Genomic DNA, 144,179 nt, shown 5'->3' on the forward strand with positions numbered 1-144,179 from the left:
TTTTTACGTCCCATCCGGGGCGTCTGGGGGTTTTTATTAATTGATGATAGTGTCCGGTTTTCCTTCTGTGTGTATATGTGTGGTTGTCATTGTTTAGGCTAATGCGTGTGACATAATCCCCGAGAGGCTGCCCAGTGGGCGGATCTCCAAAACTCCCAACAAGAAAGCAGCAGACACCGGCAGTGCACCTGAAACGATCAAGGTGCCAAAACGCAAATGCACATTCACAGATGAACTGCGAAAAAAATTTCCCAGTTTACAAAGCTGGTACATATGTGTCCATGTCCAATAAAGGTGCCGGGGACCTCACAGCTCATATGGACACAGAGAAACATAAAAAGGCAGTGCAAGATGAAAGTAGCTCAGCAAAATTCAGTGAAACGTTGGTTTTTCTAACTCAGAACAGAAATTATTCTATCACTATTACAAATCATTTTACGACATTTATATATATATATATTTAGTTTTTTACAATTGAGGCATAATAATAATAAAGAATGTTCAGTAACCTCTGAGAAGCCTATCTGAATTTCTTTGAGAGATAATATAATATATATGTAATATAATTAAATATTCTAGCCATACATATAAACTTTAAATATATTAAAATTATAAGGGATCTGTGAGTTAACTGCGAGTATCATTTAATTATCGTGGCTGGGCCAAGTGTCCTCTTTTTTGGGAATCAAGAAATGGTCATCCAACATTAACATTGCTGATAACGTGACTTTCCAGCCACTCTCTACATTGTAAACGTCATGCTAAGTATGCATTTTCATTTATATCATAGAATACGTCATGAAACTTACAGCTATTGCTTTCGTGAGCGTGAGAAAGCTGACGATGTTCACTGTATGGCCGACCATATCTTTCTGCTGCAGTTGCTATGGTTACCAGAGGTATAAACAAGTCTGCCATCAAACTTCAAAATAATGGTCTAGTTCTCTGTAGGACTCCTGTGTGTGCGATTCCTTAATGCAAATATTCTAACCATGGAATTCGTCCAATACAACATAAATTATTAATAATTTAAAGCATCTTAAATCATGAAAACAATTCTGAGGGCAGAACACCCCTTAATCCTAAACAGAATATTAATAAATTTATTTTTTACTGAATAGCAGCAGTGTGGGCATTTTACAAACCACTGCAGAGTGGTTTGTAGCTCTACTACAGACAAAAAGAGTAGTGTGTAATCTGAGAGGATGTAGGGGGGTTAGGGTTAGGGTTAGGGCAGGGGGGTGGAACCATCCATTTTAGGAGTCAGTGGGGAGTCTTTAGTCTATGTCTCTCTGAACCCTGTGCAACTAAGTAAAGCAGTACAAATGGACAGAGAAAATACTGTAATATTGGAAGAAGAGAGGGGGCTTATACTCCAGCAGAGAACCTGCTTTGATGGATCAGATTTTGAGGGTTAAAGCATGCTCTATCACTTCACAGATTTACAGGCTAAAAAGGACAAATCAAACATGAAAATCTGCAAAGAGCTGCGCTAAGATAGATTGAAAAAAGATTCACTAATAACTAATAATTCTCATGGAATATATCATCAGGCTCAAAGAGTAGATGGATCCACATAGCAGACATCTAGCGATGAGGAATTAAAAGGTTCAATCTGAGACAGTTTTGTACATGGGGGATCAGTCCCCACCTGGGGGGGCCAACCTGCCTAGGTGGGTGTCAAAGAGCCACAACCCCTAGGAATTTTGATGTGTTGTGTCAAAATTGTATTCACTTATATGTCAAAAACAAGTTGTTAAATTGAAGGGTTATATTCAAAACCTATTCATTTATTAAAAAATAAATGAGTACCGAAGACAACAATGGTAAAATTGTGAGTCCTTCAGGAAAAAAGTTGGGAACTGCTGATACAAACTTTCATCTTGTCTCTGAGATCCATACAACAACAACAGACACCAACAAGGCTGTTCAATAATCATTATTATAAGTTGTCTTTAGTACATTAATGTGTCAATATGTGGACAATATGTGGATAATATGGGTGAAAAAGGTGTCAGCTTGTTTCAATCTCTGAATCTCACATTAACCCATTAACACCTGATTAAATAAGCAGAAATTAAAATAGCAATAGGTATATGAAATATCAATAGGTAAAACACTCAAACAAGTCTCAGTTTAATTTTCCGATGAAATCATGTTACTCTATGAAAGCTGTCCACCCCCATGTTTATGTAGCAGCAGAAAGGGACTGAATGAAAAGTTAATTTCCCAGCTTTCATCCATACATCTTGATCCAGTCAGAACAGTCTGATTTTCACTGTGTCTTATCAAGGCAAAGTAAACATCAGCCAATACGGCACAACTGATTTAAGGTGGATTAGAGATCCCTGTGCTAAGCCTGAAAGAATCCTCTATATTCCCAAACGAACTGAATTAGTGAAAGAAACATTAGCCATTTTCAGTGCATCTCATGTAAAATGTTTGCATCCTGTGACACATCCAGCCGTTCTATGTGGCTGGTTTTAAGTTTCAAGAACATGTGGCATGATTTCATTTTGAAGACACCCAAAGTCTGACATTTCTCATTGTTGAAAAGGAAATAGAAAGTCAACATATACATCACTCATCTTTATCACCCAGCCTCCTCTTAACCAGCTCCTCCACACTCCTGCCAGATTGTCATTGCCACATGGATTACTCTCCAGCACTCTTTTCCCAAGGGATCTCCTGGTACTTGACCTGCCTTCTGCCCCAGTAACCTGACGCGTTCTGCATTTGGACTTTGCATCTGTCCCCTCCCTGTTCGCCTTCAACCTACCTGGACTCCCTCTCCAGAGGGTCCTGCTATGTTCAGAACTTGGACTGTGCTCCCCAACCAGGCTTCCCAATTGCCATCTGTTTGGACTCTTGAACATTGCCAATAAAGTTCTGAACTGTTCCAGTCTAAGTTTGTGCTGTTCTTGGGTCTGTTCTCACACCAGTTACAAGTCATCTTTGAAGGCAATAGATGCTTATACTGTAGAGATATGAGCAAAGAAGTGATATGTTAGTGACTCTGCTGTTTAAGTTCTTGTTTTTCAGTCACATGTTCTTTTTATTTATGTAATGGTGGTGGTTGTCATGTGCTTTTGTTTTGGTTTGACATGTTCCCGACTCCACTCAACTTCCTATCTTTGTTTGATTTTCCCTCCATTTTTGTGAGCACACTAATACTGAAATGTTAATGAGCAGTGAATTCATGAACATGACTTATCACACAGACTCAAAGATATAGCATTAGTACCCTTTTTGGCTGAGCAGAGCATAGAAATACACTACGTAACAACTAGTGTCAATGGCGACCACCTATGGTCTTCCCCAAAAATTGTATAATTCGATTTGTCTATGCTATCAGGACAAGAAGTATACACATTTATTTTTTTCAAAAACCCATTTGGCAAAATGGTTACCCTATACTCTGCTCTCTAAACGCAGTAGTACAACTTAGCCAGCTTAAGATTGGTCGTGCAGGTACTGTGGTTGTCTCTATCAACTATGCCTCTGGACACACATGCAGCAGACAGACACAGATACAGGGAGTAAGATAGAAAGAAATTAAGAGCAGTGAGCTATCAGGTAGTGATATAGTCCATCTTGCAATAGACTACATTAGGTTCTCTCAGAGATGAACTGAATTACACGCTCCCTCTCAGTAATGTAGCTAATATAAATATATGTTTGTGAGAGATCTGGTGAGAAAGGTGAGGAAGGCTACACTAAAGAGTAACCTAAAGTCAACATGCTGCGTACTGGAGCATGCTGACCGACTTTACACACCCTGATAGTGATTTTTGCTTCTATGATTCTCTTATTACAACAGTCACTATTTGGCTGTAACAAGGTTGCCATCAAGAACTTTGCAGCCATTTTACAACACTGCAGTAATTAAATGCATATAAATAAATAAAAATAACTTGTTGAACTTGGAGCTGGGGAGACAGTGGAGAGCAGGGGGCAAAGGCAGGCTGGAACAGAGGAGTATAGTTGTGAAGCAGGTAATCCAAAATGTTCCAAAAGGTTTCTCAGAACAGTTTTTAGAAGCCAGAGTCCCCACTGGAGTTTCAACAACAAACCAGCAAAGGGTGAATGAATGAGCTGGGGTTTAAGCTGTAGGTTGGCTTGAATGAGATGCAGGTGTGTGAAGAGCTGATGGTAGGTCAGCCCTGACCATCTTGAGACTAACGGAGGAGAACACAGAAACAAACAGAACAAGTAGGTAGGGAAAACAGAAGTAAACACCAGCCTAACACTGATCAGTCCTAACATTAGCCTTCTAAAGCATCCTTTACCATCCATCATTATTACTCTTCTGTTCATTAAACTGATAATTTACCTTCTGACAACTTGTCTAAATCAAAACTACATTTATTTATAAAGCACCTTTCATGGGCAAGGTAGACTCAATGTACTTTACATCATAAGAATATTATAATAGTGCAACAAGAAGTGCAATATATACAAATGCACACTATATGAATCCCGCATTCCTCAGTCATTCATACTGGCACAAAGATAAACACACATAACTTAACGAACGGCTGTAAAAAGAAAAGCTTTTCATCTGTCACTGAAAAATGTTCAGTGATTAAGCATCTCTCACTTTTTCAGACAGGGTGTTCCATCTATGTGGAGAATAGACACAAAAGGTTGCCATCCTGGCTTTGGACTCAGTGTGAGGAATGGCTAAGTTACTGCATGTGAAGTTAAGAGTTCTTGCTGGTTTGTTTATGGCAAGCATGTCTCTTCAAGGGATATGGCCATGTAAAGCTAACCAGATATTTAAGAATCTGAGTTTTCAATTAATTCTAATTGTTGAGTAAGGTAAATTGAAAATGGACCTGTAATAGTTATTTGGTTTTTTTTTAAGGACTGGTTTGATGACAGCTGTCTTAATTGATATGGTCAAAATACATGACAGGAGAAAGAAGTTAATGATATCTTTAACATTAGGCACTAAGCAGTTAATTATTATTTTACAAATATGGTTGTAAGAGGATCCAGACAGCAGGTAGAGGGCCTAAACTGACCAATAGTATTTTCAATTAATGTCAAAGTGACTCATGGTACATTCAGTGTTTCTGGATTAACTTTTGGATCTTAAAGCACAATTTTTTTTTTCTAATGGAAATGATTTTGTTATTAAGGGATGATGCAAATAATGAAATGATGGTAAATAGTGAATTAATAAGTCTGTCAACAGTGGTGAAGAAAACTGTTATATTATTAATATTTATATTTTTATGATTTCAGAGAAGAAAGACTGTCTAGCCTGTTTGATTGCTTTTCTATTGAATCCATTCATTCTTATAGATGTCATTCATCATATCTGTTCTACTGTTATGGATGGAATTGAAGTTATTAAGTGCAGTCTCAATAACTGTAGTTGCACCATTTTTATCCAGCCACTTTTCAGTTCATACAGTAAAGTCTAAGATGAAAAAACTAATGTGATTATTATAAATAATTTTTTGTAAGAGGCCTGATGTTTACTGGAGTCATTTTTATTATTTGTGGTGTACTCCAGTGGTTTGGGCTGATATCTGGATTGATTTGGACACTTGTTAAAAGTGAGTCAGTCGAGTTTATGAGAGCAGAAGTTAATTTATTCGACTGAAGTTCACAAGGTCAGGGACAATGAGACAGATACTATAATTTAAAAAGTGTGGATTCACTGACCATCAACCAGAGAACACATTGCAGTAGGGCAGAATGAGTTCAATATTCAGTGATAAAAGGTGAGATCCAATTTAATAAGTCTATTCAGAAGTGAATAGCGAAATAGAATAGAGGAAAGAGGTACAGTTGTCCAAGTGAAGTTGAGCATGCTATCATTCCCTTCAGCTGTATGATTAGAAACTTGTAAATCAAATTAAGTACATTTTGGTATCATTCTAAGTCTCAACACATCCTTTTGGGACTACCTTGTCACTTAACACCTCAACACTTCCATCAGTAAATGGTTTTCAAAACAAAAAAAGAAATGTGTATCCCCTACCCTTCTAATGCACCACATGGTTCAAAAATGACCTGTTTCCATTTACTGTTATTCCAAGTATAGCTAAATGTTATGCTACATCTTTGAAATAAATGTATGTATGTTTATTTTTTATTGGCTGGTTTCTTTATTGGTATTCCCTTCCTTGCAGGGGGGGACAAGAATTAAGATGTTGCCTTGCAGGAGCTGCTACTAGATTCACAGCAAAATCCATTTCACAGGGCCAACATGAGTCTCAGGAGATACAAGGATATCCGTCTCTTCATATGGTTTGACAAGACGACCAGGGCTTTGTGCCAGGAAACAGACCGTGTGGCAGCTTTCAGGTACATGTGGGACTGTCCCTTTGGTAGAGAAGCTCCTTGAAAAGAACCTGACCATTGTGGGGACTCTTTACTAGAACAAGGCAGACATACCACATATGACGAAGCCATCCAAATTACGGGAGATTCACAGCTCCGAATTTGGATTCAATGACAACATGACCATGGTGAGTTATGTGCAGAAGAAAGGAAAGAACCATGAATAATGACAAAGAAGTGGATGACAGTGATCCATCACACCCCAATCTGTGGTATGCGTGTTACGCCATTTCTTGTCACTGCTGGTTGTGCTCTGTTACCTTGTGTGCTGTCTCTGCTATTCTTTTGCTATTCACCTGATTGATCAACAGTAAGCTGTTATCAAACTTATACTAGCCAAAAAGTCCATGTCTTCCCCCTTCCTAAGCTTTTCAGACAATTCTGTAGCTCCGCTAATTTAACCAAAGCGATTAGCAATGTCCTCTAGCTCTCTGTCGCCACTCTCCTCTCCTTTTCTGTGTGCCTCATGTGTAGTTATTCTTCTACTCCTTTTATGATAGCACCTCTTGTCATAGATGCAAGAAGATGGTCGAAATGGAGGTGAAAATTAGCGAGTTAGAGTCGCGGTTCCACAACTTAGCTAGCCAGCCTATGCTCGTGTAGCTAGCCACCCCCCTGTAGCCGGTGCGGGCTGGCCTTGACGAGCTGCTACAGCAGCCGAGAGAGTCCCCCCCACCCCCCCCCCCTCCCAGTGGCTCCCGAGCAGCCGGGATCTAGTCAGGGCAGCTGGGTGACTGTCCGAGACAAGAGGCATAGTCATAGGCAGCAGCCCCAGGTTCACCACCGACCAGTTCATGTTTCCAACAGGTTCTCCCTTCTCAGCGACACACCTGCGACTCTAGTGATTGCCGATCCAATTCTGAGGAACTTGAAGTTAGCGACACCAGCGACCATAGTGAAGTGTATCCCGGGGGCCAGAACAGGCGACTTCCAGTCTTATCTGAAACTGCTGGCTAAGGGTAAACGTAAATATGCTAATATTGTTATTCATGACTATATGTTCATGTTATATGACTTCGCCAGTCGGAAGTCACAAAAATTAATGTGGAATCAATGTGCAAGTTTGTTAAACAATGTCGGACACTGTAGTTTTCTCCGGCCCCCTCCCCAATCGGACCAGTGATGACATGTACAGCCGCATGTCGTCATTTAACCGCTGGCTGTCGAGGTGGTGTCCCGAAAACAACGTGGGCTACATAGATAAGTGGAGGACTTTCTGGGGGAGACCTGGTCTGATTAGAAGAGATGGTGTCCATCCCACTGTGGACGGGGCCGCTCTCATTTCTAGGAATATGGCCGATTTTATTAGAAATCCAAATCTCTGACAATCCCGGGTCGAGACCAGGAGGCAGAGCCGCAGTTTAACACGCTCCTCTGCGCCTCAGTCAGAGCGGTGACCTGCCGAGAATAGAGTAGATTGAGAGATGGAGGGGGGGCAACGCATCTAACAGCGCCGCTGGAATACAGTCTCTGTCTATAAGAAGAGCTAAAAACAAAAACAACTTAACTGAAATCAAAACAGCCACAAATCCGGTCTCAAATAACACTGCAGTTAAATGTAGACTGTTGAATATTCGATCATCAAAATTCCTACTAGTCAATGATCTCATAACTGATCATTGTGTTGATTTATTTTGTATAAGCTACACCCCACACTCATGTTAATTTTCATATCCCACAGGTTGAGGAGGGGGTCAGCTGCGATATTTCAATCAAGCCTATTAATCAACCCCAGACCAAAATCTGGCTGCAGGTCTTTTGAAAGTCACACTCTTAGTCTTTTCCACTCAAACTGGAAAAGTGAAAAATCAGTTCTATTAGTTACAGTATACCGTCCACCTGGTCCGTACTCAGAATTCCTATCAGAGTTTCCTGAGTTTATATCAGAGTTAGTACAGATAAAATCATTATACTGGGAGATTTCAATATACATGTTGATGTAGAAAGCGACAGCTTTAGTTGTGGGTTTCTTTCCCAACTAGACTCAATTGGCTTTTCCCAGCATGTGAATGAACCCACTCACTTCTACAATCATATCCTGACCTTGTTCTAACATATGGCATTGAAATTGACAAGCTAACAATTTTTCCTCAAAACTCTCTTCTGACCGACCATTACCTCATTACATTTGAGTTTACTTTAATGGGCTGCACAGCATCGAGGAATAAACTCAAGTATAAAAGATGTTTATCTGAAGATGCTGTGGCTAACTTAAAGAGAACATTTGGTCATTAATCCCAACAATGCCATAACTAAATTCAAATGAGGATTTCTCCCATACACAGGTTGATGACCTTGTGATTAGCACTATGGCCACACTGTGTTCAAATCTTGATGATGCCGCCCCTCTCAAAAAGAAAGTAATCATGATAAGTAATCATGATTTTATGGACTTTTTTACAGATAAAATTCTCTCTTCTAAGTATATGTTTATTGATAGTGCTGGTAAAGCTGTGTGTCCTTTTTGTGAATATGTAATGAGGGTTAGGGTTGGGCCATTTTGTCCATCTTCTCCCGCTTTTCCGTTTCTGGGTGTCAGGGGGTGCTGGAGCCAATCCCAGCTCACACTGGGTGAGGGCGGGGTACACCCTGGACAGGTTGCTAATCCTTCACAGGGCCAACACACAGATACAGACAGAGACAAGCACTCACTCTCAGACCTACAGACAATTTAGAGACACCAATTAACCTAGACACGCATGTCTTTGGATGGCAGGAGGAAACTGGAGTATCCGGAGGAAACCCACGTAGGTACGGGAGAGCATGCAAATTCTACACAGAAAGGCTCCAAGTCCGGAAACTGAACCTGCAACCTTCTTATTGTGGGGCAACACTGCTAACCACTATGCTGCCTAATGAAAGAATATAACAATTAAAATCTTTATTTATATTTTCAAGAGTGCACCAGCTTGTTCATATTTTGAAATTTTAGAACTTTAACAAGTGGCCTTTTTATGGAGAACAAAATATTTATATATTAATTTATTTTTCTGGAGTAGTATTTCTGTCTGTTTCAATTTATATTTATATTCATCATGGAGGTGAATGACAATGACACACTTCTGAAAGTTTAATTTTACTTTAAAAAACTCCAGAACACTTTTGCATATTTCTGTGTGGCAAGTTCAAAGTTTTCAATTGTACCCAAAAATAATGGAGGCAAGGATATTTTTTCAAGCACTTCCTAATGTGCTGTGCATATTTTGTATGGATTTATGCATAGCTGTAAATGTGGAACAATGTACCGTAATTTCCGGACTATAGAGCGCACCTGAATATAAGCCGCACCCTCTAAATTTAAAGAGAAAAACAGTTTTGTACATATATAGGCGGCACTTGTTTATAAGCTGCAGGTGTTGGAAATGTGGGAGGAAGTGGCATATGGCAGGAATTATGTTACACAGAAAGATTTTCCCTTTTCGCCAGATAGATCAACTTTAACTTGAAAGCTGCATCATATGCATTGCTTCGTGTGTTTTCCATGATAAGGGTATGTTCATGAAGCGCAAAATAAATGACTGACTGACTTGGTCAGTGTGTAAATGTATGTATGTATGCAGCATGAAGCTCGTTACCTGTTAAAAATCCATAAATTAGCCGCAGGGTTATATATTTATCATATATATATATATTTTATTTCACAGAATATACTGAAGTTGTCTCCTACCTTAAGACCACACTGACATAAATTTGGAAGTTTTTTAGCATACAATCAACTGAGTATTGAATTGATGCCTTTTAAAAATTTATTTTTCAACAAAATGGTGAGGCATTTTCCTCCTCTGTCTTCTTTCTTTGCCACTTTTCTGTGTCATCATTCACAAACCAACTGCCTTTTAATTTAGTAAATCTTAACCTGAACAATTAATCTAATTCACAAATGTTTCGTTTGAAAGAGGAATAAAGGCTGTGACCCCAAGTCTCCGGTTGGGCCACATTTGGTGTTAAGTGTCTTATCTATCAGAAAATGTTGTTGTGACTCTGTAGACCATTTACATGCACAAAGAGCTACAGCACACCATGACAAAGGGAAGGTTTTCTTGGTGTAATAATAAGCCACGTTTCCATGAAGGTTAAGGTTTATATCAGTACAGTACAGTATGATTTGGAATGGTAAACCATGAACTGGCTTTTGTTTCAACTGCCAACAGTGCCATTACTTGCAAGTCAGGATGTACACTGGATGGCAACAGCTGTGTCACAGAGATGAGCAGCATGGCATCAGACTGGTGCAACAACTACAAACAACAATGGAAGACATTGTGCAGCTTCTTTGTTTTCTGCTCTGCATGTATCTCTTCATTTCAGCAAGACATAAAACTTTGTTTTCTGGTAGCTATGTATTCGGGCACCTAGCATAATGGTATGGTCAGCAGAATCAACAGAAACAATAATCGTGTACAATACTGAACTAAACCATACCACCCAGTGGAAAGACGACTACAGAAACTGTCCCCTACTTTTTATAAGTTTCCAGGAATCCTTTTTGCAATGCAGTTAATGTCCAGTGAAGATCAGACTAAAAAGAACAGGAGGCTGTGGGATGATGATGTTATTAGGGTTAACAGGAGGACAGACAACTGCTAGAACACTTAAATGGAACTGCCAGTCCTTACCTGGTGAGTTTGTTCTGTTAATTGTGCAGTCTCACATGGAATTACTGAACAGGATAAATCATCAAAAAACTCCCCTCACTGTTGCTTAGGTCAGGACTGTCACAGGGATCAAGCTTAAAATCTTTTCTGTGAAGCATGTTAATCTGCTTTGTCAAATATGGCCTATATTTTACAATACAGTTACACTGTTAAGACCTTTGAAAGCTATAAAAGCTTTATCAGAAACTGACATTTTTTCAGATCAATAAGATCAATGAAGTCATTCATTCATTCATTCATCTTCAGCCGCTTATCCAGGGCCGGGTCGCGGAGGTAGCAGTTCCAGCAGACGAGCCCACACTTCCTTTTCCCCGGCCACATTGGCCAGCTCTGACTGGGGGATCCCAAGGCGCTCCCAGGCCAGAGTGGAGATATAATCTCCCCACCTGGTCCTCGGCCTTCCCCGTGGCCTCCTCCCAGCTGGACATGCCAGGAACACCTCCCTAGGGAGGCGTCCCGGTGGCATCCTTATCAGATGCCCGAACCACCTGAACCGGCTCCTTTCCACGTGAAGGAGCAGCAGCTCTACTCCAAGTCCCTCCCGGATGGACAAACTTCTCACCCTATCTCTAAGGGAGAATTCAGCCACCCACCCTTGTACCCACGATCTTGTTCTTTTAGTCATGACCCATCGCTCATGACCATAGGTGCGGGTAGGAACAAAGACCGACCAGCAGATAGAGAGTTTTGCCGTCTGGCAAGTGCGGTAGAGCGAACGCAACACCACCCCTGCTGCTCCGATTCTCTGGCCAATCTCATCCTCCATCTTACTCTCATTCGTGAACAAGACCCAGAGATACTTGAACTCTTTCACTTGGGGTAAGGACTCATTTCCTACCCGGAGTATGCATGCCACAGGTTTCCTGCTGAGAACCGTGGCCTCAGATTTAGAGGTCCTCAAAGATCCTCAAAGATCAATGTCCAACAGTGTCCAATGTAAACAATTCACAGTATTGTAAGATAATGGAAGAACACATTGGAACCATCGCACATCAGATGCTATAGTGTAACTCAGTGGCATCATTTGCTTGGTCCTCAGCAGCTGGTCAAAGTCAACTTTGTACCAGTTGTTACCGGTTTTCCGGTAACAAAAAAATGGCATCCAATAGGAAAATGTCCGGCTTTTTGAATAATAAAGAAACACACACACAAACGCATCTTCCACAACCGATAGCTGTGCTGGACAATCCAGTCCACATGATCCATGGTGTAAACTGGGATGGCATAAGGGAGAGAATCAGCTGTTTGCACTTACAATAAATATTGCCAGACTACAGGCTATCTAATGCTAAATAAATAAATAAAGCTGAAATGAAAAGCATAATAAACTGTTTAGTGGTTTGTTTGTTTGTTAGTTTTTTTGTCCCAAACTGCAAAATTTTCATTTTTAAAAGGTGTATTTGGAGAGTTTTACGTTTCTGGATTCCAAAACTGATTTTATGGCCTAGGAGATTTAAAGGTCCCTTAGCCATGTCAACATGAGATGCATCTCAAATTTTACTTTCAGCTGCACCCTGCAGAGAAGAGGGGCTCCTGTTGAAGGTTCTCCTCCTTCAAGGGCAGCAGTTAGTTGCTCTTTCAAACAAACAGGCTATTTAACATTCGACTTGGAGGTGGACATGAGATGCGGATTGCAAGGACCAAGCCTACCCGTGAATGGCCGACCGTAAGCCATCTCAACTCCTCCAGTTACTTTGGTGATCGGGTGAGGGGGGTGGAGTTTTAGGAAGGCGGCTGGACGAGCGAGCTGCTATCGGGCGCTGTACTCTCCGTGGGCAGCCGTGATGTGAGCACCGTTCCCGGAGAGCAGCGGTAAGTAACAATAACTCACTGCTGATTTGCTGCGCCCTCGTTCGGCTGGGCACAACGGCGCGCCTCTTCCTCCACTTTTTCTCCGCGACTTCAACGAGTAATCGAAAGTTACAAGCGTCTCGTGTCGCCGGTGCTGGCACGGAATTGACGGGACCGCGAGGACAAAAAAACGTTTGCACTGATCTATGTGGAGGAAAACTGTGTGTGAAGTTTTTTGTGCCAATTATTCCACCTCTGTCTCTGACAGCATCTGCAAGTGAAACGGATTCTCCGTGTTTTATAGTATCATGATACCTTCCATAATTTGTGTGATATATCATGAAGAAGTGTGACAGTGTGCAGTCCTCTCAGGAAAGGGAAAGGTAGATTTGATTGATGGATATGTGACGGCTTGGTGATTTATTCAGACTTTGAACATGGATTAGATCCCAATTTTATGCCGTAGTCCCTGAACTTTCCTCACAGGCGACACACAGAGAGACAGAAGCTCTGTAGGAAACTGAAACTATGCTGCTACGCTTTGACTAATTTTCTTCTTATGCTCTTTGTGTGACTTCATCTCAGTCCTATCGTACATCTGTGTCATCGTTTAGATAAAATATAAATTTCAACTCATGTTAAAACGTCCTTATATTGAAATGACAAAGCTCTTCTGCTTAGTCCTATGTCTTTTGTCTGGCTGTGTTCACATGCTGGAGAGAAGAGTCTTTAAAACTGAGGTAGACGCAGCTGTTAAATGTGTGTGATCCCTCAGACTGGACACTGACTTTATGTCAACAAAAACCAAATTAACCAAGATCTTTACAAAATTATATGGGAAGATTTTTGAAACTAATCATTTATGCTTCTTTATTGTATAAAATAATTTGGGAAATTAACCCTCAACTAAAGAGTGGAGACCCTTAACAGACCACATTGCCGAGACCCCTTGTTAAAATCCATTTGCTTTGTCTGTATGTTGATCTTTCTCAACACGGCCGTAAGCGGGAAAGTGTCTCAGAAACGCACTGGCATCCTTTATTCTGAATGGGGCCTAAGTCAGCTCTCACATTAGACACTCCTAGGTGACTGACTTGACCTCCGTGCAATGAGTCCGTGTAACGAGTTCACTGTTGCTGCTCGGCTGCACCAGTTTTTGGAACTGCTCCTCCTTCATTTGTAGTAATTTCCAGAAAGAAGTGTGAATATATTATATAAATTGTAACTGAATAAAATCAGTTTTTGAAGGCTATCCTTGAATATAATATTGTAGAAATCAAAAGATCTTTTTTCATCAAGTTTAATGTGTTAAATTGGAAGATAATACAACTAGTTTACAGCTCATACTTAAAGAAGCTCTCTTAAAAAGATTCTGATAGTTAATTCAAAGAATATTGTTCATCAGACTTCCCAGGATGCATTGCTGCATTTTCTGTGGTTTAAATCTTGTCACACTGACATTGTTTTAAAAATAAATGGTTTCTCTTTATGTCATTGAATTTGAATAGTCTTTGAATGTCATTGAATAGTGTAGCGAAGCTTTATATTTTCTAGAATTCAGGCTTGTAAAGCAGCAGAGGAACTTTCTGAATTCAAATTTAAAATGATTTAGAGTATTTACAGTCAAACAACTAAAGGGAAGGTTCCTCAGAATGTGCTGGTGCATTTTTAATATGATGAGCAACTCTGAACTATCACATAACTCAAGCCACGCAGTCATGATGGTTAAAGCTCAGTCACCTTCAGTCTATAGACTATATAGAGTCACAGTCAGGTCAGTCATGCAACTTGTTCAGCAGTCAAATGTTAAATGAGATAACCTTGAGACAGGCAAGGAAAACATTTGCACATAATCACTACAAAAGTAGTGAAGCCATTGGAGAGCAGAGGGACATATTCGGCCCCCTCTTTGGTGAAGAAGAAGAAAAGCGCTCTTACCACAATGGAGGCATTCTCAGAAAAAAAAAAAAAAAAAAAAAAAAAAAGTTTGGGCAAGAAGAAATGAAAGCACATAACCCTCTGTGCTGCTGAGCTTCATAGCAATGCTCCTAAAATGACCAGAAAAGCCTGAATGAACAACTATTGTGTGTTTTATTTCTCAATCCATTAAGTTTTCATCCAGTTAACCAGACACAACCAGCTGTGACACCGAAGTTACCTAATTTCTTAACATTCATGTAAATGCTTGTATGCATGTCTTCTTTTCTAACACCGAAGAGGAAATTAAAGGGTCAATTTGAATTTTTGTTTTTATTATTCAGTTTGCTTTGAATCAGAGGTTCTTCCAATGAAGATATTACAACATTTGTCTTGAGACACCATCGTAAAATTAAAAAGTTGTGGTTAAACTTTCCCTGTATACCTGATAAGCCCTGAACACAGGGATTATTTTGGTGTGATCAGAAGAGTTGGGAGACATAATCAAAGCTGTCTATACAACTCCCAAATGACGCATTGTGGTATCTGGTCCTTGTCTATTTAGCTGTATTAATATTCTCTGGCTCTTCAATTCATTCATCCTTAAATGGGATGTTCTGAAGGTTGGCACAAGCCTGAAGGCAAACTATTTACACGGGCTCCTGAGCAGCTTTATCTAGCAATATTAACACATAATGCATGGTGATTTAGAGGGAAGGGAAGAAAGTCAGCGCTTCTGATTGATTACACTGTCAGCCTTGTTTACAAAATTAAAGGTATAGATCATTATATTGAACCTTTGGCTGTGAGCTTCTGACGAGGGAGAGCTGCTGTGAGAGCCAGCAGCATGGAAATGCCATTATCACATATCAGATGTAATGCAGCAGGAGTGCATGATGTATTCTTGCAGAGGGGCAATTCATAGTCATTTTATTTTAGAAGTTCTGCAGTGAAGCTCTGTGTGCTAATTTACACTGATTACCAATCATTGACCTGACAATGGGCTTTGCATTCTGTAAGTGTGGGTTCGGGTGGGGGTTGTGGGGCAGGGGATAACACTGATTTGATGCTGTTGTATTGTCAGGTACAGTAAGTGGATTGTCAGTTTGTAAAGTGGATTAAGCAGCAGTAAAGGGATATGTGTGTGTGTTCATTTGTCTGTTTTTATTTTTTATTTTTCCATCCATCTGATTTAAAGTGTAGCTGTGATATCAGATATCCAGATCAGTTAACTCTTGCCCTCCTGTCCACAGTTGCAGTGCTGTGCATATGAATAGCAGCAGCTTTTAACGTGCTGGAGAAAGCTTTCATATGAATTTAAATGACCACTTTTCCTGGCCTCAATTACAACTGTCCAAGCCCAGTGTGTAGTGTAGAAAATATGTTCATTAACACTGTGTCAGACAGATTTAACTAATGTTAAGTTCTTAGGACTGCTTTGCTGTTTTCCCTGAAACCAAATGACAGCCTTGTTTTATCCAGCAATTTTTAAGCTGTGTCAAATGTCTTACAAGATGTAAGATAGAGGAGAACATAAAGACGGACCAGCAAAACCAGTTACAGGGAGCGTACTAATACATGACAAGAATGTAATATATGATCTCTTTCTGGTTCAAAAAAGCTGTTTTCAGGTAAAGCACCATATATCACACAACTGAAGAGAAGACACTATAAACAGCAGTCTTAACCACATGCTATGGACAAACCCAGAGAGAAACTGGAAAACTGTGATTTTTTTACATACAGGAAGGGTTGCAGGGTCCCTCTAACGATGAAAGCTGTGGCTGTGTGTGTAATAATAAAATATGTGATGGTGGAGACACCTACTGTACAGGGAATCACTTCAATTATAAGGCCTGGATGCAATGAATAAATACTATCAAAATTTAAATGCAGCCAAGGAAAATATCTAAATTGAGGGAGATGCTGTTTCTTTGACAAAGGTAAAATGTGTCACTGTTCTACATTGTTCATTATTTCAGGCAAGATGAAATATCGTAATCCGTCACATCTATTTTTATCTGAATTACTGTGTGAAGTTTGGGGCCACACACAAAAGCTACTTACAATCAGTATGTAAACTTCAAAAGAGCAGTCAGGATATTGCACAATATGGAACTAACTGCTTTTAAAGTTACATGTACTGAAATATGTGGACCCTAATTATATATAAAGAAATAATTGATTTCTGTATATTAAAAAAATATATTTTCCAGAGGAGAATGACCCTAAACATTTCTCTAACTGTTGACGGAACTACCTGCAACTGAGGGAATATGTTAGAATATTGAAAATGATGTACTGGCCCCCTAAAAAGTCCAGACCTTAATGCCATCAAGCAAAGTCAGGGCAAGTGGAAAAATAAAATGGACAGATTGAATGTACAGTCAAAGGAAAGTCTTTGGGTTGAGGTGAAGAAGGGATATTATTGTTGAAGTTCTCAGGAAATATACTGGCACTATGCCAGAGAGAGGTGATGCTCAAATTGCTATCAAAGTTGGACATAACAAATATTAAAGCTAAAAGTGAATAAAAACAGTATGATTCACTCCATTTGATATTTGTGGTGCTTAGAGAAGCCATCTTCTTCATGAACACAAGGGCATAATTTGCACAGGGGATACAGGGGTCATGACCCCCGCAAAAATTAGATCCAGCCAATATAATCACATCATTCTGATTCATAAAAATATGCATTATCTTGCATGACTATCTAGTTGATTTTCTTTATTAATGTAATTTGCCAGCAAAACAGTAGCATGTTTCATCCCCCGCTGAATACTTGGTATTACCCAATCTGCCTTTTCTGCCAAATGATCAGTGTTCGCTCTATGTTTGGCATGGATGGAGACAACAGAAGCATGAAAAGAGCACAAAAAGACACCAACCCCAAAGAAAAAAAGAAAAAATCCTGACCAATAAGAGATAATACCTGTATCGTTATGTAAGGTGATGATTTGTGACTGGATTGCAGGGATGGACGGTATAGGACCAAATGTCAGTTTTGCTGACTTGCTCCAATACAGGGTGTTGTGTAGTGGCGTTACTGGTTTAACTACATTTCTCAGTAGCGTGGTTGTAACGTCGCTGCTTTCCAAATCAAATATCTTTTCAGTAGTGAAGCTATTTTACTGATCAAATAACGTGGTAGCCTACGCAGAAGCTACTTTTCTCCAGGCATTTCAAAATTTTAGATGCAGCGGAGTTTCTGCTGTGGTCTGAAGCGGTAACCATGACAACGCTGCTCCATGTGACGTTACGTACCAGTCCTGCTGCAGCAGGGCGGCTTTCAGTGATGGAGGAGGGGGAGAGAAGTGTAGTGCGACTTCATCTGAATCCTGACAAGCTTTAGGAAATATCTGAATGTTTTCTCTTAAATTCTGCTTTTTGACGTCACTTGCTATTGAAACCGGGTCGTTACCATTTGAACTTTAACTAAGCTTTTTTTTTTTATATCATGTTCAAGACTGTGATTGCCGAACAGGTGAGCAAAGCGAAGGAAATGGCCAAGGAGGCACAGATCATGAGAGAGAGACAGGTGACCAGAGAGGGAGACGAGGAAACACAGATGACGAGAGAGAGAGTGAAGGTGGTGACAGAGAAGGAGCAGCAGTTGAAGAGATACTGAATGAAGGTGGCGACAGAGGAGGTGCAGCAGTTGAGCAAGAGAGAGGAGGAGGTGACAGAGGATCAGGTGACCAAAGAGAGGAAGAGAGAGCACAGTGTAAAGGGGCAGCGTATCTGACAGGGCTTCAGTATCCACAGGTGGAAATCTCAACCCCCTCAATGTCCAACTCAAAGTTACGCCCTTGCATGAACAATGAAAGTAAATAGTGTTCCAATAACAGTAACATCCAATTTGTTACTGTATGACTGCTTAAGGCTGACATAATAGTAAAGAAACCAATAATTGTAAAGTTAATTTATCCGCTACAATAATATCATGTTTTATTTTTTGTTGACTTTTTTATGAGTTTTGGCTGACTACTGAAGAAGGATGTTGGCGGCATTTCTCTTAGCTAGAGTTGTATTGACCAGCTAGTGAACAGATTAATCTCTTGATATTCATCAATGGGCTCTCAGCCTGACTGATGAATAGCTCCAAATTGGTAATTTTTTGATGTAGTGAGGAAATAAGTGACCTGAAAGCTGGTGTTGGCTGAATATAAAGATTTGATTGTGCTTTCTGGAACAAGTTATTTCTCTTTGTCATGCTCTACACTGCTTTAAAATTGGAATCAAAGTGAAAAGACTTTAACTCACCTTGGTCTTGTAAATATCGTTACACTTTCTTAAACATATGTTTGCTCCTTGCAAATTTAGGTAAACGCACACAATAGTTAACAAAGGGTAGACATTAGCTCATTTGCACAATAAAGGCCTACTGCATTCCGATGATTTAAGCCTGATCTTGAAAGCTGCAAGAGAGTCCGTCCCTGGGATCAATACTGGGAATTGGTTCCATAGAAGAAAGGCCTGATAGGTGAAAGATCTGCCTCCCAATTTACTCCTGGAACCACAAGTAAACCTACAAGTGACCTCCTGGGACAATAAGAAACTATGAGCTGAGATGTGATGGAGTTTGGTCATTAAGAGCTTTATATGTTCAGAGACGCACAGGAGAGATGTGATCTCTTTTTCTAGTTCTAGTTAATATTTGTAAAGTAGGATTCAGGATGAATTGAAGGCATTTCAGAGAGTTTTTTGGGACATCCTGAATCACAATAGTCTAGTCTACAGGTAACAAATGCATGGGCTACTTTTTCTGAATCCTTTTGTGGCAGGATGTGTCTGATTTTTGCAGTTTTGGATAGGTGAAAGAAAGCTGTCCAAGAGATTTGTTTTATATGAGGGAAAAAAGACAAATATGTCAAATATGAATCCAAGATTCCTGACAGGGGAGCTGGAAGCCAATGTAATGCTGTCCAAAGTGTTCAAATTATTGAAAAACGCTTGTCCAATATGTTTAGGGGCCAAGTACGATTACTTCAGTTTTGTCTGATTTTAGAAGTAAAAAGTTCTGGAACATCCACAACTTTACCTGTATGTCTATGAGACATGCACGAAGTCAGTGATTAGTTTCTTTCTTTTTTTTTTTTTTTTTGCTTCAGTGACAAGTATAACTGAGTATTATCTGCATAGCAGTGGAAAGTGTTGCTGTGCTTCCTGACTATACTGTCTAAATTATATGGTGAAAAAGATTGGTCCAAGTACAGGTGCATGTGAAAAAGCCATTGTTAACAGTTAACAGTTAACAGCTACTGATCTCGAATGCAAAAGGGGCAAAATTAAATTAACCCTTTAAACCGACTGACGCCGACGGTCACTGCACTTCAAATTACCGTATATATTATCCGAGAGATGCCAGCAGTTTCTCAAAGCTGCAGATATTTGAAGAAGTAATTTCATTGCAGGACTTTTCAAATGAAAGGATTTTGATCCTTTGCTTTTTCCAAGTCAAACCCTTTCTCAAAAGTTCAATAATATTTAGTGCACAACATCAGAGGTACACACTGTGATGTCAAAAAGATTTTAGTTGAGTTCATGTGTCTTATTTGTCAGTTCTGACCCTGCTCCTCAGCCCCGGGTTAGATAACACAGCAAATCCTAAAGTACCATATGGTATCAGCAGCACTGCGCTTCACTAATTGTGGTTGATGCAAATGGTAGCAGCCATCACTAACACACACACAAAGAAATGTCTTTCTGGGGACTTTACTTGTTCCAAGTCAAACCCATCCCTTTATACTTAAAACACTGGAAGTGTAATATGTGGACTGGATGTTGGATTGGCAAACCCCCCCCCACCCCCCCCTCCACACACACACACACACACACACACTTCAACATGTATTATCTCCACTTTGTTAAGATTAAAGCAGCTCAGATTGCATGGGGGATTAGGCTGGTCTGAACTTTGTAATTGCCAGGAATGGGTCACTGGGTGAGTTTATTTGCATGTGTGTGTTGAGGTCAACCTCAAGGGGCAGGGATTACAAAACCCACAATATACATGCCTTGTTGTGTGTGTTTTGTCAGTTTCTGTAAACCATTACACTTGACTAAAACATGACTTGACATACAATGGTGTGGAAATGCAAGAAATGCTCTAAGCACGAAACTGGGCCGTAAAAACCAGCCGTCAGGACTGGAACTTTGTGATGTCACAAGAATGTTCTTTACCTGAAGTACTGACCTGAAATCAGGTACGTTTTTTTGTTCTGTCATGAAGAAAACAATCAGCAGAAAAGATGATCAGATTCTTTGATTGGCTGAATGCCCTTTTGTTACTAGAGTCTGTGAGAGGAAGTGTAGGGACTCTGAGATGGTTTAAAGCGCAAATTAACACAAAAAATTTACTTAAATTTGATTTCAATGAGAATTTGCATCCAGTCTAACCCCATTCAAAATATATTTTAAAGTTTTTTTAGAAATGAATTGGTGAGGTGAAGTTACAGCTCACATATATGTATGTCACCCAACACAGAGATAGGGTAATCTGGCAATTAAGGATTCACAGTCCTGGTGAAACAGATTGCCTAACTCTTCAAAAAAATTTTATAATTGGAGATATGCTGCAATCTTGTCAACTTCATTAGTCAGTGATGTGATGTTTGACAGTGTAATAACGGGAGCCACATCACGTGTGCCAGTAAACACAAACAAATGCCCAAAAGCTGCTATGTGGTGGGGTGCACTACTAACAGGGTAAAGAACCGGTGTTGAAAAACAAGCAACCATCTCTAATGAAACAAGCCCAAAAAAGGCGACTTGACTTCTCAAAAAAAAAAAAAAGGCCAACCAGTGACCTAAACCTAAGACATTGTGTAAGAGAGAGGGAATTGGATAACAGTATATATATATATATATATATATATATATATATATATATATATATATATATTGCTATAAAGCAGTAAATATCTTCATATATTTATCTATTACAAGGGATACTGGGCACCTCCACAATAACCCATCAGGTCTTTAAACACTGTAAAACACTGGCAACACTGTAAAAAACCCTGATTTAAGTTTTCATAAGCTGCCGAACAGAAAAAAATTGCCTTTAGGCCGAGAGAAGTGGATGCAGACAGTAAGACAAGAGGCACCGTTGTCGGCTACACATCAGCCTTAAAGACCGGGCAGTCAGAGTTAGCTGGTTTATGGTGGAAGACAACTTGGATCCATTCAATTACAAAAAGAGTTATCAGCATCCAAAGATCTGTAATTTCTCACTGTTGTGTGAGTGTATGTTCCTGACAAAAAGGAAGATAAATAACAAGCAATTAGCCCTCACCAGATACTCTTCTCATACCAAGCTTGTATTAGAATATTTTGTAACATGAGTGTAATGTAATTTGTTTTTATGCTAATAAAAAGATAATAAAGCTATGCACATTAATTACTTTAACTCTAAGTCAAGGTTGCTGAATTGGCAAGGTTAACTGTAGGAACTGAAACTAGCCAAGGCTGACTGTAGGAGTTGAAGCTAACTGAGGCTAACTGTAGGAGCTGAAGCTTACCAAGGCTAACGTCCATCCACCAACTCCATTTTAACCCCATAAAGTGGGACAGATTTGAAATGTTTGGATTATAAAAAGCAATTTTAAAATAATTTAATAGTGTGGATGTAGCCTAACCTATGCAGGACTTGGTTTTTATCACTATTAGGTGAAATGATTAAACCATAAACCAGCTGACTGTGACTGCCCAATCTTCAAGGGTGATGTGTAGCCTACATCTTACTACCTGTATCCACTTCTCTTCTCTTTAAGGCTCATTTTTTCTGTTCAGCAGCTTCTAAAAACTTAGATCAGGGTTCTTTACTCTGTTAGTAGATCACCCTACCACACAGCAGCTTTTGGCCATTTGTTTGTGTTTGCTGGCACACAGAGAGTGATAAGAGACACCTTCCCATCCAATGGGCGTGGCTTTTGGAGTGTGACATGTTGCTCTCTGTCTCCATCATGCTGACGTCACCCACGCAAAAGGAGGGGGCAGACGTATTTGGTTTTAGCACCGGGAAGATGGAGGAAAGACGTGACCACGACGAAAGTGAAGATAAAGATAAATGTTGCTTGTCTAACAAAGGAATGTAATTGTTCATTTTTAAGTGAAATGGCTTATTATCTCATATGTATCTATAATTGCTCTTTAACTAAACAAAAATGTGTTTTTTCCGGTTACTCGAGTAATCAATGGAATTTTAGTAGAAAGAGAGTCCACAAAAGATCGTCACTACGGCTGATAATCACAATATCACTACTCAATAGTGGAGCTGGCAAACCGGAGCAGATTGTGTCGGGTATTGGTCCGTTAACTGGTGATGATTGGCTTATCAGCTGACATTCAATTGTTTTAAAAATAAATGTATGTTCTATGGCCAAATGCCTTATAGAAGTCTAGGAAGAAGATACGACTGTCATAACACAGGGATGAGTAATCAATCAAATCTAAAACAAGTTGAATATTATTGGAGATATGTATTTTTCTCATAAATCCAGAGTGGGTCTAGAAAATTCTCAAGCTGTTAAGCAAGAAATACCTTGTAGTCAGTGTTCAGTAGTGAAATAGATCGCCAACTATCAATAAGTAGGTGGGCTTTTTTTGGTTTTGGGATTAATGTAATCAGGCCTTGTGTCAGGAGATAAAGTTCCTCGTTTCACACTTTCTAAAATGACCTTAAGTAAAAAAGGGTGCTAAATTTTCAATAAATAATAATAAAAATAATACAATTCAGCGGAGAGATCATCAACTCCAGGAGATTTGTTAGTTTTGAGGTGTTCTATCGCATGAGTGACGCAAGTATCGCAAGTTCTCTTAGTCATTTTCAGTAATTTTAGTAACGTTACCCAGAGAATTGAAAAATGAAGTTGCTGACTGATGACAGTATGTGATTTTGACTTAAAACTGGAGCAAAACTCTACTAGGATCATCAGTTAGATCACCATTAATGTTTAGCTGTTGGATTTAATTGCGCTTTCTAGGTTAAAAAAAAAAAAGCAACAAAAAAACTATTTCTGTTCTCCTGCTTCGATCCACCTTGATCTTACAAAGGCACCTTTAGCTTTCTAGATTTCATTTAGCTTAATTTGTTCCGAGATGAAGTCCGAGATGTTCCTTTTCTGACGTATCAGCAGGGTTCCTCTGGGATAATGAAATTATTTCAGAGACTACTTTCTCTTCTTCCACTCTTTGATTTTTGGAGAATTCTATAGTTTCTTAAATATTGGGCTCAAAAGATATGAAATGGTATACTTCCTGTCCCAGTGAGCGTCACCCATCCCCCCACATTGTGTTGGGAATGTGTGAATTTATAAAAGTTGTAGGTAGACGAAAGTGAGATATTTATATGTTATTATCCATCCATCCATCCATCTTCTACCGCGTTTCCATTTCTGGGTTGCGGGGCAGGGCTGCTGGAACATATTTTATTATAACGTGAAATATTTACACAGTTAACAGTCATATTTAACATGACGGAAATTCTTTAAATAAATTACGGGTGCGCTTCGGAACATTTGTTTGTTGCCTAGGAGATCTGTGCCAAATCTTGCAAGAGTGTGTTGTTGAGACAGAGACAGGTCTTAATCAAAATTAATTTTCTCCTGACCTTACATGTAGAAAAGGTTTCTTTCCCCTTGACCAAAACTACGAGTTGGTTCTACAGAAGAGAAGTCCAATAACTGAAGCCTCACATATATGTATGTCCACACGTAGGAGCTATACACTGAAAAAATAAAGCCATCACCTTCAACATACAAGTGAAAAGCAGTTGTGTTGCGTGCATCTTGCACACATTTTTCTCATCATCCTCACACAGGCTATTCAGGGACAGCCTTTTCTCTGCTTCTGCTTGTGTGTCTTTTCTAGCAGAGCTGTGCTATCTCTGGTACATTTGGTACCAAGAAACTATGTGGGTGTCTGCAACGGCCAGAGGCTGTTAAGGTCTGCTCTGATGAGCAGCCTCTCCTCCACAGTCCATGTTGTCCAAAAGTTTGTGTGAATCCTAAAAATGTCACATAGATCTGTCATGTTTGTCAAGAAAAATGGGTTACCATTGTTGGCCAGTAGTTCAGTTAAAAAACTCAGCACTTTTCAGTTTTAAGAGCCACTTTCTTAGACTTCAACATGAATGCATATGGATTCACTAATCCAGTGCAGTTCTAAGTACACAAAGACAGTAGCTAGATTTTTGGAGAAGCTATAGGCTGTCGAAAATCTAATGTTACATTTTAAATTGATGGATAAACATTGAAACTGAACGGAATCCAAACAAAATAAGATTTTACCCAAAACTCAAAGACAGGAAAAGTAAAAGTTAAATGAAAATTGATAAATTTGATTGCATTATTGAGTCGCAACAGGGACTGAAAATTCTGATAATTCCTGAAACATACAGTCCCTGTGCAAAAACTTGAGATTTAAGAAGGCATTATTTAGCTCGAGGGAGCTCTAGGCTCTAGGCTCCCTCTAGCTAAATAACACACTTTGGCCTCAGGTGTGTGTTTTACCAGGCAGGGCGTCTATAAGTAGACACTAGCCATGTGATTTCACTCTCTCAGCATGTTGCCAGCTGAACGTAAGTGTCTCAGAAAAGTCACTATAGGACTCTTGCTCTGATGTTCTTCAACAAAGACATTATTCTCTGCAATTTTAATTGTTCATGCAGTCACTTGAATGATGCATTTGGATTCTTGTTTGTGATATGGATATAACACATTTTAGCTCTGCCATCTTTAAGTGTTGAAGGCAAGGAAGCACACACTTTTCCTGTGATTTAAATGGAGATTATTGTTACATATCATACTTGGAGAAATAAGTGTAGGATAAATAGCCTTGTGTTTCATGGTGATATACTGCATGACTTTCATGGCATTGCACAGCATTTCATGTCTTGTGTGTGTAAACTACGTTGATCTTCCACTAACACAGTTGACTCTAAATAGTAAATGATAATGACGTTGTTTACGACACAATGTATTTAAAACTATCCTACTAGAAAGAAGAACCCCATAGGTTGTTTGTGAAAGTAATCGTGACAACAAAAGTCTGCTAATCAGGAATTATTCATTTTTATCAAAAGCCACAATTTTAACTTGAACCTATAACAACCTTGTTTTTGTGTCTACTGTGGAAGAGTGGAAACATAAGGACATTGCACTGGCCTTGTCACCATGGGCACTGATAACAGTCTGATGCAACCCTGACAACATTTGAGTTATGACATTAAGTGTGAGCCAAAGAAAAAAGGAATACATGCAGCAGGGAAATATGACCACTGAACGTCATGGCTAATCTCCAGGATAAATTATATTGAGAAAGGTTCTTGGATGGCACGTTACATTCCTATGAGGTGGGGAGGAGTGAATCTGGTAAACAGAATGCACGAGCATGTGGACTTACACACGTACACACAAACTCCGTCATCCGTGTATAAAAGACACCTCCAGGTCCTGTAATAGTTCAGATGTCTCTGACTGTGAATAAAGGAGACTCCCCATTTGACACTTGTGTCTCGGCGTCTGTCTCGACATCTGGTCTTCATTGATCCCTGTCTTTCTGCCAACACTACACATGACCAAATCTTTACTAAACAATGCCATACATTGGCCTTACAATAGCCAGTTCAATGTTTATCATTCATGATGACTAAATTCGAACATCTTATCTGTGGCATCTGTTGCTGTAGTAGTTCCATACCAGGAAACACATCAAGCATACGGTTTAGGTTAGTGTTTGAACCACTTAAAAAATCTATAAAATGAAATTCACACTGCACTTCTACACAAAACTAAACAGATGTCAAGAAACCTAGAACCTGCCCTCAGAATGTCATTAAACCTGGACTTCATCTGTGCTTCTCCTACAGCCACATTCTCCAGTCAATCAAAGTCTGGATGACTATGACTGTGCTGATCCAGCTGGGAAGGTAAAGCGTTTCCGCCCTGTATATTTTACACTTTCGCTGGGAAAATGAAGACTACCTCATTGGCAGTAGCATTGCTTTTTTTTGGCCTGTCCTTGGATGCATTGTCTCTGAGTGAACAAAGAACAGAGACAGTGGATAGAGAGGGAAGCCAGACTGCAAAGCTGTTCAAACGAGTGAGAAGAGGCTGGGTGTGGAATCACTTTTTCCTGCAGGAGGAGTACACAGGCAGTGACTATCAATACATTGGCAAGGTAAGAGTTGTTCTGCCACCTCTTAATTTACGGTGTTGACTTTCGTGGCATTCTGACTGCAGGAACTTTCTCCAGGAATTTTTCAAAAAACCTTGTGTGTTCCAACTCAGTGATTCCATCCAGTCATTCATAGGTAAGGGCCTTTGAAGGTCTGAACATGAAAACTGCTGTATATGTATAACATATGTTTTTCCATTTTTAATGACGTGTATGATGTTCATGTAACTTGTGCAGATTATTTAATTGGGGGTGTTTCATCTAACTGGTTCTTGTGTTAAATATCTAGAAGAGACTTGTAGTCCCATTAGTGAAATTGGAAAACAGGGATGATAGTTGGTGCTGTACTGTTTTTTATTTTCCATCAAACAACACAAAACAATCATTAGACAATGACAGCAATGTAGTCTACAAGACATCCCAGACAACATATGTTACAGTGTCACACATACCTACAAACAAACAAAACCAAACAGAGACGGACAGGGGGAGGGTACAGGTTGTTGCAGATGAACACTTTGAGGGTGAAGATGCTGGAGCAATCAGATTATTATTCTCTTGCTCATGTATTGCCTAATGAGGGTCCATGGGGCGCTTAATCCAGTATCATAGTCTTTAAGGGTTGCGGCTGCATTCTCCATTGACAGTAAGTCCAAGAAGTCCTTTAGCCAGTTCTGAATATTATAGCAGTCAGGTTAACGAACTTTCCAAATCATAAATATTGTCCTCTTTACAGAGAGAAAGGCTAATACAACATTACGTTGTGTAATTTGTCTGTGTGTATTTTCTAGTCTATTCCCTAGTATACACAGAGCAGGGCATTGTGGAATATGGACATTAAATATAGATTTTAAAACATTTATTACCTCAGTTCAAAAATGTTTAACCACTGGGCAGGACCACTATAAGTGCAAAAGGTTACCAAGCCTACCACAGCCATGCCAGCACTATTCGGAGGCATTTGGATATTTTTTTTTATTTCTGTGGTGTAATATAAGCCCTGTGTATAATTTTCATTTGAATAATTTTGTATCTGACACAATTGGACAGAGATTTTGAGCATTTCAGTATTAAGTCCCATTGATCTGAAGTAAGGGATGAGCCAATGTCACCTTCCCATTGCAGTTTGGTGGACATAGTATTATCAGGAAGGGATAAACATAGTATCTTATATACATTTGAAACAGTTCCTCGCCCAGTAGCAGCCTTCCTCAGTTTAGCATTAAAGGTACTTGCAGATCCCAATACAATTCCCTTCGATGTTAGTTTTTTAGAAATGGATCTCAGCTGTAGGTATTGTAAAAATGCAGAGTCATTCAAACCAAAGTGCTCTTTAATTTCATGAAATGGTAAGATATTTCCGCCCTCTACAATCTGTCCCACCTAGGAAATATTGTGATGTTGCCAACTGCTCTCTACCAGTATTTTACCACCAGCCGCTAGCAGTGGATTATTCCATATTGGGCAGGATGGTAGAGACACTCCATTTATAAACAGCCTTTTATGTATTGCCTTTACAATTTCTCAAGAAAATTCAAAACACGTTATTTATTTTAATATCATACTTTTGGTGGTACCATAATGATTTTATAGAAATAGTTTTATTATATTCAGATTTTACCCTCTCCTCCAGCCACTCCCAGCTACCTATTGCATATTGATTTTTATCTTTGTATGCCCATGACAATGGTGTTGTATGCTAAATAATAAAGATGAACATCTGGAACACCCAGTTTCTGGGCATTGCAATTTCTTTCTTTTGGATTCTAGGCTTTTTATCACGCCATAAAAAGCTTGAACATAATTTATCAATTTCCTTAAACCATTGCTGGGGAAACTTTAAAGGTATTGCTGTAATGAGAAAGGAAAGCCTGGGCAGGAGGTTAATCTTTATTACCGCTGCTCTTCCCCATAGCGATAAAGGCAGGACTGTCCATCTCTTTATGTCATCCTTAATTGTTTTCATCATACTAGGGCTGTCTAAATCAAATATCTTATTAATTGGGCATCTGATGTTTAGTCCAAGATATTTCATACCTTGAGGTTTCCACACAAAAGGTATGGTGATTGAGATTGATTGCAAGAATCTTGGCAAATAATTTATAATCATTATTTAAAAGGCTTAATGATCAGAAATTACTAATTTGTGTGTGGTCTTTTCCTGGTTTGGGGATTAAAGAGATTATAGCAGATTGCATAGTCATTGTGCTGTACTTTTTGATTGCTGGTCAGATGCCAGGAGGTAGTGTGGTGCTTTTTGTATGAGGCATGTTGTCTGAAAGCTTTGAAACAAATTCAGAATTAAAAACAAAAAAACAAATATAAACAGTTTTGTCAGTTTTGTGAGTTTGGTGTAATCATAAGCAAGAGAATTTTTGGCAAGAGTAATTCAAAACATGCCCCAGTTTTATCTGCTTCCAGTCAAATATAGTGTTCTTACTCGGCCTCCATATTCTTTAGGCTGAGAGTTATATGCATGCATCAACCTCCTCCTCCTGCTCTCATTCTCTCCCTACTCTACCCAACTTTGCTGTATGTGGTACCCCAGAAATATGGAACCACTCTCAGCAAAAATATGAAATGTGCAAAACCAGGGGAGATGGTGGAGATAGCAGAAACGGGGAACTGGAACGCTTAAGGACTCCACAAAGCAAATGCACTGGAGTGAAATGTCTGCAGGCTTCATCAGCTCATGTTAGTAAAAGCATGGAGGTGTTGCAGTCGTGCAAACTGACAGCTCAAATCAGACTGAACACTGCTGTAGATAAAAGGCAGAAAGAATCAAAAGCATAGAAGCAGGCAGAGAAGGAAAAAATGTCAGAGTGGGGTATGTGCGTTTTGCAAAATGGGAGAAATTCACAGCAAAATGCCTAACCCAAAGGAACATAAGAGAGGATGATGGCAGGTGAAACAAAAGAACAATAGGAAAGATGTAAGCAGACATTCATCTTCAAGAATACCAAAAGGTGACAGGGAGCAGAAAGAGAAAATACAAGAATGTAAGGCGAAGTCATGAGTTTAGCCTCTGCTCAAAGCTAATACAAACAGCAATTTCAGTACCTACTGCTCTGCTGGCCCTGTGTCTGGAACAGAATAATTTACTCTGAAATGATGGGGGCCACAATGAATAGTCTGTGATTTCATGGATGAGATTGTGGCAAATTCAAATATTTTTCTTAATGCATCAAAAGCCGACCACATTAATCTGGATAGTTCATGCAGAAATGTAGGGTGTGAATGGGAAATAAGAGTGACAATCAGATAAGGTTTATTATAATTCATTCTTCTGCTTACAGTTTGCATTTTCATCTGTACTGTGTTCCCTTTTGCACTAATCACTTTTTACACCTCCAACACAACCTAGCCATACCTTGACCCATGTGATTAAACAAAAGGATGCAAGGCAGCTGGACAAACTAGTGGAAAGAGCTGGCTCTGAGATTGGAAACAGATTAGACTCACTGGGTGCTATAGGGGAGCATTGCACACAGAGGAAGGCAGAGAAACAAAATGTAAGAAAAAAACACCAGGATGCCCTATAAACACACAAACTGAAAATACAAAATTGATTAAGAAAATAGCCATTGCTCCACCCACACCAATGAAGTTTGTGGGCACACTTGGCCCCGACTGCACACACCTTTCCCTGTCCCACAACTTTACTTAGGTAAGTGACCATGGCCTTGGCGAACTTCCACTTCGCCATATTTACTGTTAGGCATGCATCACTCAAGCGGTTGAACAGTTCTTTTAATAAATCCAATCAATTCAAATCAGATTTATTTATATAGTGCCAAATCATAACAAAGTTACATAATGGGGACAGGGAGCGAGAGAGGGAGAGGTGCTCGGTCCTTTCCCCAGTGTTAAAAAAAAAAAAAAAGTGAAAAAAATGTAAAAAGTATAGCAGCAAAAGTTGCCAAACTGTTAAAAAAATTTACAAATCTGCCCAAAAAATGAAAAACATTGTGGAAATGAATTGAAATTACCTAATTAAAATGGCGACTGCTCTTTCCATTCAGCAATCTTTGGTAAATTCCTATGGTTATCCAATCCATCCACAAGAACTCCCCATCAAAGTACAGACATCTGGATTTAAAGCACAGAATAATTACATAAAATGACATTTAAACGACCCTACTTTAACACCCATTAATGGTATCTTGAGAGCTTTAGGGTTTTATTTTATGTGATTGTCCAATCTATTTACGGTAAATACTTGGTAAATGTTTTTTTTACTGTACAAAAAAATAATAATAATAATATCATGTAATTAAAAGCAGCTCTCTAATATATTTACAGGCTCTTTCCGTAAATGTATGGGGCTTACTTCATTTAAACATTATTTTTTAGTAATTAAAAGTGACTAACCAATATATCTAAATACCTTTCCAATTAATGTGCAGGATTTACTTTCTGTAAACATCACTTGACAGTAATTCCAAGCAACTCCCGTTACATCTACAAAGGTTTCACATAAATGTATGGGGTTGTGACTGTACAAAAGCCAGAAGGTCTTTGTAAATATTGTATCAACTTCTTTGATATTCATTACATCTATACATGCTTCTACTGATAGTTTGCAGTATTGTCCAATCCATTCAATGCAGATCTCCATTATGTGTATTATGTGTATGTGAGATGTGTAAGATTTCAAGATGTATAATAACCAGAGTGTATCAATAAATTCCCTTTTACTCCTTGCTTTACAGTAGTAAGAAATTCACTATTTGTACAGTGTTATCTTTAAAGTTTCAGAATTATAGACCAATAAACAGGCATATCAAATTATAATGTGGGTCTGAAGCTGACCAACCCAAAAAGAGCTCAAACAATTCTTTGCTAGAATGTTTTTATTTATTTCTTGTTCAGATTATGTCAACAGATATCAAATAGAAGCAAGAACAGTATTGTTCATTGTCATGAACGTTGCATTTTCGTAAAAGGGAAACTACAGCCAATTTAATTCATATGTTACTCAAATACATGAATTATTTTACTAAAATTCAAATTTGTGATGTCATCTGATAATGTTTACAGCTTTTCCAAAACAATGAATAAGAACACACAGCTCAGCACTTCTGTCTGCAGATAAATTACCAAGTAAAGACTTCAGGGGCCTGTACCATGGAGATGAATTAAAATGCCCAGGATCGCTTTTCATTATCTGGCTTGATAATCGGATAGGTTATTACTATCCAGATAATCGGCATTGCGAAGACTGTTAGGGTTTGGGTTCGAAACCACCGTGTTCCCATCTAGATCCGTGCACGTTCATGTAAAATGGCAGGGTTTGTTTTGAAATGTAAAATTCTTTTTATTAATTGTACACATTATTTGCATAATGAGTAGGCACAAAGTGTGACATGGTGGAATGTTGACTAGCACCGTAGATTCTGTCACAAATTCACAGACAGGTGGACACAGTAAGGCGGAGGCAGTACACGGGGATAGGCAATCTCTGGGTCTTTAATGTAGTTCAATTTCGATGCAGGGTAATTAAGGACTCGAGGCAAAAGTAAAGAGTCGGCAGGCAATGCTGAGGAACCAGGAAACTAGAAATGCAGGTCATACACAAGGAAGCTGGAATGCTGCTTACAAAGAAGACAAGACGAACTGGCAACAAAGGGAAGGGAAGCACAGTTCAAATACACATGAGGGCAGGGAGCCAACAAGACACAGGTGAAACACATTTGGGTAATCACTACAGGCAGGAAAAGAGCAAAGAGACAATACAAGGTGAGAGGAACCTATCAAAATAAACCAGGAAGTGAATGGGATAAACATAACCAACTCAATCCCTGACAGATTCCAGTTTTCATTTCCAAGTCTCTATTTATTTGAGACTGAAAACCATAAAAATTGCTACACCATTGTGTAATTTACCTTTAAGTTCAAATTTAACAGTTTACTCATTGTGAATTCCAGAAAATAGAAAGAGGTTTAGAGGTTCACTGATTGCAGGACTGAAATCTCGGCTGAAACATAATGTATTAAATGAATGTGATGTGTTACATAGGTCACACAGTCACATAGGAAATTATAATGATGCGTGTCTGTCCTTCCACAGCTCCAGTCCGACCAAGACCTTGGCAATGGCTTAGTCAAATATGTTCTGTCTGGTGAGGGGGCTGGCACCATCTTTGTCATCGATGAAAATAACGGCAACCTGCATGTTACCCGCCGCCTGGATCGTGAAGAAAAGGCTTTTTATATCCTCAAAGCCGCAGTGGTCAACAAGCAGACAGGTCAAAAGCTGGAACAAGAGACAATGTTCACCGTGAAACTTCATGACATCAACGACAATGAGCCTGTGTTCAGCAAAGAGATTTACATGGGGAGTGTGCCTGAGAGGTCTGCCATTGGTAAGAGTTGCGCTTTGTCATTGTTGGAAGAGGAATCGTGTCTTTTTACTTTGTAATCTGCTAACTGTGAAACAATATATCCTTTTACAAATCCATGAACCATCTGAGCCCAGATTATGTCAGAACTTTCCATAATAATAATTTAAATGTGTGTCTACACAGGTACATCTGTCATCCAGGTTACCGCGACAGATGCTGATGACAGTATGTATGGGAATAGTGCCAAATTAATGTACAGTATCACTCAGGGACACCCATACTTCTCTGTGGACCCGAACACAGGTATGACAGAATCATTCTTCAAATCCGGGGCAGCACCGCAGCATAGCTTTTAGCACTGCTGCCTCATGACAAGAATATTGTGGGCTCAATTACTGGGCCTGGGGCATTTCTTTGTGGGGTTTGCATGTTCTCCCCATGCTGGCTTGGGTTTTCCCTGGGTACACCGGTTAAGGTTTATGTTTATGCTCTGGTTTACATTTAGCTTAATCGGTAGCTCACCCAGTGTGAGCTGGGATTGGCTCAGCACCCCTTGCAACCCAGAAACAGATAAGTGGTAGAAGATGAATGAATGAATGAATGAATGAATGAATATATGTCAAATATTGACACACTTCCGTATCATCTCCAGATGCACGAAAAGTTCTCTTGGACCTCCCAAGAGTAAAAGGGCGTTGGCCCCTTAGATTTTTAAGTAGCGATTTTGATGCTATTTTTGCCATTTAGATACCATCATTAACAAAGCAATTCTAGAGTTACTACATAACTTATAACTGGTGTGCTTTCTCAAATGCCACATAGTGCACATTTGCAAAATGTTGCATGGACGCCACCCACAGTTGCGCAGGTGTGCAAGGGCTTATTTAAGTTAAACTTTGTTCGTTCGTCTTTATTTTTTTACATTTGTGCAACTATGTAACATGCCCTGTGATGGACAGCGACCTGTCCAGGATATACCCTTCTCTTGCCCAATGTGAGCTGGGATTGGCTCCAGCACCCCCTGTGACCCAGAAACATATAAGCTGTAGAAGATGAATGAATGTGGTAACATTTACATATGAATGAAATATTGCAACATCAATTGTAGTTTGTCTGTCCACACCGATGTTGCTGACTGCTGCAGCGATCTCTTTCCATACTCCTGCCTTCTGACATCTTTTGATGCAGCTTTTCAGAAGGCCAAATAAAACCACCTCGTTCTTTTGGACCTACAATGTCATTATTTCAAGAAATCTTTTTCTTCAAGGTTGTATTTTGAGACTCCATGTCATAAAACGTAAGGGTGAGGTCTCTGAACAGAGAAAATGTCAGCACAACAAATGGCAGACTCTTCTCTCAGTCACACATAGGAAAAAAAAGCAAAGATGTAGCTATTTTACTTGAAAAAGTAAGCAATCTCACCAAAAGAAAAAGTGCTAGATTTGTCATTCTTCTCACACCTGAGTTTAGCATAATGTAGGATTCTGATAAAATTGGTTGAAGTTTAAAACAAAGGTTTATTTTTGTTTAGGTGTGATTCGAACAGCCTTGGGCCCAGGTGACATGGACCGCGAGCAAAGGGAACACTATCGGGTTGTGATTGAAGCCAAAGATATGGCTGGAAAGAGAGGAGGGCTCACTGGGACCACAGTGGTGAACATTACTCTCACTGATGTCAATGACAACCCTCCATGCTTCACTCAGAGTAAGTTAACAGCACTGAAAATGAAAATCCATGCTCTTACTGTTATTTCAAAAACATCCCATCTTGTTAAATCTGAACAATTTGCAGTTTTTCATGCAGCCATGTCTGGTTAAAAAATTCCAATCTGAGTTTGTTGCAGTTAACAAAAACAACAGAGAATGTCTAAACATGGAAGTGGTAGTCAGGGAGTACAGTTTCCATGAAAGGGTGTACATGGTCTGCAACAATGCTTAGATAGGTGGCACGTGTCAAAGTTATATTCACATGGATAGCAGGACCCAAGGTTTCCAAGCATCACTCTCCCTCTGTCAGCTTGCCTTCTTCCCATAGTGTATCCTGGTGCCATGTGCACACACACACAGCCATCCATATGATGTAAAAGAAATGTGATTAATCAGAAGTGGCAGAGGCAGAAACCTGGCTCAGGGCAGGCGGCCATCTGCCTCGACTGGTTTGGTTGAGAGAGAGAGAGAGAGAGGGGGAGAGAGAGAGGGGGAGAGAGGGAGAGAGAGAGAGAGGGGGGGGGGGGGGGCACGGGGGGAGGCAAAGGTGGGTAGAGTAGGGAGAGAATGAGAGCAGGATGAGGGGGTATTCAAGACAGGTGTAGGCAGGAACATGATGCTGCATGAAGTTCATAGAAATTATGCTGTATGGAGTTCATGAAGATGTGGGAGCAGCAGGTGTTGCAGGAACATGGGGTGATGATTCATCACCTGAAGGATGAGGACAGGGAGAGAGAGGAACTGATCTTGAAAACTACTAAAGAGTCCGCCCCCCGGACTGATACTGGAAGTTGGTTCCATAGAAGAGGAGCCTGATAACTGAAAGATCTGCCTCCAGATTTACTCTTGGAGACTCTAGGAACCACAAGTCAACCTCCATCTAGAGAGCGGAACGGCCTGCTAGGACAGTAAGGAACTATGAGCTCTCTGAGATATGATGGAGCTTGGCCATTAAGAGCTTTATATTTTAACAGAAGGATTTTAAATTCTACTTTGTATTTTACTGGCAGCCAATGAAGAGCAGCTAACACAGGAGAGATGTGATCTCTTTTCCTAGTTCCTGTTAATATTCATGTAGCAGCGTTCTGAATCAACTGAAGGGCTTTTAGAGATTTGTTTGGACATCCAGATAGTAATGAGTTACAGTAGGCCAACCTAGATTTTACGAATTTATGAATTAGTTTTTCTGCATCATCTTGAGAGAGGATATTCCTGATTTTCTTAATATTTCTCAGGTGGAAGGTGTCCCCACTGACTACTTGTTTTATGTGAGGAACAAAAGACATGTCCTGGTCAAAAGTTACTCCAAGGTTTCTTACAGTGGAGTATAAAGCCAAAGTAATGCCGTCCAGACTGATTACATGATCAGACACTCTAAGGTGCTATGGGCCTGCAGTCTAGCTATCTGAGTAACTTTATTTGGCTTCATTGATAAATACAGCTGAGTGTCGTCTGCATAACAGTGGAAAGTGATGCTGTATTTCCTGATAATGTTGCCCAAAGGAAGCAGATGTAGGGTGAAGAGGATTGGCCCAAGTATTGAGCCATGTGGGACTCTGTAACTGGCTATAGTGTGTGAGGAGGAGCTATTGTTAACATGAATAAACTGATGTCTTTCTGATAAACGGGATTGGAGCGACCTTAGTGCAGTTCCTTTAATCCCAGTTAAATAAATGTCTAAATGTCCTGGCATATATTTAAGATAGCATCCTCGAACAAAGTTCAAAGATATTCACTTCATAATGACAGAACAGTGCAAAACAAAGTAGAAAACATCCTCACAGAAACCCTAGACCTAAGACAACTACCTTAGAGCAGAGACAGAGAGCCCAAAACAAGCTGATTTTTGGCTTTGTGAAGCCCTCAAACTAGGGCGTCTTATGACAAAAGGGTAACTTTTATCAGAGAATTGACCAGACGGTGACCGCTACAACAAGTTCCTGAAGCAGTGTGTGGTTTTAGGTGTTTCTAGAGGCTAAAATTTGGACAAGACAGCATTGTAAAATCAGAGACAGTTCTACTCCTGAAAAATAATACTGGAGCCAATCGGAGACATGAATGGCGGACATTTCAGTCAGAGGCTGACAGTGTGTCTTTCCAGCAGTAAGGTATGAACAAAATAAATGATAACCAGGTGACAACCCTGATGATCAGTATACTGTTGGGTGCACCACAAAACCCTGAGATATTATACAGCTGATATAAATGGCTGAGTGATACTCATCATCAGCACTGCACAGAACTTGATCTGTAAGCTTAACAATAAAATCACTGTGCCATCTCTGCCTGACCCAGTGCTTCTCAATTATTTTCTGTTATGCCCCCTCTAGGAAGAAGAAAATATTTTGTGCCCCCCACACTCTCCGCCGCGACTATAAATAGTATATAAACCCTTATAATACTCCCTGCGCACACTCTGACCAGCCACTGGGCCACTGCACAATTATAATAAAAATACCAAACCCAACTGCCCAAAGGTAGGAAACAATAAATAAATAAGAATATAAAAATGTGACTATGTCAGACACAGCGAGGACATGAAGTGTACCATGGACACAGAAACACCAAGATAGCTATGTCTTAGCAAGACAGATTTTTCAAATAAGCACAACAGTGATGACACCATGTTAACTAACACCCTTTTCAAAAACACAATTTAAACGGTATACTTTGAGGGCTTGAGGCTGTCTCATTGACTGTTCATATGGTTGTATGTGTGTGTCCGTTCACTGAATTCTATACAACTCAAGAAAAGACAGCTGACGTGTGCAGACTCTTTTTCCAAGGTCTGTACAGTTGATTATCCTTGGAAACGTACAGTCACTGAGGAATGAAATCAATGAGCTGCAAGCGTTTGTGAAGTACACACCAGAGTTTCATAATACCTGCATAATCACACTGACTGAAACTGGGTTGAAAAATCATGACTTGAGTCAGGACTACGAAATTGATGGCTTTGGTAGGACTACTTGGCCATGACCATGACCATGACACACGTTTGTAAGCACACAACATAGTGTGTGCTTACAGATATGGAAAACAGGAACTTAGAGCAGGGTCACGCAGAAAGCAACTCGAGGGAACAAAGGAGGCCAGCAAAAACATAAGTGAGAGGAAACAGCACTCTGGGACACGTTGAATGTGTGATACGAAAGTGTAACTTTTTATAAGCAAAAATACTTATTATCTTAAGGGTGTGTCTAAATTGGACAAGACTTTGCCCCCGCAGAGGAAATATGTTTTTTTGTTTTTTGTTTTTATTTTGCATTTTTTTCTATGTACACAATTTTAAAAATGAACTGTCTGAATTCAGCGTTGCTTCAGAGGGCTGAAAGATTTGTGTTAAGGAAATGGATGTCTAGAGGAAAATCCCACAGCCAAAACCAGGAAGTCATGGGCCTGACTGTGTAGGTGGCAGATTACTTAAAAACTGTGCCTTTTCTTTCTGTGACATTTTCATATTTATTTTCCAGCTTTCCTTATCTTAGTAAAAGGTCCCTGCATTACAGACAGAATCCACCAGTAGCCAAAGGAAAATCACAAAAGTACTGAATGATTATTATCACCGCAGTACTCACTTCTTTAGTACACATCTGTGGCAAAATGTTTGCCTTATATATTTATTTATATATTTTTGCTCAACTTCATCCTTTATTTATCTATCTCTTGCTGCTTTAACATGGAAATTATCCTGCTGAGGGACTAATAAAGGATTTTCCTATGTTAAAAAGCTCTTCAACTTACTGTAAAAAGGAGCATACTGACAATGTCCCAGAGTTTTCCAGTTTGTTTATCAGACAAAGAAAGGTGTGAATGATGCCACTGCAACACTGTTTAATCTTGCTGCGCATTCAAAATCCCAGAACACACATGCATGTTTTTACTTTATTTATTTTTCATCAGCCTTTAATTGAATGCCGCCTCATGTTGTAGCTTGAAGCCTGGCTTAAAAACAAGGTTTTGACTTTGGCACTATATGATTATGTTACTGAGCAGGGTATTGTTAAAATGCCAGTAGGCATTGTTATTGTTTTATTTATTTTTCTCTATCTTCCATGTTCAACATGCACAAGTTGTTCAGTGGACATGGTCTGAACCACACCCGTGGACCAAGTCTCTTGCTGCTGTTGATTGATTGATCTCTGGGCTGTATGTGACCCCCGGATTCTTCTACTGAACTGTGATTAACCCCACTGAAGATAGGACTATGGTTTAGCCCTGTTTGTTGTTCAATCAGGGCTAGGTCTAATCTTTTAACATAGAACTTTCATCCTGAATGAATTGGCCACAAAAGCAAATCAGCAGCTAAATGCGGTATAAAGAGGCAGGAAATGGGGAGGGGCACGTAGGACAGAGTCTGTCATGGTTTAAACAAAGGACATAACAAGCCTAACCATTCATTGCTCTCCCAGAAGCCTCAGTTTTTTTCACCACACATCTAACTTGTTGATCTGAGTTCACCTCACTGTCTCTCTGTTGTCTCATTGGTCAGTCAAAGGGGCAGTTTGCCTGTTTCAGGGATTCAGATTCATGTCCTGTGAAGAATATGAAATCAGCCTCTGGTTGATAGCTACAGCTGTGGCAGTGTGCCGTAATATATGTACGCTGAAGCTGCAACATAAGCACAAATATACCAAAACAGGCTGCCATTCCTTTGCAGCGCCTTTGTAGTCCACTTCCAGTGCCTGGCTGCCATCAGCATTTACCACGGTTTCTGGTCCATGAGTGTGTCTTCTGTTCTACCTGACTAACCTTTTTTTTTTCAATGAATATCTAAGACAACGAAAAAACGTTTCTCCATTCAGGAGAGACAAATTTCTATATGTCTTCTCAAATTCCATCTTCTACCACTGGTTTTATCTATCTTTGGTGTAGTGTGCTCTGTCTCTGACTGCCATAAAATGGTGGATAAAGATGTTTCTTGAGCAATGAAAGTCATTGTGATACTCAATGATATCCAAACACTCAGACTTTAGAAAAAACACAAGAAACTTGTGCGACAAAAAACGGACCAGACTCAGTGATCACCTTCCTTAGCAACAAACTTTCACCCTGCTCTATGTTCCCTACAGATAATATCCAACTAGGCCAGTGAGCGGTGATAGCTATCATGTCTTTGGGGTCATCAGGTGGGAACCTCCTTTCACCGGTGTTTCGTCTAGTTAGGCCCACAACACCTCCAGGAGGCTAGACCGTGAACACTGGCGTCCCAGAGTCACCCCCTCTCACCAAGTGCACCAGTGAAAGCGGTGGATACAGACCCTGGTTCCAGGATCTGTATCCCCACCCCGCTTGTATTAATTTTCTTCTAATACAAACAACTGTGTTAATGCCATTGTCTTTTGACAGTAAAAATTTAAACAGGTCTCATCAGTCTACTCTGTCTGTTTTCCATTTTTTCACATTGCCTATGGCAGTAAAGCTGCTTGAAAAATGTTGAGGGCTATGGTGTGAGAATAAGTCAAGAAACTGTTGAGGGCAGCTGGACAAGTGAGCCCACATTCATAGACATACAAGGAGACTGGTCCCGGAGGCCCAGGTCAAAGAAAGACAGAAGTCATGATTTAGATTTAAAAAAAAAAAAGACTAATCCTGCCGCCTCTCTCCACCTACAACCCACCTAGAAGCTCTAATAATTACCTCCATTGCCATTGTGAACATGAGACATAATGTCAAGGCCATTGTATTAAGTCAGGATTGTATGTGCAGCATGAAACAAAGACACCTGACAAAATGAACAATGGCAGAAAATCCCTTGAAGGCAAAACTCCTCTTGTGGCTAAAAAGGCAGCCAGAAACCAGAAAAAATTTAATAAAAAAATGTTCTTAAAATATGTAAAGAAATAAATCTTAAATTTATTTTTTTTATTGTATACACCAATTTAAAAAACTGTGTTTTTGTAGCATGAATAGGTCAACACAGGATTACTAGATATAAGTAGATATAAACATCTCACTCACTCTTCATGCAGCTGATTGTCAGTATTGTTTTCAGGTATTTACCAGTTCAGAGTTCCTGAGTCCAGCAAGTCCGGCACACCATTTGGGACAATCCAAGCCATTGACAGAGACATTGGAAAGAACGCTGAGATGTATTTCACTATTGTCAGTGGAGACGGCATGGACATGTTTGGGATTTCCACTGACAAAGACACGCAGGACGGAGTCATCACTGTGAGCAAGGTGGGAGGGAGCAGGACTAAATGGTGGTCTTGAACACTAATCAAATCTGTCGCAGTCATCTCAAAAGCAGATTCATAAATCCCTTTTAAAATGAAATAAATAAATAAATAAATAAGAAGAATTAACCAATTCCTGAGAAGAGTGAAACAGTGTAGATTGCAGTCGCTCTACACTAACTATTGCAGGATGAACTGAATAAGTATGCATCTGTCAGTGAAGGGAAAGCCGTTGCTTTCCCGCTCATTTCCAAATGAGGCTTGCTTTTCATGATCTTTTCTTTATATTTTTCTCCCAGCATCGGGTCGATCAAATTCATTTTAAAGCAGTCATTAGCACATCACACACTTTCTAATCATGAGTATTCTGCCCACGCAGTCTGTTTGACACATGCTTGACAATTAACAATGGATCTAATTTCAATGAATCATGTCAAAAACATCATGAGCCCTTACAGAATTATTGCATCTTCAGTATGTTCACCATAACAGCTTGGAAGATTTCTAAATTATACGTTCAACTTCAGTTTTTGCCAATCAGAGAAATTTTAATGACCATGACCTAATGTGAATTTGTAAGTAATTGTTCCAGCATTTCGAATTTCAGTATGTCTTTAATACATACATACGAATAATGTATATGCACATATACATATACATTAGGTTCCACTGTCATGCAGTGTTAACATTAGTTATCATTACTGTGCAAACTGGACCCGTCGTCTTAATCCTATTTCAAATGTGTTTTTCCTGCTCTTGCTGCAGCCTTTGGATTATGAGAAGAAGCCATTGTATTCAGTGGAGATCCAGGTCCAGAACACCCATGTGGATCCTCAGTTTATGGCCACAGGCGGGAAAGACGTGGCCACCATCCGCATTAGTGTGGAGGATGTGGATGAGCCCCCACTGTTTGACAGGGCCAGCTATCTGATGGAGGTGAAGGAAAATGCTGAGGTGGGCACGGCTGTGGGCTCTGTCAGCGCCATGGACCCTGATGGAGTTCGCAGCATGGTCAAGTAAGGCCACACTTAATCTGTCAATTGAGATGTGATATAGTCACTCTTCTTTACACAGCAAAAAAAGGAAAATTGATGGCTGTCAGCAGCCAAATTTAGCAACTTGTTCAAAAATAGAGACTGCTCTGCAAGCAAAAGATCTTCAAGTAGCTGCAAAGTGGATGGAGAGGAGGGAATGAAGCAGCTTGTAGGGCAACATAATTGTTTCAACTGAATCCTGTCTCACCCTCTTGTTGTGTTGCTTATTACAGGTATTCAATTGACCGTCGAACTGACATGGACCACCTATTCAACGTCCACCCAGGGAATGGGTCTGTGTTCCTGTTGAAAAACCTGGACAGAGAGGAGTTCGCCTGGCATAATATTTCAGTTATTGCCACTGAGTTCAGTAAGTGAAGCAAGGGCAGGACAAATTGTACATATGATGTGATAAATCAGTGAGGACCAGAAACCAAATTCCAATTGAAAGAAAAATAATTGTGTTGCTCAGTACTTAGTGCTTTGTTACAGATTGATCACAAACATTTAAGGCTCTAATAACGCAAATAAAAATTATCCCATGAATATAAACAGAGGCACCCAGATGTTTGCTGAGTTTTTGAGTTGGTGATTTGTTTTACAGCTTAAGCTTTCACAGAGTAGTTGACTCAGGATGGCGTGTATTGATTTCCCATCTTGAAGTGAGGCATGCTGTGTAAATGACAGGACTCTTTAACCCAATTCCCTTGATTTTTTTTGTTTTCGTGTATCATCTGCCAGAAACCTCTTATTTCCTTTCATTTTTTATTTTACATCTTTATGTGTGTGCTCAGTGTGAGAACAGGTGGGAAAAAAGGGAGCACACTCAAACTTAATCAAATGCATTGCTTGAGCAACGCAGTCAGTTGTTTGGTGGGAGCCATGAGGCAAACAGTTCAGGTCTGTGAGCTTGGATAGCTCACAGTGTGAAGTCGCAGAGATGCGTGGGATTTTCCCCAAGCTTTCAGCCTGTTTTGTGTTTGCCCTCAGATAATCCCCATCAGAGCAGCCATGTTCCTGTCTCTATCTACCTGCTGGACGTCAACGACAACGCTCCCTACTTCACCACCATCTATGAAACCTTTGTCTGTGAGAGAACCAAAGCTGGTCAGGTACTATAGCTTCTCGTGCCATATACACAGAGAGAAAGAACACTGTCGGTTAGATAGAAGGAGTGATTTTTTTTCTAAAGCTGTATATCTTAACTTCTCCATTGTTTTGTCTGAAGTATAAGATCTCCATGAGAAAATATAGTTGTGTTTTTTAAAGCCAAAAAACCATCTCAGTGTAATTTAATACCTGCTCTCTCATGCATGAAATAATAAAAAAAAAATAATTATTTGTTAAAATACCAGTTCATATAAAGTGAAAATAGGGTAGGTGGGGCAAACTCGAATTGAGTCTAATTGGTTGCTTTGGTCTAAAACCTGGAAGTCTTTGAAAACGCTGCAGCTATGCAGGATATGCTACAACTTTCTTGGGAGTTTTAGACCCAGAGCATTTAGTGTGTAAAGCAGAGGAATTTATTGAAGTTGTTGGGGTTATTTCCACACTTTCTGACCAAGATAATGACCACAAATTTAGAAGAAGTACTCCACCGCTCTTGCATTCAGATGAGCTCGCATTACGTTGTAGCCAGTGTTTGGATGCCATCTGTGGACATCACAACACGGTCCAACTCCTCTTCACCCACAGCTGAATATAGGTCTGTCTTTCTATACAAAAAACTACAAAAAACATCAGAGTTGTGATTTTTATTTCAAGCTTAAAACCAGATAGTGATATCAATACGAAATAAGTGAAGCAGGAAAAAGAAAATATGCATACCTAAATCCAGAATATACCTAACAAACAATTAGGACAGCTCGAAAGGGAGTAGGAAGAACTTAAAAAACTTTTTTAATCCTACCCCCTATCTCTTTTTATCTAATATCATACCACAGTAGCTATGCGTCAGATATAATTATATTATACACACCTTTACATTATTCCAATTATTTCAGTAGAATATAATACACTGAAATACAACTCCATACCTTGTTATTGTTGTTATTATAGTATATATATATATATATATATATCATTAATATCAACTTATATTGTATTGAAATATGTTCAATTATGCTCAATGCGATGCCTTATAAGATATATTAGATGTGCCATGAATCAACTGTATTCAGTACTATTATGTCGCACACATAGTTATATCTAATAAATCAAAATCAAATCAGATTTATTTGTATAGCGCCACACCATAACAAAGTTACATCAAGGCACTTTACATATAGAGCAGGTCTAGACCAAACTCTTTATAAAATGATTTAAAGAGACCCAACAGATTCCCCGATGAGCAAGCATTTGGTGACAGTGGCAAGGAAAAACTTCCTTTAAGAGGCAGAAACCTCGGGCAGAACCAGGCTCAGGGGGGGCGGCCATCTGCCTCGACTGGTTGGGTTGAGAGTGGGAGAGAGAGAGAGAGAGAGGCATGGGGGTTGTAGTGTAGGGTGAGAATGAGAGCAGGAGAAGGGGATATCGAAACAGGTGTAGGCAGGGACATAATGCTGCATGGAGTTCATGGAGATGAGCTGTAGTACAGAATTCATGAGGATAAGGGAGCAGCAGTCACCACCTGCAGGATGAGGACAGGGAGAGAGGAAGGGAGCTGGAAGAGACAGAGACTTCAGGAGAACATGTTTAGTAAATGCAGCACACATGCTTAGAACTGGGAGAAACCAGTTGCCACATGCGGGGGAGAGGGAGATGCTCAATACTATACCCATATACAATAATCGATATATTACCACATTTATATAATACCAGAATAATATGTAATGTCTGTTATCGTATATATACCCATATATACATATGTATATCTATGTAACATCATACATATTGCTACACTAATATACTGACATACAATAATCAATAGTATGCAATAATCAGTATAATACCATATTTGTACAATAACTCAGACTGGACTGTTTACAATACCTATGCTACCCCATTTTCCTAAATTTGGCCCAGATCAATAGCTTATATTTGTTTTTAAATTGGTTGATAGTTTGACATTGTTTCATCTCCGTGCTCAGACTGTTCCATAGCTTACATATGCCATTGATGTAGACGATAAACAGTTTTGGTGCCAACACTGACCCCTGTGGCACACCGCACACAATGTTCAACCAACTTGACTGAACTTCTTCCATTTTCACAAATTGCTACCTGATTTGCTCTGATTTGAAATTTGATCAGCTGATTTGCTGATCAAATTTTAATTAACGGCTTCCCCACCAGACTTTACAATCCAAAAGGAAACCTCTGTGACTATGAATGTTTCATAGTTTAGATATCAATGCAATTCAGTGGTACTGAGTGTAAATATGCACTACTTGATTTGATTCAAAGCATTGCTGGCATTCAACTAATATGATGTAAGTGCACAAGCTTACACGTGCCACATGACACATACAATGCACACACACAAACACACATATACACTTACAGACTCCGTGACTCCGCACTTTGGTTATTTTATTCTATTTTGTTTGGGATGAACTTTCACATATCAAATATTATAGATGAGGTTTTACACACATTCGCAAATGTGCATGCAAGAATTAATAGGATAATATAAACTTACTTGCATGGCCACATATACACACACACCGGATTATTTATATGACAATCATATGCAGCAACACTGCTGATGCCAGACACACTTGCTGGTTGATCTCTGCACATCCCTGTCATTCTGCCATCCTTTCATTCTCTAATTCCTGTGTCCTTTCATCAGTGTTAATTATGAGTGTTTATTCCCTGGCTGTCATCGCTTTCCTCCTGTTCAGTGTGTGAGTGTGGACATTAGCATGAGCAGAAGTCATTATGACTGCAGTTAAAACCCATTTACACACCCAGCAGACCTAAAGCGATGGATGTTTGAGTCCTTCTGAGCATATTCTCAATTTTGACTCATGCCAAAACAGAATGCTAATTTAATTGGCATCTTAATTGCTTTCAAACCATTATTTTCCCTGTGGATTATGATAAAACAGTGTTGTGAGGAACTTTTTCCAGCTACCTGTCACATCTGCAGAGAGTCCAACTTTTACCATTCCTGTCAGCATGTTCTGTCTTTCCTGGAACTTTCTCCTACAATCAATAATAGCACGCTCTATTGTTTCAGCTTGGTGACAGATATCACACACAGTTCGATGTTCTCCAATGATATGAAGTGTCCCGTTTAAATTATTTTAAGTTAGTTCAGACCAAGTAATTTATTTGGGCATCAGAAATTTCATGAGTGCTGATATAGACAGCACTGGGACTGTTTCCAGACATTATCACTCTGCTTCTAATAACTGTGTGTACAGATGCGATGCTTTATATAAGAAGACACAAACTACGATGTCAATTTTGATTCATAGACAGGCACGCAGATGACACTAGGGACAGGGGGGACATGACCCCCCCTCATAGTTACCCCAATCACTGTCTCTTCGTCTGCTTGTACCGGCAAGGAGGGGAGGTTGGTGCATCAAAAAACCAAATAAAACAAAAAAACACTTTGCGCTGCTTTGAACTGCACAACTGATTTACTCGACGCTGTGAATGAATACCAGTAGCTAGTTTAAGAGACAAATAAACAGCCTTTTTTTCATTAGGCCCACAAGTCAATGGCAATAAAAAGTTGTGTATAAGGTTATTGAAGCTAAAAAACGCAGTGGAGTAGAAAGTACAACATTTCCCCCTGAAATGTAGTGGAGTAGAATGGAGCAGAAGTATAAAGTTATGTTAAAGCACAAGTAAAATTGTACTTAAGTACAATACGTTAGCAAATGTATTCAGTTACTTTCCAGCACAGAATATAGAGTTAATTGTGTTTTCAGTGGTGGTTAGTTAAGCTTCTGCCTTTTTTATATTAGCAATAGCAATAATGGACACTGCCTTACAGTAGTTTTCACTCAGGTATGTGGGAGTTTAATCAGTTTGGGTAATTGAACAACTAAAATCCATGTGAACCATTAGTTCAAATGTATGACTGCTTTATTGAACTAAGATTAGATTTCATTTACAAACCATTGCCCCATAGGCTATTACAAAAGTAAGTACTTGAGCACTAGTTAAAGTCCAACTAATTGAGTTGAAATAATTTGCTGACATTTGCCCCCCCCCAGCTAAAAAGTTACTAGCCAGAAACAATGTCTGATCGAGCTGTTAACTCATTAGAAAGCACAGCGTTTATTTCAGTGGTTGCACAATGAATGGGTACATATAAATTACACAGAGTAGCAAGCTTGTGTGTAGGAAATGTTTATGTGTTGCCTGGCAACAGCCGTGTCTCCCTTGTAGTTGCAATATCACACTCGAGGTCGTGCTGTTGTGATTATCTGCGGCCTCGTGCGTCCTATTCTAATTCCACTCATTGTTACCACTAGTCTTCCATTTCTTCCTCTGTATCTCTCAATATCCACTCTATTTTGTATTGTAAAAAGTGCACCTGTTCCTATCGAAAGGAAAATGTAAATGAAGTAAAAAAACGTTCGATGGAGTGCATGGATAACAATGGCAGCGATCAAGTGATGTTTTGCTCATTTTGTGGCAAACACGAGCCGCTTAACGCAGTTTTGTTTTTAAATGGCGCAGACCAGATGGAATGTGTTTGCCACAAAACAGGCAAAACATCACTTGTTTGCTATCCATGAACTACATCGACCTCCAAATGGCCGTGTCACTCCAGTTATTACTTCTGGCTCAATCGTGGAGTCGGGACATTCCCTTTCCAGTGTTTCAGGACTTATAAAGTTGTCTTGGCATTTGTAAGATTGTTTCGTCTTTTGTTAGTTTGTTTTACAGAATGTAAATTTTTCTCGTCTTTGTATAAGTGATTTAGACTTTAGACTGTAATGTGGGTTTGCGTCTCCTGGCCACCGTATGAAGCTCTCACTCTCTGCAGATGTGACAGGTAGCTGGAAAAAGTTCCTCACAACACTGTTTTATCATAATCCACAGGGAAAATAATGGTTTGAAAGCAATTAAGATGCCAATTAAATTAGCAATGACATGGTTATGTAGCCAATTAATATAGCTATGATGGGAAAGAAAAAAGAAGTTAGAAAACTACTGAAACACTGAATCAACTTGTTCTCTGACAGCGGATCCAGACAGTCAGTGCTGTTGATGCCGACGAGCCATCAGGAGGACACAAGTTTTTTTTCAGCATGGCTCCTGAGGTGACAAACCACAGCAACTTCACTGTCCATGATAATGGAGGTAGGTAGCTCAGCAGACATAGGCAAAGGCATTAAGCTGATGATATACAGTACATTTTATGGAGTAGAAATGAACAGAGGCATTTACTTAATGGACATGAAAAAAAAAATCAACAGAATCTTTCTCATCCTTCTCTGACAATTGAAATTTCTGATGAGCTTCAGTGCTCACAATCATCTTTTTCTTCCTGTCTGCCTAATGGCATGTAATGCCTTTGCCTTTGTCTTCTTGTTTCCTGCTGTGCCTGTTGCCATTTACAGTCTGAGATAAAGGCATGAAAAAGAACAAATGAATAAATCAGGATGAACAAATTTCTACAGCAGAAGGGAGAAATTGCTGACAGAATTCCCCTGTAATTTCTTTACAGTTTGGTTATATTTCTTACACTGTCATCTGATTGATTTCAACAGCAGTTCTTACAGTGAAAACCTTGACCAATACAGTGTTATCTAAAATTTCTTGCAGTCATGGATCACCATAGCATGCTGTGAATTTTCATTTGGGATTTGAATATTTGAAAGTTGCTCTTTCTTTCTTCTTTTCTTCATGATTAAGAAATGCAGCCACTTCCATAAATATTTGGACATTCACACATTTTGGCTCTGTACACTACCAAATGGGATTTGAAATTATCCATTGCGGAACATTCCGCTTCATGCAATGAGTTTTGAAGAAGTTAGCTGAATATAAGCAGATGATATTGCCAACCCAATACCTAACCCAATAACACACAGATTTGTTTAGACGATTTTGGGCTAACTCTAAACAGGCCTTTCTGGTTTTGAGGCTCGCTAATGGTTTACACATTGTGGAGAGTCCTCTGTATTCATTCTGGTGAAGTCTTGTCTACACCTAATGATCCAGCCAACTGAAGATTCTTCTGACATCCAGCACACTTGTTTTCCATGGTCCTTTGGGAATGTTGAGCTCACGAGTGCCATTCTCTCAATGTACCAATTGATATGGCCACAGCAAATGTTTTTGCCCATTTTTATTGGGCTTATTTTGATTTTTTTTAACACAATGATACCTTGCTTGCTTGTGTCAGCTCTTTGGACTGCATATTGAGAATTTACCTCACCAGATTCCAAATGCAAATACCACATTTGAAATTAACTCCAAACCTTTTATCTACTCCTTGTAAAGGAAATAAAGAGGGAAAAAAATATGTCAGGCCATCGAGCAGCTCAGTAGCCAATTGTCCAATTACTTGTGGTCCCTTAAAAGGTGGAGGGCACATATAAAACACTTTCCACCTAGTCTACACTTGATTATATTGATTATTTCATTGCAAATCCATTGTGGTGATGTACAGAGTCCCCATATCACAGTTGATCAAATTATTTTGATTTCTTGTGAAGTGAATAATGATCTTGTTGCTCAGCCTCTCTTTTGTCTGTTCCTTTTACCCATGCTTTCTTTGGCAGAATAAAAGAGTGTTGCCCCCTCCTTCCCACCTGCTCATTAAATGAATTAAGAGCTCTGCAGGCTTGTCACAACTATCTTTTAACATGACTTTTTTGACTCAGATAATACTGCCAGCATCCTGACACGTCGAGCCAACTACAACCGCCTGCACCAGAGTATCTACCTGGTTTCTGTGGTGATCGCTGACAATGACTACCCCATTCAGAGTAGCACCGGCACCCTCACTGTGAGGGTTTGCACCTGTGACCCTGAAGGAAACATCGAGCTGTGTAACACTGAGGCTCTGAGTAGCACTCCTGGCCTCAGTACTGGAGCTCTCATCGCCATCCTCTTATGTGCAGTTATACTGCTGAGTGAGTATGGTTACAGTTATTGTTAACTTCTTTCACCTACTCCCTTTGTCCCTCTCGCGCTCTCTCCTCTCTCTCTTCTCTCCATCCCTTTCTCTCTCCCCCAACTCTTAATTCGTCTCTACTTGTGGCTCTATTGTCATTCTGCTGGTGCCTTTGTTGGCGTTAGGGTTACATAATGATACATAAATTAAATAAGTTTATTTTGTGGAGGTGTGGAAAAATCTGAAAATGTGATCAGTTGATCAGTCAGCCAGTCAGTCCCACTGTTGAGGTTCAGCTAAACCTAAATAATTCAAATGTACTGAACATGGATTGCACACACTGCATAAAATGAAGTTAAGTTCATTTGCACATTCTTCTTCTACTGCTTATCTGTATCTGAATCGCGGTTTTTCTGGAGTCAATCCCAGCTCACATTGGGCAAGGGTGGGGTACACCCTGGACAGGTCACCAGTCTATCACAGGGCCAACACACAGAGACAGACAGAGACCAACAACCACTCACACTCAGACCTACGGACAATTTAGAGTCACCAGTCAACCTAAACATGAAAGGCCTTGATAGGTGGGAGGAAACCTGAGTACCCAGAGGAAACTCATGCTGACACGGAGAGAACATGCAAACTCCACACAGAAAGGATTCAGGCTTGGGAATCAAACCATACATTTCTTGTTGTGAGGCAATAGCACTAACCACTGTGCTGCCATGCTGCCCTCATGTAAAGTTTATAAACAAAAAACAAATTGGCATCTCTTCCGTGAGGCAAACAGCTTAATGAAGACTCTTGTCGATAACATAAAAAATATTTTTTTAGAGCAATATCTGCAAGCAAATAAAAAGGGCCCCCTCCCCACCCAACTGCCATTGCATCATTGTACAGAACAGACTAAAAACTCTGTGGTACGGAGTAGCCGCAACATCCACCTTAGTTTTTGGTTGCATTTTTTGATAACAAGAATAAACGATAATTCCAAAGAAAAAGCAAAAAATTATGTTAAATAATAGTTGATAAAGAGAGAAAAGCAATTAAAAAAATTGAGATACTTTTTGCATAAATATAGCAAATTGTAAAAAAAAAAACTATAATGTAGTACTGTAGTACTTCCATTCAAACAATGCTGTGAACACAAGGAGCCATTGTACTTTCCCATTTGCTGTAAAGAAAAACAATGGCCCAGAGTTCACGTCTGCTGCTCATCAGAATCCAACCTTGCATGGAAATTAGTTCTTCTCCTCTGCCACCATATCCCTACTTGTCCTCTTATTCCTGCAGTAGTCACGGGAAAATGAATACATATTCATGCCCCTGAAGGTGCAGTTATTGCTTGATAGACACATGCACACTCACACATCAAGCCACAGAGTGTAGGTACACGTACACTGGAGGCAGGCAATGTTGTATGAAGTGAAGCACTGCAGAGAGATTAGAGCAGGCTCCACACACACAGTAGTAACTCACTTCTCAAACTGGTTAAAGCAGTCCTAAGTCACACACAGTACACATACACACAGTAGTAATTCCTCATACTGGTTAATGCAACTCTAAGTTATGCTAAGTTATCTCATGCAAATATCAGTGTTAACAAAAAGTTCTTCCTGTAAGATATCACACTGTAGAGTGCAGTATAACACACTTCAGTGAAATTAAGCACCCAACCAAAAGACATGGAACAGTACCACATAAAATAATCTTAAAGAAGGCCCAACAATGCCTCTATTTCTTCAGGAGGCTGAGGCAGGCTGGCTTCAAAACCTAAGCGCTTGGAGCTTTCTACAGCTGTGTGAGGTGCTGCAGAGAGTGGCGAAAACTGCCCAGAGGATCACAGGCAGCAGCCTTAGTGCTGGAGCAGTGCAATCCACCTGGCTCATGGACTGTTAAACCGCTGTCCTCAGACAAAAGGCTGCAGAGGTTTAAGATCAGAACAACTAGGCTCAAACGCAGTTTCAGCTCAGAGGCTGTAAAACTGGTGAACTCCATTGACACCTTGTATAGAAAAAAAAAGTTTTAGACTGCTTTATAGACTCTTTTTGACTTCTTATATCCTCCGACCTGTCTAGAAATTTAATTTCATGTGCAAACATGCAAATGAAATAAGTCAATTTTGAACCATGATAAATGTATGCTCTCAGTTTATTTAATCTCTGTGATATATTTCTTTCCTCTCCTCTGCTTTCTGATCCACGGTGTCTTTGCCCTTCCACAAACATACACACTGGACAAAGTTGAAAGTTCAAAGTAATTTTATTGTCAATCAGCTATATGTACAGACATACAGAGGATCGAAATTATGTTTCTAAAGCAGAGGGGATACAAATTAACAAGTCATAAAAAACACGATAAAAGATCCTAAACGCCTGAAAGCCGGGAGAAGTATCGGCATTTTAAATGCAACAGTGGTAGGGACCATCTTGATCGACAGAAATATTTCGTTCTCTCACCTCTCTCTCTATTAACTTTGATGTTTTTTAGTGCCTGATAAATGCTGTCAGATCAAACCACAACCTAACATCTTTTGTCATTGCTCCTGTTCCTGTTTCTAGTTACTATTGTTTAATTGATTTTATTTGATTTCAATTAAATGTTTTCCCCATGATTTATGGCCTCTCTGAAATAAAAGGCTTCCATCCCCTCTGCCAGCCCCCTAAAGCCCTCTGCTGCTGTTGTGTTGTACCATGTATGTATACATTCTTCCATACAGTCTGTTAATGTTTATCAAGCTGAGCTGGAATTAACATCTTCACACCATATCTCACTCACTGTTTTACTTTATCGTTGTTAAATAATAGGAAGTGAATATTAAAAGGTTCTTCATATTAATTGTAGACGTTTGTTCCTATTAATATCCAATGCACTGTGTTAAAGTACTTAATGTGTCAATTCTGTTGATGAAAAGCCTCTGTCACTGATCTGTACACTCTGAATCTTTGTTCCTCATCGGGGATAATATTACCATCACTCCCTGCTCCCTTATATGCTCAGCTCTGTTCTACCTTGTGTACGTACAATCACTTTTGTAATCAACTATTTTCAATCTGAGTTTAAATATGTAGTGCAGTGCACTGGCAGCATTGGGAAGCATGTCAAAACACATTCACAAGCTTCAGGTTTGTTTTACATTGAAATTATCAAAGTGTCCGCTTCACACTGTTTGTAGGAATATATCCATGTTCTGCAGACCTCAGCAATGAACCTGAACTCTCTTCTGTTGTCTGCAGTGATCGTGTTTCTATTCACTACACTGAGACGCCAAAGGAAGCAAGATCCTCTCATCATCTCCAAGGAGGATGTCCGAGATAATGTGGTGAGCTACAATGATGAAGGCGGTGGTGAGGAGGATACCCAAGCTTTTGACATTGGAGCGCTCCAGCACCCAGATGCTACTGCCATCTTGGAGTCAGCCAAGCAGAGACGTGACATCATCCCCACTGACACCCTGCTTTACTCATCACACCACTGGCTTACCGCCCCTGCTTCTGGCCTGATAATTCCACCAGTCAGTTTGGCATCACGGGATAATGGAGACATTCATGAATTTATCAACCGGAGAGTTCTGGAGAACAACAGTAACCCGACAGCACCACCATACGATTCGCTGGCCACTTATGCCTACGAGGGCACAGGCTCAGTGGCAGAGTCACTAAGCTCACTGGGCTCAGCTTCATCTGAAAATGAGCAAGACTACTACTACCTGAGTGACTGGGGGCCTAGGTTCAGGAAACTAGCTGACCTGTATGGGGCTGAAGACAGTGACTTCTCCTAACAAAGATACCACATACACACTTACACACACATACTCTCTCACACACTAACACACACATTTCCATGCTCACACTTTAACACTTTGGCCAGTGCAGGGCTGGCGTCAGGGCATCTGTGTTTTAGTACAAACTTGCAGTAAGAGATTGCAAATGCCGGTGATGAGCTTTAAAAACAAAATAACTATTAAAAACTGACAAACATCCTTCACAAGAAGCCCCAAAAATGTCCTTGCAAAATTTCCATTAAATGATATTCACTGATCTGCCCTCACTGCACATGGAGCTTCAGATGGTCTTTTTTTTCCTCCAAAAAGTGGACAAAAGTCAAAAAGTTGTTAAATGAAAATGAGAAAAAAATGTCTCCCACTTTTCCAGATAAGCAGTTTGCAGGTTGTTTGTTTCATCTTAAAATACGCTTGTCAAGGCAGACTGAACAAGACATGTTTTAAACCAGGTTAGTCACACACCCCTAAATAAAATGAATAGGGAAGACCCTTTTTTTCGCTTTTGAATAAGTGCCCTTCTGTTGCCCTTCCAAATGATATATATATATATATATATTTGTTTGTTTGTTTTTTTTTTTTTTGGGGGGGGGGGGAGTAAAATTGAACATGTTAGCATAACTTTTAGACTTCTATCTTCCTTTTTCAAGTGTATATTGTTATTGTTTCACCTGAGTTATATGGGAAGTAAAGTAGGACTGGCATCCTGTTTGATAGATTGGGTAAAGGGGAGAGAGGAAGAGAGTACCAACCATGCAGTGTTTCTGTAAGTTGTTTTTCCACTTAGCAGTAATCCAGCTTTTTTTCAATTTTTGACCCAACCTGTAATATTTCCCATTAGACTCAACAGCTGTGGGGCAGCTTTTACAGACCAGAGCTTTTTTCAGAAGGTAGAAGATAGTGGACACCAAATTACTGATGTTAAAGTTGCTTCTTTTGTGCAAAACATGTTTGCTAACATGTCAAAAGTTTTAACACATCATAATATTGCAATCAGCAGTTGAACCAGGCTTCGATGCTTCTTGCTAAATGTTATATCCGATATTAGTGGGATACCAGTCTTTTGCCTGAACTGTGCAGATGCAGGAGTACAGCAACACTTCTTGTTCTGCCAAACAGTAACTAAGTCTACCTGCAAGACCACTTTCCCCAGCTTTCTAGTAAAGCTTTAAATACAAAAAACTTTTGTTGCTGGATGCAGGAACTTCCTCCAGTCTCGGCTGGTTGCCTGAAACTAGATTTGATTAAACACTGAATGAGCAACACACACTTATCAGTTCATAAGATGTAGAGACCGGTTATTCTGGATTTAATTGCATAGAGCAGGGGTGTCAAACTCAAATTCACAGTGGGTGAAAGTTACAAACTGGGACAAAATTGCGGGCCAAGCTCAATATTTATTGAAAAATGGACTGCAACTGTGCATCTTTTCCCTTCGCTCCAGATATGTAATGTTGCACCTTTTCATATGGAAACAACTTAAGTTTTGTGTAAACATTGAATGTGGAACAACCAAAGCTTAATATTAACATTTGAGAAATTAAATTTTAAATAAAATACATCAGTCGCACTCGTTTCTTACTATGTCTCTCTCCATCTGTAGCCTTTCAAGTTCCTATTTAATGTAAATCTTTTTTAACAGGCCAACAACAAAACAACCAAAAATAATAATTTCCTTCAATGAAAATTCAACTATACGCAGTCTTTGCCTTGGAGTAGAAAAAGTGCATTCAAGCTCAGTTTGCTTTGATTTACTCTGATGCACATTGTTTTGAGCAAGATACCTGGCATCTCTTCTTAGATGCAAGTGCATCAATTTCTGGGGTTAGGTTCTGAGCTGAGGAAATCCTCAGGACTGAGTGAAGATGGTCATCAGTGAGACGACTGGTGTTTTGTTCATCTCATAGTTGTAACTTTGGTTGGTGAAACTCTCGACTTACCCATCACCAGACAGAACTTCATCAGATTGGTTCGAAGCTCGAAGGTAAGTACATGCACCATAGCAAGAGACGCTTGCATCAGCAAAATGGTGAAGTTTGTACCTTTTGACACTGCTGAAACCTCAAGGTAGGAAGCATCTTTTAATTTCCATTTCAGCCAGGTTGGGTAGATCTTTAATCCAGGACTCCCACCAAGGTCTTAAGTGGTCTGGAAGATCCTCATCCCATCCATGGTTCTCTCTACCCATTTCTTGTAGTATTTCTTTCCCCAAAAGAACGAAGGGTGCCATGAACCCTGACCTTGCCCTTGTACTGCCAGATGTTTTAGGCCAAAGTTGGCACAGCCAGGAGATGAGGCTGCTCCAAACAAGTGGACCTTCATTCTGTAGATGGATGGTATGGTTTCCATGTTGCCGTTCTCCCACCATAGGAATCTCAAATAATCTTGATCTTCCTTTTTCACATGAAACTGGTGGAACATTCCTTTCACGTCGCACATGACTGTTATGGAACCTTTTCGTAACTGGCACAGGACACCCACCAATGTGTTCGTCAAGTCAGGAACAGTGAGCAGATGGTAAACACAAGAAACACAAGAAAAAGGACCAGACTCAGTGATTAGCTCCCTGACAACAAACTTTCACCCTGCCCTATGTGCCCTACAGATAATATCTAACTAGGCCAGTGAGCGGTGATAGCTAACATGCCTTTGGGGTCATCAGGTGGGAACCTCCTTTCACCGGTGTTTCGTCTAGTTAGGCCCACGACACCTCCAGGAGGCTAGACCGTGAACACTGGTGTCCCAGAGTCACCTCCCCTAATGCCAGCCATCACCGCTCCTCACACAAAGACAACTATCTCAAACAGCACTACTGTCAACTACTCTGACCTCTCACCAACTGCACCAGTGAAAGCGGGGTGGGGATACAGACCTTGGTTCGGGTAGGGGGGAGAAATAGAAGAAATGGACATAAAAGTAGGAATGGGATACAGACCCTGGTTTGGGTAGGGAGCATGAAAGTATAGAGGGTGCAGGAGGTGGAGGACGAGATACACCAGCAGATTCAGCAAAGAAACTCACCTGAACAGCCCTATACTCAAACCAAATCAAACCAATACAGACCAACTCACCTGGACTAACCACTCGGTCTCAAAGAGGCTCAAAGAGGCCACACCTTCCATTTAAATACACTATCTCTTCCTGGATTTCTTCCTCTGCTTCTCCCTAGAGTCTGTCTATCTTAAGAGCTCACCCTGTTGGGGTGAGCTACTATTACTTCTTCTAACCCAAATCCACTGACTGGATCTTACGGCCTCATCTGACATTTCTTTGACTATTTTCCTCACCCTCTGTCCCCTTCCTCCTAACTCACTCAACAAAGCAACAACAGATCTGGCTACAAACCCTCTACATCCTACTTCCACTGGACAAATCCTAACCTTCCACCCTCGTTGCTCAGCATCCTTACCTAGATCTGCATCCCTGAGCTTTTTTCTTTCATTTGCTTCTTCAACTGAATCCTCCCACGACACAGTCAGCTCTATGAAATATACTCTCATTCTACTCCTCGACCACAAAATTACATCAGGCCTTAGCTTTGTACAGGCTATTTCCTGGGGAACAACAAGCTTTCCTCCTAAATCCACCTGAATCTCCCAGTCACTGGCATCCTCTAAGCTGCCTTGCCTCCTTGTTATCTTATTAACTTTCCCTCCTTCTTGAACAAACTGAATTGCGACGCATGTGAACGACAGTTCTATCTTGTTGGAGTTTTTGGAGGCATATTCTCCCTGTGTCTGTGCGGGTTTCCTCCCACCGTCCAAAGACATGCATATGTTAATTCTAAGAGTTTCTAAATTGACCTTTACATATTCACTTTATTTTCGAACTGTGGCACAAATAACTTGTTCAGAATCACTCCCACAAATCTACTTATACAGTGTCATCTCACTTTACATCACAAACTTATCATCTCAATGTAAATCATATATCAAGCAAATCTATGTAGTGACATAGTAACAGGATTATATGCTACAATTGCAGCTGACCACTAGATGTCACTGGTACAGTTTGGCTTTGAGCCTCTGAAGCTCTTTTTTTTTTTTTTGGTACAACCAGGAAGAAGCATCAAATGTTTCAAAGGCTTCATCCGCCCAGCTGTAGTATATTTCCTCTATGTTTGAATTCTGAGTCTCCAACCATCGCCATGTCCATGTCCAAAGACTTTGTCAGATTGTGCTTTTGCTAAATAATTGACAAAAGCAGTATTACAAAAAGGGTTAGGCAATTGCATAAGATGTATATGGAGGTATATGGAGGGGGTGAGGGGCTGAATGAAAGGGAGTGTACGTATAAACGTATTCTTTAAGTTTATATTCCCTGAGTTGATTTTGCAGTAATCTGGAGAATTTAAAAAAATTAAAAGATACACAGGAAGGGCAAAGGCCTTGATCCCTGAGTGGCTACGTTGATCATGGAGATGGTTGACTATTTTGAATATATGAATTGAAACAGACAGCATACTATATTTTCCAATTCAAATTGCTGAACTAAAAAATATTTTCTTCAAGACATGTTACTGTCGTGTTTTTCGGGGTGTGTTTTCAGGTCAGAGCTACTGCCTTTCAGATGTTCTGTGCACGTACCTGACGGTGAACTGTCTGTTTCCTGCGTGACATTAGGGTGGTTGCAGCTTATTGTTCTGAATGTTGTTGCGCTATACGATTCGCTATATGAGTGTCTCTACTGCCGGTGCCTTACAAGTTTATGTATCCATCTAGACCAGGGGTCGGCAACCTGCGGCTCTTTCAGCCCTCTGCTGTGGCTCCGGAGGGCGAGCTTATTTTGAAAAAATAAATACATAAATGCTACTACTACTACTACTGCTAATAATAATAATAATAAACAAATAATTAATGGCCAATTAATTTATTTTATCTTATTTATTTAGTATTTCGTTTCGTTGTATAATTTATTTGGAGATTCAGATGCTCTTGTGACTTTAAAATACATTTTGTTTTAATAACTAATGGTTTGCTCAGAAGCACAAATGGAGGGACATTGAAAGCATCATTTATCATCATTTATTGAGCTATGAGTTATGAGATATATCTGAACTGACTTATTTGTGTTTAATATACAGGTTGGTGGGTGGCTTCTGCATGTCATCTGAGGAAAGCATTTTTTGTTTGCCCTTATTAGTATTATATTATGATTTTACAACCAATCAATGAATCAAACAGGCTTGCATTAGTTGAAAAAGTAAACCCTTATTGCCCATGTCTTTTGTTTCTTTCAGAATTCAAAATAATTTGATGTTTGGTGTTTATAAATGGAAAATAAAAAAGTCAGTAATTTTCTGCTCATGCTTTATTTTATAAAGGAAACGCATTCTCATAAAGCATGATTCAAAAGAAATTATATGTACCTTCAATTTACTGGTCAAATGGGTTTTGTGGCTCCGAGTGGGTTTTTAATTTGGTGGGAATGGACCCAAATAGCTCTTTTACTGCTAAAGGTTGCGGAACCCTGATCTAGACTGAACGATGCAGAAAGTAATGAATTCCCAGTGACATCATTAACTATTACATGCTAAGCTACCAGACAGAATATCCAAAGCTAAGCAAGAACTGACTGCATGCACGGAATAAAAGACAAATTCTTAGTAGAGCAGTTATCAAGCATTGGTGGTTCAGTGGTAGAATTCTCGCCTGCCACGCGGGAGGCCCGGGTTCGATTCCCGGCCAATGCAGGATGCTTTTCTTTTCGGACAGAGATGAGATCTTTTTAATACCATCTGCATTCGCACAAACAAATATTTATATATGTTCAGCAATTTATGCATCTTCCTCGTTAGTATAGTGGTGAGTATCCCCGCCTGTCACGCGGGAGACCGGGGTTCGATTCCCCGACGGGGAGATCACTTTTTTTTTTTTTTTTTTTCTTCCTTCGTTTCGGTCGGGTCTATTCCATTTCCGCATACATAAAAAGTTGCGTTGACTTTTTATTACATTCATAAAAAGACCTACTGCCGAAATCATTTTTTCATTAAAAACCCATTCAGCAGCAACAGCAGGATTAAGCAACATCAACACAATTCTACTGTATTAAAATGGAAGACAAGCCTTCTCTGTCTCGGGTGTTTTCTGGCGTTAGTTTAACTGGCTACTAATAATAGCTATAATAAAACTAACATAATAACTAATAACTAGAGTTTGAGTCTGAGCGCAACCATTCAAAGCAGGTGACCCTATTTGTGCTTCCTGTTCTCGAAATGCTCCCTTATTTGGATGGGGGAGAAATTCGGGGACGTCAAATATGTTTGAGTTAGGGGTTAGGGGTCCAATCAAAGTCAATGTAAAGTCCCATTTAACAGGGTGATCCCCAACAAGCTGCACGCAGCACCATTCCGAGTTAAAACCAACGTGAATGTGATTTTTCAATCAAAAGATTAAAACTCGAAGTGCGGAAACATGCAAACTTGTGAAACAGATTATCAGAACGTGACAGGAGTAACATGTGAGTCTCTGTGGCGCAATCGGTTAGCGCGTTCGGCTGTTAACCGAAAGGTTGGTGGTTCGAGCCCACCCAGGGACGCATTATTTATGTTTTTTATTATCATGACGAAGAATGCCACAAGCACAAAGGACTTCCATCTCTCACCGCCTAGATTTAAAGATGTAAGGGAAATACAGGCTAAGTGGACTGACCACCACGACACCTCCCTCATCCACTACAGCTAGAATCGAAATAAGTGGTTGATGCTGTTGTTCTGCATACCTGTCAAGTTTTGGATTTGAAAATAGGAGATATTTTCCGGCACCCACCACCCCAACTAAGCTCCAGTATGTAAGACAGATGGACAGGAAAGCTAAAATCACCACTTGTCAGCCGCCTACAAACTGCAATTGGCAGCTCCACCACGTCCTGAACTTCAGCCAGCTCCTTTGTTTCTTGTCTTTCATTATTGGACACTGTCCCATTTATCTTGATATTTGCAATATTTTTTTTTTGCAGGAGTGCCTTCTTCGTGGCGGTGCCGTCCATTATCCATCTTTGTTTTTCGCCGCCGTTATTTTTTTTTGTCACGTTGTTGTCACTCTTCTCTGACTGCCACCTACAGTACATGCAGTAGGTTACTGTAGCGGGGGGCAGAGGTCAGACTGGGAATGGTCCCCAGGGTATTATTATTATTTTTAATAAATGCAGGTTAAATACGGGAAATTTACGGGAAAATACTAATACGGGAGGGGGCCGGGAAAGGAGGGTAAAATACCGGAAAATCCCGACCAAAACGGCATACTTGACAGGTATGGTACTGTTGTGTACATGGAGTTATTGTTTTAACAAAAAGACATTCAGCATGAACTTTCTTTGCTTTCACTGAAAAAATGGCTCAAAGATATTTAAAAGGCAACATTTGGCTTGGTGTCTCTTTCTGATAATGTCTTTCCGCTGATGTCAACATTAAAAATTCCACAGTTTAAACATTTGGCATGTCAGTTATAATTCTTTAATTTAATTATTATATGCCCATGTTCCTTTTTGTAAATCAAATACAGTAGAGATGTCACAGGCCTATGATGTTTGTTGTTTAATATGCGCTAATAGTGAATTGTAACTGTAAAGTTATTTGTCACATTAGAGATTTTCGACAAACCAGATGAGATTAGTGTGTTTGAATCCACTTTATGAGCATAACTGGCTTGACACATCGTCACATGTAAAAAAAATCCCAAATCCCAATGGCCTTGATTTCAATCATCAGTTTGCAAGTTTGGTAATATAGAGATAAAAATTTCCTTATATTCTATACTAATTCAATAACAAAGTCTTACATGGTGGTTTATCATTTACATACAAATACTGTGTAGAATTACAAACCCAACGACTACAACATTGATATGATATATACAGAACCATATTTACATTTTGCAGTTTTAATATGATATTAATATACAACAGAAGGGGCGCTGCCAGACCAACAATGGCTCAGTGACTCTCACAGTGATTGTGTTAGTAATCATTTAGTAATTAATTAACTGTAACTCAAAAAGTGAGTCACTGACACTTCAGAGGCCACAAAACATACACTTAGTCCTAGCTCAAACAGCTGCCTGCAAGTTTCATGCTGTCTTTTCTGTGTCTTTTATATTTGAACCTTTTATGAAAATGAACCTTTTTGAAAAGCCTTCTCTTACTTAACATTGGTTCAAAGTCTTGACAGATATCCAGTAGGGATGGGGCAGACTGGCCATTTTGAAGATGAACTTTGCAGAAAAAAAATGTCTCAAGAAAGTTCTGAACCAGAGCTGGTCACACCCATTTCTCTGTGTCATGACCACTTCATCTCTTGTATTTGGACAGGTGATCTTGAACCATGACTTTTTGTCCCCCACAGATTGATAAAGACTGACTGATAATGTAGTAGATGTAGCAGGTAGGACATGATATCACCGTGAGTGATTGGATTTTCCCAGAATTCTGTGCAGCTCGGGAGACATGAGGTAAGGTTTTTCTGAACTACCATCATTCCTCTCCAGGTCATCACCTGTATGGCCAGACAAATGGGTGGATGGATAAAGGGGAAGGATAGGGGAAATATAGGAGACAAAGCAGGGATAGATAGTTGATGGAAGTAGGTAATGTTATAGCAATGGTATATCGTATGGATGAATGTGAAGGAGGTGATGTGATTATAAATAAAAGAGAAAAAAAGAAAAGAAGACCTGCATTTTTAAAGAATCACAAGTAACAGAGAGGAGCATAAGTGCAGCAATTACATTTTTTTATTACTACTTGTGATTTGGATGAAACACCAAACCTGAGCATGAGATGAAAAGATAAATCCAACAGCATATGATACATTTAGTACTGATACATACTAAATGTTTAATAATCCTTTAGTAATTTACTTAAACTCAAGTTTATCTCAGTTTATCTGTTTAAGAAAACAGTATTACTCTGTGTTAAAGGCAGAGACTGTAGTAGTGTATTGCTACTTACAAAAGCAGAGGAAGAGGGTATCAATGCACATGGAATAGACACTGAAGAAACCATGTGCAATCAGGTAGGCACCTATCCCCACAGTCTGAAGGAATGACATACAAGAAAAAGAACAGCAGCACTCAAGCAGATACCATAGAAAAACTGTTGCAATCCAAAGAACACAAACTACAACTCAAATAGCCTGTGTTATTTTATTGAGTCTATTAAGATTGTATAAAATAAATTTTGGCTATTTCATGTTTTTACTTGTCGCATATATAATTTTTATTCATATGGCTGATTGAGCAAAAAGTAGACCATCATTTATGACAGTGTCTCTGAATTTTACAGGCACCTGAGGGCTTGGCCTGAGTTAATATTGAATTCAATCTCAGATCAAACATTGAAAATCAATATTTCCCACCACATAATATATTTGTCACAAGACAGAAAATAATACCTAAAAGCCATCAATATGGTTTACTACAATATCCAGTCAGTTATGTATATCGCCAAGCCTATCTACCTGGCATATTGTCCTTGTCTGTGTGCATGTGTGTACATGTGTTTGTGTGAGGAGCGGGGTCGGACCAGCAGAGGGATCCAGTAGTAGTTGAGATTGGGCACTTCCTCTTGGATGAGGGGGAGCCTTTTAGTAAAGAAGAGGAATGCAAATACACCTGAAACACAACGAAACACAACAAAGCATACATAGTGAACCAGTGTATATGCCTTTGCTCATTGTTGCATTCTGTTATAATTGTCTCAAACATACTCAAAATTGAAAATTATAGTGTGAAGCATAAACATTGCTACTGTACTCACTTACTCCTCCTGCAATCAGCATTTTGCCCAGAAACAATAGAAAGTCGGTCACTCTGTCCAGAACAGCAACCCTTTGGAGATCGAATTAGATCATTTATTCTCAATGCATATCTAATGTGTTCAAAAGCCAGAGAGAATAGAGAGCACACTAAAAAGCACTGAGCCTCCTCACCTGATCAAGTTTCTCATCAACAGGCAGAAGGCATCTCTCCCTGACGTACAGAAGTTCTTACCATAGATCGCCAACTGGTGGTGCAGAGGCAAAACACAGCCATTAAAACGCTGATGTTGACAAAATGAAATGCAGGCAGGTCGAAATCTTACAGCCACGTTAACCCAGCTCACCATGATGTAGGCATTATGGTTCATGTAGCGAAGGAACTTCTCCAGACACCACAAACAGCATCTCAGACAGCACATTATGAACCTGGACAAGCTGTTGTCAACAACTACATGGGAACATGTACAAGATCAATAGCATGGTCATGGAAAGGATGTAGGGAGAAACCTAAAAGGTGTGTTGTTGTGTGTGTAAACCTTTCAGTCTCCGCTCCAGGTATTCCAAGATAATCCGGAAAAATTGGACGACTGACAGAATCAGAGCTCCAAAGGCCAGAGACCCAGTGTGATACCTGAAGAGACACAGGTAGAGCTTTTCTAGCTTTTCTATTTGGATCAGAAATGAGGAAGGGTGGCCTGGCCCTCACAGTGCATCCTAACCTGACAGCTTTGCTAAAGGAGAAAAAGAGTGGATGCGGTGGGATATCTTTAGGCTTCCTTTTGGCCCAGTAGTAGCTGGCAAATGTCCCAGCCAGGGTACACTGCTCCAGGGCCAAGCTGAAGTTGACCAGCCAGAGGAAGACCGCTAGGTTGAACAGTTGCAACAGGAAGAGGTAGTGGTGGTACGGTGTCTCCCCACCATAAAATGCAAACTGACACTGAGAGCTGTGACACGATGCTGGCATGGAGATGTTGGTTCTGTTGAAGGTCTGAAGGGGAGAAAGGTGGAGGAACATTCACAATGTCTTAGCATGCATTTTTAAAATACAAACACACATTGAGCTGTCTGACACCCTGCACAAAGCAGCTACGTCAACTACAGCTGCACTTTTTAATTGGAGAGGTTCAGCAGATTGAGGATTAAAATGTTTTTAGTAAATATGGACAAATGACAACTGACTCTTAAAATGACCCAAAACCTGGATATGGAAAACAAAACTGTACCTGAGGACTGCAAGTACTGTTGGCATACGGACAGCTCACATTAGGAGACATTACTTTGTAGATGGCTTCACCTGAAGATGCAAGATATCTGTTTCCACAGTTGATGATTAAAGACATATGACATAGAAAATCCATACCCGTACTGAGAAACTCTGAAATACAAAGACGTCATGTGAGAGCTTCCGGTGAGCTCTCTGAAGGATACACAGCTGTTACTGCCCAGTAGGAGATGCAGATAATCAGCAGCAGGAAGGTTACAACTGGATAGAAGAGTGTGGGCATCATGTGACCAATGGCTCTGCAACAAGTGAGACATCATAAAGGCAACAAAACAACATCAATGCCCAACATTTAGAAAATAAATTCAACAATCAGAAGCCGAATCCTACAGTAGTTTGCTGTAACAGAGGCAGAAAAAGAAAAACAGTATCATGTTATAATGTAATTCAATTTAACACTCCAACAACATATCTACAAATTATTACATGAAACGTTTGCCATTACAAAGTGTTTATCAACATTGTTATAAAGTGAAATGTTTCATGTTATGATATTTTTTTTAGACTTTTGACATTATACACTGATCCTGGTATATTTTTCTTTTTCTGGCAAAACTTAAGCTGCCGTACGGTCACATCCACTTTATTGTGATTGACTTTGCTGTCTTATGAGGTCATACTTGCTTGCCTCTCTGAGCAGAGAAATAGCCACTTGGACTCTTCCCCTTAAGAAGAACAGCGCCACCACAACGGAAGCTTCTGTAATTCCCATAGACACCACTAACGAACACAAACACAAAGTTTAGTTCTTCATACAGTTTGTCAGAAACAAAGTAGCTACAGTTTTATTTCTTTGTGTTGGTTTTGTCCTGATTCCCCTCAAAGTTCCAGAAATACAGTTATATCAACCACAGTGACCCATGCCAATTTGTCGCCATAGGGCTGAACGATCCATTTTATTGATTAATTCAAATTTGTAGTTCAGGACAATTGTAAAAAAATATTTTTTTCACTGTGTTTTATGGTAGATATCATCTCACAGGGCAGCACAGCAGCACAGTGGTTAGTGCTGATGCCTTGCAGCAAGAGGTAAATGGGTTTGATTCCTGGGCCTGGGGCTTTTGTGTGTGCAAAGTTTGTATGTTCTCCCTGTGCCTGCTTGGGTTTCCTCCCAAAATCCAAAGACATGCATGTCTAGTTTGATTCGTGACTCTAAATTGACCGTAGGAATGAGTGTGAGTGCTTGTCCATCTCTGTCTGCCTCTCTCTGTCGGCCTTGTGATGTATTGGTGACCTCTCTAGATTTGGTTAATCTGACTTTATTTCTGGGTTATATCAAACCTTCCATTTATTTCTAAAATCATTGAGAAAGCTGTAGCAAAACAACTACACGAGCATCTGGATGGGAACAGTTTGTTTGAAGAGTTTCAGTCAGGATTTAGAGCCCATCATAGCACAGAAACAGCGCTGGTTAAAGTCTACAATGACATTCTAATGGCCTCAGACAATGGATCAGCCTCCATACTTCTCCTTCTAGATCTTAGTGCTGCATTCGACACCATAGATCATAATATTTTACTACAGAGACTGGAACATGAAATTGGAATTAAAGGAACTGCACTAAGGTGGTTCAAATCCTACTTATCAGATAGACATCAGTTTGTTCATGTAAACAACAGCTCCTCCTCATGTACTGTAGTCAGTCATGGAGTCCCGCAGGGTTCGGTACTTGGACCAATCCTCTTTACGCTTTATCTGCTTCCTCTAGGCAACATTATCAGGAAACACAGCATCAATTTCCACTGCTACGCAGACGATACTCAGCTGTACCTATCAATGAAGCCAAATGAAGTCAGTCAGATAGTCAGACTGCAGGCATGTCTTGAAGACATAAAAGTCTGGATGACTGGAAATTTTTTACTTCTCAACTCTGACAAAACAGAAGTTATTGTACTCGGTCCTAAGCACCTCAGAAAAATACTATCTAATCATCTCATCAGTCTGGACGGCATTACTTTGGCTTCCATCTCCACTGTAAGAAACCTTGGAGTAATTTTTTGACCAGGACATGTCCTTTGTCCCTCACATAAAACAAGTTAGTCGGGCAGCTTTCTTCCACCTGAGAAACATTAGGAAAATCAGAAACATCCTTTCTCAGGATGATGCAGAAAAACTAGTCCATGCATTTGTAACTTCTAGGCTGGACTACTGTAACTCATTACTATCTGGATGTCCAAACAAATCTGTCAAAGGCCTTCAAATGATTCAGAACGCTGCTGCACGAATATTAACAGGAACTAGGAAAAGAGATCACATCTCTCCCGTGTTAGCTGCTCTTCATTGGCTGCCAGTAAAATATATTTTACTGGCAGCCAATATTTTCCTGAAAATTCAGCGGCAGAGGCTTTGTTTGCTTTTCTGCGTGACCTTATTTGAACCACCTTTAGACAACAGTCAACAGCAGTCGAGACTTTGTAGTGTTTTGTGTAACAGTTGCAATGAATTAATAGTATAATAGTAGATATAGCAGTCAACATGTGTTGCCACATTGAGACATTACTTTATTTTCTGGAATCTTTTTATGCATTGTTTTTTTTTTTTTTTTTTTTGTTTATATATAAATATATATATATATATTTTTTTTTTTTTTTTTTTTCTGTAGTCATGAGCTATGTCCCCAGGCTCATTAACCTTATTGTGCTGTGCTGAATATATTATTGGATCATATTGGGTCACTGTTGGAATCCCAAAAGGCAACCCAAGTGTGTAGCATTAAATCCGAGCAAATACACAGTTTATAAAAAAAGTATTGTTGAACTAAAATGAATGCATATTTAAAACTTACTCTTACTCTTGTCATTTCACTCACAGGGAAGGAGGAGGAGGGCTGTCATTTCAGTAAAGCCAGGCCCTAAAGGTCATTTCACTTCCCAGTTTTCAGATACCACAATCTCATGTTGGCTCACAATATCACAGCATCCTCACAGATGATCCACAACACACACTTGAACAGTATTATAATTAGATTCTTACTGTACTTTTTGCTTGCATTTTCAATGCATCTTCCCTCCTCCTGCTCTTGTTATCTCTATACCTCTCCCCACCTGCCTTTCCTCTCCCCTCTGTCTCTCTGTTTCTCTCTCTCAACCCCCTGATTCCTGACTCCCTTTCCCACCACTAGTCCCGTGTAAGTTTTCTAACTCTTAAAGGAAGTTTTTCTTTGCCACTGAGAAATGTAGTACAACTAATTATCCTAAAGTCACAATCCCTGTAATTCAGGGAGTCCATGTGAAATCTAACACTTCCTTAAACTTACACAATATGATCCAGGTCTGTCTGAGCTGTAGATAGACATGCAGGTCAGCGTGTAGGCCTACTTCTGTGATGGAAACATCAGCACCTGGTCTGTGTCTCAGTCGAGACCATTCAGTGGAGCAGCCCCATATACCTGTACACAAACCCACACATTTAGCAAGGGACTGCTCTATTAAAAGGAAGTTTCAGAAACATCTGCACATTACTTCCATGCGTCTGCAGAAAAGGAGATAATGAGATATAGGGAAATGTTCTGAGTACACACCATATGCGAGCAGCACCATGACAGAGATGATGATTGTCCACAACAGTAACCCAACTGTGAACCTCAACAGCAGGAGGAAGACCAGACTCACAAACAGGGACATCAGCAGGCCTCTGTTACAGTGTTACAGGAAACAATAGCATTCGTCAAAATTTCAATCATCCTTGAGGTACCCTTCTTTTGGTCATAGTCAATACTAAAATTCAGGCTTCTTTTCAGTTGACTGCAAGTGAACAACTGTAAGCACAGGTGAGCTTGTACCCAAGACTGAAGGACCACCTACTCTGTGTAATCTTCTGACATCCCTACTCTGTTGACATATGCCACTGACCACCTACTTAGTTGATACCATGTGAGTCAAGAGTCGTTCTGACCAACACACCTACTGAGTACAGTTTAAATCTCTGAGAAATTTTCTGGGTGTTTTTTGCATGTATTTACACAAGTATCCATGGCCATGATTTGGCATAGTCTTCCATTATCTTCACACCCATCTCCTTAGTCTCCAAAAGTCCTGTTATTGACCTGTGGGGGAGGGATGAGAGTTAAGTGTGCAGTAAAAGGCTGAAATTCAACTAGAAATGAAACACATATAGGAAAGAGAGGTCATTTCTATCATTTTAACCATAACAATAAGCAGCTGTTTTTGGCTCTGTGTCAGTGAGCTAGAAGTCACTCAATTTTTTCTGCTAAAGCTCTGATGACCAGCTGCACAACATACCTTTTTTCTCTCCAAATTGAGATTTTCTTAAATTATAAACTGCTGAAGAAAATGGTTTTTTCCTTATAATTCCCCTCAAACTGTACACCATGTGTTGACCTTTGATAAATAGATTTGATCAGTAATTCATTTGTAATGAGTCTGTCCAACCTTGAACAGATTTACTGTCAATCAACTTCTTTTTCAGCTCATTTTCATTTCACAAGTGCCCTGTAGTTTTATGGTACATCATCTTTTCAGTCCATTGAAGTATTTCGTGTTCATTAATGAAATGTGTCATTCACCGATGATTAAATGATCTCAGCCATCTCACCTGGGATAGAAATAGGTGAGATGATAACTCAGGGCCCATGGCCAACATGTGGTCTGCAATACAATTATTTCCATTTCATATGTCAAATTTTGTATGAGGCACCCACAACGCTCATACTATGAATGGTATATCGTAACAGCTGCTATACCAAACAATAGGCTACCTGCAAGCCCCCTAATTCTTGCTTCCCTGATGACACACCAATCAGGTACCTGTGGATATTTACAACTAACATATATACAGTAATGTTTAAGGTAGCCCCTAAAAATCACAAAACAAAAACTGAATTTTGGAAATAAGTGGTACCACAAATGGCATTGATTGTTGTGGTACCACAACAGTCGATGCCAGCGTGTTAATAGTAGATATAATAATAGTTATAAGAGGCCAACAGCTGCAAAATGTCTTTCATTGCTGTAAATCATTTATTCTTAACTAAGGAAACCTTTTAAGATTTTAAGTGTCATACTTCAGTTGCTTTGTGGAACTGGCCCCTGGCTTCGTCAATTAAGAATCACACACATCGATGGTTTCCATAACACCACATCACACCCTCTCATTTCTTCATTAGAGCTGAGTATAGTTATTTATCTTTGCCAAGTCATAAATGCAACATAATGAAATGTTAAAAATATGAAGAAAAATTTTTGTACTTAGCAGCATGTTGGAGTTCAGAGACACTCCGTGGCATCTCCAGAGCATCTTGAAAACTGGTCCTATTAGCCACGGTCACAGTCCCGTTCTGAGCGATGAAATCTGGTAGACATCTCTGGAGAACTGACACACATGCACGCACACGCACGCAAACACACACACACACACATACAAAGAGAAGTGCTGTCAGCACTGGGATTTCACAATTCTTATTCCTGTATGGTTGCCCTGAGAACTTAACACACTGCACCCTCAGAAACACAGATAGGCAAAATATCAACAACCTTGTGCATGGTTCTCATGGAATTTGTACAAAAATAAATTAAAAAAAAAATCTGGGCAAGCTATTTCAATCCCCAGCTGTTCAATGTAAGCACTGACATAATGAGTTGAAACTTTATGTTCATCGTAAGTCCTTACATGGTTGACTGGGTACGATCATGGATGGACAATCCTCGTCTCGCAGAACCCGAGAGACTGGCTGGAAGAACCAGAGGGGACAGGAATGTAAGCACAAAAGCATGAGCGCTTCTGTTTTTAAAAACAGTTTAAGTACGTTCTATGTCGTGTCAGAGTTGCTACCTTGTCAGGGTCATTAAATCCGGGCTTACAGAACTGTTTGTAATATTCCCAGTAACTCTTGCTTTGTTTGTGTTTCAGTTGCATCTCAGTGTAGGTAGCAAACCTGTCAGGGCATTGTGATACACACATCTGGAAGAAAATCCAAAAATGTTTGTTACTTAACTGAGGACAAATATCAACTATCACATATCAATACAGCTACTGGATATGGATTACACTGACACTTTATTACTGCTAATACAAATTAAACTTTTAGGGATTGTTATTTTCTGTCCAAGGATGGATTATAGATGTGGCAGTAAGAGGCCCATATTGAATTATTTAAACATCCAAATGTTTTAGATGGTGGTTGAACTTCTCAGTCAATGTTACATGATTGCTATAGACATCTCCATCTGACATTGGTCAAAGGCATGTTGCACCATAGACAAGTCAATGACATATTCACCCAACAGGCACAACATTATGACAACATTATGCTTAATATTGTGCTTTAATATTCGTCCCCTTTTGCTGTTAAAACAGTGTCAACAGTTTTTTTTCTGTGACTTCCTGCTTTATTTTGAAAAGTAACGGTATTCTCGTTGGGCCACTTTTAATAGATAAAGACTGGCAACACCCCACAAGAGTTTTGGAGATGCTCTGACCAGGTCATCTAGCCATCACAATTTAGCCGTTGTCAAACTTGCTCCTTACGCTTGCACAGTTTTCTCTTTGTTCTAACATATCAACTTTTAGGACAAAGTAATCAGTTGCTGCCTAATACATCCCACCTGCTAATGGGTACCATAAAGCGATAATCAGTTTTATTCACCTGTCACATGTCATAATGTTATGCCTTACGGATGCAGAGAGACATTAAGAGATGAACAATTATCCATATAAAGTCACAAATTCACATGAAGGTGGAAGTGGGGTCCTTAAAACTAACGCGATAGTTACTTTCCACAGTAACCAGTTACTTTTAGAATTTGTAATGGAGTAATTAATTGAGTGAGAAGTAACTAGTAAGTAACTAATTACTAAAATACAAACAAGAAAAAAGGCCTATGATAGAATCACAACAGAAAGGTAAAGATAGAATTTGATGTAATAAAGAAACTGCAAAAGGGCTCAAGAAGTAAATGTCTTTAAATTCTTTATCATTTTCTGAAGTGATTAATTTGATTGTGAGGGCCACATCTAGATTTTTTTCTCAAAAATTTGGCAAAATTTATTTTCAAGATTAATTCTTTTGTTGAACAAATAGATAGTTAAAGCCAATCCAACATGTTTCTGAATGTCAAACCTGTAGGTTTAACAAAAATAAATATATATATATACAAGCATGGGAAAGTATTAAGCATATATTGGTGTGTATGATTACTAGGCAATACAGTTTTTATTTAATTTGTTCATTCTCAAAATTTTTGACAAAGAATAAGGGCACAGTGACACAAAATGACAGTTGGGTGACCTTTTTGGTTTTCACAAGTATTTAATGATGAGTAAAGCCATCTTTCTTAGCCTTCAGTCTGCCATCCATGGAGTCTGTCAGTTTCTTAATCTGTTGACAATCAACTACAGCCACTAAAGCAAAGCAAAGTGTTTGGTTTTATCCTTTTATCCTGATTTCAATCCAATAAACTCCAACTTACTCATCCTTAATGATAGCAGCCTGTACAGGTACCCCTCCTCCACCTTGCTGCTGCCTGACAGTGAGTGGTGGCCTTTGCCTATTCGTGATCCTGCCATGTGCCATTCCATCTAGCGCACTAAGAATCAATCTTGTCAGTCCATAAAACCTTTGAAAAATTGGCTTTTGGGCATTTTTTAGTCCATTGTTGAGGCTTCTTACTACTTCTGGGTACTCCAAGCAGGTTGCAGCTCTGGAATATGGTTACACTAGTGGCTAATTGTTTCCCGTTAGAGTCATGCTTCATTCTCCTCAATGTCTTTGCAGTGCAATCGCGGCTTTTAATTTATATGGTTTTTGCGACCCGGTTGACCTTTTGCAACAAACTGTTTGGTACCGTGCAGTGATCAAAACATAATATTTTGGCAATTTCAAGTGTGGTGTATCCCTCTGAAAGACATTTCACAATTTTGGACTTTTCATTGTCTGTTAAAGCGCTTCTTTTGCATGATGGGATTGCTAAAGAACCATGCGCACCTTATATAGGGTCGTAATCACCTAAGGTCACACCTTTCATCATTACACAAACACATGAAAATGATTAAGCCAGCAAGGAGAAGGAGAGCAAGGTTACACACCATTTTAACTTTTTGTGGGAAAAAAATGGGAATTTAGGAAATTTGCAAGCCGTGATGAATATCACAGGGGTGGCTTGAATTTGTATTAACCTTTCAATTGATTTTCTGGAGGGACTGGCCAGTGGATGAGGTTAAGAGATTGGTGCCCTCTTTTCAGGTAAAACCCACAATGACTCAGCTGCAGCTGTGTCTGTTGTTGGAGTACCTGAGTGGTGGGACACTGCAGGTTGATGAGAATTGCTGGGTTGGCACACTTTAAGATGTTGAAATAGAACAGGATCGGTTTCTTCCTGCAAAAGAACAGTCCATGTGAAATCACATATACATTGTCATTTTGTCATTAAATAATGTCATTGCCTTTTTCACTGTCTGAAAGTAATAATGATGTCCTACATTCTGCCAGAATAGCTACAGAGCAGAGAAAGTAGAAATATGTGATAGACACAGTTGGCTGCTGTAGCAAGCGGACAAAAGGTGAACCATAATGAGATTTCTTAAAGCCTTTATTTATGTTCTGCTTTCGTCACCTTCCGTCAACAATTTATTTCTCAGTCCTTCACACCTTTCTTCATCAAACACCAGAAAAACACAGATTAATGAAATAAAAATTATGTTGTCACAAAACAGTCAACACAACACCTGTATGCATATGGACATTTTTAACACACAAAAAACTGTGATAAAGCCAACTTCACACACACACACAAAGGCAGGCACAGCGGACAAGGTACACCACTTCACTCAGTGCGCAACAGTAATGGGAAGCTCAATTCCATTATTTACAGTGGCGGAGAAAGCTCACCACTGCAAATAAAAAAGCTGCGATGCAATAAAAAAAGTTAGAATGCAAATAAAAAAAACAATGGATGTCTGATTGAATAAATAGTCCAGAAGAAGAAGCAAAATAAGGGGAAAACAAAAAAAGTAAGTGAAAAGTTGCTTTTGTGGAAACCGTTATTTTAATGTCAATAAGTGAGGATACTTTGCATTGTGTTATTCGTAGTTCAATGCCAAACTTAGCAGCGACAATGTCTGGAAACAGTCCCAGTGCTGTTGTACTCTATATCAACACTCATGGAATGTCTCATGCCCAAATAAATTACTTGCTCTGAACTAACTGTTGTATAAAGTAACACTTTATATAATTGGATAACATCCAACTGGTGTGTGTGATATCTGTCAACATGCTGAAACAATAGAGCATGCTATTATTGATTGTAGGAAAAATGTCCAGGAAAGACAGAACATGCTGACAGGGATGGGAAAGGTTGGACTGATAGGGACAGGTCTTAAAAGCATTCTTTAGTGTGGTGAGGGAGGGCAAGGCCGGAGATATTTATCTGAATTTCTCTTAAGAAGAGGATTGTTCAGGAAAATTTAAGTAATAGATATAATTACCTCCAGTAGGTGGTGGTAAAACAATTAACAGGATGCCAGCTGCCTTAAAACCTCAAAGAAGGAGAAGAAGTTGGGACATTCCCTTTCCGGTTTGTTTCAGTGCTTGTCAATTTTTATCTGCATTCTTAAAAGTGTTTCGCGTTTTGTTGATTTGTTTTCTGAAATGTTCTGAAATATTTCTACCGTATGTAGATGTCTGTAACAAGATGAGTGTGTGTCGTGTTTTTTTGTGCTGCCTCCTAATACACACTCTCCTCATCCCTGTCCTACAGTCTCATTTATCAGTAAAATCGTATCAGCATTTTAGTTTCATCACTTCCAACCCGTAAGTTTGGAATATATCTATGGTCTGAATAAGTAAATCAGGTATGACTCGATCACACAGTATATTGTCATTTGATAAATGGCACGTGAACATGTATTTTACAAATAAATGGAAACGCAAATAATAATGTGGATAATATGGACAGTATCTACCAACACCTACTGCAATTTTGGTGATGTTTGCACGTTGTTTGTTGGGACCAGGCTGTTTGACTGACTATGAGCCCTGGCCCCATAATAACTAAGAGTTGCTCTGTCTTTTTTCAAGCCTCAGAACAAAGTTTAAATCCAACTGTTCAACGATGACTTCAGTTAGTCATCAAAGTGTTATATTAGGTCCAGCAATATGAAAAGTCATCTGGTATGTTCAGGGTCCATTGGACTAAGAGTAACTTACGCATTGGAAGTCCCCGTCTGACCGCAGAATTGTCCATTGCTATCTGTTGGATGGAGAACCTTTCTGGGATCCCCATGTAACCAGGCTAGAGAAAAGGATAGAGGGGGAGGTAAAGAGTAAAGGTGCACGATATATCTAAATGCCATCGTCATTGCGATATCAGTGCTTGCAATAAACATACGGCAAAAATTACTTAAATTTCTATAAATATTAGCTACATTCCACGCGCCATGCATTCACACTCTGAGTGTCAGCCCATTTGGCCAATCAGATGCCACCAATGCTGCCTGAGAAGCCCCCCCTTTCCCTCTTTAGCGCATGGTATTCTAGTTGCAAGAGAGACTGATGATTGAGAGCGCCGTCGTTATGGCTGAAGTTAGCGAATTGAGCAAGGCAAACATTGGCAAAGACTTGGTGTCTAAAAGGAAAAGCACGTCTGTTATTTGGAGGTATTTCGGTTTCACAAGGGCTGACGTGTTACAAACTTTGCAAGATATGTCGTACAGTGGTGGCAACTAGCAGAGGCAATACAACCAATCTGCACAGCCACCTGCAACACAATCATAAAGATCAATATGAAGAGGTCCGACAAGCTAGCATTAGCAGAAAAAAAAAACGCTCATGTCATGCCAAATCCAGGTGCACAATATATCTAAATTTTGTCATCAATGGCCAAGAACTCACCATGAAGGTATATTATTATAAATAGTATTATATTAGTTTTTATCATTATCATTTTATCATGGACTGGCGTCCTTTTCCCTCGCCCAATGTGAGCTGGGATTGGCTACAGCAGCCCTATGACCTGGGAACGGAAAAAGCGGTAAAAGATGAATGGGATCATTTTATTACTCTATTTTGTTTTAATGTCATAATTCAAGCACACTTACCCCTAAGACCTCGGCTCAACAAAAAAAAGGTTACCAGTTGAGACATTGCAGTATGAATGATTATGTTTACATTTATTCTTACTTATTGTTTGAATTCTTTAAGTTATTTCAATTTTGTTTACAGTTGCAAAAAAAAAATTAGGGAGCAAGGTGATTTATGGTCAGCATTTCATCCAATAAAAATAATGTTGGAATGGAAACAATGCATTTCTTTTTTAAATTGTCTGCATGAGCCTATGTTGGCAGTAAGTAGAGTGATGAAAGCTATTAAATATTTAAATATCGCAGGCATATCATTATCGCAATATTCAATAATGTTATCGTATATCACGTTTTCCTAATATCATGCAGCCCTAGCACAGATCCACATATTTATATATGCATACTCCCTATAGTGTCTGTGTGTATGTGTGGGTGTTTGTGTACTCACCTGTTATCCCCAGGCCCACATATGAGACGATGACAATGATGAAGATCAAGCAACATAAGACATCAGTGCAGTGTCTACAGACAGACATAAGAATGTAAGTTAATTCCTCTCTTTAATAAGGTTAAATAAAATTTATTTATATAGCGCCAAATCAGAACAAGGCACTTTTCACATAAAGCAGGTCTAGACCAAACTCTTTATGGAGTCGTTAGAGAGACCCAACATATCTTTCCAAGAGGAAGTACTTGGTGACAGTGGCAAGGAAAAACTTCCTTTAAGAGCCAGAAACCACGGGCAGAACCAGGCTCAGGGGGGTAGGCCGTCTGCCTCGACCGGTTGGGTTGTGAGAGAGAGAGATTGGGGGGGCAGAAAGGGAAACAGAGGCAGTGAAAGTGAGCGAGAAAGCAAGGAGGGGAGAACTCAGTAGAGGGAGCCAGAGTAAAAGAACAGGAGAAGAGAAGATGCCATGGAAAATACAAACAAAACATACAGTGACTTCAACCTGGTAGTTCTAAATGTGCACTGATAAATATTAGCAGGAGGCAAGAAGAAGAGGTTATAATGGGAAGTGAGTAGTCATGTATTATGATAGCTAAAGGTAACTTATGCATAAGCAGGTACTGAGTGAGAACATGGAACACAGATCATTCAGCACCTGTAGGATGGGGACAGGAGGAGTGAGGACTGGAGGGACAAAACACATATTACGGGAAAAAACAAAGTTAGAGACATGTAGCATACAGTACACAAAGTGTACTGTATCGCCCTGAAAATTAGGGTGGACAAGGAGTCATCCACCTGCCCAGTAGACAGGCAGCTTTCCGACTACAGTTCATCCAGCGCTTCCTGACAGAACCTGAGAACTTGACTTGGAAAGGGCTGGCCTGTGAAATCTTGCACGCTGTTGGGAATTTTGGACTGGATAGAGCCCTGTTTTTAATGGAGCCAGCCAATTTGAACACTAAAGAGCTTCGTATTTTTTATCAAGGACTGTTTAAAGTTTGGAGTCTGTTCAAAGTCCAAAGGATGCACAATGCTCCATCCTTATACTGGCTTTCATGTGAACCTGTCCTTGGGGCAATGGGGCAAGACTTTACTAATGGCTCATTACTAATGGCTCTGCTGCTCTTAATGAAAGCAAAAATAACAACATTATATAATTTCGTAAATGCATGTGGAATTTAATTGAAAAATGTTGAAGGCATTGCAACTGAATTAGAGTTCAGGTCTGTGTGTATAGTAAGGCAGTTTCTGGAATATCTTAGATCTAACATTAAGACACTCTCAACCCAATTGGTCGAGGCAGATGTCTGCCCTCCACTGAGCCTGGTTCTGCCCGAGGTTTCTGCCTCTTAAAGGAATTTTTACCTTGCCACTGTCACTGCCATGAGTGCTTGCTCATGGGGGGATCTGTTGGGTCTCTTTAAATCATTTTATAAAGAGTTTGGTGTAGTCCTGCTCCATATGAAAAATCCCTTAATGTAACTTTGTTATAATTTAGTGCTAGAAAAATAAATCAGATTTGATTTATGATTTAGATGAGGACACAAGGTTTGACTGGGGTTTAGGTATTACCTTCTGCAGACTGGACCCCTGAAGGAAGGATCAAACTTGCATGGTTCTCCTACAAGAAATAAGATAAATTAAGACTTAGAAAGCTCAAAGACTTGGTCAAGTCAGCACCTGGAAATGGGGGGGGGGGGGGGGGGGGGGGGGGTAAGGCATGTAGCAGAGGGTCCATCCAAGTCGACAGAAAGCACATTTGGAAGTACTCCATCCACATTATATTGATCTCGTACTGTTTATGCAGCAAATGTTTTTAAACAAAACTATAACAAATAATAAATATAATAAAGACGACTTGAAACTAGATACTGAGGTGATCAGCTAATAAGGGAAAAATGACTGCGGTAATAAATCATGTGAGAAGTACGACCATGTTCATGCTGATGCTTTTTGCATCAAGTGGAACTGTCCCCCGATGGTAACCAGATGGAATGCAGTTTTAAGGCTCTTCAGCATAACTTTCACTTTACAGATTCAGTCTGTGTTAATTCTTCTAGACAGCGTACGCTCTCAAATAAACTGATGTTAATGTCAGGTCAACTATGCAGTAATAACATAACTTAAACCTCATTGTTTCATAGGTAAGCTGGTACAGTTAACATGGAAGACATTTGTGAAAAACATGCCAGTTGAAATAAACAGACTTGAGAGTAGCTGATTGCATTAGTGAGCAGTAATACTCAGCTAATCTTTATCCTGCTACAGACCAGAATAGCCACAGTCTGCTCAGTACAATGCACAAACACCTTTGTTGGCACTAACTATTTTTAAACCACTCATTGGACATTTACTATTCTAACATCAGTCATCTTCTGTGCCCATCACTGCTTTCTAGAACATCTTGCCTTCACTTAGGTGAAAATCTTAATAAAGCGTGGTAAAGAGCAGGGAGTGCAGGCTGTTCAGAAAATACAGTTAGGGTATGGTACAAAGTTAATATGGAGGACAGAGGCCATAGAAAAAACAACATGATCTTCCTTTCAGACATACATACCATTAACCTGAAATGAGTACAAAAAAATGTCTTCAAATCAAAATAATTGTTTCATCAGCCTTTTTCTGATTTTAGAAAATTTTCCAAATTTTCTTTTGGACACAATCTTATCATTTTTGAAGGTGAGACTTTAAACTGATGAAACAAAGATTTGAAAACACTGTTTTCAGACACACATTCACATAACCCTGCTTTTTTTTTTTAATCAAGCCCTGTATTCCAGTTAAGAGTTAGAAGAGAATATCACTCCACCACAGAGATTCTGTTGTCAAATATCTCACAGTCAGTTTATGACTGCGAGATATTTGACAACAGAATAAAACTTCGTTTTTTCCCTTTTCCAAAGTTTCCCACAACGAACTCATTCTCAGTGATCTGTCACTCAATGCTTGTGGATCTAAGCAGTTCAAAATAACTTATGTCTACCCGTTATCTTCAGTGAAGTAATTCTAAATGCTACAGCATGCCTGAACCTTCTGGCTGCAGCACCGTGGCCTGCTGTGTGACGGTGTGCCTCTCACTCACCGTAGTAGTGACCCGGAGCGGCAGCTCCTGCGTTTGCCTCACTGTACACGGCGGCTGACCTTCTGGAGCTGCACCGGTGTGACGACATGTAGGTAGACAAAAAGAAAGCAGAATGAAGAGGCGACTGAGGCTGCCAACTCCTCAGTGAGGAAAGTCGCTACTGGCTGTCCTAAGAGTCGGTAAAAAGTCGCTAGATGGCGTCCTCACACAATTTATTCAGTTCATTTTATTCACATTTTACAGCCCACTATTCTAATAAATTTATTTCATGCACCTATGTAATTACATAATTTCATGTAAATAATAATTATAATAATCCTAATAAATGATGCATTTAAGTTAATAATTAAGCCCCCCCAAGCCACCCCAGGCAAAAATAAAAATACTGTAAGCAGCTGGAACCAGAATGCTCTGACAGCTCATCCGCAGACATCCCAACCCTCCCGCAGAGGGGCTGTGTGTGTGTGTGTGTGTGTGTGTGTGTGATTGATCATGTGCGCATGTGTGACCGACAGACAGTTAAAATTCTGAAAAAAAGGTCCTACTGAAAAATCTGACCAAAAGTCTGCAAAACATTCTACAAAACAAACTCATTCCAGTCTTTCTACCCATACCCATCAAAAAACATTGTCACCTTTCTTAAGTCTCTGTAAATGTTTGAACGTTTTTATTTTAATTTTTTTGTGTGTGTCTGAATTTGTCCTTGTGCAACACCAGAGGTGTGTGGGCTTTTTATGAGAGTGATTTGATTATTTCAGTGCTTGAATGTAACCATCGCCAACCCTCCCTGAGCTCTGGTTTGTTTATCTTTTTTGAGTGAAATTACTTTTGTGAGGCAGGGAAGGCGGACAAGGGGAATGGTGGCTAGTAATGTTGCTTCACAGCAAGAAGGTTGCGGGTTTGATTCCAACGCCTTAAGCCTTTTTGAGTGGAGTTTGAATGTTCTCCCCGTGCTTCCACGGGTTTCTTCTGGTTATCCCATCTTCCTCTTACAGTCAAAACACATGCATGTTTAGGTTAATTGGTTACTCTAAATTTCCCAAAGGTATGAGTGTGAGTGTTTGTGAAATTACGCAGAGAGAGGCCCCAGACCCAGGCACCAAACTGGCAGCCTTCTTGATGTGGAGCAACAGCACTAACCACTATGCTGCCATGTTGCCCCATTGACCAGACAAGTTATATGAAAGGTCAACACTACAGATAACGTCAACAGGCTAGGATCACATCACAAAGCCTCACTCTGCAGAGGGAAACCAGAAAAGGATGCCTTCTCTCTTCCTTACTGTTTGATGTATTCATCCAATCATTGGCATCAGGGGAAAGTATTCAGACCCCCTTCGGTTTTTCAGTCTTTTTTATATTGCGGACATTTGCTAAAATCATTTAAGTTGATTTATTTTCCTCATTAATGAACACACAGCCATTTTGGCAGAAAAACACAGAAATTTAGACAATTCAATTCAATTCAAATTTATTAAGAACAAGAACTAAAATATCACATGGCCATAAGTATTCAGACCCTTTGCTGTGACACTTGTATATTTAACTCAGGTGCTATCCATTTCTTCTGATCATCCTTGAGATGGTTCTACACCTTAATTGGAGTCCAGCAGTGTTTATTTAGATTGATTGGACTTGATTAGGAAAGGCGCACACCTCTATATAGAAGACCTTCTAGCTCACAGTTCATGTTAGAGCAAATGAGAATCATGAGGTCGAAGGAACTGCCCAAAGAGCTCAGAGACAACTGTGACTGGGAACAGCTCTGGCCAAGGTTACAAATTTCTCCTGCACCTAAGGTTCCTAAGAGCACAGTGGCCTCCATAATGTTTAAATAGATGACCAGAACCCTTCCTAGAGCTGGCAGTCTGGCCAAACTGAGCAATCAGGGGAGCCTCAAAAAAGTTCTAGAAAGTCAACCATTATTGCAGCCCTCCACCAATTATATCTTTATGGTAGAGTGGCCCAACCTAAGCCTCGCCTCAGTGCAAGACACAAAACCAAAAAACACATGAAGGACTTCCAGAGTATGAGAAATAATACCCTCTGGTCTGATGAGACCAACACTGAACTTTTTGGCCTTAGTTCTAAGCAGTATGTGTGGAGAAAACCCAGCACTGCTTATCACCTGCCCAATACAATCCCAACAGTGAAGCATAGTGGTGGCAGCATCATGCTGTGGGGGTGTTTTTCAGCTGCAGGGACAGGGTGACTGGTTGCAATTGAAGGAAAGATGAATGTTGCCAAGTACTAAGATATCTTGGACAAAAACTTCCAACAAGACAATGACCCTAAACACACAGCTAAAATAACAAAGGAGTGGCTTCGGAACAACTCTGTGACTGTTCTTGAAAGGCCCAGCCAGAGCCCTGACTTAAACCCAACTGAGCATCTCTGGAGAGATCTAAAAACGTTCCCCATCCAACCTGAAAAGCGTGCTTCTACTCAATACTGAGCAAATACTTACGTGCATGTGATATTTCCCCTTTTGTTCTCTAACAATAATGTCTCCACTCATTAATAAAAATGTCTAAATTTTTTTGTTTGTTTGTTTTTTTGTCAATGTGGGGTGCTGTGTGTGCATTAATGAGGGAAAAATGAACTTAATGGTTTTACCAAATGGGTGCAATATAACAAAGAGTGAAAAATTTGATGGGGTCTGAATACTTTCTGTACCCACTGTATATGACAATATCGTACTCTACTTACGACAACCTCAAAGATCATCACAGGAAGCATCTCTGGCTACCCCATTAACTAATCCAAGTCAGAATGCATCCCTACCTAAATTATCAAATCTAGTCCTCTAGTCTGTGGTGACCTGGGGCATTGGGACAATCTTCCCCTGTCCCTTCTGGGGTGTATAGCTCCGGTTAAAATGGGAAATCTTACTATAAATCAATTATCTCTTCTCTGTGATTCCATTCAAACCCACAGTAAAGTGAGTCCAAAGGTTGGCTTATAAAAGCAACAAAACTACAAGAATATGCCTATCTACCCTCCAAGACATCTTACCTATGACACACACAGATTTATTTAAAACCTTTGAAATAAGAAATGAAAAATTTGTCCATTACCTACAAGTGATAAAGACAAATAAGAAGACCATCACAACCATCCGGCTTTGTCATTAATGTACAGAATTTCTGCACATTTTTTTACAAGTATAGATGTGTAGGAGTGTGTAGAGTCTGAGTTTAAAAAAAATTATAAATGAAATGAAAAATGATTTTTCTTTTGTGTGTTTCTTTTGTTAACATCACAAAGCTCCTTCCAAAAAAGAAGATAGACCTTTTTTAAAAAATATATGCAATATATTCTATGCATCTACCAATATTGAAATGGGAAACAGAATAACATCAGAATGCTGAAATCACATTGCAAAGCTTCACTCTGCAGAGGGAATCCAGACAAGGGTGCCTTCTCTCTCCCTTACTGTTTGAATGGATATTCATCCATTCACTGGTAAGTATTAGACCCTGTTTAAATGTACATGATTATTTTTAAAAACTGAAGAATTTCCCTTTGTTTCTGCCTTTTGTTTACACGCAAACAGAGAATTTGCCTCTGAAAACTTCAGCTGCACATTTGCATGTAAACTAAGAAAACAGAGCAAAACAGAAACAGAAGAAGTGATTCATTGCTGTTATTGCTATTTTCGGGATTCTGATTGTCTAACACGGACTTGGCCATCTACAGTTTTGGAATGTCCTACGTACACGGGTTAGTGTAAACGAAAGGTTTTGTGAATATGGGCACGTGTGCACAATGCTATTTTTGAATATGAAGAAAATTCTTGTTTGTGAAAATAGCCGGCCACGTGTAAACGTAGCCTTAGCAGTTGTTGTTTTGAATGATGAACCGGATACTTTTTCTTGTCATTCCCCTCTTTATATCATTGAAACAACACACACATTGTATGAATTATCAATATTTAGATGGAGGAAGCAGCAGCATCCCCATGAAATCCTCTCATCACTAAATGTCAGGGAGATCAGTGATTTTTCACCAGGGTTGAGAGGAGTGTGCTCAGAGCATCAGCCCCCCTTTGTAGCCTATTCCCCACTGAGAAGGTTGATTAAGAGGGCCCACGGTTTCAGGTAGAAATCACATCAGTAAGATCTTGTATCATCAGGAATCAAGGTTACATAGGATCCATCCGTCAAATTTAAAGTTGCACATAAACCCTCATTTTCTGCCAACAAGAAATATAATGCATGCAGATTTTTTAGCAAAATAATTCAATGTCACTTCAAAGTGTCTTTAATAAATGAAAATTCCTTTATCGTAGCATTAGCAAGTCCCCATATAGTGCAAGACAAATGATGGAGATGCAGGGATAAAGCTGTAACCCCTATTTGAGGGACAAAGAAACTAAGTACCAGGGAACTTGGAGATTCCCTTTTAGAAGGAAATTGAAAGTAATGTCCTAGGTCTCCTTTGAGTGGAACAATCAAGATATAAGCTATCATTTGATGTGGTGGTTAACACTTCAGTCAAAAGGTCCACACTCACTGGCACTGTCAAATGAACATAATAACAACATCCTGACCAAAATATAGGAAGGTGAAAAAAATTATTTGATCCTCCACGCATAAACACAAGGTTTACCAATACACTTGCAGCCTTGTATTCTATAGCAGGACCTTTAACTATCTCAGTTGTCACATTAATCCTGTGTTCCCCAGAATAATTGCCACCATATGTAACACAATCTGCAACTCCCATAAATATCTTGAAAACAGAAGCAATAACGTGATTTCTCAATTCATCACATTTGATCTATTGGTTTTTGATTGTCCTGTCTAGATGTGTTTCCTGTTTTATTTTGAAAGTCCGTTCCCCATGTCCTGTCTAGTTCCTGCCTCTGTGATTTGTGATTGTTTGTGAAGGGATCCCATGTTTTTTCCCCAGTGTGTCTCAATGAGTTTTTGTGTATCGACCTGTTTTGGATTTTTTGTAACCATGCTTATTAGTAGCACAGTGATTATGAAAATATTTACTAATGGTTTGTCTCCAAAGTTGCTGACAGTACTCACAAATAACATTGATAGTTGATTTTTTCTCAAAGGTCCACCTACTTGATGTAAACAGGTATCTATACTGGTGCATGGCAGAACAACTGTAGCTGTCAAATCACTCTTTCCTGGATATGTATGATGCACCATATAAGCCACTATAGAATAACATGTATCACCCTCTAGGTCTATTAGTTTCAAAACCTCATCATCCTCTTCACTCATCAATGTCGCCCACTGCATCTGGCTTAGGCAAATCAAGTCTTGTAATTCACTCATATTGTCTGCTCTTTCACATCATCAAATCAAATCAAATCAGATTTATTTATATAGCACCAAATCATAACAAAGTTACATCAAGGCACTTTACATATAGAGCAGGACTAGACCAAACTCTTTATAAAATTATTTAAAGAGACCAACAGAAGCACTTGGTGACAGTGGCAAGGAAAAACCTTAAAGAGGCAGAAACCTCGGGCAGAACTGGGCTCAGGGTGCGGCCATCTGCCTCGACCGGTTGGGTTGAGAGAGGGAGAGAGAAAGAGAGGCATGGGGGATGGGGGGGCAAAGTTTGGTAGAGTAGGGAGAGAATGAGAGCAGGAGGAGGGGATATTCAATACAGGTGTAGATAGGAACATGATGCTGCATGAAGTTCATAGAAATGATGCTGGGTGGACTTCATGAAGATGTGGGAGCTGCAGGTGTTACAGGAACATGGGGTAGTGATGATTCATCACCTGAAGGATGAGGACAGGGAGAGAGAGAAGAGGAGCTGGGAGATACAGAGACTTTGGAGAAATATGGTTTGTCAATACAGTACACATGCTTAGAACTGGGAGAAGTTGGTTCCATAGAAGAGGAGCCTGATAACTGAACGATCAGACTCCAGATTTACTCTTGGAGACTCTAGGAACCACAAGTAAACCTCCATCTAGAGAGCGGAGTGGTCTTCTAGGACAGTAAGGAACTATGAGCTCTCTGAGATATAATGGAGCTTGGCTATTAAGAGATTTATATGTTGAAAGAAGGACTTTAAATTCTACTCTGTATTTTACTGGCAGCCAATGAAGAGCAGCTAACAGGAGAGATGTGATCTCTTTTCCTAGTTCCTGTTAATATTCGTGCAGCAGCATTCTGAATCAACTGAAGGGCTTTTAGAGATTTGTTTGGACATCCAGATAGCTGGAAGTCAAAGAAAGGCCATCCAGACTGATAAAATAATTTGATAGTGTTTCTCTGAGGTGCTTAGGGCCGAGTACAATAACTTCAGTTTTGTCAGAGTTTAGAAGTAAAGGATTGTGGGTCATCCAGACTTTTATGTCTTCAAGACATGTCTGCAGTCTGACTATCTGACTAACTTCATCGATATGGGTCTTAAGAGTCTTAAGAGTCTGAGGTACATAACCCAAAGATAAGGTCAAATTAATCAGATATAAGATGAACAACTCAATTAAATAGAAAATATCTTTAACAATGCTGCTGTCTACTGGGCACTGGGTCTAACAGAAAGGTGTTGATTTAGATGATGAGACTATAGAAGCTAGCTCTGAGAGATTCAGGGATGAAAATGAATCCAAATGTAAAAGAGGCGTTGCAGTTGATTGAGGAGTTGCTGTATTCAGTAGGACATTATTGTTTAATGTAGGTAAGAGCTGATGAATTCTTTCTCTGATTGTTGTAATTTTATCTGTCCCCCCCCCCGACCTGTGGTACGAGGGATATGAAAATTAACATGAGCGAGTATTAACATACTCATCCTGCTGCAGCCAGGTTTCAGTTATACAAAATAAATCAACACAATGATCAGTTATGAGATCATTGACTAGTAGGAATTTTGATGATAGTGATTGAATATTCAACAGTCCACATTTAACTGCAATATTATTTGAGACCGAATTTGTGGCTGTTTTGATTTGAAACTGTTTTGTTTCAGTTAAGTTTTTATTTTTAGCTCCTCTTCTGTTTAATATGAGTTTGGTAACATTTCTAAATTTAGGTGGTTGGGGGACAGACACAGTTTCTATAGACCTAAATGTAGACAGAGACTCTATTCTGTTGTCGGCAGTTAATCACGTTCATCTTCTTTGTGTTCCTCAGGAAGGCCCGAGATTAAATAATCAGCACTTACTGATTACTCTAAGCTGAGCACTCTGCTGGGAAAATTTGTTTTAAATTTCCCATTTTGATTCATATTTAATCATGATATTGGAACTTTCTTACAATGAGATGCATGGATCCATGTCACCTTTTCCTTATCCTTAATCTTAATTGCTATTGGTGCAGTGACCAAAACTTGATGTGGACCCTCGGAGAATTGCAATCTCCAATTCTTGGTCAAAGATCTGAGAAGACACCTCTCAGATCTCAGCACCCAGTCTCACGGTGAGGATGAGCTGTTTCTCTTTCCTCCAGAGGTGATGGAAGGACTGCTTTTATCTGCATATAGATGGAATTCACAGCATGTCTTAATTATTTACAATAGGCCACTATGGCCTGATCAACAAGAATTTGATCTGTAGATGTTCCAGTTTATAAGTTCTGATGAATGGACATAAATCTTCCAGTTACAACTTCATGAGGTGATAAACCTGTAAAAAAATTATGCCATCCTCACATATACAAAAAGCAAGAGCAAGACAGGAAAACCAGTCTAACTGCGTTCCTTCCATCATTTTAGTAAGCTTATTCTTTAACACCCCATTAGCTCTTTCCTCAGCATCCCCACTTTGAGGATGATAAGCAAAATGCTGTCTTTGAAGATTGTTCTGATTGTCATGTCCTTTGCAGCTCTTGGTTTCTATTTCCAAAGGGTCTATTTACAGTAAAGTTACCCACTGGTGGACCTGTCATTCGTTACCCAAGACTCTGCTCTTCTGGTAATTCTGGAGGACAGTTCCTGTCAATATGACCCACTTTATGACATCTCAAACATACCTCAGAGAGTCTCTGTTACCATATCGAAGCTCTTGACTTGACCTTTTCCTCGATCTCTACCTCTGGAGACAGGATTGTAGTATGCCACCTGAAGCATCTGGAGTCTTTCCATGTCTACTTGATTTTCTTCACCCGTTGGGACTTCCCATCTTGGACATTGGTCTCAGCATGTAAACAATATTTCTTCACATCATTCAAGCATGCACTTTGCCATCCCACACAGTGCAGAACAAACAATGCCCTGACTTCGGGGCTCAGGCCATCCATGAAGTTTGGATATATGCTATGTCCAGAAAAATGTACTAAGTTAGTTTAATAACTTTTTGCTTTGTATTTATGTTGTCTTGTGACTTTCTGTTTTATTTTGAAATCTAACTCTCCTATCGCTCCAGGCAACTTACTCCGTCCCCCGTGTGTTTTCCTTGGTCTGATCCTCCCGCCTTAATTGTTTTCACCTGCTCCCCATTACCTGGCGTATTTATAGTCTGCGTCTCCCTTCGTCCTGTGCTGGTTTGTATTGTCCATGTGTCAGAGAGCCAGTGGTCAGAGGGGTGTACTGCCTTAGGAGGTATGTTGATACTAAAGCCAGGCTTTTCCGCGCAACAAAGGTGACTCTCTTTTAGGATGGCTATATTGCCAGAGTAACTTATGCCTGACTTTATAAAAAGTGCCGCCCTTTCACTGATCATCCCCCTTGAACATGGTGTCCCCGTTTATAGAAGATCCACGACTTATTAGAGGTGCTCTTCAGAGGGGGAGGGTTTTTCAAGACTGGAGTATTCTTTGTGAGCGAAACTGATTTTTTTTTTTTTTTTTTTCCCCCCACTGAGGGAATATGTTAATTGCCTAATTGCATTCAGTTGGTGATGCAGACAATTTGAGGAAGAACAATGTATGCCGCGTTATTTGCAAGGTTGTTCTTGCTCTAACTAAACTGCTGTATCTTTGTAGTGATCCCTGGTGGTGGTGGCACATATGCGCATTGCATGCAATTGCATTATTAGTGCTGCATACTACACTTTTCTCATCGATCAGATATATTCGCATACAGCAGCTGTTGTTACAGGAGATCTGTCACCATTAATAAATTATTCCCTTACAACAGCCTTCACTGGTAGCTTAATTGTTTCAGTGCTTTCATTATGAAATTAATCTGAAAAGGCCATCAGCAAGTGGTCACAAGTGTGGATGCTAGATGGTCTGACTTAGTCCATGAGTCACGAATCCTCAGACTATTTTGGGTCACCAGCTTTTTGATGGGTTGCTTCTGGGGGACAGAGAATATCCCTGCACCCGGTACTTGATGAACCCCTATCCTGACCAACAGGCACCACTAGTGTTGTTTCAATGTGACACTTTGCAAGTGCGGGGTCAGGATAGAAATGACTTTGAGTCATCAAGTCCAGATTCAACTGTCTCCGTGGTCAGAGGGTTTTTCTTTGACAGTTAACTCTGTGTGGGGGGGTCAGCAAGGGTGTGTGTCGGTGGCTTGACCAAAACTGTCAACTGTAAATTAGATTTACAGTTGAAAATATGCATTTAGTATTTTACAACATACCCTGGACAGAGAATTGCTGCGGAAGCTGCCAGCTCCAGGGTCTGACTGAATACCCCCTTGTATCCCCTCCATGATCCAGCTCCTCTGAGGCTGTGTAATCTGCTGGAGTGGCCCCTCAGGCTTTCTCCTCATCTTTCTTGTTTTCATCAGATAATATTAACACACATGTTACATGCAGTGTATTATCCACATTATAAAAAGAGTGAATACATATCACTCTGGATTATATTTTTGTGCTTGGTCCAGATTTGCTGCAAGACCGTTTTGCCCTGCTGGCACTACAACTATTAGAACATTAATTACAAAATAGCTTAGACTTTATCACAAATAAAATGAATATCACTTTGATTTGGCCCTAATCTAAGTGATTTCCATGTATCCCTTGTGAGACCATGTCAGGGAGGGAATTATATAGTGGGTCATAATGATATATTAAACTAAATAGGCTATATTGCGCATTTATGTGATCTGCAATTTTTTTTTTTTTGGCGATGCTTCTTCTCTCGCCTTGTTTGCCGTAACAGTGTTGCATTTCGTTGAACTACTCATAACTCCATTATAACTATCTGCTCCTCTTGATAATCGTTATCTCTAGAGCTTTTGGCTTTGTCAAGCCAGCTCACTCAAAGAAAGCCTGGCTCTGTTGAGCTTCCTTCGTAGTGTACCCCTCAGGTCTTCATGTTTTGTGACTTACTTGTGCAGTTCATAGATTTAGGCATTTCCTCAAGAGTGAATTTTTGTTTGTGGTTCATAGTAATAATTTTTCCACATTAAGAGTGATTTTTAGTTTGTCATTTTGTAGCTGGAGTTTTTCCTCACTTTGAGTGATTTTTTTTTTTTTGTGTGTTTTGGATTTCATGTTCTTTTTTTCATAAATATTTTTATTTGGAACTTTGTCTTGAGTTGTGCACTTGGGTTCAGGTCCATTGTTAAGTCGTGACAAACTGTCTCTCCCATGCTGAGTCAGAAGTATTGGCTGGTTGCCACCATGGGTGCTGAAAACTGAGCTTTCTGGAGAAGTGGTCATCAAAACTTTCTCCTGGCCTTTGCAAACATGACTTCACAGTTGTCATACTGACAATTTCTCTTCTAATGCATGACACTGGGCTCTCAGTTGACTCTGATAATGGGAAGCATAAGCAGTTGCCTGAGGTATAGCTGAACTCCAGTTTAGAGATTTAAACCCTCCCCAGACAAGCCTTAATTCTGTCACATGTCACATGTTCAAGCCCATTGTTGGTCTAGACTGTTTGGTCTGTTATAAGGCTCCCTGCCTCATCTTCCTCATACTACCTTTGTCTGTCTAAATCCTTTTATAAAGAGTTTGGTCTAGACCTGCTCTATATGTAAGTGCTGTAATTTTGTTATAATTTTGCGCAATATAAATATGATTTTATTTGACCACTGTCTGCAGCTGTCGGTTTAAAGCCTCCAACAGCCTAGAATAAAGAGGAGGGGTCATGGAAACAGTGACCTTGTTCTCACTGAGAACAAGGTTCTCTAGCTGTTGAGATTGCGCCTGCACAACATAATTATCATTAATTAATGCACACTAACCACAACAATTTTAGGATGACTTAATATCATTTGATTTATATGACAGACCTTTTGACTTATGGTATCCCGTCATACACTCATTTGGCCTGGCCTTTGGGACTATGAAACTGAATGATGAATCATGTAATAGTTTTATAAGAGAACTATCAGAGCAGGCATCACATGGCCAAGTCGGATCCAAGTCCATAATTTTACCTGGGCCGTGCAGATTTTTCTGGTGGCTGTTGGCAACTCCCACAATGCAGTCTTTCTACCCCCCACCCCTTCTCTGACTCAAAATACTGACAGACAGGCAGGCCAGCCCCAAGAATAAATCGATAATTATGCATCTATATGGCTTCTTTCCTCAAATGCTTTATCAGCATCGTTTTTACTCGCTTTTTTCTTTACTTTATTTTATTCTGTTTTTATTCTTTTGGGTAGGCTTCATTCATACAGTGTTGCATTTCCTGTTGACCCTGAGAAGAACATGGCTGTGGCAGCAATGTTTCCTGGGGTTTGCCAACTTCTACCTGTCATTTTATCAGAGACTACTTTGCATAGTGCCACAGTTATCTACATGAACTACTTCTGTTGTGCTTTGGCTGTTTAATAAAGACTTGGTTTTGCCCGTTTCTGCATTGGGTTCCAGTTTTTGGTGAACCATGACAATTATCCTGTTGGAGGACCCATGACCTGCGAGTGAGACCAAGCTTTTTGACAACGGTCAACTGATTTCCTTCCAGTACGCTTTGATAGTCATCAGATTTGAGACAGCCTGTGCCATATGTTGCAAAGCAGCCCCACAACCTAACTGAGCCGTCGCCATGTGTCACAGTAGGTACAATGTTCTTTCTGGCTGAAACAGTGATGGTGCGATCTGGCGCTGATGTACCCTTGACCTTGAAGTTCAATTCTTATCTCTTAGGAAGTTGTTCTGGGATCTTGGGTTACCATTCCTGTTATCATTCACTTCAATTTGTCATCAATTTTCCTCTTGCAGCCACGTCCAGGGAGGTTGGCTCCAGTCCTGGGGACCTTAAACAATATGTGCAACTGTAGTCACAGGAACATCAAGCTGCTTGCAGATGGTCCTATAGCCTTTACCTTTAACATGCCTGTCTATAATTTTCTTTCTAATCTCCCAAAACAGCTCTATCCATAGCCTTCTGGACCACATGTTCAGTGTGGTGCACACCATGATACCAAACAGCACAGTGACTACTTCTCCCTTTAAATAGGCAGACTGACTGATTACATGTTTGAAAACACCTGTGAGTCTAAGTGTACACACCTTAGTTTAACATGCCACTATGGTCAAATTATTTTCAGTCTCCATCATTTTTATCCAAGTCTGTTTCATAACTTTATTTTTAGATAAATTCATTCGAACCACAATTCAGTCGCAATGTATGATTTTCAATTGTCCATTTTCAATTCATTTTTACTTATTACTTTTGTCAAGTTCAAGTTATGTCAGTGGTTTTTCTTTCTTTCTTTCACAGACCAAAGATTTTGTCCACGTGTGAAGAGACTAAAACCAGAGACATATTGAATAGAAAAACATTGAAAATACAAAAAACACGTGTATGAACTACAAATAGAACCATATATACTACAAAGAGGCACATAGGGATGACAAAGAGAAACATATAAACAATAAATAGATATGTATGGATTAAAATGAGAACCAAATAGATTATAAAGACAAACATATCGATCACAAAAAGAAACTTATAAACTACAAATAGAATGGTAAAGAACTGAACGAAAAATTTGAAACACATGGACAACAAGGAGACATATGTACTTCAAACAGGTACAAAGTGACTAGGAATAGAAACGTGGACTAAAAACAGAAATATAAGAACTATCCCATTTTTTAGTTAGATGGGATTAGCATCGGCTAGCTAGTATTACCTTTGCTTAAGATAGATTTTACTTAATAGATCCAAAGCTGTGAAATCACTCTAGTAAGCAGCATTAAGATGCATACAAGTGAAAAAGCTAACTCTTAAAAGTATAAGGCATAACATTTAACTGTGAGACAGATAAATAAACCAGAATCAGAACAAACTCTTAAGGTGCAAGGTAAGATAAAACAAGATCAGGGTAGTAGACAACTACCCAGATGAGAGGTTTGAGTTTTCTCAGTTTGACAAAGGTGACTTACTGTAAGTTTTGGCTTGGGGGCAGGAACAATAGAGGTCTCTGGTCTTGTTAAAATTCACCACAAAGCTGTCTATCAGGTTTCTGTACTCCCCCTAACGTCCCTCTCTTATATACTCAACAATGGCAGAGCCACCAGAAAATGTATATTGGTGGTATGGCTTGGAGTTGTACTGGAAATTATTGGGGTTTAAAGTAAAAAGGAAAGGAGACAGCACAGTCCCCTGTTGAGCTCCTGTACAACTGACCACTACATCAGACAGAACACTGCAGTCTGCCTGTCAGGTAGTTAATAATTCAGGATACAATGCAGGTGTCAACACCCATCACCTACAGCTTCTCCCTCAGCAGCAATGGCTGAGCATTGGAAGAAATCAAATAATGTGATTTTCATGGTGCTGTCACCACCATCCAGGTACAGCAGGTAGGTTGACAGCAGCAACTCCCAAGTGGGGCTGACAGGCAAACTGTAGAGGATCCAGCTGCACCTTCAGCTGCAGCCTCAGGTGGGCCACGATCAGCCTCTCCAGCACCTTCATCACATGGGATATGAGTGCAACTGCTCATTAGTCTTTGAGATCTGATTTAGTTAACTTCTACGGGACAGGAATTGGAACGTTTCCATACCACCAATATTCTCTCTTGACCAAGGCTCAGGCTGAAGAAATATTACAGGACAAATATAGTTGGCTGGCAACAGTGAAAAACAGTAAATTAAGCAGTTTCCAGCAAGAAATCAACAGAAATGCACGTATTTAGTAGTTTGTGAAGTGATTTCAGTAATTGAGTTGCATTTTGTTGAAATGTGAAAAACTCACTCTCCATGGTGAATTGTGTGTAGACTGCTGTGAAAAACAGTAAATTAAGCAGTTTCAAGCAAGAAATTAACAGAGAAGCATTTATTTAGTAGTTTGTGAAGTGATTTCAGCAATTGAGTTGCATTTTGTTGAAATGTGAAAAACTCTACATGGTGAGTTGTGTGTAGACTGCTGTGAAAAACAGTAAATTAAGCAGTTTCCAGCAGAATATCAATAGAAATCACGTATTCAGTAATTTGTGAAGAAATTTCAGCAAGTGAGATGCATTTTTGTTGAAGTGTGGAAAAACTCAATCTACATTGTGAACTGCCTGTAAATTAAGCAGTTTCCAGCAGAACATCAACATAAATCACGTATTTATTGGCTTGAGAAGGGTTCTCAGAAAGTGAGTTCATTTTGTTGAAATGTGTAAAACTCACTCTACATGGTGAATTATGTGTGGACTAATGTGAAAAATAGTACATTAAATAGTTTCCAGCAGAAAATCAACAGAATACAATGTATTCAGCAATTTGTGAAGAGATTTCAGCACCAGAGTTGCAATGTTGTTGGAATGTGAAAAACTCACTCTACATGTTGAATAGCTGTTGGACTGCTGTTATAAATAGTAAACTAAGCAATTTCCAGCAGAACATTAAAAAAAAGCACTTATTTAGTTGTTTGTGAAGACATTTCAGCAATAGAGTTGCATTTTTGTTGAAATGTGAAAAATTGATTTTACATGGTGAATTTCTTGTGTTGCTGTGAAAAATAGTAAATTAAGCAATTTCCAGCAGAACATCAACAGAAAACAATGTATTTAGTAATTTGTGAAGAGATTTCAGCAATGTAGTTGCATTTTTGTTGAAATGTGAAAAACTCACTCATCTGGGAAAAAAGAGAAATCAGCAATTTCCAGCAGAAAATCAGCAGTACGCATGTATTTCGTAGTATTGAAGAGATTTGAGAACTTTGGTTGCATTTTTGGTGAAATGTAAAAAACTCACTGTACATGGTGAATTGCTTGTGGACACCTGTGAAAAATAGAAAATTAAGCAATTTTCAGCAGAAAATCAACAGGAAGCCTGTATTTTGAAGTTTCTGAAGTGATGTCAGAACATTGCTTTAATTTTTCGGTCAAATGTGAAAAACTCACTCTACATGGTGAATTGCTTGTGGACTCCTGTGAAAAATAGTGAAATCATGAATTTTCAGCAGAAAATCAACAGGAAGCATGTCTTTAGTAGTTTGTGAAGGGATGTGAGCACTTTGGTTGGATATTTTGGTGAAATGTGAAAAACTCACTCTACATGGTGAATTATTTGTGGACTCATGAAAAATTGTAAATTAAGGAATTTTCAGCAGAACATTAACAAAAATCATGTATTTAGTAATTTGTGAAGAGATTAGAGCGCTTTGGTTGCATTTTCGTTGAAATGTGAAAAACTCACTCTATATGGTGAATTGCTTGTGGACCATTTAACGTGGGCTTCTGTGGGAAAAATATAATTTCCAAAGTCAGATTCCCATTTTTTTTTTTCCAATTTGGAAGTTCGGGTTAGGGTTAGGTGGAAGGGTATTTAGGCCATTTCCGTGAGGGGATGATCAATGCCAAACTCAGGTCGCCCCCCAGTTCCCATCCAAGAATACATTTAAAAAGAATACGTTTTTATTATTTAAAACTTGTTAATTTGTTTTTTAAATCAATGAAATAATAAAATATAATCAAATAAAATCCCCATAAAAAGACAAAAATTAGGCCTGTATGTGTGCACTGTTGCGATGTTTCGACCACCTTAGGTCTTCTTCAGGCTCGGTGCACAATGATGTTTCCCCCACAACAAATAGAAAAGAAATGAGAGCTTTGCTGCTGCTCAGCTTTATATACTCTCTTGACTTCTGCCCACTCTGATTCTTTTGTTAAACTGTTTCTAAGACTGTTTTAAGATTCCAATTAGTTTTTACCTTAACCTTTATCATGAATTAGTTTTTTTTTTTTTTTTTTTAGATCCATTTTAATCTAATTGTAGTTTTTCATCTTTTTTTTTTTTGTTTCTTGTCCTGATGATTTTTAATAAAGATTTTCTTCCCTTTTTTTGGCCTGGTCACTCACTAAAAATTGCACGTGTCTTGAAAAAATTAAGGGTCTTACGATCCATCAGGGCAGGAAAAGTGCCTTACTAAGGGGGCTTGCATTGATCAATACTTCCTTAGAGGAAGGAAAAGTAAGATTTCTTAGAAGGGTCAGAGAGATTTGGGGTGAGAAGCAAGAGCCCAAGAACCATCAGGTCAGTGCCAGTCCTCATAAAGACTCATAAATGAAGGAAGGCAACTGAGAAAACAGTTAAAGAAGATCACAGACATGGAAAAGAATGGTCTTAAGTCACTCCAGCGCGTCATCGAGCAGTGCCTAGCAGCGTTGCAAAGAGCACAGTGCTTAAGGAAGCAACGTTAGAAGAAGGAGTGATTCAGGGGTGTTTTCTACAGAGATCTCCACAAGTTCACCAAAAAACTTTTTGCTAAGGAGAAAACAGGGACCCTAGAATTACCTGTGAGGGAACTGGAAGTGCTCAGGAGAGGAGGTGGCTAGGCCAGGCAAGATGCCTGAGCAGCATGGGATTATATGGAAGAGGAGCCCTCTCCATGCCTATCTCAGACCTGCAGGAGGAGTATAAATGTGCCAAAGCAGGGCTGTAGGTGACACTCACCAAGTCCAGGGATCCATTAGTGAGAGGCACTGCTCCCACCCTGACAACAGGGAGAAAGTGAAAGCCTCATGCTGCAGTGGCTGATGCACAAGCTGCCCTTTGGATGTCACAACACAAAACTCTGCTGAGCTGAATCAGCAAGAAGATTGTAACACCATGTCCTAGTTAGCATCCATATTACAATAAATTTTTTCAATTAATTGATTAACTGAATTGTACAAATATGTTATTTTTTCTATTCGTTTATCAACTGTACGCAAACGTGGATTAAGCGATGACGTAATCTATTTTATTTTGAAAGTGCCCTGTCCGGAAGTGGCGTCTGGCAGTTGGCATGCGCACGTTATCGAGGAAGAAAAGCAGCAGTGTTTAACCAACGGCATAAAAGTGTAAACATTAGCAGCCCGGCTACTCTTGCGTGTCGGTAGGATGGTGATATAAGGTAAATACCTTCTACTCCATACTTGCTTTTTGTCAGAAAGTTCCATCAGTGTCAGCACATTCCGTTTGGCAGCACTGGCGTTAACTTAGTTAATGTTAGCATCACAGTTAATGATATCTGACCTGATGCTGTGAGACACATTCCAGAAATCCTGGACATTTTGGCCACCAAACGAATGCAGTCAGTGTTTATTTGTTTATTAATTTATTCATTAGAGTTTACTTTTGTTTAGTGACTTTACTGAAACGTTGGCGGAGTTGGCTTTGTGTAACATCATTTTGGGCTTTTATTCACAAAGCTAGCGATAGCACATAGCGTCCCCAGACATCCAAAGTGATTTAATGTAAGATCGCTTGTTGATTTATGATAGATGTTATAACGCCAGTTTGTCTCGGCATCACGTGTCCGCTCTCATTAGCCTTGATGTTTGTGCTTTATCCAAAAATAAACCGCAGTCAAACTCTTTCTGTCACACTATCGGAAGCTTGTGACTAGCTAACTGATTAGCAGACTGCGTATCCGGATCTGCCCATCTACAAAACCGCTAACCATATGCACTTTGCCTTTTTAAAACACTTGTTTGTCCCATGTTGGAGGTAACTGGCAGGGCTCAAATGTCTCATAAGGAGTGACTTTGCACCAACTTTATATGACCACTGTCAGACGCATACCAAACCATATGGCATGTGAAGGAAACTGGACTGTTGCTGAAATTAAGTGAGCCAGCAATTCAGCTGATCCCCAGCAACAGTATCCGTTTTGCCTTCTTGGCCTCCCAATAAGTTATCATGATCTGTTAATTGGTTAGCGCCAGTGTATTGTGATCTGATAACTCTGAATATGAACGTATTATTTCAGTGGCTACCTGCAGTCCAACTTGTTTAAAGTGTGGAATGGACAGTGACTTAAATAATAGATGTATCTGGAAGCTACAGGGAAATTCCAAATAGTACCATCACGGTCAAGGCACAGATCTGTACACTTGTACACGTGTGCAACCTCATTTTCATACATGATAGGAAAAAGAAAAGCAGAAATGTTACCACAACTAAATATGTTATAGTCTTGAAATGACCAGAAGGTTGATGAAACACCTCTCTGAGTTTGTGATGAAAAGCCACATTTGATCAAATTTACAGAAGCAAGGTTTATTTTCAGGTGACACTGTTTGCTTGTAATATATTGTCTACTATGTCTATGTCTAAAATTATTGATTGTTCACTGTAAGCAAACAGATCAATGTGATAACTGCAAAATCAATACAGATAAAATTAAGGAAGTAACAAGACAAGGGTGTAGCGCACACAACAATGGTCAAACTCAACTTTCAAAAAGAATCATATGGTTTAAAAAAAAAAAAAACAAAACTGAATGAATAGATAGAAATTTATGTAAGTGCTCCCTGGAAAATTGTTCTGCATTGAGAGGCATCTAAATTCATTTCAGAGAGTCTGATTTTGTTCTGTGGCTTTGTAGGTTAACCTTCACGGTGTGGGACCAAACATTGTTCTTCAGTGCATGGAAGCAAAACCAATGCGCAGGTAAGTGGGGTTTCAAAGTATGGAGGAATGTGTGAGCCTTTCTTTTTGCTTTATGATCAAAAGAAAACTACACCGCCACTGTCACTGCCACTACAATATCAACAACCAAGATTAAATTTGCTGGATGCTAGTCATATTAACATGACTCAATGAAGCTCATTGTGTTGGCTACATCATCATATAAGCTTGCATGCAAGACAGAGATATCCCTGGTGTAAAATTTCTAGTTAATCCTTTTGAAGACTTATGATTGGGGTTTCTATGGAGAATCCCCCACACAGTGGAACTGACCACAGCTCTGCTGCTTTGCTGTGGCTTATGATTTCAGCCTGTGGTAAAAGTTGGCCTTCTGACATGTTCACTGTTTTGATGGAAGGCTAGGTGAACAGGTGTGTGGAGCAATAAATCCAAACAGTTCTTTTTATAGTTGAAGAAACAGATGCTTGGTAAAAAATAAACTACTCCCCTCACATTGATGGGAACAACTAAAGAGTCCCACAACTCTAAATAAAAACTGCACTGAATAGATTATCAGATGGAGTTTTTCAGCACAGTTTACAAACCATGAATTCATTGATCTTTTACCACTTATCTATTTCGGGGTCACTGGGGGTGCTGGACCCAGTCCTCGCTCAAATTGGTGAGGTGGGGTAGGCAGCCAGTCCATCACAGGGCTAACACACAGAGACAAACGAGCACTCACACTCATTCCTCCGGGCAGTTTAGAGTCATGGTGGACAAGGAAAAGGATAAATGTTGTGATTTGCTGGGAAATTCCCAGCTCACGTAAGGCAAGGCAACTTTATTCGAACACCACCATTCATACATTCAGCAATTCAGGGTGCTTTACAGAGATTTCTAACATTAAAAACATGACATTCAAAAAATAAAATAATATAAGACAATAAAATGTGTTTTTAAAAGAAAACAATAATTTAATATGATTATGTACTTCTTGGCTCTGTATTTAAAGCCATGCATTTTTTTTATTTACACACACGTAAGAGGCTGTCATGCTCCTCATTGCCTTTAAAAATGAAGTGTGTATGATTTTTTTTTTTTTGGCTATATTGGCAAAAATACATTTCAATAATCATTCATATTATACTTTCAGCAGTGAAATTAATAATCATGATGATTTCATTATCTAAAAATTATCAAATTTATGTTCAAATTCAGCTTCAAATATGGTTTTCTTCCAAAAACTATACAAACTGAAAACTTTCTCATGAAAGTCTGAATTGGATGAATTGGAATGTTTGTACATGTCAATATTATGATGGTCTGATGTTTTAATTAACATTTCTAAAGCTGCAAAGTTCTGTTCTTGAACTTCAACTGTGATAGATCTGGCATATTTAGTAACATTTAAGATTCTTATTCCTCATGATTTTTAGAAGTTGAGAAGTTGTATCCAAATTTAGTATAAGGCCATTATGGTGAATTAAAATATCTGTAAGAAGTTGCTTCAATGATGCAGAATTTATTGTAATTAGGAGTGTTAGACCTATGAGAATGTTTCTTTGCTTGTGTTAATGTAATAAGACGTGGAGCCAGAAGGTATGATAACAGGAAGGCGTTATACACAGAACACACTTGATCAGGCTGTGCGTGTTGCTGCTGCTGACAGCTCTATGTCTCTGTGTAAATTTGCAGGATTTTTGAATTGATATCTGAGTTGTTCTTGACAGGAATTATTATTTCATGCCTGTGTTGTATTCAGAATCAGTCGAGATATAGAGTGTCAACAAGCCTTTGGGGTTCACATCATGATGAGGTTGACCTTCCTGCTCACTGACACCTCAACCCAAAATTAGAAGTGCTTTAGACATGCTCTGTCACACTTTTAAGCCATGCTCTAATGCTTTTCCATGATAATGTCTTAATAATTCTGGCCCCATCAGAGTCTCCACATCAGCCCACTTGTCTGCCTCTTCTCCTGAACTGAACTCCATAACTTTAAACATTACTGTGTAAAAGCTTGTGCTATGTGTATCCTTAGGATTTTTTTGCAGAATATGATACAATAAATATAATAGTTTGTAAATTCAAATAAGGAAAATACAACCATTTTATATTCATTTGTAAACTGTACAATGGTGTGCTGGTTTCCAGGTAAAATGTGTCAACACTAGGGATGGGCAATGCACAGTGTTAAAAATATTTATTAGGCGTATTACTCAGCTGAACAGTTTCCTGCTTTCTCTGTGCGTTATGCTGGGTGTGCAGCATTTGTGGAGCAGGCGATCATCAATTAAAAGCTGAATAGTTCCCTGTGATGATCCAATAGCATTTTTTCTGGAGATACACATCCCTACTGAAGAGTGTGGATGTATGGTTGGAAACAATGAAACACCTCAAATCCAGTCACATCCAGTGATTTGATTTAGGCTTAGGCCTTAATACACAGACAGGAGAATATGCCGTAAGGATGGATTCTTATTGATAGTTTTATTCTAAACAAAAGATGAAAGTTAAATATTAATTACTCTGAATCCAAGACTTGTCAAGAGTTATAACATCTAATATAACTTGAACATAATTTCATGTCACACTTTGGGCACATGTTAGATTTAGGGACCAAAGCAGTCCCTGACAGCAAGCCCAGGACATTGCTGCAGGACCTTATTCGGTTCTTGCAGTTCCCTTTTTCTAATGAGGCAGCTCCTCTTCCAGACCTGCTTCTTCTGTTTTCTTGTCTTGAAATTCTATCCACTGGACTTTCTCATTGCTATTAGCCAACTCTATGCTGCTGCAGGATTTTTTTGCTTACTTATTTTTGCAGATGATTTTAAAGGCAACATAGTACTTAACACATACATAAGTATGCTCACTTTATTATTGTTCCCTGTTTGACGTTAAGGGCCACCAGCGCACGCCAAGACGCCACTGGAATGGACATCACCAGCCGCTGTACTCTGGGGGACCCCAACAAGCTCCCTGAAGGGGTCCCCCAGCCTGCACGCATGCCCTACGTCTCAGACAAACACCCACGACAGACCCTGGAGGTGATCAACCTGTTGAGAAAACACAGAGAGCTCTGTGACGTGGTGCTGGTGGTGGGTGCTAAGAAGATTTATGCGCACCGTGTGATCCTGTCTGCCTGCAGCCCCTATTTCAGGTACCAAGAGACATGTATTAATAAACCTGGAAGTTAATAGATTGACACCAAAGTGCAGCCAGAGGACTCTGGAGTGCTGTCCTCATTTATTTCAATATTCTTCACAGGGCCATGTTTACAGGAGAGCTGGCAGAAAGCAGGCAGACGGAAGTCGTTATCCGTGACATTGACGAAAGAGCCATGGAACTACTTATTGACTTTGCCTACACCTCACAGGTAACAACAGACCTTTAGAGCATTCATTCATCTTCTACCACTTATTCATTTCCGGGTCGCGGGGAATGCTAGAGCCAATCTCAGCTCACATTGGATGAGGGCGGGGTACACCCTGGACAGGGTAAACCATAAACACTAAGGTCTTTTTCCTCTATAGCTGTTATTCCTGACCCCTTCACGTTCACTTCCATACACAGAGTGTGATGTGACCACATGCTGGTTACATCAGGGCAAAGACCAGTTTAGATCAGTCCAAAGTTTTGAGAGATTATACTTAAAGTAGATTTTTTTTTTTTCTACATTAAATTGTCAAATGCAACATACTAATAGGAACATATTTCAAAGTGTTTAAAAATCAATAAAAGAAAGTTGCACAAGATTTAAATTGCTGACCTTTTTTTTTAAAAATAGTTTACTACTACTACTACTCGACTTGAAGAATCTCAATTGAGATGACAAATGATTCCACTTGTCAATGACTACAATATACATATTTTGCATTGTGCCTGTCAAAAAAAAAATGGTAATATCATAAGTCTTCACATGGTTCATGGGGATGCACCTGATCATCACTGATGCTGCTATAGTTGAATTGAGATAATTATCTGTCCTGGTGGGTTTGAAAAACAACTTCAGGTTAAGTGCATAAATATGACGGACAGAGTTTAACAACTGGTTAAATTAATTGACTGTCAGAAAATATATCTTTCTTAGCTAAACTTCCATACAGCAAGTCATGTGATGTCTGTAAGAAAACTCTGCTGCTTTCCCAGTTTTAGCCTGATGTAGACTATGTGTGAGAACTCAGTGATCAGTCCTGCCCTGTCTGCTTCCAGGTCACTGTAGAGGAGGGGAATGTTCAGACACTGCTCCCTGCAGCCTGTCTCCTTCAGCTGGCTGAGATCCAGGAGGCCTGTTGCGAGTTCCTCAAGAGGCAGCTGGATCCATCCAATTGTCTGGGCATCAGAGCCTTTGCAGACACACACTCCTGTCGCGAGCTGCTCCGCATTGCAGACAAGTTCACCCAGCACAACTTTCAGGAGGTAGGAACAAACATAAGAAGAGCTGTCCATAGTCTTTTACAGTTTGTACCCCTTTCCACCAAAATTAGCAGTTGTATGTGTGCTTTTTTTTTTTTTTTTTTAAACCTCTAAGTGAGCTCACTAATAGAAGTAGGATGACCTGTTCTACTGCCATTTTAGTTTGTCTCTCTGTTCAGCACAAGGACACACACAGTTGCGAGAAGCAATACCATCACATGCAATCAGAGTGTCGGTGCCTCCATGTGAGTCACTTTGATAGTTGTTTGTGTGTTTTTAAAACTTGAGGGTTGAAGCTGATTCTTGCATTGAGTTTAGCTGTAGTCTTTCTGATGTAGCGGCGCACTGCTGGACAGAAAACAGGCCTGCTTATAGTGATCCAAAGCCTCCAGAAGGCATTACACCAGGAGAAGAGGGCAAAATTATCAACAAAAGCGAGATGTAGGTGGATCTCAACAGTTTTTGACGAGTGAAAAAGGGGCTATAGCGCAAATGCACTTCTGACTCTAAAAACACCAAAATGGTGACAGACTTAAGGCCTCAGAATGGCAGCACAGAGTGATGGAGCATTTAAGTGGATTCATTAGAAGGATTAAACTCGTCCTTCCTTTCTGAGGTTGCGGACGTTAAACAAAGATGTAAGATTGAAATGGGCAGCTCTTGTGATTACTTTCTCTTCATTTGAATTCAGTGCAGGGTTGCACGAGTCACCCTCAATGGCAAACACTCCAGTCACTAATGTTTCAGAGAGCGACTGCAGCACAGTCACAAGTGGCACTGTGATACAGAAATGGTCACAAACAGATCACATTGATCATGATCGTTGAGTTTGAAATAATAATTTTCTTTATATGCAAGTTTTATTTTACAATTAGAGCTTTCCTTTTCACACCTCAGCCCTTTTCTAATCAGAGTTTTAAATCTCAGAAGTTTCTTCAAGACAGTCTCCATGATCATGTTGATGTGAACAGCTTATGGGGAACATGTGGGATCAAGCATGTTTCACTGTTTATATACAATGTATTGTCATCACCACACAGTACACTGCCCTTTTTCTGGGCCTCCGGATTTGTGCCAATAAATTAATATGGTTGTCTGTGTTTGATAGTGTAGTTTCAATCATTGTAAATGAGGAAAAAGTCAACACAGTTTATTAGCTTGTGATTATAACCATCACTTGAATGCAACTTTTGAAACTTGTTCGGATGCAGCAAAAAATTTAGAAGTTTCACTCGTACCTTTCAGAATTAATGCATATTTTTAAAAATAAAAAGGACACTCTTGTCACACTCACCTCAGTCTCAGCGGCATATTGTACTTTCATGCAAACATTTTTTGATGAGCAGCTGGTTGTATTTTGCATGTCAATATCTGTTGCTGACTGAGTGAGAAAGGGCAGAAGTTATTCAGGGTTGCTCCAAGAGGTTCTATAAATGACAATGCGTGGCGATCAATATTTTTGAACAGCACATTGTTTCCCACACATAAATATTTCTGTTGTGGCCATCATAGTTACACCACAGTGCTTCATACTCAAGTATGCACACACAGCAGAGCAGAGAGGCTGGGTTGTCACAGAAGTGCAAAACAGTATCCCTAAATGCAATAAAAGATAAGAGTGAAACTACATGCTCACCAAGGATTGAGAAAACATTTATTTTCAACTACTTGGTCCACTGAGTGCTGGTATCCAATTCCTTTTTTTATTTTTTATTTCTTTGGGCAATTTTCATAGCCACCGTGAAACTCGGATAGACAGGAAAGTGATCCTAAAAGCTGTAATGATTAGGAATTCAAATTGTGTAGCAGTCAGTTTGAAAGCATCTCAACACAAACTCCCATTTTCCCTATAGATTTCAAAACAATCTGACTTTTTACAACCAATTCAGTTGCCTCTTGACTTATCCTCAGCTTGATGTTCCAGACCTCATGTCCATGCCATTGTTATATACAATATATGGTTGTGACAGAATCTGCATAGGATTTTAATTTGATTTACTGCTTCCATGTGTAAATCAAATTTTTGGTTTTTGGTCTTTTCTTCTTTTCTGTTACAGAACTGCTGTGTAACTCTTCTCTGATGTGTTGTAGGTGATGGAAAGTGAAGAGTTCATGCTTCTGCCTGCCAACCAGCTGATTGACATAATTTCCAGTGATGAGTTAAATGTGCGGAGCGAGGAGCAGGTTTTCAATGCTGTGATGGCCTGGGTGAAATACAGCATCCAGGAGCGCAGGCCACAGCTGCCGCAGGTTTGTTACTAAGAAAATTCAATCAGCTGTCTCAGGGAAAACGAAGCACATTCTCCCCGAATGTGCTTCGTTTTCACATTAATCAAGAAAGAAATGGGGTCAAAGGTCACTTACATGACCATTTAAAGATTAGGCACTCATTGAAGTGAGAGAATTCTGCTGTCATAAAGATGCATATGGCCTGTGATGGCCTTAGTTTTTTAGAAAGTGGGTTATAACAAAACAATAAACAGTATTTAAAAAAAAAAAAAAAAAAAAAAAAAAAGTCAAAAGGCAGGGAAATAATTAGGGTTTTTGGCACATTGCAGAGTTCTTGGTTTGAGGCCCTTCTTGTCATTTTCCATCTCACTTGTATTTGTCCCAGTCTTTAGCATGGGGCACTACACATTTATTCTAAACATTAACTTCAATATAATCTGCTGTTCTGTTCTTCAGGTCTTGCAGCATGTCCGTCTGCCGCTGCTCAGTCCCAAGTTTCTGGTGGGCACTGTAGGTTCAGATCCTCTTATCAAGAGTGACGAGGAGTGCAGGTGGGTGCACATAGAAGCTGTAAAACATTTGGACATACATTTTTCCCATTAAAATGACGAAGATACACCCCACTGGACAATTTCACAACTGTTGGGCAATAATGGAATTAATGAAAGAGACAGTTTGGCACTACCAACCACATTCTCCTCCTCCATCTCCTTCATCCTGTACTTGTTCTGTTTCAGAGACCTGGTGGACGAAGCCAAGAATTACCTCCTGCTGCCACAGGAGAGGCCGCTGATGCAGGGTCCCAGAACTCGGCCGAGGAAACCCATCCGCTGTGGAGAGGTACTTTTTGCAGGTCAGTATCACTAAAAGATAAACCTGAAAACATTTACCTCTGTGTATTCACTACTGCCAGCATGCAGGCGTTTAAAAAGTTTCCTTGTACTGTAGTTGGTGGCTGGTGCAGTGGAGATGCCATTTCCAGCGTGGAGCGTTATGATCCTCAGACCAACGAGTGGCGAATGGTAGCATCCATGAGCAAACGACGGTGTGGAGTCGGTGTCAGTGTTCTTGATGACTTATTGTATGCGGTGGGAGGCCATGATGGCTCATCCTATCTCAACTCTGTTGAAAGGTAGTCTGTGACCAATCAAGCAGAAATAACAATATCGCTCTGTCATTCCGTCTTCAGTCTCTCCATCTTTTATTTATGAAATTAAAATGTTAAATTTGTCTGTTTTCCTATCCTCTTGTCCAGATATGATCCAAAGACCAATCAGTGGAGCAGTGATGTAGCTCCCACAAGCACGTGTCGTACCAGTGTGGGTGTGGCCGTACTTGGTGGCTATTTGTACGCCGTAGGAGGACAGGATGGAGTTTCCTGTCTCAACATTGTGGAAAGGTATCAGTCAAAACTCCAATCTCCAAGACAACTGCTGTTGTGGCTTGGTGGTTCTCTGTCAGTTGTTTACTGGTGTAACGCCCCCGTCATGACTGGCACCCATAACACATGCACATTTAATAAATATTTTCTTCATTTAAGTGGTGGACATCATCCTTTCTGTCCTTCAGGTATGATCCAAAGGAGAACAAATGGACTCGTGTGGCTTCCATGAGCACCAGGCGACTGGGTGTAGCTGTGGCTGTCCTTGGGGGATTTCTATATGCTGTGGGAGGGTCTGATGGGACATCGCCATTAAATACAGGTATACTAATAATTTATGGAAAAGCTACTGTCACAATGAGTGATAATAATAATAATAATAATAATACATCTTATTTATATAAATGGCTTTCAATGCTGAGTCACCTTAAAGGGGAGAGTGAAAAAAATGTACAAGAATGCACACAGAAAATATAAAATTGTTGGTGATTTAAGTAGAATATACAAGTTTAATTTCAAACGGATATAATTTGAGGTTGGTATGTTAATATAAAAGTTTAGAAAAGTATGGAGGAGCAAGGGTTAGCAATAGACGCTTAACATCAATATGGTGCAGTAATGATGAGGAAAGATAAGAAGAATTTTATTACCTTTTGGCACCATCATCTATCAGATTGACTACTCTGTTTTTGGCAGCTCCTGGACAGTTCAGCTTTATCAATTGAATTTCCTATTCTCAAATCTTGTGTTTCTTGTAAATAAACAAACAAAAAAAATCTGATTGTTATAAATCATTCAAAAAACAGACCCACTTCAGGCCACATGAAGTAAAACTCCACAGGGAAACTTTAATATGGCAAATTTACCAGGGTAGGCACTTAATGTATGTAGTAGGAACATTTAGTTAGTTCTGAAGTGGGGCTGAATGAGTCAGTGAATACAGGACAGAACTAGGACACCATCAGTTGTTCCTAATCTGGCTAAGAGTTACATTTAATGTTTCTGTTGTTGCTTCTCCTTTTCTTAGTGGAACGTTATAACCCCCAAGAGAACCGCTGGCATACTGTATCTCCAATGGGGACCCGGAGGAAGCACCTTGGCTGTGCAGTCTACCAGGACATGATTTACTCTGTTGGAGGGCGAGACGACACCACAGAGCTGAGCAGTGCGGAACGATTCAACCCCAGGACAAACCAGTGGTCTCCTGTGGTGGCCATGACATCCAGACGGAGCGGAGTGAGTGTTTGATGGTATTTTGTTCAGCTAGTCGTAACTTAAAGCCACTTTTTTCAATTAAATTATTCCAAAAAGTTTAATTAGATGAGTCTGTTAGTTACTGAAGTGATTCTCAAGATCCTATAGAGTGTATTTGAATTTGAAGTGAAGTAGGGCTGCACTTTATTAAGAAAAAATATTTCATTTTGGCAAATCATTTGACTGGATATTTTACTTGGAATCATTATTTTTGTATGTAATCTTCATTGGATAAAAATGTGATATATTTTTGTTGGTTTTACTTTGGGAAAATGTGATTTTTTTTTTTTTTTTTTTTAAGTAAAAGGTGCTAATGATGTCTACCCCAGGAAAGGAGCAATAAAAATATCTATATATATGTAATGCTAGAGATGTATGTTTTACAGTTGGACATGTTGGACATTGTGATTTCAGCTAAATTACAATAAATCTAAGTGTAGTTGTACCTACAGGTGGGCTTGGCTGTGGTGAATGGTCAGCTAATGGCTGTAGGAGGCTTCGATGGGACAACTTATCTCAAAACGATAGAAGTTTATGACCCTGATGCCAACACATGGAGGTATGCGACACTTGGCAAGACTACAAAATATGTGAACCACAATCTGTCATGCACTGGAAATGCTGATATAAACATTATTACAGTCATAATACATGAATTACATCATTTAAATAATAATATGTATTACAAAAGTTAGCAGTGAGTAGATTTTACCCTTATCCTGTCAGTTGCAAGAAGTCATCATTTAGAAGTTTGATGTTCCTGCCTACACCCCCCGCCCCCCGCCCCCCACGATGCCTCTCTCATTCTCTATCTTTCTCCCTCCCTCTCTCTCTCTCCCACTCCCACTCTCAACCCAACCGGTCGAGGCAGATGGCCGCCCCCCCTGAGCCTGGTTCTGCTTGAGGTTTCTGCCTCTAAAAGGAAGTTTTTCCTTGCCACTGTTGCCAAGTGCTTGCTCATCGGGGGATCTGTTGGGTCTCTTTAAATAATTTTCTAAAGAGTTTGATCTAGACTTTCTCTCTATGTAAAGTGCCTTGAGGTAACTTTGTTATGATTTTGTGCTATACAAATAAATCTGATTTGATTTCACATGGAAAAAGTGTCCTCAGCAGGAACAGTGTAGACCATCTGCATATTTTAGACATTAACTACAACATCAAAAATGTTCAGAAAGTTAAACATACCCTGACAACCTCTCCTGATAGAGTGACATTACACACTCGAGAAGGGAGAAAAGCCTGTAATCATGTTTGGCAAAACTCAAAAATGGACCGATTGTTAGTATCCACTGGGAGGAGACAAGAGTGTGTGGCAAGCAGATAACAGGAAGCATCATCGACCTATTTTCCTTTCTACAACAAAATATGCTAATGAAACCGGAGACTTCTTTCCACTGACAGGGCAGCTTGCCTTTCTGAGTGAGCTGCTAGCCATAAGGCAGACTGATGAAAAACGCCCCTGTCATATCTCATCTCTGGGATGAAACTTTTAAAATTACTGGACCCTCAGTGAGAAGCTTCAATAATTGAGATACTTAAGTCAGGGATTACATGTTTTTAAAAGTTATTTTAGAGTTTCAGTTAGCAGTTCGTACAGGTCTGATAAAATTAACGTGTTCACCAAAAACTTGATTGGTGTAAACTTTACATCACTGCCAGTAGGAGCTGATAAGTACTCCTGTCTACTCCTGTTTGACACAGTTCGATTTATCTATTTATCTTTTAATTAATTAATTAATTAATTAATTTATATTAAAAGAAGCGACAGCGCATATAAATGGACATTCATATGTACATATGCAGGGTTGTAGTCTAAATGTTGTTTGTAGTCTTCTCCAGGCCTTACTTGGTTTAGAGGTCTTAAGGTAATTATCAGTTTTCACTCTTTCACACTTTTCTTCAGCTTCTGTTATGTCGTTTGACTGTCTATTCTTTTCCAGGTTGTACGGGGGAATGAACTACCGTCGGCTTGGTGGAGGAGTGGGTGTCATTAAAATGACTCATTGTGAATCCCATATATGGTAACCAATCCAATCCCACCTGCTCATACACTCACCCCTCATCACATTGCAATGGTATGCCTCTTATCACCAGCTCTCGTGCCTCCCCCCCCCCCCCCAAAAAAAAAAAAAAAAAAAAAAGACGCTGGTAAGTCATGCGAAGATGAGGAAGACATGGAGTGGGTGGCGACTGACAGAGGAACAAACTTTCTGAACTCTAGTTCAACTCCCCAAACGCCACACTGAGGTGATACTGGGGTTGTCTTTGATTGACTGTGGTTACCATGAAGTGCACTGACAGAAGTCAACAGAGTACCATTAATGCTTCCAGTTTGGAGAATGCAGTCCTTCTCCTGGGGCCTCATCATGCTGTCCTCGGGCATCTCTCTGGGGACTTTTGACTGGATCGGAACTAAACTTGATAGAGTTTGCTGTTGGGGAATGATTATTTTCTGCCTCTGGGGTTTAAGAAGTTAAAATGCATCAGGTCATTGGAAGAGGATCTTCTTAGTCTTTCCAACTGTGAGAGCCTTCATCCTGCCCCTTTGAAGGATGTCCCCCCCCCCGCAAGCCAAATCAAGTTCTGAGTAGTGACAAATAAGATTAATGAACTAAGCAACCACTAGCAGACCAGAAAACTTTCTGTTTCTGTGTGAGGTTGTTCACGTCCTGGAGACACAACATTCTATCTCTTGGCTTTAGGCTTAGAAGCTGTGGCTACAAAACTGTTGCTGCTCTGTATCTGGTTCTCATTTGTAGCACTAAATTTCAGCTCTCAAATGGACACCTGGAGATTTTTATCTGCCTTTGCCACAAGGGTGATTGTTAGCAGGAGGTTATGTATGAAGAAGCCACCGCATAGAGCTGCTTCACTTGAGGCCACTTTAGCTGTTTATCATCCATGTTTAACTTTCAGACCACACAGTCAAAGGGTAGTTGAAGAAATACACCATGTAGCCTGCTCATCACCAGAACATGTAATTGGTTTATTGTTGGCTCTGAAGTGATAGATCCTCAGTAGAATCTAAACAAACCAGTATATCAAATACTTTTTCCAAATGCCAACACTCCCTAGTGTTACACTCTTCACCTAGCTCCATAAAAATTTTCTTGTTTGTTTCTCTTTTTCAAACCTAGCAACATACAGTCTTTCTCCTCAATGGCCACACTGTTTTGTGATTGATTAAGCAAAAAATGATTCTTTTAAAGATCAAACCATGCCTTCTTTCACAAAACCACGCTACAAGTTACAGAAACTGCTTTGGCCCAGTCTGATACAGTAAGCTTGATTGTTTGACATCAGTGTGATATAAGAGGGAGCTCCAAAGGCCAGCCTAATGCAGCGCCAACATGTAGAGAAGATGAAACACTCACACACACTCCAACAGTCTCTGCACTGAAGTAGGAGTGGCGTGAACCCACACAACACAATGAGAACATACTAATTCTACACAGACAGGCCCCCACAAAAATATGTATATGTTTCAACAGTTGGATACTGTAGTTTTTATGAAGTGTTACTCAAACAGGAAGAAATGTACATCTTTTGCAGATGAATCTACATGATGATGTGTGTCAGTGCAGCAGTGTGACTCAGGTTTTAGTTTCGGGACTGAGTTTGTGACATACAGTACAGGCCAAAAGTTAGGACACGCCTTCTCATTCAAATGAGTAGAAAAGTGTATCCAAACTTTTGGCCTGTACTATACTTTAAATGTGAGTTGTTGCCATAGCATAAGCTTCAGTTATTCTGTTTCCCTTTCGTTCTGCAGAAGTAAAAGGAAAAAAAACAAAAAAAAAAACATGCTGCTTGATTAATTGACATCATCAAAAGTAGGAGAGTGTCTTCCTTAGATCATAAAACTGTTTCCTGGTGTTGCTTCAGCATTTACCAATGAGGACTAAGAAGACATGCAAACAGGGCTGCCAGAGCTCATAACAAATAATTTGATGAAAAAAATATTCATTAATAAAATTGATTTTTCACCTCTCAGTTGAAGATGCAGATCATCCCAGTGATAATGGCCATAGCATGGACATAGCATGGAACCGTTTGACACGATTAGGCACTAGTATGAAAATGTTGCTCAGTGGTCCATGTAATTGGGTGACTATCACATAGTTTAAAATGCCCTTCCCTTACAGCAAAGCATGTTTGTCCTGTTTTCCCAGCACTACAGGGTAATGGCACCACCTGCAGGACTAGAGTTATCGCTACGGATCTCAGCTCTATACTGGCAAACTTTGAGTAGACGGTGGATCAGTTAGGGGTTAATCTCATAATTTATTGCACTGTGATTGAAAATGTATCTTAGATTTTATCTTTTGTTTTCTTAATAGTATTTTATATGGGTGCTGATTTTTCCAGATATGGAGGAAACAAAGTCTAGGATGATCATGGATCAACTCTTTAATCTGACATTTCGGGCCTCACACTGATGGCGGCTTCCACTGAAGTGAATTTTGTTTCATAGATGCAACACTACATGTTTTCACTTCATTTGTGTCACACAGTCTATCACAGCTGTGCACTTTAAATTGTGTGTTGCATAAATGCATTGCTGCAGGTGACAGCAGACAGGCTGTTATGCATTACCTTAGAGCAGGCCCTAGATTGTCTGGGTTTAGGTCTTGGAGAGGCGGGGTCACAGTCACAAGAGAAAGTCACATGATCACTGTTAATATGATGATGTATTTGCTGTATGCAAATGTTCATGCTAAATGTTTTATATTTTGCAGATGAATATGTTGCTGTTCAATTGAAATATAGAGTCCAACAGTTCTTGTGTTTTTCTTTCTGTAACTCAAACATTGGTTCTACCAGCTTCAGATGCTTCTCTCAGAAAAATTTCCCAAGCACATGTTGCTATTTTTCACTGCCACAGACTGAGGGAGTCTCACTCAGCTCAGTGTTGTGCTACATGTTAATGTTTTGGTCCCAGGCACATTGTGAGTGTCCACTACTACATCATTTTTACACAACCTCACCTGGGCTAAGAAACGCTATTCAGTTTTCCTCAACAATTTCATGTCTAGTCTTTTTCTTTTAACTCTGGAAACTTCTTGTTTATAAACATGTGTCGATCTTTGAGCAAAGCAGTGTTCCTGCACTAGCTAGCCTGAAACTGAATGAATCTCCTTTCAATCAATGGGGCTGCTGACAATGCATTTGTGACTGTGATGAATAGAACTCAACAGATGTCATCATCCTCTGTTTGAGTATCTGGTTTTGATTAGCTTCGGAGCAGTCTGTCCAACACATGACCCAAACAGGGTTGTGATCTCCGCTGTTTTTCATGAATCTCTCAGCAACAACACTAGACCATGTTCACCATGACAAGGATTAAAACTTTTTTGGAAAACCATGCGTTTGTTTCTCTGAAAGCTGCTCGAGAATATGTATGGTGTAAAACACATCAAGACAGAACGAGATGTGAAGCAGTAATACCATTAGAGTTGTTTTATTTATTTTATTTTTATTTTTATTTTTTTTTTGTGTGTGTGTTTTTTTTTTTTGTTTTTTTTTTTTTCTAATTATTTTAGGTGGGTGAAATAAGTTTTGGAGGACATTAAATGGAATTTCTGCTTAGGCCAGGTGAACAATAATGGCTTTGGCTTTGTGATATACAAAACAATATTCCTTTGTGATATGCAGTTTCAGTTTTGATGAGAATTTAATGAGATGTTTGATGATGATGTTTTTTTGTGTACAAAACAAACTTGTCTCCGTGGCACAACAGGACAACAGGATTCTAACAGTGTGAAACAATGATGTGATACATTTTATTTACCATCAAAAAAAGTTGCAGCTCCTGTGAGTCGCACATGGCAATAATGCAAATGTGATTATATTTAGATTTGTGCACCTTTAAAATTAGCTTTATTCCTTTCTTCTGAAAAATTGTTTACAAAGCACATTATCAAGACAGAAGGAAGATGACTGACATACTTCAGCACAATTAGATTGAACAGACATTATCCACACTTGTGCTAAAAACCAAAAAAGGGTGAAACAACTGAATGAAAATGAGGAAAAGGAAGTGATTTAACAGATGGCCATGTCCACTTGGACATCAGAATATAAATACATTGGCACAGAAATGCTCTTTTGCCCAAACAATTTCACATTTGCTGCCCAAAATGCAATCTAAGCCTTTGCCGTGGCCCTGGCAGGCTCTGCAACACCTGATCCAGGTTTGTTTCTCACCTCTAGCGCCAGTAGAGAACAGATGTTGTTTTCATATGCAACGGACAGGTCCATGCAAATTTACACTGAAGAGAATGATTTACAGTGAATAACAAGCCAGAAAAATAAGCAATGAAGTTTGAAAACCAGCAAGTTTATCCATAAAAACGGTATGTGTGGAAGAGCGGCACATTGAGCAGATATGACACAGAAAGAGGACGTAAACACACAGGCCAGCTTTTATAGTCCAGAAGGTCTGGGGAAGGCTGAGTTTGGGTGCAGTTGAGAAAAATTCTGCTATGTGAGACCAAATAGCAGGTGAGAGTGTGAAGTGTTTCCATACTATTAGGAGAAAAACAGGTGTTGAGATATATCCACAAATAAGGACAATGGCAGGCTTCAGACAACAATTCCATCCCCAAAAGAATCAACTGCACAGCCACCACTGTTAGTGTGCCACAAAAGACAACACTTACGGGATATACTCTTTTCTCGGTTTATGAGGCTCAAAAACAATATACTGTGTGTGTGTCTGAGCCTGAAGCAAAAGGATTGATATTTCATTCAGTTCTCTGAACATATCTTTCTACACAAACTTGCGTATACTTGCGTTGTGTAAGTGGAAAGAAAGCATGCAGGATTCACTGTCTGAAACAAACTTTGTAAAGAAGACGGTATCTCAAGGGTCAGGCACTGAAAATACAAAAGAAAATCACTATATAGATCCCACTAAACATCCAGTTTTCATTTGTAGAATGCATGAATACACAATCTGTATCACTACAGATCATAATACTGCCTGGCTTTTGAAGTTTAACTGAATATAAAGTTGAGGGCGTACGGGAAAATTCTTGTTGGCAATGTCAGGCTTGCTTTCATGGGAGCAATGTGCATTTCATCTTTTCCACTGAACAGCACCAAAGCAGGACCTGCTGGAAAATGTCATCCCATTTCTGCTGTGTCAGGTCAGGTCATGTTTGTCTGGATGTACCCAACATGTGTGAAGTGATTGGAGGATTAGGATTTCGCGACAAAATGACCATAAGTAATCCTTCAGCTTCAGAGCAGTCCTCTGTGTCTGAGGGTCAGTGAGATGTATCGGCATGCTTCATCCCATCAGCTGTGTGACCCGCCAGTATGTCGAGGGTTCTGAGCCTGGCTGCAGATTCTTCATTTCTCTCATTTGCCAGCAGACTGACTATCACTGTTGCCATGTGCCGTCTTTTAATAGGTGTCTCCTAACACAGTTAGATCGGATGCTTGCTAAAGCTCTCCCAAATCGCCCATCATTTCAGGTTTAATGCAATTCCACACTGTCTTCACTTCACAGCCCTGGAGCTTGCACCCTTTGTTAAGTAATTCAACAACAAAAACACGATGTGTCTCACCTCTCCATAAAAGGTGAACTGTTCAAACTCTTATGAAGTTCATTTCACAAGAAAAAGCCTTTCAAACAGCGAAATCACAAAAATCAAAACAAGACATTTAATTAAGTAAAAAGAAAACCCTCCTGTTTGGAGCCACCACTTTAACATATCCTCCACATTTTACTAGTTGTTTTTTTGGTTTTTTTTTTGGTCATTGTGTTTGGCATTTAATGAAATATTCAAAACAATGTTTTGTGCTTTATTGTAGTGTGAAAATGTTCTAGCGTGCAGAATTTCTATTAATTTCTTTCATTCATCTTCAACTGCTTATCTGTTTCCGCGTCATGGGGGGTGCTGGAGCCAATCCCAGCTCACTCTGGGTGAGGCGGGGTACACCCTGAACAGTTCACCACCCCATCACCGGGCCAACACACAAAGACAAACAACACTCACATTCGCACCTACAGACAATTTAGAGTCACCAATTAACCCAACCAAACATGATGTCTGTGCATGGAGGAAACCAATGCATGCACAGGGAGAACATACAAACTCTGCACAGAAAGGCCCTGGGCTGGGTCCCAAACCCACAACCTTCTCTTTGTGAGGCAACAGTGCTGCCCACTCTTCCGCCGTGCTTCCCTATTAATTAAATTAATTTATTTTATGAAAACTGAAAATGCAACATTTTACCTTCAGTGACAGTCACCACTGTTTCTCTTGTACTTCAACACTCACACAGGCAAGATTTCATACTTGACACCAGGTAGGTGCTCAAGCTCATAGGGGCTTTCATTTTGGTATGTAAATGGTTGCGCTTTCATGAAACTGATTTTATGTTTTAGTGAGCAGAATAAAGCCAAAGAAGACACTAAAGTTCTCAACCACAATGGGACGAAACAATTTTGCTATGCAGGAATTTATTTAGTTTAGTTTATTTAGTTTTCGATCACATGAACTGCTGATTCGTTTCTCTCTGCAGCACAGTGTCCAATCCCGTTTTCTATTCATGTACATGTAACATGGTTTTCTTCTTCAGGCCTGACTTATTGTCAGCTCTTTAAGTTTGAAAACAAAGTTGGAAGTTGGGTATGAATCCAGTTTTTACCAGGCCACATTGTCTGTTGGAACCAGTCTGACGTGGTCCACAAAAACTTTCACCTTCCCCTGCCCTTTTAAGATGATGCCAAGTCACCTGTCAGCAGGTATTTTTGCCAGTTTCAAGCCACTGGGAGTCTGATCCACCTCCTCCTGCTGCTTGGCATGACATGGCAGCATACAGCACCAGCACCAGTGCCATGCCAGTGCCAGTTGCAGGGTGTTACCATTAGATGGCACCTTGTTCACAGGAATGCTTTCCAACATAAAGCAGGGTGTGATTGTCTCCAGTCACAGTAGTCAATTTCCACAGGAGCTTCTACTATCAGGGTTGTGCGTGTTGTTTATGGGTCTGTTTCTCTCCTTACTGTCAGTGAAAACCTTCTCTCTCTGATGAAATTCGAGCAGACTGAACTTGGTCAAGCATGACACTGCCCTCCACAGACAAGCCTTTTCTCTTTATCCTATACACAGGCTTGAGTTTTAAGAAACTTTTACTGATAGGTCAAACATCTGTTTGCTTCAGATTACGGGGATTGAGACTGTCAAGCAGCATCTGAAATGACACAGAGAGTGGCCAGATCCCCAGAGATCAGGACCTTTCTAGAGGCATAGTTAGGCTGAGGGCGAGCTGTTATCTGCTGTGCTGCAGCTCATCCTGATGTTGGTGCTTCTGTTAATGCGTCATGTGAGATGCTCTGGTGAGATCATCGTTAAAAATGTTTTCACGTAATTTTATTAATTATTATTTATTAATCTGTACTTTACTTGAGTGATTTATTTTTGATGATTTTTATACTTGACTAAATTTGAAATGCAAATATTGTACTATCATATTTCTATGAAGTACTCATTACATTTGCATTAGAGAATTCCATAAACATTGCTCATGCCCATCTCTTGTGTTTCAAGTGGTGTTGCTGGAGCAGTCACTTGTGTTGCACCACTCAGTTTGGGTGGTGAGCCTGCAGGCAACATTCAAGTGGGAGAGGAAAAGTGATTTGCTACAGCTGTGCACCACAAGTATTGGCTTCTCCAGGCAATGGAGACAAAGCTGCTCCTGCTCTCCCTGATCATCCATGGCCATACCTGAACTCCATGTTTGAACTCACAGAGCAAGAGAATGATTCTTATCATTAAAAATGTGTTACTTGTTAGTTTTGATTTGACATGTTGGCTTCTTTCCCAGCTGTGCCCAATCTGTCTTAAGTTAAACACAGCCCTGCTTGGCTCTGCTGCCTGTGAAAGGCTTTTTAATGCTGCTGGGTTAATCTGCACTCCAAGACTGGGAAGAATTACTTCACAGAACTTTTAAATCCAACTTCTGCTAAAGCTCAACAAGAACTTCTGAGTTTGAGCAGTAGACTAGAAGGAGAGAAGAGAGGAGAGGAGGAGGGATGAAAACCAGGAGAGAAATGCAGAGGAAAAATTGCACTTTTTGGACTTAACCCAAATTAAACTTTCGTACTTTGGCTTTAAGTTCAATTCACAGAGATTTTGTCAGTGAGCCAACATTTCTTCCTCTGCTTCTCCCTAGAGTCTGTCTATCTTAAGAGCGCCACCTGCTGGGCCCCCAGCTACTATTACCTCTTCTAACCCAAATCCACTGACTGGATCTTAATGCCTCATCTGACATTTCTTTGACTATTTTCCTCACCCTCTGTCCCCTTCCTCCTAACTCCTTCAACAAAGCAACAACAGATCTGGCTACAAACCCTCTACATCCTACTTCCACTGGACAAATCCTAACCTTCCATCCTCGCTGCTCAGCATCCTTACCTAGATCTGCATACCTGAGCTTTTTCCTTTCATATGCTTCTTCAACTGAATCCTCCCACAGCACAGTCAGCTCTATGAAATATACTCTCTTTCTACTCCTGGACCACAAAATTATATCAGGCCTTAGCTTTGTACAGGCTATTTCCTGGGGAACAACAAGCTTTCCTCCTAAATCTACCTGCATCTCCCAGTCACTGGCATCCTCTAAGCTGCCTTGCTTCCTTATTATCTTATTAACTTTCCCTCCTTCTTGAACAAACTGAATTGCAACTCTCTTTGCTTTAGACCCTCCTAGAATTGCCTGCCTCCGTATATCTTCAATGGCTGCAGCTAAGCTTTTTAAAACCTGGTTATGTCGCAACGTATACTGTCCTTGTGACAGACTAACCTCACAACCGGACAAGATGCGCTTTAGAGTTGCAGTACCTGAACACAACGAACATAGCAGGTCTGCATTTACCCAGAGTTTTAGGTTCTGGGGAGTTGGCAATACATCATATGTTGCCCCTATCAAAAATCTAATCCTCCACACTCTAATCCTCCATACTCCACAGCTCTTTCCAACTAAGCTTTTTCTTCTCTACACCTTCCCAGTTCAACCACAGTCCCTGCTTAGCCTGAGCCACTGCCCTTGCACCCATTAATATTCCTCCTGTCTACAAACCTGCTCTACAACTAACTTCCTCTTCTCTTTGGGATCTGCTGTACTCCACACCGGTTTGCCTGAGCCAAGCCCGGCCTATCTGTACATTACCCACAATCTCTGTATGCCTAATTGTTGCTTTTGCTTCATTCACTGCCATTCTTGGATTAAATTTTCTCCTCTTGGTTGGGTTTGGAACGACCTTACTAACAACCACATCTTTACTCCCAGATAACAGGAGCTCTGTCCTAACCTTAGTACATTTAAACTCCTCCACTAGACTAGATACTGGGAGCTGAAGTATGCTTTTCCCATACAGTGCTTAAGCATCTCGGAACACCTAGCCACTTCCTAAAGTAAAAGCTTAGTAGTCTTTCCATTTTCTCTGCAGCAGATATTGGAATCTCATATACAGACAGTGTATTGACCACATCAATCTGGGAAATAATCCAAACTGCAAACACCACAGCTTCAACTTTCCTGGAGGTCCTGTTTTATCTATTCTATCCAGTCCCTCAGTAACATCCTTCCTAAATTGCACTACCTGTTCTCCGCCATGCAAATCTGCCTTGTACCACCTACCTAAGCTCTTTACTGGTTTTTCCCTAATTATTGGAATTTCCTCTTCATCTATTGCAAACTTTCGATCACTTCATCTTCCTCTACTTATTGAGATACTTCTAGACTTACTAGGCTTGATTTTCATACTAGCCCACTTTAAGTTTTTATTAAGTCTCTCAAGTATTCTTTTCATACATGGCACCGTTGTAGTTATCAATGTCATAGGCGCATCCCATCCTGCCACCTCACTCCACCTACAACCCACCTAGAAGCTCTAATAATTACCTCCATTGCCATTGTGAATGCTAATGGAGAAATTGTGCACCCTGCCATAATACTTATTTCTAGCCTCCGCCAACCTGTTGTAAAACCTGCTGCACTTAAACATAGTCTGATATCCTGGAAATATGTTCTTACTAAATTGACAACTACTACAGGCACTCTAAAGGCGATGTGGCACTGACCCAAAAGCATTTGCTAAGTCCAAGAATATCACGTGCAAGTCTCTTTTCTCGCTCTTGGCTGCCTGAATCTGATGCCAAACCATGCTAGTGTGCTCTAAACACCCTGCGAAACCTGGTATTCCTGTCTTCTGTACTGAAGTATCTATTTAGCTATTCCTTTCTAAATAACTAGCTTCACTAAACTTCACTTCACTAAAGAAAATCTTCCCCTCTACATTCAGGAGAGAGACCATACGGAACTGACCCAGGTTTGAAGACTCCTTCTCCTTTGGAATAAGAACACCTCCTGCCCTGCTCCATGCTCTGGGAATAGACTGTTTCTTCCAAACTATTCTTAACTGCCTCCACAAGAACTTTATGATATCAGGTATGCTTTTATAAACCTGGTAGGGGACTCCATTTGGCCCTGGGGCCGAAGAAGCCTTTGCACGCCTGACTATCTCCTCAACCTCCTTCCACCTAGGTGGTCTAATATCCATTTCCTGATCTATCTCCCCTAATGGTGGCATGTCAGGTGGAAGCCTTACTACTCTATTCTGCTCAAAATCTGAATATGTGCTTTTCAGGTACTCTTCTACTTCTTTCTTTGTTGCTTTTATCTGCCCTCCCTTTTCCTGGTCAAACAATCATTTAACAAACTTAAATAGGTCCCTGTAAAGTGCCCTACATATTATATCCTTCGAACTGTGGTTTTCTACCTGTCGCTGGATTTCATCCGACTTCCTCAATTGACTTCTTAAAAAGTTCTGATCGATGTGGCCACACTGCCCTTCCTTTCCCACACATCTCTTTCTTCCCTGATGCACTCTAAGGCCTCTAACTGATGTTACTCTCTGCCAACCTCAAGAACAAACCTGGAGCTTCTTTCCCTCTAATCTACCATTTTTATTCTCTCCAGCCACGCTCACTTTGCTCTTCATACTATTCTGCCCACTTCTAGTCATAAGTCCTAACAAGTTTATAATAACTTATTTTATTTAGCATTTTGATTTTGAACAGGGGTGATTTTTTATTTCTTTATTGATCTTTTACCATTACAGTGTTGGTCCTTTTGTCTGTTTAAGTATGTTTCTCTAAGATTTGCTTCTTATCCACTAAGTTTCTGTTCAAATCAGTTCATTCACTGCATTATTTCAGAGTCAGATTCTTTGACTGTATCATTTCAGGATACATTGTTTTGCGATGAAAAATACTCTGAATACTTAAATTATAATATTAATTATAATAATAATTATAATATAATTATATTATAAATTAATATAATTATAAATAATATTTTTAAAAGCAAGTAGTCCCGCACTTTCACTCAAGTCATAGTTTAAAGAAGCTATTCTCCCTTTTATTGGAGTAACATTTGACTGAGAGGATCTGTACTTTGATTTAAGTACTGGAGATGTGTATTGTATCCACCGCTGGCAACTAATTGGCAATTTTGCAGCTAATTAATATGGCTGCCGGGCTGAAAGCTCTCCCAGCCTTTTTTCTTCCTCCTTTCTGGCTCACAGCGCTTCAACTGCTGCTGAAGTAGATCACTTGGGAGTGAAACTGCATTTCAAACTTATTGTTCTGGCCAATATTGAAACTGACAGCCATGTGGCACCATTGACTGTCCCCATCTCAACAGGCTGACACCACTTGTTTATTGGCCCATGCTTTATTTGGACTAAAAATGGTGAAACAAGCCCCATTTTTCTCAACAGTGGAAAACATCTGGATGGTTGAGAACAAGCTGGCATTCTTGTTTGGCAATCATGATTCTACCTACAAACACTGAGCACTCTGATATTCAAACTGTTCTTCTGAGTTCAGTATCTTACTCTAAAAAACAATGAAAAATGTTGCCACCTGCTCCGTCTCTCAGCTCTCTGCCCTGGAAACCTTGTTGGCAACTGAAGAGAGTCAGTGGTGTTGAACCAAAGTCAAATATGTTGGACTGAGAAAAAGGGAAGAGGGCTGGGCCAAAATTTCAGGCGGCTCTCTTCTTCTTCTTCTTCTCCTCTTCACTCTTCAGACAAAGTGGAGAATGGGGTGTCTCCATGTTCATCAACATTCATTTAGTCTAAATGAATCATCCTTTAGTCTGGTGTAAAATGGCATAACCTTTATGGATTAGCATTTAGATCAGGGAGGCTTTTTCTTCCTTAATACTTATTTGATGTTTCTTTTTTAGGGAGCCAGTTAAGAAGCATAGAATATATTCACTTTTCCTTTAATGTACACTAGAGAGGTTAAAGGTGGATCATTTTGTCTGTTATTTTTGTTTTGCTGAACAAGTATTGGACAACTGGACAATCTTGGGAGTGGGAGAAATAAAAAGATGCTGTGCTGATGAGCACTGGTTATGTCCATCCATTAAGATCATCATTTTGTTTTCTTTAGTACTATAGATAACAGATTGCCAGCTATTTATTTATTGTTGGTTAACACTATGTGTGTGTGTGTGTGTGTGTGTGTGTGTGTGTGTGTGGTATATTTCACTCTTTCCTGACACTCCTGACCACTTGTGGTTGTTCTGACCTGTTAAGGTAATGGTGACCTGACTCTCATATTGATGTCTGGACAGGTCCTGGACCCTATCATTCCCCTACAGTCACAACGATAAACTGAGAAACATACAGGATTGATCCCAGAGACTTTGGACCTCTGAATGAGACACTCTGATTGGCTGTGACATCACCTGCTGCAGCCAGTAGGAATATCAGAGATGTGAATAGAGACATTATTAGGAAAGACGGCGGGTGAGAATAAATGGATAAACATATAGAAGTGAAGCCACAGACTGATCGAAACGTTAACTAACTTCATTCATGAGTGTATCGATGGAAGTAAGTGTGGATTTGGGTTTAAAAGCTTTAAAGGGTTTACTGTAGCTGATGTTTCAAACTGATTATATCAAAAAGCTGTTTTGACTAATGCAGAGATTTATGGATAAACATGGATGGATGGAGATATTAGAGTGAAGGTATTATCAATGAGAGCAAACAAACTTTGGATAAACTTTCTCCAGTATTCATTGCCAGCAATATATTAAAAATAAATGCAAAAAAAAAAAAAATAAAAAAAAATAAAAATCCTAATTGCTACTGAACAAGAGCACACAAAGTTATTTAGATTTGGATATCAGAAAACACCATGCATCAGACTTTGCAAGAGCAGGATTGGCTTCATATTTGGCTCAAACATTCAGTAGGACACAAGTATGTGTCAAAAGGTCAAAGGTCCAGGACAAATTAAATTTCTTAGAATGAAGAAGGAAATTATTAGAATTTGGTGGATGAAGGTGAAAATCTGTTTTGGCCTGACGTAAACTCATAAGTATAAAATGAGTATAAAATTATGATGGTTTCTGCAAAACACTTATTTTTCAACCCTGTCACTCAGGGAGAGATCGAGAGCATATTTGATGTCATGTGGCCGGCTGGTATAGGCATAAAACAATTAGATGTTAATACTACAGTAGTTAATAGAAAAAACACAGACCCATGTCTTGGTGTCATATGTAGCGGGAGGGTGTCACACACAGTTTTATTTCCACGAGTCACTTCCAAGAACTGACTACGTTGTAGCTTCTTTCAGCTCATTATTTTGAATTTGCACTCTTGTTAACCTAATTCTTACTTCCAACAGGAAGTTGTTTTCAGCCAGACTTTTGAACAAGCAGGTGTTTTTCACAGGCCAGTGAAACAAAGCAGACTAAAATGTATCATACACAGTGAACCATCATCCATCCTGATGAGCAAAGGTTGAAATACTGTCACACATTAGCTGATTCACGACCATTTAGTGTCAGCTCAAGTGCCCTCTCAGAGACTGGAGGACACTTGGAGATGAGACAAGCTTTTGAAATTGCTCCTTTACATGAGACAAATCAGGCGTGACTTTACTCGTCAACTGAACACTCACTGCAGTCTGCCACCCATCAAGAAATTATTAAACCAAGCCATAGCAGATCCATACTTTTCCCAACCAAATGAAATGAAAACATCAGCAACTGCTTGGAGAGCACGAGCAGTTAAAGAAGTTTTTCCTTGAGTAGATTGGGGCAACCAAACCCAGGCCTCTGCTGAGGCCAAACAAACCTGCACATCAAAATTATTATCTAGATCTGCTTCACATTAAACCCTAAGAACATAAAAGTATGTGAGATTTTTTACATCAAGTGCCTGACATTATTTCCTGAGAAACTGGTGAAATGCGTGAAAAATAGCAGCATTCTGATAAAATATATAAGAAAAAATGTCTCCGCATCTACAGCTTTAACAAGATCAGTACCACTTTTTGCTTGATAAACAAACAGACACAGGTGAAAACGCAACCTCCTTGCTGGAGATAATGATTGCTCTTGTCAGAGTACCTTTAGTTTCAGCTTCTGTTGGACTTCTTTAGGACATTTGAGGTAATAACAGACATACTGATGAACATAGCTTTAACTTTAGCAGCAAACAGCACAGTTGCACTAAAATTGATCTATAATAAAAATCTACCACTTTTTGGGTCGCAGGGGGTACTGGAGCCAATCCCAGCCAATGTTCCAGGTGAGGGTGGTGTACACCCTGGACAGGTTGCCAGTCCATTACAGGGCCAACATACAGAGAGAAACAGAGACCAGCAACCACTCACAATTCAGAGTCACCAGTTAACGTAAACATGCATGTCTTTGGACAGTGGGAGGAAACCAGAGCACCCAAGGAACCCCATGGGGAGAACATGCAAGCTCCGCACAGAAAGGCCCAAACCCATGACCTTCTTATTGGGGGGCAACAGCACTAACCACTACGCTGCTGTACTGCCTATAATAAAAGTCATTATTTAAAAAACACTTCGGGTTAATGTTTAGTTATTTAGGGATACCCAACTAAAACTAACCTTTTACTGAATTGTACCAGTTCACAACAAAAGTTAAACAAGACAAACATTCAAATTCAAAGTTCTTCTTTTGTGTCTTGTATTTCAGCTTACTGAGGACCTGGAGATCATTGTTTTACCTGTTCAGTGAATTTTCTTTCTAATAACCAGGTCATGAAAGATTTGGCGCTGGTTCAATCTGAGAAAAACGCTAAATTTGTCTTCGTATCTTGAGAATCTGCACCCAGTACTTTGTTTCCTCAGCATCAAGTACTCTGTCCACGTCTGTGTAGCTGGCTTTCAATTTGGGACACTGGATGACCTTATTCTTTACTTTCTTCCGTAAATCAAACCAAACATGCCTATGATGGAGTCCAGCAGAGACATGAAAGCATCTCTCCTGCCCTGCTCAGTTGAGGTCACTGTCAGGGAATTATCCACATTCTGGGACTTGTAGTGGAAGTGACATTTTGGTTTTTAGATTTGCTCAGTTGAAAAAATCGCCAGCATCCCCATCCCCTCAATGGGTTGGCTGGATGAAAGGCCTTCTTCTCTGTATTCCCAGAGGAATTTCTGAATATATTTCACCTCACACTTTGAGCTCTGGAGCAGATTGCTGACACAATCTACTCCATGTTAAATGTCATGTAACAGATGATCAGGGTCTGTAGGATGATCTCCTGTTCCAGGGTGCAGACACGGCTTCACAATGGTGAGAAAGTTTTACATTCAATTGTCCACAAGTAAAAGCACATAATAGTTTTCTGTGTTATTATCACTGCTATATTAATGTACAGGTTGTTTTTTATTACTTTAAATGAGGTTAACTTTTCTCAAGGTCTGACAAAGTCACAAAGCAAGATTTCAGCTTTGGGATCATACACTATTCAGTCAATGAAATATGGTTTCTAAACAGTGTGTTGTTTCAAACCTCGATCCACCAGTCTTGGACAAACATTGAATATCAAGAAATCTGTATATTCATGTTTTTTATTGTACAGGAAAGGTGTGAAAAACTGTAATCTGAAAAGCAACTAATGTCTAAAGCTGTCCAGCAGGTTAAGTGGAATAAAAAGGATGTTTACTTCTGAATGTAGTGTATCTGAAGTTGTGAGTTCCATTGAAAGAAAATTCAGTTGCCTCAAAGTTGCACTACAGTACAGTATTTGAGTGGAGTGTGTTGCTGTTTCGCTCAATAATAATGATAATAATAATTCATTTCCTTTGTAGATATTTGGTATCTGCATCATATGAAAAGCTACACACTAAAAGCATAAATAACAAAGAGCAACCACCCTTTCTCTGTGGTGTGATTGGAGATCGACACCATCATGAAGCCGCCAGCGCAGGATTATGACTTTGAGCTTTATAAGTGAAATTTATTTAAATGGGATGCCACAGAGACACTAGTCACAAACTGATTGACAGAACCCTGATCTATTTTAAAGCCAGTGAGCTGAAAGCCGGGCTCAACAGATGGTTTTAGTTGCTTTAGCTGAGCTTCTTCACCTTTGGTTCTTTAGGTGCTTACATGGACCTTTAGAAGGCTTAGGGTGAAGGACCTAAAAGGTTAGCTCAGGGTTTGTGGATGACCAAGGTCTATGATGCAGAGCTCTGAAAGTGAGAACAAAAATCTTTTCAACTGATACATAACCATTCCCAGGGTGTTATCTAATCTACTAGAGCTAATTTGTGTACGTATGATTGGGCTTTTTGCTGCTGTGCAGACTCTTGTAGCAGATGAGATGCTTTGACTTGCGTTTTAAACTTTATTTTTGGGGGGTGACGCTCTCTGCTGCTGGTGCTCAGTGTAGTTCCGGTGACATAGTGGTTCGACTTCAGTCATTAGAATACACAGAACATCTAACACACCTGGAAGTCTTTGTTTTGCCAGGATTCAGACAACCTTTCCCTGTGAACTCTCTACGACTCTCTTGCCATCTTTGGCTATGCAACTAATTTATTGCCTTAATAGCACACTGTTGGTGCTCCTCCTCAGTTCAGACACATGCACATACACACACACACACACACACACACATGCTCTAAAAACAGTAAATCTGTTATTCCTGCTTCGTGTGTCATAAAAGCACTGGGGTTAAATCTGGTTGGCAACTACCTATCATTAGCAGTGACAATGATGGATTGATTTTGACTGATAAATGAAAATATAAAACTCATTAATAATTAAATGAATAATAAATATGATCATTAATATTTGGTCCTTAAAAGTGTGTTGGAGATTTACTATTATTGTATCCTTTATTTTAAAGTCATTATTTTATGAGGACATGATATTAATTGTGATCAGAGTGTTTCTTCCTTTCAAAAGGTATTTTAAGATATGGATTGCTTTTGTGCACTTGTTCTGTGCATCTCAGCTGCTATTTAATGTAAAGATTGAAAGCATTTTGAAAACCTTTATATACAGAACTAAACAACTAAACATCCAGGTTTATGTCAGGCCTGTGGCTGTGAGTTTCCTGGTGTCCTCCCTGTGTGTGTGTGTGTGTGTGTGTGCGTGTATTCTGTAGATGGATCTACATTGCGTCTCATGGTCATGCTCCTTGCTAACCTGGAATTCTGTCTCAGTGATGCAGCCCCACTTAACTGTTCATCACCCCTCAACCCTATTCTGTTCTAAAGACTTGGACTGAGTCACTGTCTGCATCTGAATCCGAATCCAACTATTCCCCGAATTGTCACAATCTATAAATGTTCAACATTCCTGTAAAGGTAACTCTGCTCCCTTCACCTCACATAAATCACAGCACCGCTTGACAAGTTGTTTTATTGATTAATCTTCTGATGATCAGAGGACTTGCTGGTTAAAAAAGCATCCTCTTTTGTGATTTTTCACATTGCACGTCTACACACACCTTGAATAGTTACAAAATAAATGACCATCATAAGCTTGCCTTTTGACACTAGAAATCACTGGTGTCATTTCCTCAAGGTAAGTTATGAGGATCATATGGATGCATCAAGAATTTAGAATAAACAACAGATGGAACCGAATAAAGAACAGATCATAAAATAGATAAGTGTTGTGAGGTCCGAAGAAAGGGGGGTGTGGAGATTCCAATCCCCCACACCCCTAAAAATTCTAAGAGACTATTACCTCCAACAGGGATTTCTCAGGTCTGTCAGGTTTTGAGTTCATTCTGGTGTTTAGTGTTCTGTCTTTGCCACTTCCAGTTTTATTTTGAAGTTCTGGTCCTGTCCTGTTCACTGTTACTTTACTTCCTGGTTGTTTCTTGTTTTTGATTGCTTTCCCTGCCCTAATGCGGATCACCTGTGTCTTGTCTAGCACTGTGTATTTAAGTCCTGTTTTCAGTTTAGTCCTGATCAGATCCTTGTCCGTGCTCACTCGTCCACTGTTATGCTGTTGATTTGTCAGTTGCCACTTCGTCCATTGTTATTCTGATCCATGCCTATTGTCCCATGTTCTGCTGTGTCTCTGCCCGTGTCTCTCTGTCCATGTCTCTGCTCGTGTCTGCTAAGTTTGTCATAATATTGGTTCTGATTAAAGTTTCTTATCGGCTGGTTCCTGGATCCTGCATTTGGGTCCTCATCCTACAACACTACACATCGTTTTCCCGTGACAAGGTCTCTGTTGAGTGCCGTCCTGGACCCTTATCTGAACCTGGCATCTAAGGACCCTGCTTTCCCAAGACAATGGATTGCAGTTAGCGCCACAACTCATGAATCCCGCAGAGAGGAACCCCTTCTCTGACCCTCCACTCAGGCTGACCTGATAACCTTATCAGGCAGCAAACGCAAATTGCCACTCTGGAATGCCTCCATACTCATAAGGCCACAAGGGTTGATATGATAAGAAATAGGATACTCTGGTCAAGTAAGAGACTGCAAACTGACTTCTCTGCAAAAAGAGGACTTTGTAGCTGTTCGAATCGTTTTTCTACGAGCTAATTTGGCAGAGATAGGACCTACACCGAATAATGAACTACTCCAATCATGCAGCCACAACACCACCTGATGGCAAGCCATCGGAACCAATGGCGCGTTGCCACCACACCATTACCTACGTACTTGAATTCCACATAAATGTCAGAGAAAGAGAAAAAGAAAGACACTTTATACACAGTCCATAGCCACGTCTCTGATTTTCCACAGCCAGTCAACATATGCATGAAAATCATCTTTTCTTAGTTAATTTGTTTGTGTGCTCTGTGATGTCGTGGTTGCCTAATAACCATTTAATTGTGTTTTACAGTGAATCAGATAAAACCATGTCCACCGAAGTAACCACAACAAGTAGTGAAAACTGTACTTACCAAACGATACATTTATCCTTGTTTTACATATAAACTTGGGTGAATGAAAGGCATAGTTAAAATCCAAACACTGCCCTTGCTATGCCCTGAAGCTTAAGGGAGAAATTTAATTGGACCAAATTCGCGCCGACAACCAGACCACACCTTTTTTGGAGTCTTGGCAGAGTTCTGGAGAAGTTCTGAAGAGGAGCTTCCCCAGGAGACCTGACGAAGCAATAACAACCACAGCAGAAAAAGAAACTCTAAGCTACAGGGGCTAAGTTCCAAGTTGAAGCTGGAGCTGCTGGAGACCGGAACAAGTTTGGCTGCATGGCACTCCAGCGTCTTGAGTTGCCGTGGTAAACAGGGCCTCTTGTTGCTGCCAGTCTTTTTTCATCAGGAAAGAGAAGGACAATTCCTATCTTAACTTAATAACCAAGCCAATCGCACGAAATACAATACTGCCTCTGAAGAGGGACGAGCCACACCGACAGCCACTTCGTCCATCGAGGACCAGTCTAGCTTGGGAGGCCATGACAAATGACCTCGACGCGGCCGTTCTAGTGGGACATCTGCTCTTTGGGTGGCCAGTTGAGTCGTCTACCAAGTAAGGTGGCGTTTATCTGCTTCCCCAGCAGGTTGTTCTGAGTGGTGCGAGGCATGGCTAACAGACAAAAGTCAATCAAATTTTAGTTTTAGAGCTTGCCTTCCATCCTTTTGATAAACAATCTGCCATTCATTCGGCCAAATCCCCAAGAATCGCCAGCCAATTACTTATCATTGTTATATCATGCCATTCCATTTACATATCCAAGCTCACCTGTTTCACCTAATTTATGCTTTGACTTGCACCTGTATATAATAAGCGCGTTTTTATTTACCCATTTTAATTAATAAAACATCCATTAATTAAGCCGTGGTTACACTCCTTCCTTCAGTAACTGTTCTTAAGTCAATCCACAATAAAGAACATTCCTTCTAGATTGAGATTTGATAAGAGGCAACACTATACACAATCCAAGGCACAACATAAGATGTAAGATGTTGCGTTTGTATTTCCTGTTCTTGTTCTCTCTCCATCTCTCAACTGACTCCCCCGCCTCCCAACTCCTGTCCTTCAGGCTCTCTCTCAGTGTTGCTCTCTCACTGCCTCTGCTTCTCTCTTTCTGGCCCCCCTCCCCATCTCTCCCTCTCTCAACCCAACCAGTTGAGGCAGATGGCCACCCTCCCTTAGCTCTGCCTGAGGTTTCTGCCTCTTAAAGGAAGTTTTTTCTCCCACTGTCACCATGTTCTTGCTAATGGAGGGATATGTTCAGTCTCCATAAAGAGTTTAGTCTGGACCTGCTCTATATATAAAGTACCTTGATTTAACTTTGATATTGTCACTATATGTAAAATTTAATTTAGATTTAATTTGATTTAGACTCCAGCATTGCCGTGGATTCTGCTTTGAAGAAATTACTTTTATCCTTGGTTAGACAATGATTCCATTTAATTGTGCTTTTGTAATATAGACTGACCAGGCACTTTATGGTTATATTACACTGTTATTATTAGATGTAAATATAATCCTTTCCTTACCAATGCTTTTGTCCTCCTTTCTTTCACAATCAAATTCTTCTCAGCCAATTCACTTAAAGGCAGTTTCCTTCCCTCCCAATAGTATCACTGTCTCTGCACCCTTGGGAGATTATTCTGATAGTGGTGCGTGGCCAGTTCAGTGCATCTTTGACAGTTTACAATATTAATGAGGTTCTCCACAACCACAAAAGTCAGAGGTGTGAGTGCAGATGTCATACTGAAGGGACAAGATTAAATACCATTAGTTTGATTAGTTTGACACCAGAGCTTTAATTTGTCAGTTTTGGTAAAGAAAAAAAAAATCAACTTCAAACTGAGAAGCCAAATAATTTATCTGTTCAATATTTTTTTTTGCAGATTGGAGTCCAGCCACCCCATTATAAAATATTATGATTCCAAAGCATGACACATTGATATGATTTGTTGAGGCCACAGAAAGACTTGATTTGTATGTACTGTCATATCTTGTATTCTTTGGAAAGTAAAGATAAATTTTTGGTTAATATTGTGCCAAAGACAAAAGGGATTGAACATGAATCAAATATTAGACATCAAAACGTAGTCTTCTTCTCATCAAGACCTTCACAGTGTCGCTTCACTCGAGGGAATACATGACATTAACAGTCACACTGAGTCAGCTGCTCCCACTTCTTTTTACTGAGGATAACAGACACATTGACAGATAAACATGCAGAGACACGGTCAATTTTAAGATCCTTGTCATCGAAGGTTTTATTGATGTGAGACAAATCACTAGAATATTTGGTCTACATACCTTACCAGCCCGCTTGCAATTGTCATAATGGTGCAACAACCACATTTAACTTTCTCAGCTGATGCAAAGCAGTGAGGTAGAAGGCCCACATTTTCATTTATTTTCTTACGTGTCATCTCCAACAGAAAGTAACCAGATTATATGCAAATGTTTTAGTACCACTTTCTGCGCCTTTTGCTGTAGAGCATGCTCAGTGATGCTGCTTACTTTACTCCTGCCACAAGAAATTTTCTGTGGAAGTCAAGAGGTGGAAAGAGCCTTTTCTCCCATCTTGTTTGCACTTGCCTTGCATTGTGCATGAAATGGCTAAATGAAATGAATAGCAAACCTGTTTCTGGAGGTGACTCTCCCATGTTCAGCAGCAGTTTATCTCTCTTCAGTTGTCCAGTGGGGCAGATCAGTGGCAACTGCAACAGGCTTTTGTCTCAGAGCAGAAATCCCTCTGCTGGTCTGTTGTTTTCTGCTGCTGTGCATCATATGGGCTTCATCACTAGATTTCTGCTGAAAAATTGTTAGAATTAGAGTGTGAGGCATCTCAGCATGGTATATGACAATATGCGAGAAAAACTTTTTTCCCTTATGGCGCAGATTTATCTTTCCAAAGAGAATCCACATGGATAAAACTCACTACTGGAGCAAACACGTCTATTTACATGATATTAGCTGCATTCTGTATTCTGCTGCTGCCATTTATAATCTTTTCCGCAGAGGAAGTAATCTAATATGATGAACTCTGCAACTCTGTCAGAGCCTCTGATAATCTCATATGCACACAGATTTTGCAAGTCCCAATTTACGCAAACTACAAGGTCTTGAACTGATTTAGTAACTATGCAGAAAAAAGGGAAACGCATTTATTCAAAAACTAGTCACATTTTAAGGTACTGATTTGTGTAATTACTACGAGTGTAAATGATAATAAGAATGAGATGAATAATGATGAGGGAAATAATAATAATAACAAGAATAATAATAATAAGAACTCTCCAGTTCTTGTGGAACCTCTGATGACAGGAAGTTCTGCTGCTGTTGTGGCTCATCCACCGGTGTAGTCAGAGGGGTTTTTTGTTTTTAGAATCATTCAATATGCCTGAATGTGCGAGGACATCAGAACTGTCAAAATTACATACCAGCTTGTCTGGTCCCAACATTTGTAACACTGATGAATGAGATAACAGTCTTTACTCTGTTTGAGGTCTGTAAGATTTGTTGTTTAATTACCTGTTTTTTTTAACTTTCTAATGATTAAACCTTTCCTCTGGCAGTCAGGCACATTATCATTTTACTGCGCACCAAAACACCAATTCAGAAAATTAAAGGAATTTTAAGTGAGGAGTGCTGATGGAAATGTTAAGATAATGGACTGATGAAGGAAAAGAAGCAGAAAAAGAGGGCTGGCCACAAAATAGCACAGTCCTGACATATGTCACATATGGATCTTTGTTCAGGGACAGTGGCCGCCACTTTTCAATCCACCAGGTCTGATTCCAGCTACAACCCAGTCACAGCGATGCAGGGAGACCATGGAGACCAGACAGACCAGGGCAGGCAAGTCTGCTGAGATTTGTTTATCAGTGTTTCTCTGAAGTGATCGAGGTTTCCTAAACAGGGTATATATACAGGGGCCTAACCAGGCTACAATGATCCAAAACGGATTACAGCACTTTGATTAATAATTAATAATCTAATTGTATCAAACAGTGGTGCTGACACACACACACACACACACACAGACAGGAGGTACATCTATGCTATAGCTCTGTCTATATTCACAAGATTATTGTAGAAACTGGCTCTATGTGTGACTAAGAAAGAGTAGAATCACTGTCTGACCACTGAAGAGAGCTATGATTCTGGAATCCAGAGTACTGGACTGATAATACCAAACCTGATGGCATCCCAATCACCTGCTGTGCTGTGGCAGATGGATTTAACATTCCTAAAAGTGTTTTTGTTGGACAGTTAAACCCACAGAATCTGTACCTGTGCAGACAGACAAAGTATTGGATCGTACATCATCCATCATATCATACAAGCCACTCCAGGATTGGTTTGACCGACTAAAACACAGCTTTGCTGTAACTGATTTAATCAAGAAACTAAGTTACTTTTGCAAATGCCATTTACTCTTTATATTTGCTGTTGGATAAAGTCGCTTAATCTAACATTCTTTGTTGAAATGGCCTTATTGAAAGGGTCTAAAAACATACCTGTTCACTTAGAACGTGAAAAGAGTCCAATATAAGATGATATGACGGGTGCCTTAGAAACAATACTAGATCTAAATTTGATGCTGCTGTTGAGCTTGCAAGCTTAGGGAGAATCTGACCCCCAGCGGCTCCCTCACCATATAAATATTTCATTATTTTGAAAGGGTCCGAATGGTGGGAGATTTTATATTCTTTAGTTAAGAAAATAGCACTATATATTTCTTTACTTGTTGACTATATTTAGTGTGGTTCTCAATCTAACCAGGTAGTGGCAGCATTGCTCCATAGGACATGAACCCACTGTCTGGTTATGCTGTGATCTGGGTGAGGGAATTTTAGGGAAGCATTTAAAGGTTAAATACTTTTCTCCTAGATATACCACACAGTCCCTAGTAAAATCTTTCTGCACTTGGCTCACAATTGCGTACTTATTGTTGCCACAAATGCTGACACAAATGCACACAAATGCTGACTGTAGAAAGATCTATCAGTAGTCTCATCTCTGTCTCTGTCTACACAGGTGTGTAAGAAGTGTGTGGGAAGAAAAGTTGACGCACATTCACTCTCTCATATGTGAGAATGAAACACAACGAGGAAAGGTCATTGTGAGCAGTCACAGTGGATTTTTCATGATTCACACTCCAGAAATAGCTAAATTTAACCTGCATGTGGCCTAAATGACAAAAGTAAACATGCTCTCTGATAAATAGTAATGGATGGGTGAAGCTGAACCAACATAGGCAATATTTTAGCTGCATAATTTTTTTTGTATGTAGACATAGCTTCAACATAAAAAAAAAAAAAAATCAGGTTTTATCATTTTTATTTATTGGTAGGAGTGTAAGGCATTAACTTTTTAATTACAGATTGGAAATTCATGGTCAACACACACAATCACATACACACATTGTTGTATTTGTAGTTGCTGACTGGTTTTATTGAAGATGTGTTTGGAATATGTCAGTTTTTTTTTTTTTTTTTTTTTGCACTGAGAGTGAAACCAGAATAATCGGTCCTTACATTATCTAATGGTGAAACACTGTTACGATTACCCACAACGTGAAACTGAATGTTTAAAGTTGGATTTACTGACACAGAAACTTGTTCACAGTGTACTGTTGGTAGCACTGGTGATTCTTTTCAACCACTTGTGCCTGAGAGATGGGGAGGAAATAATTTTATGTCATTATTCATTGATAAGAGGACAAATCAGTTAAAGTTATTTCATTTGTCCTCACTAAGCTTTCTGATCTCAAACTGCCAACACAAGGCATCATACACTGTTGGTCCCAACATGAATGATGATGCTGCTACAGGTAACGGTGGACTCCATATTTGGTTTTCCCCTACAGTGTCTCCTGACACTGGACTCAATAAGGTCTGACTCGCTGTTGAAGCCTGGCTCTAGTGGTCGTTATAAGAATTGCAGATTCTTGTCCTCATGCAGCCTTAATTTTTCATCCTGGGAGGTTTTTTGTCAGTGTCATATTGGCATAGGTTAACGTCCAATTTGTCAAAACCACCAGCCTCTGCTAAATGTCACAGTGTCACCAATCCACTGACAGATTTGGATCCAAGCCAAATTTTCATTTCCAACCTATATTGCACTTCCATCAGTCATTGCATTCCAATATCTCTGTTCCAGGGTAGATGGTTGTTAGTAATGCTAGTGTAACATTTCATGTGCTGTAGGCGTTGTGTAACTCTGCAGAGTTGAAGCATGGCCCTTAAAAACAGTACATTTGATGTATAATTTACCCCTCATTACTTTAGCCCCCCCTCCATTAAAAAAGAAAAAAGTACAAGAAGCATTATCATAAAAATCGGGAGGTTTTTTTTTCACAGTAGCCTTTCTTTTGGCTGCATTTTTGAAGGAGAGGAGTCCTTGCCGAAAACAGGAATCTTAATTATTCGTTCTCTGACTTTGTCTTGTTTTGTCTCCTCATAATAAAGGCTTATCGAATGTCATCAGTCTTGCATGTTATTTGCTTAACTGGTACCGCTTTCCTGTCCATCATGTTAAAACAACAACACACAGACCTGGGCTTTTGAACTTTCTGCTGTTTTTTTCTTTTCACATTGATTTTGTGCTATTTGTTCGTATGTGTCCTGCAGCTGATATGAATCCGTGTACAGTGGAGAAGTTTGCTGCTATACCACTGCAGCAGGCAAGAAAATGATCACATGCTGTTGGGCTGCTTGCAGCTAGCTTCAAAACACTTGCCAAAAGATATATTGAGGATTTGAAAATCAGCAGAAACCACAAAGAGATACCAAAGAAAAATAGAAAATAAAGAAACTTGTAACTGTTATGCTGCAAACTGTCTTTGTCCTAAAGTCTTTCACCCTACTTTTTCAATGGCTGACTTGAAGACACACACCAGTTCCGTTTCCAGCCATGACACAAAGGATGAAGGTATACTCTGCTGTTCATTTCAGAGTGTGACATCTTCGTCTAGAGACAATCACACACAGCCTGTATGTAACACCTGTAAGATTTTACATCTGTTATTATTTCTGTGTACATGATGTGTTCCATTTTACTCAGCTTTTGTGTCCTTCTACTTCCTGTTCTTTGCAGCTTTACCACACTCACCTGATCTCCAACCATGCATCTGCTTCTGTTCCAGTCCTATGTTCGCCCTGCAGTATATACACTACAGGCCAAAAGTTTGGACACACTTTCCTATTCACTTGAATGAGAAGGTGTGTCCAAACTTTTGGCCTGTACTGTATATCATGCCTCCCTTGTGTGCCTGACGGATTGTCTTTTTGTTGTTGCTCTTGTGTGTTTGATCTACCTGGGTGGAAGTTTGCTGTGTATGACCGCGGCTTTCTTTGGCAAAGTTTCTATCTACTTTACTGCCTGGTGTGGCTTTCTTATCTCTGCATTTTACCCCCCAAGTATCACATCATACTTTCACATCACTGTGGAGAGGCAGCTCATATTAAGAATAACCCCATAACTGAAAACAAGGAAATTCTTGTTTTGCTACTTGCTTCAATTAATGTAGGTGCCAATATCAATAAATAGTAAACACTTATCAAATAGTGCACTAAATATTTATTTATCTCTCATAATCCATTCAACTCATTGCTTCCTTGTGTTCTAAAGTGTAAGGGTGAATAACTTGTAGATGTTGGGTGATCTGCAGAAAACTTGTGTGTCTGCCAAAGCTGGCGATCTCTGAAAACCATTTGATAGCTACTCTTCAAACAGCACTCCTACTCATGCTAAAAACTCATTGTCATCCACTGATGATCAATCAGCTTATAAATGGGAGGTAATTTGGGGTTCACTACCTTGCTCAAGGTGAACTGAAGGAGCCAGGGTTCACGCAGATCTACCTCCTGAACCACAGCTCAAAGAAAATAGGAAATTCACTGAAATGAATGGCCTACAGGTGATAACAAAGCACATGCAGTAAATTATTTCAAAGTAAAACAGGAAAAGAACACAATCCTGAGTCTGAAAGGAAGGCAGACAGATAAGCAGATCAGGGCAGATGGGAATCAAACTGTCTGCCAACATGTTTCAAAAGACAAAATAAACTGCCTCATAAAAAGCTCACATTAACATCTGACAACATACAGATGTTGCCAATGATGTTGTTTTCTCAGTTATTAGCAGCTGTCACTGAGCAACATTTCCATTAGTGCCTGAAATAGCAGCTCATGTTTGCTGCAGTGACCTCTCATCTGTGTTGAAGTGTGTGTTTTTTCTGTCATGTATTCTGTCATGGATCAAAGCCTTTTGATGGCTACAGTAGACAAATTCCTCCATTTTGCTGCTGAAGGTGTTAAACTGAAGTATTGCAGTTCTCCCAAGTAATTGATAAATTGATAGTATCAGTTGCTTGGTTCAGCTCAGCTGTTGTCAGACTTTCTCCTTAGTGGAGGCTTGATGGGGCCTTTTTCGGTAAGCATAAATGTTTTGGTTTTTTTTTTTGTTTTTTTTTTCGGCCTTTTTTCACACAAATACAGAAAACAAGTTTTCAACTTTTCTAACAAACCTAAAATGTACATTAACTCCCTTCTAACAGTCAGATTCCAAAGTTGAAGATTGGGGATGCATCTCCGGGTGAAATGTCCGAAGGGGTGGGATGCAAGGAAAGTACCAAGTACCATTACAATGTGTGAAAAATCATTCACAGTCATGATAAAGGCTTTAGCGGCATGTGTTCATGTGTCTGGAATATAAAATGTATAAAAACATATAAAGACATCACATAGTTAGAGCCAAGCTAACAAAAACCCAACACCCATACCGCTAATCCCTTTTGGGTTGTTTTGGAAGGAGGACAGAGCCAATCCGAACTGACATGAAGTCAGGGAGAGGTGCACCTTGGACTAGACTCCAGCCTATCACAGTGCCAATATAGAGAAAACACAGTCACACTCATACTTACACCTATAGACAATTAAAGTCCTAAATTAACCTGCATGTGTTTGACTGTTGGAGGTAGCTGAAGGGAACACAATCAGCAAGAAAGAGAATATGAAACACCACAAAGAAAGACCTTATTGGTTTGTACCCACAAGAGGGTCAAATACAGGTAAACTCTCCTAAAAAGACAACAAAAGAGCACTTCTACTTACACTCTTGCATCGATGTAGGGGTATAATTCAGGGGTCCAGTATCTAGCCCATGGACATTTCGACAGGCAGACTGGAGGAGCCAGAGTTCAACTAGGTCTACTTAAGAAAGTGGGAAAGGCAAATCCAATAATACTCTAAAACTAATCAGGTGACAAGACACAATTAACTACGGTACAGGCCAAATATTTAGGACACATTATCCTATTCATTTGAAGGAGAAGGTGTGTCTAAACTTTTGGCCTGTACTGTTTTATTTGTTATTTTTTATTTTTTTAAATTATACATATAGAAAGTAAAGCAATCACGGGCATGTAAGTTCTTTCAAAATGAAACAGGAGTCCAGACAGGGAAGGCACACAGATTAACAAATCAGGACAGATGAGGATCAAATTGTCTGCCAGCAAGTTTCAAAACAGACAAAATAAATGATGTCATACAAAGCTAACATTAACATCTGACAGCATGCAGATGTTGCTGCTGATATTGTTTTCTTAGTCAGCAGCAGCTGTCACTGAGGAGCATTTCCACCAGCGTCCAATAACGCAGCACACATTTACTGTTGGGACATTTTTTGAAAAATGAATGGGACCCATTCGCTCATCAACGCAGTTGAATGTTTGATTATTTGTGATGTGAAATTGAGTTTTTGTTAGAAATGAAAAGCAGCAGAGAAGACACAGCTCTAGCAGTAGGTGACAGGTATTTTGATTTCTGCTGCCACCCCAAAGAAACTTCAATTGTGACAAAACATAACATGGCTGGATTATTTAGAGCTACACCAGATTACAAGATGCAAGATCAGGCTATCAGGGGAACTGATACATTTCAGTGGAAGCTTTTTTTAAAACATGTATAGGATTAAATTTTTTACCACCTCATTGTACTCATTTGACACTTTATTTTAAACACTATGCTTAAAAGAGGGTCTTCCTTTTCTCTAAAAGCACTTTTTCAAGGTATCTTCAACTGGATGCAGACTGGGGAGGCCACTGAAATGTTTATGAAACCAGTTGATAGCTCTTGACTTGGTGCATTATCCTGTTGGAAGTGGGATAATGCATCACTCATTGGATTTTTAAGCACTCCCATACATACTAATAATCCTGACCTGTAGCTGCATGATCTTTGACATTCTGCTGCTGCCACATGATTGACTAAACGGATAACTGTATCAACAAATGAGTGTGAAGCCGTACCTAATAAAGTGCTTGGTGAATATAGTTGAGTGTATTGTGACCTTCCTGTCAGCATCACCATGTTGTTTGAGGGTTCAGTGAAGGAGAAGGAGAGTGATTGAGCAGAGAAGAGAAACACAGTCTGAGGTGCTATTGGCTGCTGATAGATAAAAGAGACAACCAATCAATGAAACAGGAGATTGGGTGTATTTGTGGGTTTTGAACAAAACAATCAGCTCAATAGAGTCATCAACTAAAGCTCAAAACTACGCTTGTGAACGCAAACACGAAGGCAAGACAAAGAATGGGGGCACCTTTTCTTTGACAGAGGTCAGCTCCCGCAAGGAAAATATGCAGCATGAACTAAACAGAGGGATTAACTCAGATTCTAATTATGGTTTGCCCGGAAATGATGTCCCAGCCAATCAATGCAGAAGGTCAAAGTAATTCCTGTTTGTGCCACAGCTCAGATTCTCTGGAGTCTACCTTGTGTACACAGCAGTTATCTGCAGACAGGGCGAGCATTTCAATCATATTCTTTGACTTGATTGTACTGTAATTCAGTAAAAATGACTGCGCATGCAGAATTGATTGATGTACAGAATGTCTGCAGTCCAGAGTTTACAAAATGTATTTCAAGACAACAATAAAGTTGGTGGATAAAAGAGAGGAAAAAAAATACACAAGAAAATAAAAGATGAATTGGGCACCTCGGAGAAATAAGTGTGGTGTGACATGACAATTACATTTTTTATATTGTTTTGATATGAACTGTAGATATATTAACAGTGATCAGTGAAGAAAACCAAATAATAATAATAATGCAGATTATTTAAACAGGGTAACTAAAGATAACATCAGCTTTAAAGATTATCAGGGGTGTTTCAAAAAGATAGAATTTGAATTAAAATCAAAAATTTCAATATGCTATCCAAAAACCTTCAAATGACTCTCTTTATATGTTCTTTAAGGCTGGATAGATAACCAGGTATCGACTTTGCCTCACCCGCACTCCTCTCTGTTCCTGCAGTCCAAAGCCTCCTTTCCTAATGTGTTAATTAGATCTGTCCATTTGAATGCACGATAGATTTTGTTCTTCATTTCAGTATCATCACAGAAGGAGGTCAAAGCACATTTCAAAAAATTATTATTGTAAAATCCTATTACAAAGAAGCTCATAATAGTGTTCGTGAAAAAGTGTTTGTGATTTGTAGATTATCTCAATTAGAAAAAGTCATCTTTTCACTTACTTTCCCCTGCCATGTTGCATTATGCACCAGTTTAATTAGAGGGCAGAAACTACATTGTTACTTCGGTCAAAAACCAGAATGAAGTTTATCTGATCACTCTCACATTACTGTGTAATTAGAGTTTCAAAATAAATAATGACCAGTTTTTGGTTTCTACCTGCCAGAACTCTGTGGATGATAAATGTTGATTACCTGCCTGCACCTGTGTTGCATATCCCCTCCTCCTGCTCTCATTCTCTACGTACTCTCCCTAACTCCCCCTCCCCCCCCACCAGACCAACCGGCCAAGGGGATCTGTTGGGTCTCCTTAAATCATTTTAGAAAAGTTTGGTCTAGACCTGCTCTATATGTGAAATGCCTTGATGTAAATTTGTTATGATTTGGTGCTATATAAATAAATCTGATTTGATTTCAGCTGTCTGCTCATCTGCATCCAGATAGGTATATCAGGTCCTTTAGATAGAGCCTGACTCCAAACAGACTGCTCTCTTCAAACCCATCTTTGCTACCCTTTGTTGATGTTATGTGTGCGTTTGAGGAAACAGATTGTTTTATTCATGGAAAGAATCGGATCCAAACCTGGCTGACAGAAAAGACTGTGATCACCAGTGAGTGCTGCGGCACACTGCCATGACTGATGCTTTGCAGTGGCTCAGGCAGTTCATGGAGAGTGCTGGAAGTGTGTGAACCCTCCAACCACGTACAGTCCCTGAGGCAATCACAGCCAGTGCTAGAATGCAAACAGAATACAAAAAAGATCACCTCTCTTTAAAAACAAATACAAACAAAAAAAGTCTCTTAATAATGACTTTATTTATAGCACAATTTTCCAGACTCCATGGGAAACTTCAACACTGAATTGTGTGTAGATAGCAAATGAGTGGCTGGATGCTGAGCTGAATAACTGACCAACTCAATTGGAGGTCTTGGTAAAAGCTCAGGCAACAGAAAGGGAAGAAAGTAGCCCCTGGTGTATACGCCAGATCTACCTCCAGTGGCTGAATGACAAAGAGTAGCTATTGACTAGAATAGTGCAGGAAAGGCACTGAGTTCAATCATGTAATCCACGATATATACATATATATATATTTCCATTTCGTCTCTGATTTATAATACTATTAACCTGCTTATTGATTCAGTCTAGGACCTCCCTCTTGTCCTCTGGCAAAATCTCAGAGAGGTGTGACACTGTTAGGCCTCTGAATACCAATGCCCTTTTTTTTAAACTTTGTTTTAAAGAATTTTATACATCCTGTAGAATCAAAGTGAGTTTAAACACTGATTTACTGTATTTACATCCTGTTAACTACCAGTACTTTGCTCAGCTGTAGAACGGCCCTTGCCCCTCACTCTGGCTCAGTCTATCGCCTCCAATCTTTTACGTGTCAGTAGGTTCACTTCTCTGGAACAAAATAAATTGGCACCACAAAGGAAAACTTTCAAACCGGAGTATTTAAATAAATGTATCTATCAAGTTTCTTTTGAATACTAAACTTAAACAAATTACGTACAGTACAGGCCAAAGGTTTGGACACACTTTCCTATTCATTCGAATGAGAAGGTGTGTCCAAACCTTTGGCCTGTACTATATTAATAGCCATGGCAGTTCTTTTCACATTGATGTGAATTGATTGAAATGAAAGATGTGACGCTTATATGCAGAATCCATTATTTTATTTTAAATTGAATCTGCTAAAGAACAAAAAAAATATCCAAATACACACAGTCGGGCATTTGTATGTGTATGTCTCTATATTATCAAAGCTTTGTTCTGCTCATAGACTTTTGATGCAAACATTTAAAATGTGCACGCCAGTCTCTTGATTCTTGTCTGCAGCTTCATTGAAAAAGGCACTCTCAGAGAACAAAGGGAAAATGTCTCATCACAGGCCCACTGACAGCCACTTTTTGCCATTTAGCCCATGAATTATTGTCTGGTTCAGTCCTTCATATGAATCAGACTTAGCATATGGTTAATTACAGACACTGACTATCAAACAAGATAAACAACAAAAAGGCCACCAGCCCACACATCAGCAGATTAACACATCAGTCTTTTGTTTCACCCAGCCACTATTTCATGTCCATACTATGTGGCTGTTTCAGTGGGCAGTTATGAGTCACATCACTGTAGGCAAGGAGCAATCCAATCATGAAATGCGGCCATGTTAAAAAGCACTGGAGATGGAGGTGGAGAATAAGAATGAAAAGAGAAAGAAGAGCAGGTAAGCAGACGGACATATTGTGGAAATACAGTAGCACACATTTGATATCTTTCCTGTATAGCTATCACAGTGCCAATGGCAGAGTAGACTCAGTGTCACATGAATACTTGATAGGTCCAACTTCTATTCACTATTCCTGCTTCTGTTCACCATTTAATGTACCACACTGATAATTTATACTTTTATTACTGCAAAGTTAACTCAGTCATTCCCATTGGGACTGATTATTTAGCAGTAATTTAACAAAATCACCCGTATTTTGGAAGACCATCGACATGTGTTTAGCATTGAAACTCCCATCTTTGTGAAGTAAAGTTAATCACTGATCCTATTCCTCGCAAACATCCTTTATTGTTTCAAGTGTATAAACAACTTGGCTGGTTGGCTGGTTTATCTTTAGAGACATGGTGGCTGAGATTATTGTCCATTACAGTGTCAGTGTATTGCCAGGGACATAGCCCAGTGGTAGAGCAAATGCTTTGCATGCAGAGCCCCCGGCCAAAGCAAATCAGTGTGCAAACTAGGTTGTACCAGTCTCAAGCCTGTATAAATGGGGAGGGCTGTGGCAGATGTAAAACTGTAGCCAAATCAATCATCAAGGCGATCCCAAATAGGGAAAAGCTGAAAGAAAAAAACCAAAAAAGACAGCTGTATCAGTATTGCAAAGAGCGGCTATTAGTGCAATTTTTGACTTGAAAAAACAGTGTTGGCGGTTGAGTGATAATTCCCTTCTCTCTTCCCAGTTTCCTGTCAGCCTCACTTTGAATTACTGATTGATATTAATGCAATGAAAGTCCTCGCCCCCTGAAAAAAAAAACAAGAAACAACTTTTGAATTGTACGCTTTGGATCATTTGCAAATAGGTTACATCTAAGTCTCCACACATGCACTGCTGCTTCTGAATTTGTAAGCTGAAATATTGTCTCTTCAAGTGATGGACTTATGAATCAGTCTAATGTTATGTCTCTGACATGGCTGACAGCATATTTAGTGGGGACAGGGACCTTTTTGGGGATCTCCGCAAGTAATTCTCTGCTGTCTTTCTAGTAGATTGTCATAAGATTAACATTTACATTTTTGAAGTTCTGTTAGTGGATGAGAAAATAACATGAGGATAAGCACTTTGGGTTTCATTCTCCTCAGGGGACGATGTGTCATATCCGGGGTCATCTTTAACATTGTCATACTGTCCATGAACGCCAGTCTTGGAGTTCTTTTGGAGCTGGGATATGGGCGGTAAGCGTGTTGCGTCATTTCCAGTGACTGGCGGTTGTGCTCTCTGTCATCTCGTGTGTTGTTTCCACTGTTCTTCTGCTATTACTATTCCTAATTCACTCGATTAATTCGACAGCAAATTATTTTAACACCAACACTAGGTCTAAAAGTCAATATCTCCCCTTTCTCCAAAGATTATAACAGGTTCTGCTCCTCCGCTAATCAAACTACCCGATTAGCAATGTCCTCTAGCTCTCTGTCGCCACTCTCTGTTCCTCCTTCTCCTCCTCCTCTCCTCTCCTGTTCTCTGTGCCTCATGTGTAGTTATTCTTCTGCCTCCTTTTATGATAGCACCTCTTGTCATAGATGTAGGATGATAGTAGAAATAGAGGCGAAAATTAATGA

The 144,179-nt window shown here is 39.7% G+C and overlaps 3 protein-coding genes and 3 non-coding genes across 7 annotated transcripts; 5 read left to right on the top strand and 1 right to left on the bottom strand.

Annotated features, from left to right (window-relative positions):
* The first annotated feature begins 12,741 nt into the window (after positions 1-12,741).
* LOC115057225 (cadherin-6-like) lies at positions 12,742-55,529 on the top strand. Of its 2 annotated transcripts, XM_029524167.1 has the most exons (13): positions 12,742-12,824; positions 26,593-26,903; positions 32,971-33,265; positions 33,428-33,547; positions 34,776-34,949; positions 40,947-41,134; positions 41,896-42,146; positions 42,398-42,534; positions 43,155-43,276; positions 48,317-48,434; positions 49,964-50,215; positions 53,433-53,690; positions 53,727-55,529. In XM_029524167.1, exons 2-13 carry the CDS (start codon positions 26,697-26,699, stop codon positions 53,975-53,977), a joined length of 2,373 nt encoding a protein of 790 aa, XP_029380027.1. In that variant the 5' UTR covers positions 12,742-12,824; positions 26,593-26,696; the 3' UTR covers positions 53,978-55,529. The 2 variants fall into 2 exon arrangements, with proteins under 2 accessions (XP_029380027.1, XP_029380026.1); XM_029524166.1 differs by having other exon boundaries at positions 53,433-55,529.
* Positions 55,530-59,598: 4,069 nt separating this feature from the next.
* trnag-gcc (transfer RNA glycine (anticodon GCC)) lies at positions 59,599-59,669 on the top strand. Its single transcript has one exon. It is a non-coding gene; the product is annotated as a tRNA-Gly (tRNA).
* Positions 59,670-59,764: 95 nt separating this feature from the next.
* trnad-guc (transfer RNA aspartic acid (anticodon GUC)) lies at positions 59,765-59,836 on the top strand. Its single transcript has one exon. It is a non-coding gene; the product is annotated as a tRNA-Asp (tRNA).
* A 604-nt stretch (positions 59,837-60,440) lies between these two features.
* trnan-guu (transfer RNA asparagine (anticodon GUU)) lies at positions 60,441-60,514 on the top strand. Its single transcript has one exon. It is a non-coding gene; the product is annotated as a tRNA-Asn (tRNA).
* Positions 60,515-62,370: 1,856 nt separating this feature from the next.
* LOC115057511 (choline transporter-like protein 5-A) lies at positions 62,371-79,668 on the bottom strand. The gene is made up of 22 exons (XM_029524663.1): positions 79,581-79,668; positions 78,071-78,119; positions 76,496-76,569; positions 75,176-75,260; positions 73,262-73,346; positions 70,804-70,932; positions 70,642-70,702; positions 70,221-70,344; positions 68,975-69,058; positions 68,534-68,646; positions 68,270-68,401; positions 65,634-65,733; positions 65,160-65,252; positions 64,955-65,042; positions 64,451-64,719; positions 64,268-64,362; positions 64,076-64,179; positions 63,903-63,976; positions 63,731-63,801; positions 63,497-63,585; positions 62,924-63,008; positions 62,371-62,468 (listed from the first exon to the last, which is right to left on the bottom strand). Exons 1-22 carry the CDS (start codon positions 79,666-79,668, stop codon positions 62,371-62,373), a joined length of 2,190 nt encoding a protein of 729 aa, XP_029380523.1.
* A 16,956-nt stretch (positions 79,669-96,624) lies between these two features.
* Positions 96,625-111,387, top strand: klhl20 (kelch-like family member 20). The gene is made up of 14 exons (XM_029525374.1): positions 96,625-96,742; positions 98,219-98,283; positions 101,147-101,404; positions 101,512-101,620; positions 102,457-102,663; positions 104,752-104,910; positions 105,346-105,440; positions 105,627-105,742; positions 105,838-106,021; positions 106,145-106,288; positions 106,459-106,592; positions 107,298-107,506; positions 107,977-108,083; positions 109,465-111,387. Exons 2-14 carry the CDS (start codon positions 98,261-98,263, stop codon positions 109,547-109,549), a joined length of 1,830 nt encoding a protein of 609 aa, XP_029381234.1. The 5' UTR covers positions 96,625-96,742; positions 98,219-98,260; the 3' UTR covers positions 109,550-111,387.
* Positions 111,388-144,179: the final 32,792 nt, after the last annotated feature.

The sequence above is a fragment of the Echeneis naucrates genome, chromosome 17 (genome assembly GCF_900963305.1).
Source record: "Echeneis naucrates chromosome 17, fEcheNa1.1, whole genome shotgun sequence".
Taxonomy (NCBI): Eukaryota; Metazoa; Chordata; class Actinopteri; order Carangiformes; family Echeneidae; genus Echeneis; species Echeneis naucrates.

What these genes read in the sequence shown, in the direction of transcription:
- LOC115057225 (XM_029524166.1), top strand. Translation starts at nt 26,697, where the DNA reads ATGAAGACTACCTCATTGGCAGTAGCATTGCTTTTTTTTGGCCTGTCC. An exon ending in GGAGTTCGCAGCATGGTCAA is followed by an intron (nt 42,147 to 42,397) that starts GTAAGGCCACAC and finishes TGCTTATTACAG; the next exon opens with GTATTCAATTGACCGTCGAA. An exon ending in CACTGTCCATGATAATGGAG is followed by an intron (nt 48,435 to 49,963) that starts GTAGGTAGCTCA and finishes TTTTTGACTCAG; the next exon opens with ATAATACTGCCAGCATCCTG.
- LOC115057511 (XM_029524663.1), bottom strand. Translation starts at nt 79,668, where the DNA reads ATGTCGTCACACCGGTGCAGCTCCAGAAGGTCAGCCGCCGTGTACAGT. An exon ending in CATGGTGCTGCTCGCATATG is followed by an intron (nt 68,402 to 68,533) that starts GTGTGTACTCAG and finishes GTTTGTGTACAG; the next exon opens with GTATATGGGGCTGCTCCACT. An exon ending in TTGATGAGAAACTTGATCAG is followed by an intron (nt 63,802 to 63,902) that starts GTGAGGAGGCTC and finishes CGATCTCCAAAG; the next exon opens with GGTTGCTGTTCTGGACAGAG.
- klhl20 (XM_029525374.1), top strand. Translation starts at nt 98,261, where the DNA reads ATGGAAGCAAAACCAATGCGCAG. An exon ending in GCCTGCAGCCCCTATTTCAG is followed by an intron (nt 101,405 to 101,511) that starts GTACCAAGAGAC and finishes TATTCTTCACAG; the next exon opens with GGCCATGTTTACAGGAGAGC. An exon ending in GCAGGCCACAGCTGCCGCAG is followed by an intron (nt 104,911 to 105,345) that starts GTTTGTTACTAA and finishes TCTGTTCTTCAG; the next exon opens with GTCTTGCAGCATGTCCGTCT.